Raw genomic sequence first — 143,763 nt, 5'->3', positions numbered from 1 at the left:
TGTGATTGATTGTGTGTGTGTATGTGTGTGTGTGAGTGTGCGTGTGCTCATGCTTACTCCTCCTCTTTCTCCCTCTTTGTGTGGCAGGTTGGTGTGGTGTTGCACTACTCCTCTCTCTCTACCATGCTGTGGCTTGGCGTCACAGCCAGGAACATCTACAAGCAAGTGACCAAAAAGCCCACGCAGCCTCAGGATGGAGACGCCCCGACGCACCAGCCGAAATCACCTATGCTGAGGTACGACCTCTACCTGGCCTCACTCCCCCCAGAGAACTTTCTAGAAAAAGGGTTAAAATCGGCCTGTTGTTTACCAAGCCGCCAGATAGTCAATCATGGTGCTCGCAGTCTATTCAAAGGCAAAAAGGGCTGATTAGAGACTGTGCTAGGATTTGGCTCTCAGTGGATGTGATTTCTGTTCACTTTCTTTTGAAAACTAAGTGCTTTTTTTACTTGGGACTGAAAGACACTTTTTTTTATTCTCCTGGCAATCAAGGCCTCAGCAAGTGATTGAGTGTTGCTATGATTGTGGTTGAGCCTGGTGTAGAGAGAGAGAGCGACAGACAAACAGAGAGAGAGAAAAGAGAGAGAGAGAGAGAGAGAGAGAGAGGAGAGAGAGAGAGAGAGAGAGGCATGAGAGGATTATGTTTGGCGAAGGGAGAGTTTAAGCGGCTAACGCCTACTCACACGCATGCAGCAGGGGCAGACTGCTAAGCCTGAGCTCCAGTTGCGTTAACGCTGCTGCTGATGTTTAACCTTGACTTTAGCCTCATATTGATGACATGCTAGTGCGTCCATCTAATGCTAACGCTATCCCCGTAGAGTGCAAAGACAAGGTGGTAGCGCCTCTGGTGTTGTGTTTATGCTGTTCGTACACATGTCTGTGGCTCACCAGAGACAAGGACGAAAGGAGCCTTGTCTGCAGCGGTGGTGATAAAACAACATGGTGCTAGTGGTGCCTACGATTACACAGTGTTTCCCATACATTGACTTATTTGTAGCGGCCACCACTCAATGATTTTCCAGGTTGTACTAAATCATGCTTAAATCTGGTTAGCATCATAACCACGCTGTGCTAATTTGTTAAAAACTGTTGCATTCAAGTTAATTCTGCAAACCAACCACCACAAATGGAATTCAGTTTTCTCGGAGACACTGGATTAGCAACCTGTGCATGTACACCCTAGAGGAGCAACATATAGCTACTACATCTTTGTGCTGTCTCACCAGCTCAAGAATTGGCTTGAATGACCATCCTGACCATCAAGCTGAGATTGAACATTGTTCATGTGAACAATCAAACTTCAGTGAACGCTAAAATGCTATATCTACTTACTGTGCTGTCCCGCTGAGTGCAAGCCTCATTGTTAAATATAGAAGTGTGTGTGATGTGAATGTGTGTGTAATGGACTCCATGACAAGTCTTTTTTTTAGGCAAATGGGACTATTATCCAATAGAAGCCTTTCATCATCAGCGCGCCAGCTTGTGTTTGCACCATGCTGTCGTATGGCGTTATTGTTGGAGGCTCTGCTGTATTCCCCCTCCAGTCAAAGGGGCCGTTAGCCTGCATCTGTTAGGCACCTTACTACCAGGCAAGTACAGATGTGCCAGTAATGCTTAATGGCTCAGACAGAGAACGTACGCCACGTGATTCAAGACCCTCTTTGTGTGTTGCAGGATCAGAATGGTGTCTTTTTGCTTGAGTTAGTCTGCAGGGAGAGATGTGTTAGTAACGATGGATAGCTAAAGAATATGTCTCTCATGGGATGCAAGTGTTTTTGCAATGAGGTTTGTGACTGCTAGCTTGACTTAGAGTGTGTACATCTGTGGGTGCAGTACAGTGATGTGCCCTCAGAACCCCACAGTTCGAGCTTTTATAAATGTTATCATCTAAAGTATGTTGGGTGGCAGAGGTAAGATGGCATCTACAGGGACCGGTCTGGTTAGGCCCACTTATACACAGTATCTTCATGAGGCAAATAAATGTTTATACTTTGAAATGTTAAAAGTGTTCCCTCATGTGAAAGGCCAAATTGGCTTTAATTTATTTTTAAAAGTTAAAGAATATTGGGTATGTGGATGTTTTGGTTTTTAGTGGGGAATGAAGGGCAGGAGGGAACAACACTTGGTGGTTCCTATGGGGGTTTAGCCACCCTGTGGAGGGGTATCTAGAGAGACCCTCTTCAGCAGTCGCAGATTTAATTGCCTCTCTCACCTGTGAGGCTGCGGAGATCCAGAGTGCTCGTTCCAGCGTGGGGATTTACTCTGCGCTTATCTCTCCTGGGATGACTTTTTCCCTCTGATGAGCTTAAGCCTGCAACCAGCCCTTAATGCCGCCTCCCCATGTTTATTTATTTTTTTATTTTCTGTTTATTTATGTGCTTGTTTGTTTGTTTGTTTTGCTTACTCTGCCAGTGCTGTGCTGTGCACACTGATGTGGGGATCAACCAGAGGTCGGAGTCTCTCCCTTTCGGTTAACCGGGGACTGGGTATATCCCAAACAAAACAGGAACTGGAGTGTGTGTATGTGTGTGTGTGTGTGTGTGCGCAGTGTTTCCCAGAGAATTGAATTCCATTGTGGTGGTTGGTTTGCAGAATTAACTTGAATGCAACAGTTTTTAACAAATTAGCACAGCGTGGTTATGATGTTAACCAGATTTAAGCACGATTTAGTACAACCTGGAAAATCATTGTGTGGTGGTCAATGTTGATATTGTGGTGGGCCGCCACAAATAAGTCAATGTATGGGAAACACTGGTGTGTGTGTGTGTGTGTGTGTGTGTGTGTGTGTGTGTGTGTGTGTCTGTGTGTGTGTGTGTGTGTGTGTGTGTGTGTGTGTGTGTGTGTGTGTGTGTGTGCATGTGACAGAAGGAGAGAGAGTTTGTGTGTGTGCATATCCATGTGCATGTTTGATAGAAACCCCTTCATGAACAGTAGTCAGTCTTTGTTTACATGACTGAAGGTGGGCGATCATTTCCATGTCACCTTCCGTCACATTTCAGTGTAGGTAACTTTGGGCACTGACTGCCACTGTGCCTGTGTACTGTTCACTGTTTCTCACTACAGCCAACCACTGTAGTTTATCTTCAGCTGAGACGCTGTTTCTGCAGGATTCCTGAGAACTGGCTAAAGACTAGGAAAAGGAAATGGATAGGGAGTCATGTTTGCCATAAACGTTCGACCACTGTTTGCCAGATTTAAATGCACCTCAGGTGTGGTCTGTCACCTCAGGTGCGGTCAAGTTCAGCTAGAAGAGAGAGACAGAGGAAGAGAGAATAATTGTGCATGGGAATTCATCAGTTTGACAGATTGAATGTATTTAAAATATGACAGTCCATTAGGCAACATTTTTTGTTCCAATTACTGTCTGAATCAGAAAAAATGGATCTCATAGAATGTCTTCTGAGAATATCAGTGCTGATGTCTGCTAACAAGCGTAGAAAATGCAATGAAGAGAAATACTTATGTAACAAACGCCTTTTTCATTAGCCACGTTTACACAGTTTTTTTTTGTCGTTCCGATTAAACTATTCCGGTTGAAATATTAGTGCTGTCTGTTTACATGGGGTACGTAAACGATCAGATGCTCTCAAGCGCTTTAGAATCGTTGATCGGAATAGCCGTTGTTGCCTACTTTTCCTTGAGAAGATACAGCGGACAATCCGATTGACCGTATGCATGGCTGTTCAATCGGAATAGGAACGGACTACACCACCTCTTTCATTCTGATTAAAATTCTAATCGGATCAGGCGTTTTTATTCTGATTGAGGTGTTTATGAGAATCATTATTGCAATTTAGCCGTTATTCTATTTCTAATCGGATTAAAAGTGTCCATGTAAACGTGGCTATTGAGTCTGCAGGTAAATTTTGCTTTATCATAGTTAGCCTCCAGTCCCAGTCTGATCTGTTTTTTGTGTGTGGACTATAAGATGGTACACACGGCGCCCGATGAAAATGGTCTTCAGGGCTGTGTCTGTGTCAGTGGTATCATAAGAGCACATGTGTCAGACTAGTTCACAACAGATTTCATTGCATCCTTCACCTATTGTCACCCCGCTTGAAATCCATTTAACGCCCTGCTGCAGAATTGACTGTGGCACTGAGACACAGCACAGGGGTTTACACCGAAAGAGCCCTCTCTCCCTCCATCTCTACACCTGTCACTCACTCTCTCCTTGTTTATCCCTCCTCTTGGTTTCTCCGTTTTTGCTCTCCACTTTACTGTCTTTCCTCTGTCTTTCGAACATACACAAGCACATATAGATTTTCTTTCTCACACTCACTCTCTCTCTCTCTCCCTCTCTCTCTCTCTCCCTCACCCCATTTCCTTTGTTTCTTCGTATTCTGTTCTGTTCTGTTCATGTTTCTCTCCCAAAGTTAAAATCTTTATCGTCATAACCTTACAACTGTTTTACCAAAAAAAAAATGTCATCATGTGAATCTGAATAAATAGACATGCAACACATGGTGTTTTTTTCTTTGTCCAGTGGATTGTGGCCGACTGAAAGCCATAACTGTGAATGCTCCCCTGATATATATAACTGTTTGATGTGATTCGGTAGGGCCATTACATATCAAAAACGTGGAAAAAAATGTGGGTTTTTTTTACCTGGAAATGGAACAGATTTATTACCATCTCAATATATCAGAGTGAAAAATGTCCCTCTTGTCTAGACCTGCCCTTGTGTTCTTGTACCCTCTGTCTCTTTCTCTCTCCTGTATATTCCTCTCTTTTAATATCATCTTTTCCCCGCCTTGCCTTTAAACTGAGCTGATCCACCCCTCTCTCTCTCTCTCTCTCTCTCTCTCTCTCTCTCTGTACTGTATGTGTGTGTGTGTGTGTGTGTGTGTGTGTGTGTGTGTGTGTGTGTGTGTGTGTGTGTGTGTGTGTGTGTGTGTGTGTGTGTGTGTGTGTGCATGTGGGTTTGAGTGTGTGTGTGTATGTTTATGTGTATGTGCGTGCACATGCAAATGGGGGTTTTAGTGTGTGTATGTGTGTGCATGCATGTGGGTTTGAGCATGTGTGCGCACATGTATGTGTGTGTGCGTGAGCATGTGTGCGCACATGTATGTGTGTGTGTGTGCATGTGCATTTTGTGTGTTTGAGTGTGTGTGTGTGTATGTGTGTGTGTGTGTGCGCGCACATGCATGTGGGTTTTAGTGTGTGTGCGCGCGTGTGCATATGTGTGTTTGAGTGTGTGTGTTGGGAGCTGAGATTGGGCCTGGCTGAGCCCCTGTGATTGACTCTAATTCCCACTGTCAGAAGTGGCCGCAGTGCTGAGGACCAGCTACTGCTACAGCTGGAGAGACAAATCAATTTCTCCCGCTGCCGTTAAGACCCCCTCTCACACACATTTACACACGTGCTCACACACACACACACACACACACACACACACACACACACACACACACAAAGGCCAATATATCGCCAAATAGCAATGTTGTGATACCACCCATTTTCTTTTATTTAACCCTCTTGCTGGTGTGATTGAAATGACATGGCACCCCACAACAGAATTATGCATACACAGAGACATATCTCCCAAAAACACACACAAACAACACACACACACACACGCACACCACCATTTTATTCAAGAGCCTTTTTCACCTTTTATGTCGAGGGCCTTTGAGGCAACCCGTAATCATCCTGTGCATTATTGCATACCACAGCCTCTCCAGTGTCCCTGAGTACACTCCCCAGGAATATAATGGAGTTGCCTGAACAGCATATGTGATGCACAGTCCTATATGAAGATTCAGATGCATCTGTCCTGTGCATACTGTCAGTATATGGCCCACTGTCTCTCACTGTCTTGTCTTTTGTGGCATTCCTCTTGTTTAAATTTATGTTGTATTTTATGCATGTTCATGTTGCTCCTCAGGGACTTCCAGAAAAGTCTTTTCATAAATGTTTAATGCTGTAATGACCATAAAGCTGAATTGAGCTGGTTATGTGAGGAGATGGTGGTGATCACCCTACTGAGAGCGCGTTAGGTAGGAGTGTGTGAGGGGGGTGAGGGGGGTGCGTAGGTGGGATGTGTGTGTGTGTGATGCGGCAGCGGGTCAGTAACGAAGCAAAACAATGTTGTGGATTTGTCCACGACGGGGGTTGGGGGCGGGGGGGGGGGGGGGGTTGCACCATCACGTGGGCTAAATGTCAACCGCACTTGGGGAGTGATGCTCTACCTATCTGGGCTGGAGGATGTTGGAGAAACTGTGTATGAGACGTGAGAGAGAGAGAAAGAGTGAAGAGAGAGATAGAGGAAATAGGGTAAGAGAGATTGAGAGAGAAAGAGAGAGTGAATACAAATTAGAGAGAGGGAGAAAGAGACAAGGAAGGAGAGGAAGAGAATGCGCCTCTCGCTCGGGGTGCATTCACTGTCTATTTATATCATCAGATTTGTTGTGCATGAACTTCTCTTAAAAGCCTTTGGTGGCGGCGCTGCCATTTTGTGGGTTGTTTTGAAAAGGCGAAGTAGCATGCAGGGAGGGGAGGTCTTTTTTTCCAGCCGTACACTGATGAAAGGAACACAGACCGCCGCCGTGGTGAGAGCTGGCTCATACATCACAACGCACATAAACACAAACACAAACACAGATACACACCCACACAAATACAAGCACACACAAACACAAGCTCAAGGGTACATGCACACACACACACACACACACACACACACACACACACACACACACACACACACACACACACACACACACACACACACACTTTTCTCTTCCTGACCTCTCGTCTCTCTGTCTCATGCATTTCCCTAAATCCCATATCCTCTTCGTCCTGCTTTTGCTCCCTATGCAACTCTCCTCACACTCTGGGTCAGCCTTTAAGGTGTATGTGTGTGTGTCCTATATTTGCATGTGTGTGTTGCATGTGTGTATCCATGTGTGTTGAGGCGATAGAAAGCGACAAGATGATGGAAAGTGTTTTATTAGTGGGACTCGCGTGAGAGAGGGGCAGAAGATGTCAGAGGATATCTGGAGCTGAGTGGACAGGAGGGAGAGTAGATCCTGGAGGAGGAGAATACAGACAGTGAGCATAGAGGGATTGTGGGATTGAGGAAGACAGTGAGGATGGTGGGGAGACAAGACACCCCTGCAGTAGTGATTGCCTGGTGCATCAGGGAGAGGTGGTGGTGTGTGTCTGTGTGTGTGTACCTATGTGTGTACTGTGTACCTGTGTGTATGTGTTTTTGTTCGACTGTGTGTGTACGTGTGTGTACATGTGTGCGTGCGTGTCTGAGACTATGTTTGTGTCTGTCTGTGTCTGTGCATGTGTGTGTGTGTGTGAGAGACAGAGAGAATGATCTTTTTTGGTGCCCTTACTCTATCTCATTCTGGTCTCAGAATACCAACAAGCCCGATTGTATTCTCATTTCTCACATTCAGAGTGTCACATCATTTTGATCTGTATCACTGGGTATTGTTGCTATCCCCCTTCTCTCTCTCTCTTTTTTTCTTTCTCTCTATCACTCTCTCTCTCTCTCTGCTCTCCTGTGTGCAACTCTCTTTATTTCATCTTCTCACTGGCACTTTGCTGTTCAAGCTTTAATTTATTCTCTGTTATTTCTCTTGTGGACATTATCAGACTAAATCAGATCAAGTCTACAAATCAAATATGTCAGTCGGGTAAAGTACATTTTCTCTCTCCCTCTCTCTCTCTCTCTCTCTCTCTCTCTCTGTCGTTTTCTTATATAGGTTTTACCTAGTGAGTGGTGGGATCCCTTTCATTATCTGTGGAATTACTGCAGCCACTAATATTGAAAATTACGGAAGTGGAGAGCTAACACCATAGTAAGTGCTGTCATCTGATTTCTTTATCTTTAGGGAGATGGTCATGGTGCTTTTGTTGCTCTGGAAAATGACACACTTTTCAAAACAAACAAGTGTTTTTGCAGCAGAGAAACAAATTTTTTGACATGCATACCCACGAGCCACATTCTCACACAGCTCACCCACACATCTCTCTGCCCTGCACACACACATATCCTCCCACACACACACACACACACACACACACACATGCTTATTCTGTGACTGTCCATCTTCTCTCCTACATATGGTTTACTCTCCTCTTGTCCTAAGATGCTCTCAGCATACTCACATACAATCAAAGATTAATTCACTACCACCAATTAAAACACACAAACACTGGCACCTTCAAAATATTTGAATAGATAGATAGATAGATAGATAGATAGATACTTTATTGATCCCCAGGGAAAATTCAAGGTCTCAGTAGCATACAGACAACACACACACATTCACTAACAGCAGAAAAAGTAATTAAAAGTATATAATATAAAAACACAACTAAGCAATAAGGACAGTAGAAAATAAAGAATGTACTAAATATACTAAAATACAAATTATACTAACTAACACTTAATCTAAATCAATTCTATTTGGTATTGGAATTGGTGTTTGTTATATGTGAATGCTCCATCAAGATTGCTTCTCAGTTACATGGTACATGGAAATCTATCTATCTTCCTATCTATCTATCTATCTACCTATCTATATATATATATCTATCAGTCTGTCTGTCTGTCTATCTGTCTTTCTATCACCTTCACACATAAACACCTGCTCTTAGTTCTTGCTTCAGAGCCAACAGTCCTGACCTTTAACCCCTCCCACAGCTGCTGGATGGCGTGGGAGCCTAGCCTGGGGGCCTTCTATGGGCCGGTAGCCTTCATCGCCCTGGTGACGTGCATCTACTTCCTGGGCACCTTCATCCAGCTGCGCCGGCACCCGGAGCGCAAGTACGAGCTGAAGGCGTCCAGCGAAGAGCACCAGCGGCTAGCCTCAGGTGACCTGCCGCCCCACTGCCACCAGGGGCCTGAGCAGGGGGCCCCACCGGCATCTGCCGAGGTGGGCCGGGTCCACTGCGTGGGCGGCTGCGGCGTCAACCCGGCGCTGCTGGCCAACGAGCACTCGTTCAGCGCCCAGCTGAGCACGGCGGCCTTCACCCTCTTCCTGTTCCTGGCCACGTGGACGTTCGGCGCGCTGGCCGTCACTATGGGCCACTTCCTGGACATGATCTTCAGCTGCCTGTATGGGGCCTTCTCCGTCACCCTGGGCCTGTTCGTGCTCATCCACCACTGCGCCAAGCGCGACGACGTCTGGCACTGCTGGTGCTCCTGCTGTCCAGGCAGGCGAGGTGGTGGCCCGCGCCACGGTGGACACGGCGGCTGTTCGGGCCACGGCCACGGTCACGCACACGGCCCCGCGCACCACCACCACCACCACCATGGCCGGCTGAAGCAGCTGAACGTGAACGGGGACTCGTTGGCACACGGTGGGCCGCTGCTGCACTGCGGCCACCTGGACACGCAGTGCCCGGGGGTGGTAGGCGGCAAGGGCCTGCTGGGCGTGCACACGCGCGCGCCCTGCAAGCTGGGCGGCCTGCCCTCGCCCAACCCGGTCGCGGCCACGCACGTGGGACCGCCGTGCTGCACCGGGCTGCACTCGCAGCAGCTGCTGCCGGACGAGGACGCGGACGGCGAGGACGAGCCCACGGCGGCGCACGTGCTGCTCCACGCCGACCCCGAGGGCTACCGGCCGGCCATCCACCTGCACCGCTGCCTGAAGGGAGGCCCGGGCAGTACCGGCGGCAGCGTCAGGACTAAAGGCCGGCGCCTGAGTCGGCAGCGCGTGGGCGGTGGAAGCGAGCGAGAGTTCGCCTTCCACCTGCCCGCGGACTGTGGTGGCGGTAGTGGACACAGTTCGCGTGCCAACAGCCCGCACAGCATGCTGGACGCCGGGCATCACCACCACCACCACCACCACCCCGGCGGCGGCGGCGGGCACCACCTGTGCCACGTGGGCGCACACGAGCACGACCTGGGCTGCGACGACCCCCACCACCACCACCACCTCCACCACCACCACCACGCCGCCGGCGGCTGCCACGAGGGGCCCCACCACAGCTGCCACGCCGCCCTGTGCCACGCCCGGCACGCCTGCTGCGCCAAGGCCGAGCTCTTCCCCGCGCTGTGCCCGCCCGAACTGGTGGGCGACGCCGGGGCCTTCCTGTGCGGCTGCGGCAAGATGGCGCCGGCGGCGGCCGACGAGGAGCTGGGCATGGGTGGCCACCTGGAGATGCGGCCGCGCAGACAGTCGCTGCTGCAGAACCCCTCGCCCAGTCAGAATGGCATCCTCAAAAGCAGCACGCCCGAGAACGTCCTCTACCCGCTGGACAGCACGGGGAATATACGCACCGGCCCCTGGAAGAACGAGACTACTGTGTAGTTCAAGGGCTCTTTTTTGCCTAAAAAGAAAAAAGAAATAAAAAAACTGACGCAGTTGAGAAAAAGGCCCCCACCACCTCCTTTGCCCTGTCCCCTTAGGAAACCATATAACTTGGAAACCATCTGAGGGATTTGTTTTTGTTTGTTTGTTTTGGTCATTCAGTTTTTTTTTTTTTTTTTTGTTACTGTTCTCACTTCACGTTTTGGATAGTCTTTCATGGGCCGTTGTACAGGTTAATCAAACTTACTGAACTACTGGATTCGCAGCCTCCACAGGGTTGACTGTGCACACGTCAGTGTTTGGAGTCATGGTTATTACACTACCTTCATTTGGAGGTACAGGTGTGTGTTTTCACCTCACAGTGTGTGTATCTATGTGTGTAAGAGAGATGTAGAAAGAGAGAGAGAGAGAGAGAGAGTGTGTGTGTGTGTGTGTGTGTGTGTGTGTGTGTGTGTGTGTACGTGTATGGATACTTTAGTGTGTGTCTTCATGCATTTCAGCTCTAGTTGATATTTAATGAGTTTATTTTCACTCTCTAACTTATTGACAAAGGAGCCACTGACTCCATCCTTGGGTCTGATGATTTGAGCTTAGTACCTAGAGACTATAAAGTGACCCTGTTTCTAAGAGACCAACTCACCAGCAGTTTCAAGTGATTCATATTTTCATGATTTAAATAAAAAAAATGCTATATACTGTGAATAGCAACTAGAGAACACCTGCAGATGGCTTACAAAACAACAGATCGACTCCTGTCCGCTTTTTGTTGTCCACTTGTCTGTGGTGTGCCGAAAAAGTGCAAAACAAAGAGTCCACTTTAGACCACTTTAGGTCATTCCTCTACAGTGTTTGGAATCTATGATGTCTCTATGGTGTCTTAACTGTACTGTGCAATGACAACATATCCATTGTGCTAACCTCTGGTGCTAGAAGGACAGTTGTACACCTCTGTGTCCTTGTGGGTGAACCACAGCTGTAGCAAGACCGAGTCAGTTAGACATCACCCAGTCACTTGCTTATTGAGTTAGGAAAAAAACAAGAAAATGCTACTTAGTACAGTCACCCATTCAAATCTGTCTTTCAGCAGGGATTGTTGAGGAAATGACTTGATTGAGCAAAGTGTTTTTTTTTTTTTACTTTGTTCATTCATTTGTTTGTTTGTTTGATTTTAAGACCATGCGTGTGTTCACCCAATATGTTTCAATGTACAATGCAAAGAACAGGCATCACTAATTCCCATCTTGACCTAGTCCTCAGCATTACCGCCAGATTTTATATTTCATGTTGCACATATTCCAGCTCACCCTCTTGTTTCAGACAGAGAGGCATCCTCTTTGTCAGAAGTGTGGTGGTTAAGAGCATATGAGTACTTTCGATGCCATTCAGTCTGAAAATGACCCACACAAGGGGTATTACTTGTTACATTACTTGTAAAGGCACCACTTAGTGACTCATGAACGACAGAGTGACAGGCAACATTGGGTGGGATGTGTCACGAAAGCACTTGGTCATATGTTGTTTACTTCAGTGTTGTGGAATGAAGATACTTGTGTGTGTGTATGTGTCGAGGGTGTGTGTGTCAAGGGATAAGTGTGCAAATATATGCCAAGAGGAGGATTAGTCACATTTCCTCTCTGTTAACATGCTCCATCAAGCATCAGCTCTCCCCGTCACGTGAGAAGCATTGATCCTAACAGCCCTGTCTTTTGTAACAACACTTAAATCTATTAGCTAACACGGGTGTAGAGTGAGAGATATGAGAAAGGGAAAGTCTGGGCCCGTTAAATGATAATACTCAGTATCTGAGTTGAGGAAATATTATTAATATTATTGTTATTATTATTATTTTTATTAATGTTATTTTTAATTGAGTTGTTCCATGTCGCTCCCCGTTTGTGAAAATGCAAAACACTGTGAGATGTTTAGCACATATTGGCATAATGTCACATAGATTACGCCGTTACACAGATTCCCCTTAGTTCAATGATCATATCTATGATGAGGTCCAAGCAGAGGCTGAGTCAAAATTTATCTGGTTTGTAACTGTCTGACTTCACCTTGTGCTACAGTGGCTGTGAGTTATTATGGCCTGCAATTTGGCCTTGTCACCATGGGAACCACGATATTCTGGCAACCTCATGATTCAGTTTCCTAGACTGAAGCGTGTTATTTTACATTGCAAATGGAAGTCTGTTTTGTGGAGTTACACATATGGAAGTCTGTGGTTAATTGATGACAATTCAACCTTGAGGGAACCTTGAACATTTAAGCCTCAAATTGGGTTACAGAAATAAAAAGGGCATACCACCAGTGAGACGAATGCAGTCTTTAAATTGTCATTTTTTTCGTCTGTGATTTGCAAAGTAAAAATACTCTCCTTTCTTGCTTCCTCTCTCTCTCTTTGCCTCTTTCACTCTATTTCCTTCATTCTCTCCAACTCTCTGCTCCCCTCCCCTCCTCTCTCTCTTTCTTCCCCTCTCTCTCTCTCTCTCACTCTGTTTAACATTGAAGTTACTTCATCAAATGGTCAAGTTAATACTCTCCCACTAATGCTCCCCCTCATCATTATTTTAAAGGTTTGCTTTTTAAAAAACACAGCTCCTGGACTGTTTTCCTCCCTGTGTATGTGCATTTCTGTCAGATCTCTGTGCAAATGGCTTTTTGCAGGTTTATTTTCTGTGCTGCCAGCACTTTACTTTTTCACAGGGTCTCCTATGAGACATGCCCATAAGGCTCACATGCCAGTGCAGTTCAGCAATACTATACACTGTTCAGAGGTTTGAGGTCACTTAGAAATGTCCAGTCCACTCCATTATAGACAGAATACCAGCTGACCTACATGGTTCTTGCCTTGTTTGGAGCTGTGCTTTGGGTCACTGTCCTCGTTGGTTCCAATCTGGTGTCATTTACAGGGTGTCACTGACATTGCAAACTGGAGTAATAGCCTTCTTTCTTCAAGATTCCTTTTATCCAAACAAATGTACAAATGTCCCACTTTGCCACCAAAGCCCCCCCAGACCATCACTCTCCCTCCACCATGCTAGAGTAATGGAGTCAAGCACTCCCATAGAATTTAGCACTTTTTTCATGTCTTCTGTCCACTGTGTTATTTTGGTCATCTTAATCTTTTCTTTTTATTTACCAGTCTGACATAGACTTTTTTTTATTTACATCTCTCTCTAGAAGGCCATTTCTAAGTGACCCCTCACCGTCACCCCCGTGCCACTGCATCCATGACTCAAATAACATTTTTTTTCCCTTAGTAATACCCAGCTGCCACAATAATGTGTGTGTTTGTGTGCACGTGTGTGTATGTGTGAGTGTGAGTGTGTGTGCTGGCAGTGGGGGTAGCATGTCATATCTTTTGACAGCAGAGAAGACGATGGAGATGTCTGAAACAACCACTCCAGGGGGCCAGCTGCTTGTGTGTGTGTGTATGTGCGTGTGTGTGAGAGAGAGAGAAAGAGAGAGAGTGTCTGTGTGTGTCTGTCTGAATACCATATGATGGGACCCTATGTTTCAGAGTAGGCAGTTTTACGGAAATTATTGGATTTTGCTTGATGTCTCTGTATGTGTGTGTGTGTGGTGGGGGGGGGTAGCATGTCTTTGGACTGTCACAAATCACACAGGGCATGACAGGCTCATGAGATGGTAGAACACATTTGAAATGCAGCTGGCCCATCTCACTCAAGGCCAGTACACACACACACACACACACACACAGTCAGAAGCTTGCAGCCAATGGTAATACACAGCCGTGCTTTTATTTTGAGATGCAGCCATGGATACATATCAGACTGAGAGTGTGACAGGCACCCTGCAGCCACTATTAGCTTGCCTGTGTGTGTGTGTGTGTTTGTGTGTGTGTGACTGATTCTTACTGAAAGCCATATTTCTGCAAATTTCACCATACAAACAAGAACAGAAAAAAACAGTGGTCAGATCTTGCAGTGTTTCCATGACATTTTCAGCACATCACATTACTGTGAACAAACACTGCAAACCTTTCCCATATCTACAAGTGATATGTGCATTATTCTTTCTGTAAGTCAAAACAAAAACTGCTCTAATTAATCAAAGCAGGCACAGCTCACTGGTTGGGGTCATGTCCTGGTCACCCAGTCAGATCTACAGCAGCAGGTGGTGTGTTTCCTCACTGTTCCTGGATCAGCTGTGCAGAGGAAGGGGATGACCCATGGACTGTGACGTTGTGCCGGTGGGAAAGCCTCAGGGCTATTTCCAGAGCATCTGTAGATCCGGGCCGTCTGGAATGTCCTTGCCAATGCCACAGGCCGCATTGTCATGCCGAGGGGAAAACTGGACGGTGGAAGCAGTCCCCTAACATACACACACACACACACACACACACACACACACACACACACACACACACACACACACGTACATGTACAACACACACACACACGCGTAAGGCGACTTGGAGGGAGAAGAGAAACATGGCCTCCAGAACCTGCTGCATGGCATATGAATCGAGATAAAAGAAGACAGCGGTGGTATTTATGTGACAATTACCAGCTTTCAGATTTAGCCACTTTTCTAGCATCTGTTGCCGTGGCACCCCCCTCATCAAGCAAATCGCTCCAGACAGCCACTCTCTGGCAACATCCGAACGGTTTTCAAAAACAAACACGTGGCTGGGAAGCAATCCCTTTAATTGGCCCTCAAAGTGTCAACTGTTGTCAAATCCCCTCTGGCCTATGGAGCAGGTAGGTCTTTTCCATTTCACCATGTTTTTTTAGCGTCTGGAAGATCACAGTAAAACACTTCGATCTGATTTGAGTAGTGTTGCAACCCTTCACTGTGTACTTATGTGAAATGCAGCTCAGACAGAGAGAGAGAGTGCTTTGAAGATTGGAACAGGGTTATGAAATATCTGACAAATCATTGTCATCATTTTACTGTCACTGTCTGTCCATGCAAAGGGCGTCCATCAAAGGATGCCTTCAAAACCCTTGATGGTGATGGTTCACTTCCTATCACATACTCTGAATAATTGAAACATCTCTTTGTAAAGGACAAGGTGAACAAATTACATTCCTTTGACCATGAACCATGGGGTGGACTAGTCATCATTTGATATAATGGGAACCCAGGCTCCCTAGATGTGGTCTAAAGATCAGTCTATCTATGATAAAAAATGTATATCCAGAAGATGAATTGACCATTCCATTTATCAATCCAGTTGGGAAACACCTGTCACATAGTTCACCTATGCTCAGATGTACTGGGGCTCTGCTGTGATGAAGTTATTGAAGGACCTATTACTTACCTAATGCAAGGGAACAGTGACTATTGAGAGAGAACCTCCTCTGGTCAGTGACTTATGAAGGGGGCACAGCTATGAAGTATGCAAATGATGCCATCAATGTTAGAAGACTGATGATGTCATCTGAGCTTCAGCTGTAGATATATGGGAGTCCATGCCAAGCACTGACAGACCTGCAGCGGTAAGGCAAGATGCTGTTCCAACGGTTAATGAAAAAAGCAGCCCAAGACAAATTGTAATCACCATGCTAATGCAGTTTGTTACACACACACACACACACACACACACACACACACATGTATGCACAGACTGGCTGGAATAAAAAGGTGAGAGGAGAACAGGGAAGAGAGAAAATCGAGCTAATTCAGTTAATTGGGCCTTGATTAGATTGAACAGATGGAGGGAAGAGAGAGAGAGAGAGAGAGAGAGGGCAAATAATACCGACAGACAGGAAGAGAGAAATACAGAGAATGAGAGAGAGAGAGAGAGAGACCTCTAGAGCACTTACTTCCCATATGCCTGCTCCCACAGGTTTTTGGGCGACAATCATAATAGAGCAATCACAGATCAACAACCTGGGGGATGCAAACATAGTGTGTGAGTTTGTATGTGACTGAAGAGAGAGAGAGAGAGAGAGACAGAGAGAGCTCCTAAAAGATACTGAAGGCAATTAATGCCAACCCCAATCACAGTCCACTCTCCTCTGTGCACCTGTCTCTCTGACTGGGATGACTGCAGGGGTTAGCCAACACCTTTCCCATTTTCCATTGTTTTCTTTGACTGTAGGATCCTGCACCACCACCACCACCACCCTTCTCTTGGATTTCGAGGCAAGTAGCTTTGAAGGGCTTAACAGCACTCTTAACACCTCCCCTGATGCAGCTCCAAGAGATGTTGATGTTTTGTTTGTCTTTGGTCCCCCGTCTCTTTCTTCTTCTTCTATTGTTTTTTGGGTCAGCTCCCTTGTCTCCTTCCACGGAACATGCGCACGTAGAGTGCAAGGAGCTTTCTGGGAGAGAAAAGACGACGGTCTGCCTCAGCCTGCCCAAGCGCTCGGCGCCTGCAACGCTCCCTCTGCTTTCCATGCTCATTTCTCTCCTAATTTATCATGCACTCTCTCTCTCTCTCTCTCTCTCCCTCTCTCTCCCTCCCCCCTCTCCCTCCATCTCTCTCCCTCTCTCTCTCCCTCCATCTCTCTCCCCCCCCCCCCCCCTCTCTCTCTCTCTCTCTCTCCCCTTGATCCCAATCCCCTGCGGAGGCAAGTGGGTGTTTTCTCAAATATCGGCGCTGGCCGGGTGGGTACAGTAAGCCTGCGAGACCACACTCTGTGGTTTGAAATAAATCTGTTCTTGATGGTGGTGTTTTTTATATAGTGGGTCAAGGTTGAATGGTGGTGCCATGTAAGATGCATTGGCAGTGGTTGCTATGTGCAGTTGCTTTACTGGAATGCCTGCTGACGTTTTCACGCCAGCTATGAGATGAAGACAAATTGCTTCAGGCCCATCACGTTGACACGTTGAAATGGGGTTCACACAATAATCATGTGCACCAAGGTTTGTATATGCAGAACTTCATTGATACATTGCACATACACACACACATAGCGAGAGAGATTGTGATGTGTTCATTTGTCATACAATCACATGTAACTGATTTTAACAAAACAAACTTTTTTTAAGTCAGTATAAAAACTCACAGCATACAATATGCTGAGTAATGGTGTACTGCCATCTAGTGGAAAAAGAGAGCCAGTAGCCATAAACCACCTCTTTCCCCTAATAGGCCTTTGAGGAATTGCTGTGCAAAACGCTTTGCTAGCTATTCACATGATAGACATGTCAATAGGCTCGTCAAAACACAGATTAACCTGAATGCAGTGTGAAAATGGAAAACGTGTCACGACACAAAGGAATCAGGAAGACACCCTGTGTGTTAGGCTGGGCAATCCCCAGACGGGCTGCAGCAAATCAGCACAGGTGCTGAGGGATACACGCGCCGTGTCAAATCTGTCATTAAAAACAGTCATGGATGTTTAGCCCTCTCCGGCCTCCTGGCAGATGCTGGGGCACTAGCCTTTCTCTCTCTCTCTCTCTCTCTCTCCAAGCTGGAGAGTGGGATGGCAGGTATTCCATCCTGAGTCGGGCTCAGGGCCAGCTTTCCAGCTCTCTAAATTACTGTCTGCTTAAGACCTGCTGGACTGATTTCATTGAATTTGTTCAGGGAAACATTAGCTGGGTGGACTAATTAAGTCTTTAGATGAAAGTGAAAAATGGCTGGCCGGGCAGCTCACAAATCCTGCTGAACAGTTGATGTGTTGGCTCAGTGCTTTTTACAAGGCTCGGCTAAATTTCTTTTGTTTTTGCTTCAGACATTTGTTGCTTTTTCTTGACAGGGATGCTAATATAATCTCTTCTCTAGACTAGATATTTTGGACTTAGTTCTGACTTAACTGTGTCTAGGAGACGTGATAATGATGATTAATATTTGGCTGAATGTCTCACTGCCCACACATTGGCAAAAAGAAGAAAAAAAGAAGAGAAGAGGAGGAGGAAGAAAAAAAACTGTGTCGTGCACTGCCTTGAAAAAAGAAAGGAGAAAAGACCACGCAGATGGAAAAGAAAATCTTCACACCCACTAACGCGGGGACTGTAGAGCTTTGAGTCTTTGACATCAAGGGAAATGGTGACACGGCGCCTAGAGCTTGCATGCTTAAGTAGGCCTGTTTCTCTGAAACTTAAGAGCTGCGCCACACAAACAGGGATCGCTGAGGTACTCTCTCTGCAGTCACGACCGACTGCAACGCACCACTGTCCTCCCTTTTTACAGAAATTGTCAACCCATCTTTTGTGACTGGGGGCATTTTCCATGCCCATTTGATGTCAGCGTGGGCATTCTCATGCCCATTTGGTATGACCGTGGACATTTCCATGCTGATTTGCTGTAACTGCTCAATACCAACCCAGCAACAGACAGATCAGTCAGTAAGTGAAGTAGGATGAGGCCGATTTGTATGTCCAGACTATGTTTTTGGAATGAGGTTGTTTTTCGGTAGTCAATTTGAAAGACTGCTCAGCTCCTGGTGATCATAATAATGAGATGGTGCTGTGCTGTATCATTCTGTAAAAGCACACCCAACTATTAAGGACAGTGCTTGTGTTCTAGTCGAACCATTTGTGCAAAGGCACCTTCCCTCTGCCTATAAGAAATGTGCATTTTAGATCATTAACATCTTCAACAATTTGGATTCTTCCTCTGAATGTTTCTTTCTCAGATGCACCATGAGGACACTCTGCTGTGTTTACTCTACGTTGTGTATGCATATCACCCACAGGTTACATAAACTACAGTCAGAATTAGTCACATTAGAACTTTAGCATACCTCAAATCTCAAAATTCAACCTCCCTAAAAAACATACCCTGGAAAATCCTGGCAAATCACAGCAATATGAAACTCAGAGCAACACTTCACTGCCATCTACTGGAGTGGAAGCATATAGGCAAAGTTATTTATCATTTGCATGTAGGGATGTAACGATTACCGGTATAATGGTAAACCGTGATAAAAATGTTGACGATAACAATTACCGTTTTCATTTCAAATATCATGATTATCACGGTTGATTACCACGGTGTGGAAACCGTGTGTTTAATCCTTCCCAGCTTCATCTGAGCCTGCTTTTGACATACAGTAGGCCTGGTACAATAAAACAAAACTGGTACCCTACTGATTCTGTTATCTACTTGATGAATTTACCTGTGATTCGGATTTGGCTTCACATGCAAAACATGCACTGTATCATGTAGCCACTCTGCGTGTTTTTATGTGCGTGTACATTAAATCCATTCCACTCATGTTATCAGGAGAATACCGTAGCCTAAAGTTTTATTTCGAACACTTACTTTGATCCATATAACAGAAATAGCAAACTCCAAGTCATATATTTTGTAATATAGTAAATGCTGTCACACTTTTTGAAACTATTTCAGCTTGTGTAGGCATATTAGTGCTTTCTGAACATATTGAACACACTTTTAAAAATACCGCGATAATACCGAAAACCATGATAATTTTGGTCACTCTAACCATGAGATGAAATTTTCATACCGTTACATCCCTATTTGCATGTAAGGCCAATCAACAATAGTCTCTCTAATCTGTAACCTTGCCGCAAGTCATCGATGCACCCCAGATTTTCAACTACTGTAATTATCAAATAGATCTCACTTCAGTTTGTTTCAAGCCCCTACATAAAAGCTCTACACAGTCTACAAATTCACACAAAAAAACAAAATCCCGTAAGGCCTTGAATCACATCCATCTAACAGCTTGTCTCCAGAATGTGAGAGAGCAAAACATCTAGTCTAACGGTTTGTCAGTGCACTTAAAAAGCTGCTTCCTCTCAGGCAATGAGGCTGTGCCCTCGGGGGATTCTGGGAGCTTGTTTATGCCACTGTTAAAGCGGTGACCTCGTCGCCCCGACTGTAAGCAGACCAGTGTCACCGGCGAGGCGTGGAGTCATGCACAGCAGCTGGCTGTCACTGTTTCCCTCGAGGGACGTGGTGACTCGGCCGGCTGTTTGTCTCCCCCCACGCTGGGCACTCTTTAGCCACCGTCAAGACATGGTAGTGCCTGGCCACAGTGGGGACAACATTGTCGAAATGAGTCAGTGTATGTGTATTTGTGTGTGTGTGTTTATAAGTATATATATATATATATATATATATAAGTATATATACTCTTTTGATCCCGTGAGGGAAATTTGGTCTCTGCATTTAACCCAATCCGTGAATTAGTGAAACACAGCACACAGTGAGGTGAAGCACACACTAATGGTGTGTGCCCAGCGCAGTGAGCTGCCTGAAACAACAGTAGTGCTCGGGGAGCAGTGAGGGGTTAGGTGCCTTGCTCAAGGGCACTTCAGCCGTGGCCCACTGGTCTGGGCTCGAACCGGCAACCCTCCGGTTACAAGTCCAGAGTGCTAACCAGTGGGCCACGGATGCCCCAGCTGTTTGTGTGTGTTTGTCTATGTTATTGCTTTTACGGTAGTGTAACCATGCATGCTCTGAAGCTGCAGGGGGTTGTGTAAATATCTCAATTATATGGTTGCCAGGCTATGTCATTTATACCAATGTCAACATTTTCTAACAGTTAATGCGCTGAAACCTCGGCCGGTAAACCTAATATCAGTGTACAACTGATAGAATTACATGACTATGTGTATCCAGATGGTCATAGCATCATATTTTTGCCCTTTAATTTCACTATTTTTTGTTCTTTTGACTGATTGGCCTGGACAGTAATGCCATGTTTGTATATTAAATATGCATTTCAGTTTATATGCAATAATATGCAATTATTGTGATAGATAGATGGATGTTTTATTTATCCCGACTGAAATTTAGGATATCTGTCACCTAATGGCTACAAGCCTTCACACCATGTCTAGCCTTATAGACAGACAGACAGGCAGACAGACAGGCAGACAGACAGACAGACACTTTATTTACAGTATCCTGAGGGAAATGTAAGATATCAATAACCTGATGGCTGTGTATCAAAATCTCCATTACAGATACAGTAGATAGATAGATAGATAGATAGATAGATAGATACTTTGTTTAACCTGAGAGAAAATGTATCTCTGTCACCTGATGGCTGTGTACAAAACCCCTCATGCCCAGTCTTACAGATAGATAGATAGATAGATAGATAGATAGATAGATAGATAGATAGATAGATAGATAGAATTTAGGATTCATTCAACTTTTCCATTCTTGATTTGGTGGAACAACAGTTTTGACATATTCTTGTCAAAACAAAAGCGGCTCATACTTTCTGTCTGTTGTCTCCTGCTCCATTAATCTAATACTTTATCTGTCTCGGATTTAATCGTATTCTAAAATCTCCAAAGCCCAAAGCTGAGTAATGGAATAGGCCTCTCTCTTAGTGAAAGGCTTTCCCTCAGTCCTGCTAGACTCTCCTGGGTATCTTTTTAACAGTCAGAGGCCACTGCCAACAAATGCATCATGCCACACCCTGCGACCTACCATCTGCCAAAGGCCTCAAAGCATTATTCATCTGGGGGTAATGAATTCAGAAATACCATTTAGGCATAAAGGCCATGTGTAAAAGCATCTTATTTCTAATAAATTATGCCGTGAAGTGCTCTTCAGAAACCAGCCGTGACAAATGCTGATGCTGGTGTGTGATAGGACAGAAAACAGGAGGTGATGAAGGCTATGATATGGATGAGTAACAGCTAAAAGACAGAATGCCCACCCATGCTAATTATAGACAGAGGAAGTGAAAATTCCGATTGTGACATGGTTATATAAGGTAACTAGAATGGCAATGCTGAAATCCCGACCATCAGAATTCTGAGGCTAACAGAACACTGATAGTGGTTTACACAGATAGTGTTTATCTAACCTTCAAAGGTGTTGCTATATACCCACCCCTACTGTATCTATAGCCTAGCCTGCACACCACAGCTGGATTTTACTGCAGGTTGTCACGAGATGCTATAAATACACAATGTTTTATGATAAGCCATATGGCCCATGCCTCTCTGTGTCACAGACCAAAGACAGTGATACAGTGTTTCTAATAGGATCAATTGGGATAGCATGTACAGAGTCTACTTGACCAACCTGGTAATTAATTGTTCTCTTGACCAACCTGGTAATGAATTGTTCTCTCCCACATGTCTAGTTTGGTTTGAAACTATTTATATTACAAACTATTCTTCATCAAAATCCAGATGACTGAAGGAATTAAAAATCAATATTTGATATAATTAGGACAAATACATACCCTAATACAAACATGCATGTCTTATGGTTAATTAAACTTGTAGTTGTTTTATTTACTCAGGTCACTATACTTACAGGATCAAATGTCAAATTTAAAAGTAATCTCCATGAAAAATAAAGTAAAGTCATTATGTAGATTAGGCTTTCTCACATGCCTATCTTCGGTGCAGCGACCGCTAAGTGTGGAGGTGGTGCCACCGACTGAAACATTCACTCGGTACAGCAGCGGGAGCCAAATTAAATGGCTTTTAATTCTCCCACGCGCTCTCACTGAGTGGTCTGTTGATGTGTTCTACCATATTATGTAGGCCTAGGCTAACTGAGAGGAAATATTAACTAAGGCACAATACAGCGTGTACCCTACATGTGGTACTATATTCACTCACTCCCCCACTATTCCTGCATTGCAAGAGTAGTCTTCAAGTTTGTAGTGTCTCTGTGTCTCAGACTCACCAGAGGCCGGCGCTATTTTGTAGCCTAATGTCCCTGTGAAAATGCATAATCAATTCTAAATGGCACATATATAGCCCACAATAGATATAGTCTGCAGTAGTGGTCTTGTATGACAATGCTAGACAACAGTCTTGCAAAGCCACAAAACGATACAAGTCGGAGTGTGGCTGAGGGTGACGCGAAGGTGTGTTTCTCTCGCTGTGGAAGGATGGTCGGTCGGAGTTGGTGGAAGCGGTGTAGAGCAGCAGTTGAACACTGTCCATGTTTCTGTGGGGGTGCGGCGGTGGTTGCCATGACAGCATAGTTGTCAAAGTGCCCCATCGCCTTCATTTATTGACAACAAATCAGAAATCTTTCCACATTTTTTTCTTTTCTACACTCTTGAGAATTCTCATCCAAATCCACCTTCTGCGGAAGAATGCCACAACATTCTGTCGACCAGACAAGTATCGTTCTCTCCGCGCAAATGTTTGAGCATGGAAGTTTGTATTCCCACAGTCGGTGTAGTGTTGCGAGGGGAAACAAGACTGATAGGTAAGGTTGTTAGTGATCCTGTGTTCCGGGCAGTGCCAAGTATGACACTGCAACACAACAGTTTTGAAGGGCTTGTAAAATTGCGTCGCGTTGTGGTGCTCCAGTTGATATGGGGACGTTTGTAACTGCTGTGGTTGCTTACGGCGAGGAAGAAGAAGATTACGAGGAAGAATGTTATGAATCAGAGCATTTGCCTCCCCTCTTAGAAGACGAGGTAAGACCATTTCGTGACATTCGTGGAGGATTTAATGTCACTGTGTTTAGTAGCCTATATGTAGTCCTGTCCATTAGGCTATAGTTGCCTTACACTGTGATATTGGGCAAGGTCTGTCAAAAATGAAAAGGAACTGACGGTGACTTCATATGCATAAGATTTCGCAATGTGTTCTCACACGTGTCATCACCACTGCATGCGACTTCGTCTGAATGTTGTATAATATTATTATAGTAGCCTGCAAGTTAAAATTGGCTCTAGGCTATATTATTCTAATTAAGATATTCTCTTAGAGTAGATCCATCTACAGTATGTCTTTTAACTTATGTGAGTCCAGAGTTGTCACCCTTTTAAACTTAAGCGGAACAACTGAATTCACCACAGTTTAATACCAATATTGAAGTCATAAAATTGTTGTCATATCTTCTGTAATGTTTACGCGTATGTTTGCGTAATATGGACATAAAATACCCGGGCAACAAGGAAGCAGTGCATTGTCTTCCCCAACCACCACCACCATCTAGCCTTTGCTACAGTAACGAAAACTTCCAGGGATAGCCTACTTTATAGGACCAATCTCCATCCTGTCACATGTTTAGTCTTTGGGCTTAGGGGCAGCCTTTTTGATGAGCTGATGAAGTACCAGTGGCAAAAGTCACCCTTCTCATTCACACTGATCCACTCACTGTTCTCACTCAGCGCCTCGATCTCTCCCACGTTCTCCTTTTCACTCGCCCACTCGAGTTCTCGTTCCTTGTCAGTGATATTTAACGGTGAACTTGAACCGTGACAGTCGAGGGAGTGAGGAGTGGGGAGCTATGTAGGCCGACATGTTTAACTTAGCGAGCTACTGGTCTTCTCTGCTGTTCTCAAGGGAATCCGTCTATTTATGGGATTGCGCTGCTGCGTCAAGAGCAGTTCTTCTTTGCCCTATATGCGCTAGTTTTTATTTTCTTTAATATGGGCCTCTACAACCACCTTCTGTCACCGTCTATCCCAAACTGTTTGCCCATCAGCATTTGTTGTGTAGTTCTTATTAGTGTTTCACAGACCTCAGCATAATGGTACCCATGTAAAATATGCTCTGTGCCGTTGGCCTCTTTTTTCCCTGGCAGAACACTGTACTTGGCTGTTTCCAATGAGCTCCTCTCCAAGTGCAGAGATTGTGGTGGCACCAAAGTGGCACAAAGGACGTCTGTTAATCGTCTCCGAGCTCTCATATGTCAATTTGTCTGAGAATTCCAAGAAATGAAGAGCACTCACTGGAAATGTTTGTGTGAAGATGAAGAGACAGATTTGTGCCACAATGTCTTGAGTGTTGTCTAAAATAGAATATCATGGGCTCAGGTTTCTAGCAATATTTATGAATAATAGTTCTGTAAAGTCAGAACTCATTGCCGAATGAGTCTCTAATCTGTCTCTACCATGGCTTGCTTATAGTTTACAGATCTAAAACACCAACCTATGGAATCAAACCAATTGTAACAAAGTCCAATTGCTAAAGAAGACCACAGATGGTGGTACTGTATAGGACACAGACTGCTCTTGGCCTTTCATTCAAATGAATGAGACATTGTACTTGTTGGTAGTAAAACACATGTAATGGAATTCTAATGTGATGAGCTTACAACAAGAGAGACACTATGATCCTAAGAGGCTTCAAATGTCATTGGAGCTGTGGTAAGAAGCTAAATTACACTGAAGGCCAACTATTGTGTCCACTGACAGTGAGAGATCTCACTAAGTTCAATGAGACGGGGTCATGCGTTGCTATGTAATGATGCAAGTCAGTCTCCAGAGAAAGGGTTTTGGATTGCTTTTAGTCATTTAAAAATTCTGTTTTGCACGACTGTGAAATCAGACACTGTGGTCAGGGGATTATTTATGTCAGGGCAGGTGGTGGTGGTGTACATTTAGCATACAGGTATGGTCATGCACAGTGTGTGTGTGATTGTCTTACAGAGTGCATTTGTGTGTATGTGAGTGTGAGTATGTCTATACAGTGCATGCATACTGGTGACACTAATAGATGGAGATATATACATCTATCTATCTAGATAGATAGATAGAAAGATAGATAGATAGATAAATAGATAGATGTATATATCTCCATCTATTAGTATCACCAGTGTCTATAGATAGATAGATAGATAGATAGATAGATAGACTGTAATAATCCCCAGAGGGAAATTACATTGTTTTAGCAACCAGACAACAAATAGACATCAGCTTAGACAACAAATATACAGAAATAAAACAGATATCACGGAGAGAAGACAGAGACATTGTGAATTGTAAACTGTATGCGTGTGCCTTTCCTAGGAAAATGTGTCCTTGGCGGACATCCTGTCGCTGCGAGACAGCTGTCTGTCAGAGGAGGAGGTGCTGGCCGTGTGTGTGGAGTGTGTGTGCTCGCTCCAGGGCATCGCTCTGTCGCCGCTCTTCCACACCCTCTGCATCACGCCCGACACACTGGCCTTCAACGCCCACGGCAACGTGTGCTTCATGGAGCAGCTCAGCGGTGAGTCAGTGCTCGGTCCCCTGATTGGCCGATCGGAGTCGAGGCAGTCGCTACAGCCTACACCCCATTCTCTTCGTCTTCGCCCATCGCTGAGGCTGAGCCTGGTGCCAATGTGTGCTGTGCTGTGCTGTGCTGTGCTCAAGCCATGACTCAGCAAAGTTTTGTAGTGCTGCCCAAAAACTCCAGTGGTGGTGGTGAGGGGTTGAGGAGAGAAGTGGGGATTACGTAAGACTTCAAACAGAATTAGATTTCTCAGAGTGCTGTTCGGGCAGACTTATTTGCCTCTTGTTCAGACTGAGACGGGATGTGTGGTGGTACCCTGTTCAGATGAAGCAAACTCTGCTTAGTAAGTGCAGAACACAGTGAGCTCTTCCATTCTTACCAGTGGTTCATGACTTAATACAGTACATGCAGATAGGCTGTTCTATGGTTGACCTGTTTTTACTCTAATTTAGTGCCATTATTCGCTCTCCTCTCAAGTTCGTACCCAACATTTTATGTGAAACAGTTACTATATATTTTCTGTCACCTGGACTCAGAAATATACTTGCTTTTACTGGCATTCCTAATGTCTTTGAAATATGTAGATAATTATATCACACTCACAGAGCAATGCCTTGCTAAATGACAGTTTCAGTGACCCAGCATCATGCCTGTCCACAACCCTCCCCACAGGCAGCACGGTCCAGCTGCCCTCCTCTGCTCCACTGGCTATCCACAAACACAAGTACTGGGTACTTTCATCACAGATGTGTTGTTCATTCTATTAAAAATTTACTGAGATCTAGCCCACAACTTTAACAGAGTGCTGCTGGTAAAGATCAAGATGAATGATGAATAAGTGCTAAAGCTGCACTGTTGTAGTACATCGGGACGACAGATTACACAGTCTGTTTGTTTTTTTTTTAAAGGTATGTTTTTTCAACAAAAAAAAATTCCTGATGAAAAGTAATACAGATTCAGTATATTTCAGAAAATAAGAAACATAAGAAACAGCAGGACCCTCTTTGTTCAGCAACAGTGGTATATTGCTTGATAACGATGGTTTTGTGTTAACAGTAGGAGGTGTGTAACACTAAATTACTCAGTGTGAGATGCTTTGCCTTCCCTGGTTCTCATGCACATTTCCCAGTTCCTGCATCATCCTCTGACTCCTTCCCCTGTGCTCTCCTCCTTACGGGGCAGGCCCTGTTACCCCCCCCCCCCCTTCTCCTCCTTACGGGGCAGGCCCCCCCCCCCCCCCCCCCCCTTCTCCTCCTTCCCCGTTTGGATGTAATAACCTTGAGGAGTTTCTCAGACTCACACCTGGGAATGGGTAATAAGTTCTACCGAGAAAAACAGGCCCAGGACAAGCCTGACCCAGTTTTGAACAGCCCAGAACCTTCTAGAAGTCGCTCGCGTGTGTATTCACTGCGTCTGGAGAAAACAGTGCCCTATTTAAGAAAGGATCTGCACCAAATAAGTCCATGGTGCTCACTGTGGATTCTCACAGTTATTGCCTTGTAGAGTTGTATGTGTCAGCGGCTGCGGTTGTATAGTGTCTAGTGTGTCTGCCTTTAGTCATGTATCTATAAAAGCACAGTGTCCAAAATCTCTAATCACCTGGTCTCTGGCCTTTTCTTTCAGACGATCCAGAAGGCTCCTTTGTACCTCCAGAATTTGATAGAACTGGGAGTACATTTGAGGTGAGTGTTCATTTGACGTTCATAATCATTCTCTATTTAGAAACGATTATTTCTTGTGTATAACTAGGTGATATGAATAGTATTTCCCCCTCCAAAAAAATGACTTTTTTATGTCAGTGACTATAGTATATTAAGTATAGTATGATAGTCATTACAAATAATACCCCTTCTAAGTATGCCCATCTAATAGATACCAGCTGATTAGATGGCCAAAACTGATGTATGCTTTTTTAATACAAATAGAAGCATATGAGCATATATAGCATAAGCCTTTATCAATACAATTCTGCTTTACTGAGGTTAGAATCTCCACATGATTTAACACAAATGGGAAATACACAACAACATAAATTGGCAGAACAGTCAACAGACTGTGTTAAGGGGAAACAGTGGTTAAGAAACCCATTTTTCAGCCACACCTGATCACATACACTCATGCACTTAGACTATCTCTTTCTTTCTCTCTCTCTCTCTCTCTCTCTTGCTCCCCTTCTCTCTCTTTTCTTCTTTCTCTTGCCCCTCACAATCTGCGCCGAGGGCAGCGTGGCCCGGTGAATCGATTTCCTGCTCGGCTGCATTTATCAGCTGTTCAATTCCGAGCGTAATGTGTGTGTCGCCGCTCTCCAAATAAGCCATTATGCACGGGGCCTCCGCCCCCCCCCCCCTCTGAACATGACTCCTGTCCAAATCGACGCTTTCAGAGGCGTTTGCATTGACTCCCATCACACCCCCAGGGCCCCACATTACTCACACAGCACCTGATAAGACTGGCCCCTGCCGGCCTGTGTGGAGCTCTGCATAAGTGTGTCACTGTCATAGGCACCTACCGAATGCTAATGCTAATACAGTGGACTGTGCAAGGATACCCAGATCAATTAATACTAGCATGGGCTCTGTAGTGTGTGGTGACCCTGCTTTGATGTTCTGCGCTATTATAGAAGGAAGAATTACTAGACCTACTGTGCATTGCTCCACTTATGTCTTCATATAGCCTAGTTGTTTGCATTTGTGGTGGTCATATATTTTAATGATGCAATCATATTGACTCACTCTTTTGAAAGGTAAGAGTCCTTTTATAACATTTTGTATGTGCTTTCATTTTGAAATTCAAAGATTATTCTTGTCTTTGGTACCTGGATCAATAATCAATAATACTTTTTTAATTTAGTGTATTTTCAATACATTTGTATTGAGCCATTCGAAACAATGATTTTATGTTATCTAGCTTCACCATTTTAAACACATTTATAGCCTACTCGTTCTGCATAGCAGGGCATTTGTCAGTGGTGACACACTTCCAACATCCTCACCAGATTCCTCATCAGCATATCTGTACTACTGTTGTGCAATTGTGTTCCTGTTGGCAGTGTTGGCTGACTCATTAAACATGGTTATCAAACTCTCAGTTTTTATTTCCATTCCTCTCCCGGAAAGCAGAGGCATGAGTCACAGCTGTGATCATTATCACCTCTCTGGGCTCCTGCACATGTCTGTAGCCTCGGTTCTCTCTCTCTCTCTGCGAGGAGATGGTGTGTGCCACCACCATCTGTAGTATGAGGCTGACCGAGTGTCTCCCTGGGCACTCTCTCTCTCTCTCTCTCTCTCTCTTCGCAGGGTCACGTGTACTCGCTGGGCTGCACCCTCTGCGCGGCGCTGGACTTTGTCATCGAGCCCGAGCTGAAGGCGGAGCTGGGGCCGGAGACCAAGAGGCTGCTGGAGCAGATGCAGCAGGAGAAGCCAGAGGACAGGCCTCGTCCGCAGGTACAGGGTCAATGTGGTGGAGGGAGTTGTGCTGGATGCTTACCGGTAATTGCTGTGTGCACTTTTAGTCGTGTTTAGTGGTGTTTGGTAGCTTTAGCTGCTACCTGAAAGGCTACATACTGTAGGTATAGACATATAAATGCCCATTGCTTGCAGTACTTGCAGCAGAAACTGAAACTTTAAAAAAAAATCAAAAACAGTTCTGTAACAGCATCAAACTGAGTATAGACCTCAGTGTAGACCCAGTGATTCTTGTTTGTAAGACGTGACATAACATTTTCCAATTGGGTGGCCACAGCCACACTATAGCCCTGAATGTAATGTTATATGAGGTAGCCCCACTAAGTGTGAGCAGTGAGTAACAATGACTTTAGTGTTCGACAAATCTTTAAAGGGAGCAGAGACTGTATAAACTGTTACATAAACCTCTAGAGCCAGTTTTTTTGCGGATTGTGAAACCTTTTATCATAAGATAACAAGCAAATAACTCTTGGTTGGATAGAGGAACTTAACTGTGTGTGTGTGTGTGTGTGTGTGTGTGTGTGTGTCTGTGTGTGTGTGTGTCTGTGTGTGCAGGACATTCTGTCTTTAGGAGAGCTCAGACTCACATCCAGCTCATCGCTGACCATCTGTCGCAAGCTGTCTTCCATCGGAAGAAGAGTCCTGTCCATTGAATCAGTCACAACACTTCAAGGTTTGACTGCACTCAGTCCCCTTAGATTGATGTAAAGAACATAAGACCAGATGAGTCAGATAAGCACTTTTAATGAAAACTGCCAAGCAGACTGTGGCCCACTGTGAACATTTCAAACATGTGATTATGTAAATGCCATTATGCAACATAATTTAAATTCATATAACATATAACAGCATTTTTCCATACATTGATGCAAAATCTGCAGATTGCGCCACAAACAAGTCTTTCTGAAAGGTATTTTGCGTTGGTGCAGTTCCACCTTCTACTGTGCAATTCATCTCCACCCATAATTTCTCTCTGATTATGCCGTTATGCCGAAGTATGCTAGACACGTTTAGTCATGGTGGTGGTTAGTTAGGTTAGTGAGGTTCCCCCTTGACTGTAAAGAACTCTAGGTGCCTTGAAAAGCACTATGTAAATGCAATATGATGTTGTTGTATGGTTCCTGGATTAGAGGCTCTCTCCACTTTGATCATGGTTTTGGGTGTCTGTTTGAATTTAACAGATCGATGGGAGACATCTTGGGAGAGTCACTGGAGGCAGGTGAAAGCCTGCCAACTGTTCTCAGAACAGTCCTCAGCCGATGGGTGCAGCGGTTTGGGGCAGAACCACGTCAGCGACCGGGGTGCCGCAGCAAGCTGTGCCGACATCAGCCAGGAAGAGGACTACCAGCCCCCACCACAGTGCCACTGCCCCCAGCCCTCTCCCTGGAGGCTGGGGGAAAAGGAGAGCTGTGAGAACGGCCTGATGGGTAGAGAAGCTGGAGTCCCTGAGGGAGCGCAGGAGGTGTTCCAGACTCCAGGTGACAGCAGGTCCCAGAACAGCTCGCCCGTGCACTGTCGGGCCCCGGCGAGGAGGAGGCCCCCGTGGGCCGTCCTCCACCGCTCCTGGTCCGTCCCAGACTCGCACGACCCCCCACCGGCACTCTCCCCGCCCCCGCACCCTGACATCAGCTCCCATGTGGATGACCTAACGGAGATTGGGGCGGACGAACCTAGCGCAGGCCGGCCTCTCGTCTGGAACCAGGTGCTCCGGAGAGGGTCCGCGTCTGCTCCGCCGCCTGAGGAGACCTCTGGACCGCAGGTGTCGACTACCGGTGCTCACGCGCCCGCTAACGGCAGCGGAAGTGGAGTAGCTGATTGGTCTGAGAACGAGGCCATAGATGACCAGACCTCTCCCTCCTCGTCAAGCGCGGAGACCATTAGAGACAACCACATGTACAGTCCGAATAATCACATGACTAAAAGCATGCTGTGCCTCAATGAGGAATCTCAGGATGAGGTGAGTGGATTCTGCTCTGTTTTGGTCAGGGCATATTACCCTATTTATTAAAGCAGTAACAGACTGGGTAATGTTCTTTCATGTACTGTATTTTACATTTCATGTATGTGTTTCTATAATGTATTTATTTTCTTCCAGTAGATTTCACTAAAGTGAAAAGCAAATATCCTCCCTCAATCCAGATTGCAATAATCTTAAGCAATCACCTTGCAGTATACACCTCGTTATGCAACTTTGGCTTTCTACTGAATATTTTTTATTGTCTGCTGGTACCATTTCCTTTAAAACTTTTATTTTGTACTGAATCTGTGGAATCTTAATAAGAAGTTTTTAGCGTGGCTCATTTTGCTGCAGTAGGTCCCCTTAACGCGCGTCTTGTCTTTGCTCCAGTGGATCTCCCTGAGGGAGCTGCTCTCACGCTGTGCTCGGCCGCTGTCAGTGAAGGAGCTGTGGGCGCTCTGCTACACCTGTCTGGCCACTCTCCAGACCTACATTGACTTCCCAGGTTGGCTCTTGTGTCCTCCGCGCCACAAGCGTGCTCAAAATGCACTCTATTGTGGAGAGTAAATGATCACTCTCTCACACAAGCACAGCCTGGAGACCAGTTTTTCATGTCCAGTTTTTAAAAGACAAGACATATTCTGCATTTCTGTATCTAATGACTCTTTAAGTAGGATTAACGTGTGAAAGAGTAATGGATGTGTTTGTCCTGAGAACTGCCCTTTTTTTTCAGCGTATTTGTGCCTGGATACTGTGTATGTGGGCTGTGAGGGTGACATTCTATTTCTGAAGCCTAAAACCACAGGTACTGCTCCAATAGACTACCCAGACTGTTTGACCACATGTCTAACTGCCTAGAGTCACACACACACACACACACACAGATACAAACAGACACACACACTGGGAGATATTCACAAAGCTGTTTTGTGTGCCTATTCATTAAATATACTTCTAAAGAACAGTCATATTTTAAAGTAAGTGATAAAGTAATGAGGTAAAACCAGCTTAATAAGGCAATGTGTCTTCTGCAGGATCATGTGATGCCTTTTATTTGGCACCCGAATATTTGGAGCATGGCATTGTGACAGAAAAGGTTTGTTTGAACTTGAACTTCCTGCATCATTTTAGAAGAGACTTTGCTTTAAAGTTGCAGGATGAGGTAGTCATTTCAAAGAAAAGCATCAATTATTCTGACACTGTATTAAAAAGGCTTAGATCCACGATAATCAGTAATGAGATACATTTGAACGAGTGCTCTGCTGTAGAATTGTGAACCGCACAAATACAGTGCATTTAAGGATATGTCGATAGCTACTACCTGGCATACATACACTTGGCTAGGCTCCACTGTGAGTCCCATAAGATCGGTCACAGCTCATGATTGTGTTTCAGGCCTGTGTGTATGGGGTGGCTGCCATCCTCTGGGCCACAGCCAAGTTCAATTTGTCCCCTAATCAAAAGCTGGCCATGCCCAGAAAACTGAAGAGGCTTCTGCTGGAGATGGCAAAGAGGACCCCCATCGAGAGGCCTACCATTGTTATGGCAAAGAAGGTAAATGATCCACAATGATCCATTACATATGCACATACAATTACAGTTCATTATGACATTTTGCATTGCTTTAACTCATTTAGCAGGCTTCAGTGCACCTGCTTTCATTTGGAAATGTAACTGTGTAATATCATGCTGGATTTTTCTTGTTTTTTCAGTTGTTTTATTTTATGCAGTCTACAATGCATTTTGAATTATATATGAGTTGTTCTAAAGAAATTCATTTAACTTTGTCTTACTGTTTTAAAACACACACTGTTGCTTGTCCATAATATCAGTCATAAGATGCATTGTTGACGAAATGTCTGTGTATTATGCCTAATAGCATCATTTAGGCATTGATGTGAGTAATGGCTGTCTATGTGTTTGTGTTGATTCCTGTTGCAGAGCTGCCGTGATTACCTGTCTCGCCAGGGCACTGCTGCAGAGGCTGTGTGGACCCAGCTCATCAACAGAGTCCACAAAGTAGGACTCTCTTCACTCACACTGCACACGTTGGACTCTCCTCACTCACACTGCGCACGTTGTTACAAACTGTCTCAATCTCCATGGAGTACAGCCACATACACATCCATCTTACAAAATCCTTAAAGGAATTATCCGGAGTAAAATGCACTTTAGATCAATTTACGGATGATAGGGAGTACATACGTTGAGTTGACATCCAAATCATATAATTCGGATGTGTTTTGAGAAAGTTCGATGTTACAGTTTTTAGTCAAAACTCGTTAGCCTGGAAGTGACTCGGGCATGTCATTTCGCTGCTACAAAACGCTATTTTTATACCTCTTCTACAGTTCCAAACAACATTACACTTACGTGGTAGTGAGTAGAGGGTCCCTAAAGCCAAACCGAACTATCCCGAGGTCTTTATGTGGTCGGATAGAGAGTCCAGAATGAATTTCATCAAGCCAGTACCTTTCCGGAAATGTTGCCATCTTCAGGGGAAAGTCAGTAGGAGTCGATTGCTGAGTGTGGAGTAACACGCTCTGGAAATTCACAATTTTGTCGCCGTTTCTTTAAAAAAAAAAAAAAAACATAGTCCAGTCCATACAACTTCATTTCAATTTCGAAAGAAATACTGGACTATGTTTTTTTAAAAAAAAAAAAAACGGCGACGAAATTGTGAATTTCCAGAGCGTGTTACTCCACACTCAGCAATCGACTCCTATGGACTTTCCCCTGAAGATGGCAACATTTCCGGAAAGGTACTGGCTTGATGAAATTCATTCTGGACTCTCTATCCGACCACATAAAGACCTCGGGATAGTTCGGTTTGGCTTTAGGGACCCTCTACTCACTACCATGAAAGTGTAATGTTGTTTGGAACTGTAGAAGAGGTATAAAAATAGCGTTTTGTAGCGGCGAAATGACATGCCCGCGTCACTTCCAGGCTAACGAGTTTTGACTAAAAACGGTAACATCGAACTTTCTCAAAACACATCCGAATGACATGATTTGGATGTCAACTCAACGTATCTACTCCCAATCATCTGTAAATTGATCTAAAGTGCATTTTACTCCGGATAATTCCTTTAAGGATGTCTGTGTAATTTTTCATATAAGACCTGAATGGTAGTCATGAGCTACTAGTTAAACCTTAAATGGACCAGAGTGATGGAGGCTCTTATTCATGATTTACATGATTTACATGATGGATGTGTAACTTTGCCACTCTGTGGTGAGTTTTAGGAGGACACATTTTCTGTTGTGTGGATTAATTTCAAACACTTGATATCTTTATCTCATTGGTGTGAAATGACAATAGCTGCTGTCAGACATATGCAGTGTCAATGGCGTTAATGGTGAAACGTGTCTGTTATTGAAGTCACCCAGTGGCAGACCTGGAGAGGCACACAGCGATGTGGACAGCACACACTCAGAGGCACAGGTCAAAGCGGGTGTGTTCAGTGTCCCTTTGCTTCCTTCTAGCCTCCTACCTCCTCAAGAGAAGGAGAGAATAGTGCAACACTGCTCCCTTCTCCTGGTACACCACATGAATTATCACAGTAAACTGCTGTTGCAGTCAGCCAGGCCTTCTGTGTTCCGAGGGTAATGAGAAGAAAGCAGTATTGCCATATTCTCCCTGTTCTTTTGATCTGTGCTGTTTACACCTTCACACCCACTAAAGTGTGCAGATCTTCCTGTCTTCGTATAAAAAGCCTCTTACCAGGTGTCTTTCCTAACATTTCCAGTGGGCTTTGGTGCTACTACTGCATAAACTCCCTATCAGATCTTGCTGTGTGCCCTGTCACATTCATTGTTTGGCTGTTTCCTAACAGAACTTGTGCCTCTTGCTAAGTACGTCATCATGTAACCCTGTGTGATGAGCATGAGATGTTTTTGTGTGGTGGTATTGTGGTAATGTGGTGGCCTTCGGCCTTTGCCTCACTGCAGCCTTTAAGCCCATAGCCAGCGATGGCCACTTGGCTCCAGTCCTGGGCCCCATTCCCCATAGTTACCCATTCACCACGGCGACACATCTGCCCGAGGCCTTCACCTCTCCTGCCACACACTTCATCCCCATCGTCCTGGAGCGGAATGAGGGCACGGACACGGAGCCACCCAGGGCTGAGACTGGCTCTGAGACGTGAGCTGACTCCTTCTCTCTTCACTATCTCTCTCTCTCTCTCTCTCTCTCTCTCTCTCTCTCTCTCTCTCTCTCTCTCTCTCTCTCTCTCTCTCTCTCTCTCTCTCTCTCTCTCTCTGTCCCTCTCACTCTCTTCCTTTCTCTCTCCCTCTCAACTGTTTCTGAGTATTGTCGACGATTGCTATTTCTCTCTCTCTCTCTCTCTCTCTCTCTCTCTCTCTCTCTCTCTCTCCCTCAAACTCTCTCTCTGTCCCTCTCACTCTCTTCCTTTCTCTCTCCCTCTCTTAACTGTTTCTGAGTATTGTCAACGATTGCTATCTCTCTCTCTCTCTCTCTCTCTCTCTCTCTCTCTTTTCTTTTTCTTATTCCTTTCTTTCTCTCTGTCTTGCGGTATTCGAGGCATTCAAGGCTAGACATGTCTCCTCTTTTGCAGGACTACAAATGGAGTTCTGACGAGAACTGACAGTTCATCCCCAGGGAGGCCGGAGGTGACAGCGATCCGCCCACACGCCTCAGGCTCACCTCTCCCTGATACAGGCTCGGACCTGACAGAGGCTGACTGGGGTGTGGCTTCCAAAGCGGTGGGCGGGCTTACACAAGACGACCACTCCTCCTCCTCCTCAAGTAGCCAGACTCTTGTCAGTTCTACCCCTCCGGTCCACCATTCAGCTAATCAGGAGGGAGACACCGGGGTTACTGCTCCACCCAATAATTGCATGCCTGTTTTCAACAACTTCCTCCTGCATCAGGACCCCCAGACAGGGAAGGTCACCCTGGTGCCCGTGCAGATAGCCACTGCACAGCCTTTCACAGGACTAGACCTTTCCGCTCTGCCCTTGACCACAGGGTCAGTTCAGAGTCATATATCCCATTCACACATGTCGGACATTATAAACGGCTCTTTGAAAAGTGTAGCTGGAAGTACTGGTGCGACTGCGTCTCATCGTCAGACCGACTCCTCACCTGGCTGCTCAACTATCCTCGATGCATGTGCTCCTAGAGGAAGACCACAGGTGAGGACCACTCCAAGCCACCACAAGCCGGACCCTTCTCTTCCCCTTTCCCGCCAATCCTGCTGTCCGGCTCTGCTGCACGTCATTGCCCTGCTCAGGGAACAGTTTGCCTACGACGGCTACATGGAGAATGGAATTCACGACCTGGCCATGGGTACGTGACCTGTCACCTACCTTTTTTATCCCAGCAGTCACACACAGTGTCAACATCTGATCTGTTTTTCCACACCATGCAACAAAACTCCTACGGTCAGGAGGGATTCCTGATTTGCTCCATTTCTCACCGAGGTTCTGACGCGTTGCGTGGTGTGATAATAGTTCTTGTAACTCGATTTGGGATAATTAAGATTACAGACAGGGAGGGACTTCAAAATAGTTTTAAATGGCTTGTGTGTGACTCTGGTGGAAATAAACAGCTGATTGTCTCCCATTTCTCTTCAAAGGGCAGTACATCTTCTCCCTGAGGGATTTGCAGTTTGAGACCTTCTGCCGTGTCATCACGGAGAAGTTCTATGACCTGTACTGGGAAGAGGAACTCCTGGCTGTGCTGTACTGCACTGTCAATTATGACCTTCTTTCTGTGTAAGTGTGTGTGTGATTACTCGTGAACATGTGCTGCACTCCAACACATACTCCTGTCCCCTCTCTTACACATTTTGTCATGGCCATGCTGATTTAGAAAGTAAAAAGTCCACGTTTTAAAACTTTTGATGCTTTGACCCATAAGAAAAAATAACAAGACGTGATCCAAATACAGATACCAGGGCAAGGCCCATGTGGCCCGCATATGTGCTGAGCACCAACACACGCAGGAAGTAAATATTTTTCGGAAAGTGACCCCCACAAAACGCACAAATACACACACACACACACACACACACACACACACACACACACAAACAGTTTTATTTCCATTTTGTTGTATATTTTGTGTGTATAGTGGCATAGTCCACAGACTTGAGGACAGACTGGCGCTGTGAGCAAGGGAATAAAGAAGCCATCATGGGCTGTAGCAGAGCAGGGCGTCTCGGAAGTGCTTGCCCAGAAATGGGGACTGCTTGCTGCTTCATATTTAAATTTCTTTCACACAAGAGCCACTTTAAACCAGCACCTCTTACACACACACACACACACACACACACACACACACACACAAACACACACACACACATTTGCACTCATCCTTCTCCTAACACACTCTGTGTCATTAACTGTTCTCCTGAGAAGGTGTATGAATGAAAGACCACACACACACACACACACACACACACACACACACACACACACACATCCACTGTCCACTCTCTGGTGAAAGCAGTCCCTATGGTAACGGTGGGCCTGGTAGCCCGTAGCCATCTGGTGGAGTGTGTACCCGGAGGCTCTGTGCGCTGTACTCTTATATGATGGTGTTTTTCTGAAGTGTCCTTCACCCGGTCCTATTGAGTATTCTCTTTTGCAGCGTCCGCACAAAGAGAGCCTCTCGAGCCGTGGTTTACACAAGTGAGGGAGCAAAGTGTGTGAGTGTTTGTGTGTGTCTGTGTGTTTGAGTGTGTGTGTGTGTATGTATCCATTCCCCTCATTAACACCATCTTCCCATACACTGTCGAGCCGGAGAGGGCAGGTGTTACTCTGGGATGGAAAAGCGGCGTTTTGATCAGTTGCTTCAGTAAACAATTACCTTCCAGCACTTTCTCCCTCCGTGAAGTAGCCCGTCTCGCAGATGCAGGAGTGGTCATTTCCGAGCAAGGGTGTTATCTGGAGACAATGGTGATGGTCCCACCTCGAGAACAGCCTCCTCCTGTGGACTCGTCCGGAGGGCTGGGGAGGGGAGGTAGTGGTAGAGGGAGGATCTTGTGGAGGGCCAGCCGCTAAGTGGGACTCTGGGCTCAGTCCCTGTTTTCCTCTCGTGAGGATCAGTATCACATCGAAGGCTGCTCCACTGCGGGACTAATCAAGCCTTTTTTTTTTTTTTTTCATTCTCATTAGATTTCTCATTTTTTTTTCTTTTTTCTTCAAAGCTCTCTTTTTAAAATGTGTATTGTCAATCAAAACCAACAAGTAAGTTTGACTTTGCATTTACTTTTGCATTTTGTTGTGGGAAAATAACTCTGGATTTGACGTTACTGATAGAATACTTGGTGAGCAGGTCATATGATATGAATATAGGTCAGCCTTGGGCTTTGTGGAAATTGTGTTTTGCATATCTGCGCTGTGTTTTTCATGCTTAGATATTCTGCTGTGTATTTGTCATTGCTTATTTAATATTTTTATGGAGTGTGACTGTGACTGTGACTGTGTGTGTGTGTGTGTGTGTGTGTGTGTGTGTGTGTGTGTACATTTTCAACTGAAGTTATCATTACCTCACACTCTGTGTGTGTGTGTGTGTGTGTGTGTGTGTGTGTGTGTGTGTGTGCGTGTGTGTGTGTGTGTGTGTGTGTGTGTGTACCTGCCTCTTCATCTCTCTCTCTCTCTCTCCTGTTTCTCTCCCTTCTCTTGGTCCCATGTCTGTGCCACTGCTGGATGACCCCACACAGAGCCTCTAATGAACAGGCACCATCAAAGCCAGTAGAAAGGGCATCCCCATCACCCCAGAGTGCAGGGCGGAGAGACCACACACACCAGGTGGAGAGCTCCCACCTCGACTCCCATGCCAACCCACGGCCGGCTAACTCACTCGCTGCCCCAACGCTAGACCTGCCACACCCACCAGAACTACACAGGGAGAAGAAGGGGAACACCACTGAACTCAGAACAACAGAGAACGCACCCAAACGCAAGAGCACCCACGAGAAGACAACAACTCCATGTCTGCAGGAACGAAAACAGGAAGTGATATCAAAGGAGAGTAGAGGGCATGGTGCCACAGGTAGAAAATATGCGTATGGCAAATCTGTTGCAATGTTTGCCGTGATCACATGTGCTTTAGATGCTTTAGAACTGATTTGATCTGATTCTCTGGAAAGACAGTCAAGTAGGGTTTATTTCCAGTTTTGACTGAGAATAAGAATAAAAGCATTGCTCTGTGATTGGCTACTGAAAGGGGTTTTTAGTGGCATGACTGGCCCTTGAAAGGAAGAGCACAGAGTGTGGTGCATTGAGTCTTGCCAGAGGCTACCCAGGAGGCCACACAGCTCTTGTCATCGGGAAGTGGTTGCTGAGGAAATTGGAATTTTTTGGCAAAGAGAACCTCTCAGCTCTTATGCAAACATTCTCAATCAACAGTAACAGCATGAAGATGATGTTTCTTTCCTCTCTGTTCCTCTCAGAAGCCTTAAATATTTTGCGCTGTATACAGCAGAGTTTTGTTCTACAACAATGTGTATGTTGACAGAATTGAATTATTTATTGTGCCCTTTTTGACATTAATGGTGTGTTCAACACTATTAAGAGGCCTATTATCTCATTCATTATCTTGATCTTCCCCTCTCTCCCTCCCTGTGTCTCTCTCTCTCCCTCCACTCTCCCCTTTCTCTCTCGATCCCCTCCTCCACCTCCTCCTCCTCCTCCTCCACCTCCACCTCCTCCTCCTCCTGCTGCTGCTGCTGCCTAGTGGAGGTGAGAGGTGTCAGGGGCTCACTCGGGGGGCTGATGGAGGGCACGGGGTCTCCCGCTGAGGAAGCCCCTGATGAAAGCCCATCTGAGCCCCTGAGCCCGTTGGAGGGCTGGGAGGAGCTCGGGGGTCCAGGCGGTGGTCTGGCTAGCCGGCTCGGGCTGGAGCTCGACCCTGGCGATTCGGGATCGTCTGGCCAGCTGCACCACGACTCCTCTGTGGACATGGAGGACGCCGACTCGCTGGGCTCCAACAGCCTCGGGGCACTCGGCGGCTTGGCCAGAGGTGGCCCCCACGGGCTCGGCTGCCACAGGCCGGCCTGGGCTCTGGCCCTCCACGCGCAGGAGTGCTTCAACCAGGAGGTGGTGAGGTACGCTGGGCAGCTCGGACGTCACGGCAAGGGTTCCTCGAGTCTGGAGGAGAAAGCCCAGGTGGGTCGGCAGTGGCTGGAGTAGAAAGAGACGCAGAGAGAGACAGACAGAGGTGAGGGGGGGGAGAGTGAAGAAGAAAGAGAGAAGATAGCTTTTTACACGATGAGATAGAAAGAGGAAGATATAGTAAATATGAGGATTAAAGGGTTGGGGGAAATATTTTGCTTCAGTCAGACAGAGAGAGACAGGGAGAAAATATGCTAATGAAATGCTAATGTCATGCTAATTGTTAGTTGTGTAAACAACAGTCCAATCTTCTTGTCATTTTGGGTCTGTGCACAGCTGTCCATGTTTTGACTGCTTTCTTTTTGTGCTCACTAACTTCTATCTATATTAAAATCCGCTTAATGCTAACCGTTTTAAAAAAGGGCAATTTTTTTGAATTAAAAGAATTTCAGCAGGCATGTCCTTTAGTTGACATGTATTTATGCTTGTGTATCCTGAATTAAATGCTTAGAAATAAGATATGGCTTGGCAATCCAACTGTCAATCACAGGGAAAGTGCCCAATGCTGTGTTGAAGTATCACTTTGCATAAACACAGCCACTGTAGTAGTTATCATCTCTTATGATAAGTGCACCTCAGACAAAGTGGGTATTATCAAGGCATAATGGAATATTTATTCGCAATCTTTACCAGAGTGTGAACTTTGATGATGACGAGCCTGATAGCAATAGCAATGAATTGAAATGCACTTTCTTCTCTTCACAAGAGCAGTTAGACAGTGACCTCCCTGTTGCACAGTGAAAGAAACAGCCTCCTTTGTGTGTGTGTGTGTGTGTGTGTGTGTGTGTGTGTGTGTGTGTGTGCGTGTGTGATCTGCTCCTCCCAGCACTTCAAAGAGACATCGATCTCTGTAACCATAGTGAAGAGCTGGGGGCTCGTAGCGTGATGCCTCATGGTCCACACAGATGCTCTCTTTCAGAATGCAGCACTTATTGTAGCCATATGCTCCACAACACATCCACTATTTTGGTTAATAATGCTACACTGTATTGGAAGGTTTTTGTAACCCATTTAAACATGACCACAAATAACCTCAGACACATGGGCTTCTTATTACTTGTGGTAAAATAGCATAATTTATACTATGAAGTAGTTGCTCAGCACTACTGCATATAATTGAATCTTGGATGGGCAGAACAGCTGGTATTTTAAGGGTTTGCAGATTGTGAGCGGAGAAATTGGAAGCTGATTTCAGCTCTTTTTTTCTGCCTATGCAGGAACTTCACCAGCAGTTGACCATAGAGACCAGAAACATGAGGAAGACCAGAAATTTCCACCACAAGTTACTTAAACAAGAACGGAAAAACAAAGGTGTGTACCTTCTAGACCCTCGAAACCCTCTAGCCTGGACAGAAAAGGAAGTCCCGAATCACCAAAAATCCAGAAACCAAATCTCTTATCCGGCAATGGGCGGGTTTTATATGACAGACAGAGGAGTAAAGTTAGCAGCGTTGTTCAACGCAACCAATGGATGTGCTGATGGTGTCAGCGTTAAACGATATGGACATGTATTTACTTTGGAATTGAATATACAACTGCATTTAAAACATTTGTTGAAAATGTTTGTTGTACTTCTGAAAAGATTGGGTAAGAGTTTAATGTACCAATTTAAGTTCCATTTCAGTGAATGAAGGTTTCCCAGACCCATTGTCAGTCTCAATTGAGATTTGAGCATAGGTCAGGTGTAAGCCATGCTTACACCCTCAGCTGTTTTTGAGGAATGCTTATCAAGTCAAGCAGAAATACTTACCTCCTTTATTTGTTTATCCTTTCCTCTTTCTACATATTGGGAGAAGGATCGGAAGCGAAAGTTATGCTGTCAAAACTAAAGATTCAGTTTGAGGAGCAGAGGACCAAAGTGGAGTTTCTAGACGCTGTGAGAAAGTACCTTGAGGTAAAATATGCTGAATTTCAATGAAATGCTGCTCTGTAAGTTTTTCTAAGTTTAAGTTTATGTAAGCTTTTATGCTCAAGGACAGACCATGTTATAATAAGATCAAGTCTTATTTTAGGCATCAGTGGAAGCGTTCTTATTTTTGCACGATGCATTTATACTTTTGAAACTTGGTAACACTTTATAATAACTACACACAATTCATCATTTATTAAGCCTTCGTTACTTATTAGTTAATGGTTTGATCATCATTAGTAATTTCTAATTTATCATCAGTAAAGCATTTGTTTACACAGTTATAAATAGTTTGTTCATAGTAAATAAGCCTAAATCTAAAATATGTTTATACATTATTGTTAATACTTAATACATGATGCAATAATATGTTTTTGATTAAGTAATATTTTCATTATTTAACAGTTGTTACATACACATGCACTAATGATTAGTAAGGGTGAGGATACATATTTTATAAACCACTTCCTAATACTATAATTCATAATTAACTCAGAAGTTACAAGTGGTTAGTTAATGATATTTTGCGAGCTCATCTAAAGTGAGGACGTTTTATGCCTTGCAACACATTTACAAATGAGTTATAAAGTTTACACTTGCATTTATTCATTTAGCCGACACTTTCACCCAAAGCGACTTACACGACTTTCACCCAAAGCGACTTAGTGGATAAGGAGCTGGACCAGCATGCAGTAGCCTGAAAAGTTGGGGGTTCAATTTGTTATGTCAATGTGTATTACGTCGCTTGTCTGCTAAATGAATGAATGTGAATGTAATCTTTACAACTCATTTGAAAATGTGTTGCAAGGCATAGAAAGTCCTCACTTTAGATAAGCTCACAAAATATCATTAACTAACCTCTTGTAACTTGTAATAACTGTTAAATACTAGAAATATTACTTCATCAACAAAATATTATTGCAGAATGTATTAAGTATTAAAGATAATTCATAAACATTGAATAGGCTTATTTACTATGAGCAAACCATTTATAACTGTGTGTACAAATTCTTTATTTATGAGAATTAACATAGGAACAATGCTTTACAAATGATGAACAAAGCATTTTGTAATAGTTTGCAACTGGTTTATAATAAAAAAATGATTTCATTATAAGTGGTTGTTTCATTACTTATTAAGTATAAATCATGTACTTACAAACATATTTTTTGGGATAGGCTTATTTACTATGAACAAACCATTTATAATTGCGTGAACTTTACTGATGATAAATTATGTATGAACAAGAAATTACTAATGATGAACAAACCATTAACTAATAAGTAACAAAGGCTTAATAAATGATGAATTGTGTGTAGCTATTATAAAGTGTTACCTGAAACTTTAACCATACTAGCCCATTTTTCTAGTATAATGTGGGGCAACTATGTGTGTGTGTGTGTGTGTGTGTGTGTGTGTGTGTGTGTGCGTGTCATGCCGTAGGTGTTGTGTTTGGACCAGCAGGGTGTGGATGTGTCTTTGCTGCCTTCTCTGGCCAAGGGAGGCTCTGGTGGCCTGGAGATCCAGCCTCAGGATGACCCAGCACTGTTGACTCTGCTGCCCGAGGCGAGGAAGGGGAAAGGGGGCTTGGCAGGAAGCGGCAGCAGTCTCCTGGTGTCAGGGACCCCTCTGGGCCTCATGTCCTACCTATATGCCAGGTGACTTGGCAACACACACTCACACTCACACAAATGAAAACAGTATTCCACAATGTATAGTGTGTTCTTAATCTTTTATATGGGGAGTATTGTGTGATATGAAACACTTGCTATGGTTATAATGCATTAATACTCATTAAATAAGGGATAATGGACGACACATTCTAGATGGTAAAACGGCCCGACGCAAAGCGGAGGTTGTTATGGCCAAAGGCCAGTCCATCTCTCCCGTTGTCAAGCAGGCATATCTCAGGATTCTGATGAACCATAGCTTTGAAACATCGCTATTTTACCTAGCCTACATGTCATCCAACCAGCTAAAATCCACCTCCGTCATATGCTACAATGTTGCTATGTTCTGAACCTCTGTATTTTACAGCTTGGATTCAACGTGACAGTTAATTTAAACTTAACAACTAGTTTGGCGAATTAATATACAAGTGTGATACGGGCAATAAATTGGATCTACTTCATAGGTGTGCAAATAACATACGGTTAATACACATTCTAAATTACGCAGGACAATGGGAAATTCAATCAAGCAGTGGAAAAAACTAAATTAAAGAATCTCTGACAATTCACCTTATGTCTTCCTGATATCTGTTACTGCTAGAGATGCTCACATCGAGGGCTACATCCAACAGTTCCTCTACACATACCGTTACTTCTGCAAACCTGAAGAAGTTCTGCAGTTTTTAATGGAGACCTTCAGGAGAGTGTCAGGGTGAGTAGTAGCATAGAAAAGATGAAATTATGTCATATTTCCTATCATTTGTTAAAAATGCTCTAAATTTGGCATTGAGAGTGAACCTGTCTCTGTTCTCATCTAGTGAAAATCAGGACGACCCCTCCTCAGATGCCACTAAGGTTTTTAACCGCTCGCTGGACCTTCTGCACTGTTGGGTAGAGGACTGTCGGCTGGTGGACTTCCCCTCCAAATCAGGGTTCCAGCAGACCCTCACCACCTTCCTCTGCTCAGAGGTGACTGAATCAGGAACCGCCATCCGAGAAACTGTGCTGTACAATCAGGCATTAAGGGCCATTCACACCAGGAGGGATAACTATGAAGATAACTATAACGATAACGATAAAAGCGCTCACACTGGGCAATCATGACGAAAGTGTCTCTTCATGTTGATGAATGTGATGGCTAAAATGTTCCGATTAGCTGTCAGCTTTTTATTGTTCTCAAAATTGCTCTGAAAGTGATCCCCAACGATATCGTTCTACATGTCCTTAACATTATAGTTTATGTGTGGACGTCATCATTCATACTAGTAAGAACAATATTTGGCTGCACTTTACTTGACAGTATCAACATAAGTGACATGACACTGTCATGAACGTGTCATAAACAAGTCTTTACGTTTATGACATAACGCTTCTGTTATTAAGTGACATTCGTTTTCTGTCATAAAAAGTTAGGGTTAGGGTTAGGATTAGGGTTAGAGGTTAGAATTAGGGTTAGGGTTCATATGTCATGACAGTGTCATGTGTTCATGACAGTGTCATGTCACTCTTATGCCGATACTGTCAAGTAAAGTTTTACCCAATATTTTTTGTTGTTATCGTTATAGTTCTCGTTCTTGGTGTGAATGGCTCTTTAAACTCGATGGTCTTGAACCAGTTCTTTCTGCCAGCGAAGTAGCCTATTTAGAGCAAACATACACACACACACACACACACACACACACACACACAAAGTTGACCAATGAAATTAGTGCAGCTGAGGTGTCAGTTGTGTTCTATGGTAATTTTAGACGATGGAAAGTTATTTTTACGTAGTGAATAGAGAGCACTGAGACTTGTAATGAAGTAAAAGAATTAAGCACTCCTCACCACTCTCCTTTTTCCCGGAACATTCTTGCTGCTCTTATCTAATCCCTGTTGTGCTGCTGTGTCACTGTTCATACCCCAGGTGGCGCCACTGGACTGCCGAGGAGAGAGCTTGCTTGCTGTGCTCCAGGGTGAGCTGGAGAAGAGATGGAGCCAAGGGGAGTCTGCTCCCTGCTGGGGCCCAGACTGTGCTCTGGAGGACGGGGACGCCCAGTCAGTTCATGCCCTCTGCAGGAGGACGTCAGTCGATGACGGAAGCAAAAAGGTGTGGTGCTGACTACACAGGAAGAAGAGAAAGTGGCACAGCAGATTATTCAATTAATGTGTTAGTGTAATGACAGTAGGGTTGCTAAAATATTTCTGTCTTTGTTTATGTATGGGTGTGTGTGTGTGTGTGTGTGTGTGTGTGTGTGTGCATGTGTGTGTGTGTGTGTGTGCGCGCGCGCCCGTATAGAGCTTCCAGTGGCGTCTCTCCCGTGTGGTGGAGCCCCAGCCTAAGGAGCCGGTGTTCTCCATCGCGGCGGTGCTGCCACGGCCCTGCTACTCGTCCCTGCTCAAGCAGCTGGGTCCCACGGCCTGCCTGAGGGCTGAGGAGCGCCTGCCCTTCAGCCAGCAGCAGCACAGTGCACAGCACACTGCCCAGCAGCTTACACTGCTCGAGCAGGTACACACACACACACACACACACACACACACACATACACACACACACACACACACACACACATATACACACACCCACACACACGCGCGCGCGCGCGTAAAACACAAACCACTGGGACAGAGGACGGAATTATGAGATGAAATCATATCAATGTAGAACCAAACTGACAGCATAATTTACAAGAACCAACTGTCAGTGGAATGTATACACTTTATACATAAGTAACAACTAAATCCTCTAAAGAATAAGCATTGGCAATCTGAGACATCATACTGTTTACATAGATTACATTTTTGTTGTGTTTGGGAGGCAAGTTAAAAGCTGTATTGTAATGTCAGTGTTTTGCCAACCAGCGTCATTGATTACCAGCAGTGTTTTGCCAACCAGCATCATTGATTACTGTAAGTAGCCATTGGTGTACACTGAAACTTACACAGAAATACATACACGCTTGGACTCTAGGGGGAGACAAAGATTCAGCGATCACTGATCACCCAGGGCCAGGTATCTTTGATCAACAGTGGTATACTTGTCCGTATACAGCCGCCTCTGTTCTCGTGCCCTATTCTAGTTGTAGTTGTCTGGCTTGTTAATAATGACTAGAGGTCTTCCATATTGTTTTCTGCCACCCTTTTGTGGTCCTTCTCAGGAGATGTTCCACAGCTGTCACCCAGTTCACTTCCTCAACTCACGAGCTCAAGGGGTCAAAGACAAGACCGTGTCCAGGTGAATCTCTACCTGACACACACACAAACACGCACACACACACACACATATAGAATAGAACTGCACACCTCAAGTGGTTCTAAGTTGACACTGTATTGTCCAGCACATGCATTCCATTCAGCATAATTAGAGGAACAACAGATGGTGGTGTGTTCTGTAGTACTGCTGAAATGACAACCTGTTGTGCTCATACACACTCACAGAAAGCACCAGGAGGAGGCTGGCTTGTGTCATCAGCATCTGCATTACTGAAACATAAACATTCATATTTTATAAATCTGAAAACCTTAGTGCAACTCTTTGGATGCCAGAGGAGTCTTTATTAGTGATCCTGCACTTACCCATGAGAATGTGACCACAACTAATCCACAACTGTGGGGCAGCCGTGGTCTACTGGTTAGCACTTTGGACTTGTAACCGGAGGGTTGCCGGTTTGAACCCCAACCAGTAGGCACGGCTGAAGTGCCGTTGAGCAAGGCACCTAACCCCTCACTGCTCCCCGAGCGCCGCTGTTGATGCAGGCACTGCGCCGGGATTAGTGTGTGCTTCACCTCACTGTGTGCTGTGTGTGTTTCACTAATTCACGGATTGGGATAAATGCAGAGACCAAATTTCCCTCACGGGATCAAAAGAGTATATATACTTATTCTATAACTTTACTGTCATTTAGAGTCTTAGTATACAAGCATGATTTGGTACATTTGGTAAAGCATGGAGGGGCTTTAAACGGTCCTTTGGTTAGACCTCCTGTGGCACCTCAGGACCAGGATTAACTGCATGATGTGTTCATGCAGTCATATATATGTGATGTCCTGTATTTTGTTTAGGAGAAAAACACCTGCTATGTGAGTAAACGTCTGTACATGTCATGTTTGAAAGCCTGGCCTAATGAGCTGTTGAATGACTCGCTGTCTCCCAGATGCGTGTCTTCTGAAGCGGTGCCTGCGGAGGGCGCCGGTCACGGCCTGTCCGAGGCCTCGCCACAGGAGTCACCTCTGCTTCATCTGCTGAGATACGCCGACAGCGTCACCAACTGGGTCTCCGCCGAGATCGTCATCTGCGACTCCGTCAAGGTGCCTGACCCGCTCGCGTCCCACGCACACTCCGCTGTCTGCGGGAGGCGCGTGCCAATCTGTCGAGATTAGCGTAGAAATGACGCACAGGGATGATGAGACTGCATGTCTGCATGCGTGGCCGTTGAATTTGTAAAGCCACCATAAAACTGTGACGTGATTCTCTCTCTCTCTCTCTCTCTCTCTCTCTTTCTCTCTCTTTGTCCCTCTCTCTTTCTCTCTCTGGTGGGTTCTTAGGTGCAGACAGCTCTGCTCGCCAAGTTCTTGTCCATAGCTAAGTGCTGCTACGAGTCTAGAAATTTCGCCACGGCCATGCAGATCCTCGCCGGTCTGGAGAATGTCATCATTCGGCAATTACCCGTAAGACTGGAGCCTTGTGTGTGTGTGTGTGTGTGTGTGTGTGTGTGTGTGTGTGTGTGTGTGTGTGTGTGTGTGTGCGTAGTCTGGGAGTTATCTCAGCGGCATTGTGGATAAGCTTAATTCAGTGTCAATTAGTTCCAACAATAGGGAAAGGTAATAGTTCATGGACCTCATGTATACACAGCGATATTGAAAACTTTATTTAAGGGGTCGTCCATTCCAGGCTGAACTATTTCTGTTTTCCCAGCCTCCCCAGAAATGAGTTGTTGATTGCCTCTTTTGTGCTCAGTGTATTTAAATTTTAAATTAATTCATTTAATCTGGAGGCGGGTTTGGTATTATTTTTGTTTACTAGGAGGGTGCCTATGCCCATCATGTCTGTGGCAAAATATGCTAATGTGCACTATGTATTAAGCTGTGAGGCAATAATTATTAAGCTTGTTGTTTTGACTCATTAAAATGAGTTGAAAACAATAACTTCCACAAACATTACAGTTCAGGGAAAACGTATCTCCAGTTTTGATATACAGCTGCAAAGACCAAATATTGCCTTTTATTACAGTTTCCACCCATCTCTCTCAACAGGCATGGAAGCATCTCAGTGTGAAAGTGTGTGAGATTATTGAGGAACTTCGAGCTGTTCAGGTAAGCACCATCCATGCATCACTAATCGCCTGAGCTTTACATACCTGAGGGAGGCCACAGTGAGGTGTATTTACTATGATACTACCTTCTCTCTCTCTGGGTTGAACCACATTTGCTTTTAGTTGGCTAATGTGGTCTTGATGTGTCTCCACACCACCCATGTGTGTCCTGGGAATCTGAAAATGAATAGAAGTGAATGAGAGGGTGCTTGTAACTAGTGGTCCACCCTAACTTAAAGATCATTGGGCTCCATGTTTGTAGTGATGGCCCATCTACACCCTGTTACCCTCCTCTAAAGAGGCCTCCATTTCTGTAACAGCCTATGATAGTACCTCTAGGCATTGTCAGAAACTCCCATGCATCATCTTAACCCTTCTGTTGTGTTCGTTCTATGTTAGTATTGTTTTCCTGATCAAAAATTACATTAATGTTTATTATAAATCCATAGTAATACATACATTATCACATCATGTTGTAGTAGACTTTTTAACAACTTCATTCTTTTTAGACTTTTTAACAACTTCAACATTCGTTTGAATATTACAAGTTAAACTTCCATTTCCTATTTCTGGTCTGCAGGCCTCATTGCCCTGAGCTCATACAACTCTGTGGGGAAAATAATCTATTAGAGGTTCCCCTGTGAGCTACCATAGAAGTGTGTGTGCACAAACACACATAATGTCCATCTGATCAGCAGGGATTTGCCTGGACTCAATTTTATACACTTACTGTGATCTCACTCATGAATTTCTTATGGCTGGTCATTTTTGACAGGGAACGCCACAGGCGTACAAAAGTTAAATAAAACACTCAGAATGAAAATGGTCAAAATGTATTTTTTATCTCATATAAGATGCCCTGCTCTTTTCTACCGGCAGCTCAACGGCATGTGAATGGCCCCTTTTTGTTGCTTCCCATTTGCAATTAAATGAAGTCTTTCTCCCTCAGCAGACACTTTCATCCGTAGTAGTTAACCAGTTAAACACAACACAAACACTTCCACACCAAATGCAATGTGCTGTATGAAACAAGCCTGTTTCCCGTCAGCCCACAGCCCCACATAGCTGATCATGAGACAGGGGGAAAGTGTTGTCCTGCTGTGTGTTTGTGCCCTCAGGTGTTCCTGCGGAGCGACAGCCTGTGCCTGGTGGAGGGGGATCCCCTGCGGGTGAAGCCCACTCTGCCCGACGCCAACGTCCTGGCCCTGCACCTCCAGCAGCTGGAGATAGGAGCCTTCACGCTCACCACCGGTGCCTACAAGTGGCCCAAACTGAGGTGGGCTCAGTTTGGGCCACTTGCTTTTTTGCTTTTATTATGATAGGACAGTCAGAGATTTACAGGAAGTAAAGTGAAGTATGTGGGAGGGAGAGATGGGGTAGGATCTAGAAATGACCCAGACCGGACTCAAACCCAGTCTCCGTGGAGACTTAGACCCATATGTGGTACAGGCGCTGTAGCCAGCTGCACCACAGCACCCCCATGCAAACACAGATACAAATGTATACCTTGTAATTAGAGACACTAATGGAACATTTCTTCTAATCTCAGTAATGTAACTCTAATCGGTTCATTTTACCTTGTGTCATGACATCACTGTATTCGTTGGGTATGATTAGTTTGGGGATTCAGACAATTTCATTCTAATGAAGACAGTAGATGGAAATAATAACCTCGCTGATATTTTGTTAATAGTTGTGGAACTATGGCAATTCTGGAAAGCTGTGGGAAGAGTTAGGGACAGATATCTTTTATTTAATGAATCCTTCGTCCACAGCTTAAGACTTTCGTAAGTTAGAGATAAGTAGTTACAGTCTCTTGGAATGAGGAGAAACTTGAGGCTTGTTACTGCTTTTAGCTTGTGACCTTCCATCTCTCCCTGCATCTGTTCTTGCCTTCCCTGTGTCCTAGATAAGACCCCTCCAACTGCTTTAGTGGAGCACTGAACTTTTGGCATGCAACACATTTATCTGCAGTTAAGACACACACACACACACACACACACACACACACACACACACACAGAGACACACACACACACAGTGTTCCCTCGTCCAGACTGGTAGACAGATGCTAGGGGTCAGGGAGTGAGAGCGAGTGGACGGTAATGACACAGCTGGTTATTTCCATTGGTAGACGCAGCTAAACCGCCTCCTTGCGCGTCACCAGGATGGGCGGCAGGTGGTGCACCATGGGAATGTGTGTGATTGGGGAGATGTTCCCACAGCAAGGTGCTGATGACAGATGCTGAGGTCAGGATCGGTGGCAGAGAGTGGGATGGAGAGAGAGAAAAAAAGATAGATAGAGAGGGAGATAGAGAGGGAGTTAGCAGAGACAGAAAGACAAAAGTAAGAGTAGGCAGAAAAGAGATATGAAACTAGAGGGAAAGTAATATACATTTAGAGTTTAGGGAGCGAAAGAGATAACAGCTACCCCTTAAGTTGCCTCATCTGTTCAACTGAGTATGTTTCTGTTATGGAGACTGATTGAAGAGATGGGTTTTAATGTGTTTGGTGTTTGAAGGCGAGGCTGAGAAAATGATTCTGCTAGTGCTTGCATAGACTCCAACTCCATCACAATTCTGAAGAAGCGATTAAAAGAGTTTTACATAACAGTATTTTAGTCTGTGCATCTTTTCTTTTTAGTTCAAGCATTTTTCTGTCCAAAAACATGTCCCTGAGATGTGCCTGTACTAAAAGTAACTTTAGAGGTGAGAATTCGTTTAATCAATAATTGCTGACATAAATCTGGCACAAAGAATGAGGATGCATAAAAAAGCACTTGAAAAAAGAGGCTTGAATCACACCATCAGAGGGATGTACTGCAAGCTACCCCTTTCAGTTATACATTTTGCCATTTTAGTAAATTATAGATTATGATGATCTTTGTCATGGTGTGCATCCAGAAATATGAAAGGCTTAAAATGTTTGTGGAGAACTATGTAGATGTTATTTGATCTTGACACCATAATTTTTCTTTATTGTGTCATGGACCCATGAACCTCCATGTTTCATTACTTTCACACACACCCCCCCCCCCACACACACACACACACAGTAATTTTATTCTCTCTTTGTACTCCTTTGACTTTCAAAATCAACTACTTTACAGCAGGCAATTAAAATGCAGCCTCACATGCAGTTGGTGGCACCAATTAATAACTAAAAAAACAAGTTTCAGACCAGGGAATACATAGGAGTGCTGAAACTATGCCATATTTAGGATAGTTGAAGATATATAAGATAAAGATATATATATATAAGTTTACCGTAGGATAAAAAGGCATCATACACATAATATACACATAAAACATAACATTATAGAAAATGTGGGATTGGTGATGCAAATGATCTGTTTCTCTCTCTCTTTCTCACTCTCTCTCACTCTCTCTATCTTCATCACTATAGGACCATAGGTCGAGTGGTGAGCCAGGTCCATGCGTTCCAGGAGTTTCCATACCCCTACGCCGCTGACCCAGAGTTCCAGGCCTACTTGCGCGTGCGCATCTCTCACCTGGGCTCCTGCGACGTGCCACTCCTCGCCGCAGACAACGAGGCCAACTTCCACCAGCTCCCCAGCAGTGACCGGCACTCGCGCCGCATCCAGGAGACTCTGCGCCGCGTCAGGGCCACCTTTCAGTGAGGCCATCTCTCCCCTTGCCGGACACGACAGTTTGATGCTATGACCCCCATCAGATCTGATTAAAACGAGGACGTGGGGAGCCTCATGATTGGGACATGGTGTTGTATACCAAGGCCAAAATGTGTTGGGTTTCAGTGGGTTTTGTGTGATGTCCCTGGTACACATGAATAAATACAGTACCTCCTGAATTGGCTGGACTGAGAAGGCAGAGGAGGATGTGTCCTGGGCCAGTGCAAGCCAGTACAACCGGGCTGACCGGGAGCAATGTATCCAACAGTGTGATGAATGTTGTTGGCAAGCGCAAGTCTGGTGTATTGTAATGTCGATCTTGACGTCCTACCAGTGTAAAGGGTTCTTGAAAAGGCCACACTAAATTATACAAGGTTTTATTTGTTTTAATGGTACAGTTTATAATGGTTGTGGCATCAGGATAGGCTAGTAAATGTTTCCTTCTCCACCGTGTAGCTATTTGGATGGCTACCCATAGTCACAAAAAAGCAGAAAGCATCTTATGGCCTGCTTGGGTGTGTTAACTGCTTCTCTTTCTTTTGATGCCAAAAAATGCATGGAGTGTGAAACAAAAGAGTAACCCATATCTAACCACAGTGATGAAAAAGTATTTTAAGATTCTTACGATTTTATCCAATTTTTGTTGCAGGGAGATGTCTGTGACTGATGCTAGTAAGGTTTGAATTTCCTGGGCAGTTACTGACTGGAGAGTGTTCTGTTGTTCAGGTGCCAGAGTGTGCCCGTGTTTTTATGAAACTGTCATTTTGACACTTCACTGCACTTCACAATATATTACAACAAGAAAACAACTTTATACTTTACAATTTACTTTAGGTAATGTACCAATTCTAATGTATGTTATTCAATAATGTCATTTTACGTACCTTACAAACATACATGCCCAGGCAGATAAATGGTGAAACATCTTAAAAGCATGTTGTTTTTTTTCTATAGCGATATAGCCATAGCGTGCCAAATTATTTGAATGGCGCCAGAATCTCTGTGCATAGGTGAAAGCATGGGGGGGGGGGGCAATTTGTCACGAAATTGTCACATTCGGAGCAAGGAAATAGCTCTCTTGGGGGGCTACCGTACCGAGTCTCCACTAAGGCTGACCCCTCCCTTATTGTTTTCTTGTGGGGGATCAGTGGCTGCAGCTTCAAAGCGACACAGATAAAGGCCGTAATTGGAAAGCAAAAGACGCCGAGCCCTCCAAGGTAGAGATCACCGATAAGGGAAACATTCAACATGCCGCGGACAGCATTGTTCTTACTAAACGATACTTTTAGTGCCATTGTGTCCTGGCCATAGGATGTCACGCAGGTCAAAGGGATTTAAACACTTTGAGGAGTTGCACACAGAGAGAATAAACGCCTCAGCGCTTCGCTTGTCTTCACCGAATCTGTTTTGTCTTTTAATCTTGGTCATGAATGACCCCTTAGTAACCAGTAAGATAGTATTTTCTTAAAATGTCGGAATTATATTTTCCCTGAAAATGTATGAATAAACCATCCACTAAATACTGAAAATCTTGAAGAAAACAGATGTGACTGAGTGCCTGATCTAACTGTCATTAGAATCACTCACATTCCATATTCCATAGAGGCTAATAATTTTAGGTTCCTTAAAATATGATTGGCGTATGACTTTTTGACTACTGTACATAAAGACTTGCAAGGATTTCTCTCTGCCCTTGTCTTTTCCTTCTCCACTGCCTCGACATTCCCTGATACCGAAGAGCACACATAAGCTGAATTTGCATTTGAACTGCTAGTCAATCAGACGTAATTGTGTGGCTACTGTAATGCCTTTGATCTGTGATGTTTAAACCAGACGAGGCCAAACGCTGACTGAGACAGTGGCGCCAGGTCACTCCGGGGCATGGAGGATGTGTTAATACCAAACCATTTGAACTGTATTGTTATTGCTATCAGTCAACAAGGAGCAGGGCAATTGCAGAATACTTTCGCAAGGAAAAGCAGCAGCAGACGGCTTTATGTGCATCTTACTCCGGTCGGCATAGTTTAGGCCTTATACAGAATTCAATTCATGGCTAATGTATCAGTGATATAAGTTTGCACATCCAGAACAATATTTTCATCGAAATTTTGAGGCATGCAAATATATTATGTGTGGAAATGTGCGTCATGTGACGCCAGAAATCTAATCGATTCAAATATATTATTTTGTTTTGGCAGCACTATGAGCATGCACGTGGACACCACACAACATGTTTTACTTTCTGTTTCCAATGTAACATGTTCACATGTATAAGCCATTAGAAACTGGTTTATACATTTATTAAACCCTAATATAAGACACCAGGAAAAAAACGTTTGATGTTCTGTCTGTTGATCCAGATGTTAGCAGCTTTTTCTTGCTGGGGTTGGACCGGACAGATAGTTGTGTGAGCTCGTGAGTTTCTCACAGACATCGTGGCGCCAGGCTTTCACACAATCACAGGATATGTAAATACTTCAACAACGACCCATTAGCCTTAATGATTGAGAATTGATCAGGCGTTAACGCACCTATCCATATGTAAATGACGGAGGGGTTCGGGGCCTATATAAAGACGGCCCTGGTTGTCATCCTGTCACAACACAGTCTGACCTCAATTGGATACAGTTCATTGCGCAAGAGACAGACAAGCCTTACTACAGCAAACATGGTGAAATACTTCTCCGTGGACTGGCTCATCCAGAGTGACACCCCAACCAACAAGGACCAGGAATCCAAGGACATGTCTTTTGCTCACTTCCGACCACATGTTCCTTGTGTGGTGCAGCCTCGTCAGCCGTCATCGTTTGACAAATCTTACCTTCAACCAAAGCCAAAAGTAAAGAAAAGTCTGGATTTCAACGATAAACACACGGAACAGGAGCCGGTCGTGACTCCAGCTTGCGGCCCAGCAGATTGCTCCTCACCAAGTAAGTTGCGCATGACAAATGATATTCCTTTATTACCGTCAACAGATGTGCATATAGAGCAAGGTCAGTTACATGTGTCTAATGACCCTTCTTTCTTTTTAAATTAAGTTTCAGAAATCAGTGGCTATTCTTCTGGCTATGAAAGCGAAGCGGCCTGCTCTGAATGCCCTTCCGTGGATGATGGGCTTGAAGCGGAGAGGGAGGGTGCTCAGCGCCGGGTCCGAACCAAGTTCACCCCAGAACAAATCCAGAAACTTGAGAAGATCTTCAGCAAACACAAATATCTGGATGCTGGGGAGAGAACCAAAACTGCCCTGAAGCTAAACCTCTCTGAAACACAGGTAAGCAGCCAAATCCAAATAACTGACCATACCATTTTATAGCCTATGCAACACGGATATTACCGGACGTGTCTGAACAATGTATTAATAATCATGTCTCACTATTTTAGGTGAGAACGTGGTTCCAGAACCGGAGGATGAAGGTGAAACGCGATGTCCAGGATTTGCGCGCTGAGTACCTGAACCCAGCGATGCCCACCATGATATACCCGGCAGTTCCATCCGTTCAGTACCACAGCTTCGGAGCACAGCAGATCCCCTTTGCCCCCACTGCCAGCATGCTCTACTCGCCCATGGGTCAACAATTGCCGGTTCAGCAGTTGATCACGCATCAGACTATCCACCCAGCAATGTCTGCAGCTTATTACTACTAATTGGCTATGAAAAAGACACTTAACCCCACTGCTGCTAACACTTATGCTGAAGTGCAATATTGTGTAATTTGTTGATTTGTATAAAGTACGCATATTCTTAAAATTTTGTAGAGATTGAAAAAAAAAACGTTTTTAAAAGTCTATTTATTGTCATTTTAAGCAAATAAAAATATATATGAATCTATTGATGATATGTCTGAGAGGTTTTTTTCCAGATAGTTAAGTCTCAAACATTAGAACAAACACAATATTGAATTTGTCTGCTGCATCATTACACTAGGTATAATAATAATGACATTCTATTAAAACGCATTGCTACACAGTCACTGCCAGTCATAGCAGTGACATCTTAGAATAGGAGGAAAGGGGATCATTGCATTCTGTGTGACATAGGCCTACACAAAGACATGATCTTCACCTAGCTCAACTTGGGTACATTTTCAGAGATTCATTCAATGTTAATCCTTTCCCAGTGAAGGCTAATGACATGGTGCTTTTACATTCATTTGGTTTAATGTTTTTTTCTTAACCAGAATCTACAGATTTACACACACATTTAATGCAAAAACTGTACAAATGTACACACAACGTGTTAATCAAAATACATCCTTGCACTGATATGCCATTTAAAAATGACAATGATTTCTGGGTAATTACACAGAATAAAATAATTCCAGTTCCGGACTATTTTAAAGGATGGCCTTGTGCTGTAAGCGTTGATCTTTAGAGCCCGCCATACTGGGGGCCTGTTCCATACTGTGCTTTCATATGCGTGTTAACTAATTCTGTTTGTCTCTGCCAGAGCATTTCAAACGCCAGCTAACGAGGAGATCATGACTGACAATTAGTACTAATTGCGTCGGTCATTGATGAGTTTACTCTTATCACAGGTACAGTATACTGGCTCCAGCATGTCTGGGCGACTGTATGGCGAGTACAGAGGAGGCGACAGGGAATGTTTGATAAGGTATGGATGGGATCAAGGAACCCTATCTGATACGATCTCAAAAGTAGTGATCATTGTTTAAGGTTTAATCTCAACTGACTAAAACCTGATCCATTTAATTAGTCGACCCATCGGTTAACAACTCTCACCTTTGCATTGTATTCAGAAACATGGCATTATTTCGTTTATTGCGTAATGTCGTGTGATATTTAGTTGGTGAGCTATTAGTGTAATTTAATTTCTGGGAAGCATCAACAAAGATGGACCCTTCTGGTAAAACATGTCCGTATTTCAAAAGATAATTCCTGGGCCACCGCAGGCCTCGTGTGTTTGCCTGGCGTCAGTAGCACTCCCAACGCCAATTCAGATTCTCATTTTAACAGAGATCAAACGAAACTCACTCACTTTCGGGGTAGCCATCGTGCCTGCTGAGGTGTTTAGACAATGAGCCCAAATGTCTAAAGGCAACAGCTGACGGGAGAAAGCCCGGTAGGCCTCTTTCAAACGCTACTGGTCCCGCCTTTTGATTGGAGTTACACAAACAGGATTTGCCCAGACACGTAGAGTAAAAAAACATAGCCTATCTATAGGCCTACCTGAAGGTATTATCAAATTCGTACAGAGCAGTCGATATTCTTCATGACTTCAAATAAATGGGCAATACCTTCAGTGGTCATCACTGTGGAAAATAAGGTCCCCGCCCAGCTCGGCCATGCACTAATCTTCGCTTGATGAGGAAAAGTTAGATGTAATCACTGTATCAGTCAGTTTATGATCATTTACTTCTGTGATTTCTGTTGACCACAAAAGCAGTCGTCTAGGCGCGGTGCGATACTCAGACTCACTGGCGCCTGGATATAACAAGTGTAGGCTACTGCATGTGTGAAAACGTACGATTGCGACACCTATTAGCTTCAATTACAACACCCATCAAATACTTATCGTTCCGTCGAGACCTCTTTACTTATGCAAATCCTGGTGGGATGACTGCTACATATAGGCTATGTCAGGCTGGGGCCTAAAGATACAGACTTAGTTTTGCTTGTCAAGCAACACAGCATTGGAGCACACAATGGCTAAACATTTCTCAGTGGAATGGCTTTCTCAAAGCTTTCATTCACCAGTAACTTACCTGAACACCTCGGATGACAGAATTCAGAGAAAAATCAACAAAGATACCTCCTGTGCGGATAGAAGATATACCATAGCAAACACGGATACTTCTGTTCTGTCAAATATGACTGACCTGTTGCAGACGGATACCGAGGATAATGGCAAGCAGGCTGCTACAGTCCCATCATCTCCTTCAGGTTGGTATCCCTATATGAAAGCATGGTGATTTTATATTTTCATTTGGGCATTGCAGGATTTATTATGGCCAATGTCATATGAGTAACCATATATGCTTGTTTTTATTAGGTAGTTGTGGCTACACATCAAGCTCTGAGAGCGAGGTAGGAGACATCTTAGACATGGGAGACATTGGTGAGGGGGAATCTGGTCCCAATCGAAGGATGAGAACCAAGTTTACCTCTGACCAGATATTTCGACTGGAAAAGGCATTCACTAAACACAAATACCTCGGTGCGACCCAAAGACGGAAAATCGCCGAGAAACTGCAACTCTCTGAAACTCAGGTGAGCAAAAATGAATGGCACAGTAGTGATTCTGGTTATGGTATATTTAGCTGTTGTGCAAGTATAGGACAGTCACTCGTTGAATAGAAACCTTATGATGTCATCATTAATACGGACTTATTCTAAATCGCAGGTGAAAACGTGGTTCCAGAACAGACGGATGAAACTCAAGCGTGATGTTCAGGACATGCGCGCAGACTATCTCGCTCCAAGTATTTTGCCATCCCTGGTCTTCCCAGCAGCCGCGGCATTTCAGCACCACGGCTTTGGTGGACAGCTCCTCGCCTTCCCATCAACTGCGCCCCATGTCTACCTGCATTCTGCGCAAAGTGTTCCCGCTCAACAGCTGAAACCTCAGCCTACAGTTGTCCACCCAATGATGCTTACCTCATGTTACTACTAAGTTGATGCCACTTGTTGCCGAACAGTCAAATCTCTGTGCCTTAATGTTTTTTTTTAGTTTTTTGTTTAATCTAGAATATCAACAGCTCTAATAAGCTAAGGCTCTGGGACACTGTCTATTACAAAAAAAGCACTACCTGCTGTATGTTTTAAAAAGTTTAATTTATGCTCTGTATATCTGTATAAAAGTATATTCAAATGTTTAAAGAGAATGTCTTTCGTAATAAATAGGTTTTACGTTTTGCTGACAACATGTATCTTGCTTCTGATTCATAACCCTACGCCAACCTCTATTCGACTAAGTGCAGTGAAATGACATTCCAATGTTGTCCATTCAAGGATGGTCTGAATTAAGGTTCAATGATATAGAGTTGTAGTTTATTATTAATATAATACTTCCGCACATTCACAGATAATGAAAGGTGATTGCAATATCAATGTCATGCTATTTCTCAGAGAGGACACAGATGGAGAATAGCCTACAGTGCACACCATACTGATCAGTCTACAAAAGCCACAGACCTGGCAATATCTTTTGTTATGGAAGATTTCTGCCTAAGTGTTTTTCTAATTATTTAAATAGTTTACAGAATTGTGTGTGAAGTGTGATCCACTGTGAGCATACTGACCTAGGCCAAGTGGTGTTGTGGCCTACTTTGTTCACTTACAAATGCAGATACGTGGGTTTGAATTTGAGTCTCATTATAGGCATAGCCAATTCACTGTTAAGATATGTGTCCAATGATTTAATCTCCGCCAGATGCAATGTAAAAGACGGCAGTCTCATGATGTGCGCCTTGTGTCCAGACAGAGTGACAGAGTCATTTTCTTTCCCACCCAGCGGCGCAGTCCGAAGTCTGTGTCCATTTACATCTTCAAAGAGACTTCAAAGCCTCCGTAACTACATGTGCTTCATGCGGCGAGTTCGCACCTTGTGTTGAGGTGCTGAAACCTGGCGCCCTAAAGTCTGCCAGCAGTGCATATTACATCGAGAAGTCATTTACCACCAGCCCCCGTTTAATAGACTTGCGATGCAGCAAGTACCTCGTCATTGATCCTTTGAATGTATTTATAACAGGGCTGCTGTCTCTCTCACACAGGATGCCACCATCAGTAGGTTCTTCTCGTCCTTTTTAGATTCCGCGGAAATTGTAAAATGCGCATTTTTGCAAGGGTTCATGCAAACGTGTCATCAGTGACTGAATGCTGAAAATCCATTTAACATTAGTCGCCTTGAAACAGAGTTGGAGATGAAGTTGAGGAAATACATAGGATCATGTCCATCTATTGATCCATTCTGTCATTTGCCCATATATTCATTAATTAATCAAGTCATTCTAGTGTATAGGCCTCGATATTTTTGTGATTTGAAGAAATATTTGATACCATTGGAGACGCTGGTAGACACCATAGAACCTATGAGGTTCATTAGGTGCAATATAGGTTTACCATTATGAAGACATGTCTGTGGGTGATCCTCCACTGATCTCAAAAGAAAAGTATTCAGATTTTAGACCAAGGGTGTTGCTCACCGTGCGTGTTTGTGAAGTAGACTAGGTCCATGTGGTCTTTTACATCTGCTAGTGTAGAGCATTGCAGATATGAAAACTGTCAAATAATTCTCTCTGGAAAGGCATCGACCCTGGAGAATGAAGAAATGTGTGTTGGTTTATCAAATAAGAATAGTTTGAAAAGTTTTGATATCTGAGACGCATACCACAAGGTGGTGCCATTTGTCCCCGAAATTAAAGAGTGGCCTAGACAACGGACCAACGAGTTTAAAACGATTTTCAGGTGACTTAGGTGTTTAAGAGTCTAATTAAGAGTTAACTGTTCGTTCATTCTCTCAAAAGATGGGAAGAGATCAAGAAATGTGTCAATAAATCTGTTGGCTTCTGGAGTCATTGACAGTGTTTTCACACCTCTTTAACTAATCCATCTGCTACTCACAAATATGTGAGCTCTGAACTTTCTTTTGCTCTCTCTCTCTATCACACCACACCCACTCACACCCACCCACACCCACACACACACACACACAAGCCATGTTTCATTTAAGTATTGGATTAGGAATGCTTTCCTAAAGGTACCTTTTATAATTTGAGTGGAGCAATGTCATTTATATTGGCTGCCTGGTGTAAATGACTCTATCCACACTCTTAATGGTTGCATTGTCCTATTTATTAAATGACGTCAAATACCATCTCAACCAATAGCTTATGCATCACAAATATAATTTTATTAGAGTATTTCAAACCATACACAAAATATCCCCACATGTATTATCTGGCATGACAACCAATTTACTGAAAAAAAAAAGTCATCTATTCAAGCTGAAAGCCTTCTCTAAGTCCCCAAGTACCTGTTTTAATTTAGAAATGCAGCGCTGCAAAACGAAAGATTAAGACAGGATTTATTAAAATAGATGACCTCCCCAACCAAGTATAACAGCATTTAAGCTGATCAAACAAACACAAGACAGACAATTACACACACAAACACATTTGAGAATTTCTTTGATTTTTTTTATTATTGAATCAGCACTTTACACTGCAACTGAAAACATGTCTCTAATGCTTGCTGTACCATTCCTCAACCCCTCTCTAAAGACTACTGTGAAATGGCAGTACAGACAGTTCATCTATCTCACTCTCTCTCTCACACACACCCACACACACACAGACACACACACCAACAAACTTTTGCTCTGGTTGAAATCAGCAGAGGAGCAGGAGAAAACACGGCGATGGCTCGCTCAGGCACAAGACCACATGACACAGCCTTGGGCTGTTGGTTGGCACCAAGTGGAATACCTCAACAGCCCCCTTTTCCCATGCCTTATGCCTCTTTAAAGCAACATCTCAAAGAGGTATATGCATAGGAAAAAGAAACAGCGAGTGAGAGCTGGAGAATGCGCAGCCTGCCACCTGATCACTGAGAGGGAGAGAGACAGACAGAGAGACTGAGGGAGAGAGACAGACATAGAGAGTGAGAGAGAGAGAGACAGACAGAGAGACTGAGGGAGAGAGACAGACATAGAGAGTGAGAGGGAGAGAGACAGACAGAGAGACAGAGGGAGAGAGACAGACATAGAGAGTGAGAGGGAGAGAGACAGACAGAGAGACTGAGGGAGAGAGACAGACATAGAGAGTGAGAGGGAGAGAGACAGACAGAGAGACTGAGGGAGAGAGACAGACATAGAGAGTGAGAGGGAGAGAGACAGACAGACAGAGGAATAGTCATACCAGCTTTTCCAAAAGGCCTTGAATAATACATATATAATACTAATACTAATACACATTTAAATGTACAAAGGACCAACCGAATAAGCAAATCCCGAGCAAATGTATGTGTCTAAGCAGGCCGTTGCATCATCCACACATTAAATGTATGCTTTTAAGGAAATGAAGCACCAATAGCAAATAATAAGAGGCCTATAATGAAGAGTAGTAGTAATACAGTTGAGTAGCAAGCTAATGCAAACTATTCACAGAGACTACAACTTTCTTTTCAGTGCCCTCACCCATAGTGCCCTAAACGAACGGCAATGGAAAGTAGAAAAGTCATTTCTTACCCCGTTGAGCGTCGAGCAGATCTCCTGGCTGGGTGCTGTCTCCCCTTGGGAATATATCTCTTGCCAGAGACCTTGAAGATGTTTTAGGGAAGACAGAGTAGCTGTTTTTCTCTCACTCCTTCTCCTTCTCCCGGCCCGCCTCCTCCAGGCTGAGGGCCATCGCTTGCACCTGCACAGACAACATACACACACACACACACACACACACACACACACACACACTCATGCGCGTACACACAAATACTTGGACACACAAATGTCTTGATTACACTTGCACACAGTCATATGTCAAACCCATAGAAGACCATATGTATTCTGAAATAGGCACACAGTGTTAAGCATGCAGACATTGATAGTTACATGCAATCAATCACAAAACCACATGTTAACACATTCAGATTTGGAATGTTATTTATCTACCGTGTATTCACAATTTTACAAATTCATTGCAAGGCAATGCGATCTCACCTGTCTTTTTCACACACACACACACACACACACACACACACACACACACACACACACATACACACATACACACACACACACACATACACACAAACACACACACACACACACACACACACACACACACACACACACACACACATACACACACACACACACACACACACAAGGACAGATTGACAGATACATGCTCTCTCTCTCTCTGACATACACACACACACACACACACACTCAATCTCTCTCTCTGACACACACACACAGACGCACACACAGGCAGACCCCGCTGACATACACACACACACACACACACACACACACACACACTAACTCACCCAAACAGCTACAGAAAGTGCTACAAACATGGTGGTGCCATCTTAAATAACAGTCCGATTGGCTGGCACCAGTTCCCATTGTCCTAGACATGGACGCTCGTTCTGAGACATCACACTCGCTATCTGGCCCCTCGGACGTCAGCGGCGGCGGTGGTGATGGTGGTAACAGCAGTAGAAAGGGAGGGAGGGAGGGAGAGAGAGAAAGGCCGGTTCCCTGGGACGGCCCGTTCCCTGGGTTCTCAGATCCTCTTATCTCCCAGGGTCTCAGGCCTCCCCAGTGCCAGCACAGGCCCCGGGCTCCAGGAATCAAGGACTCAGGCAAGGCCTCGGAGGAAGCGATGGGGATCTGCATAATAAATAGCAGTCTCACTCGGATACACACACACACACACACACACACACAGATGCACACACGTGCACACACACACACACAGATGCACACACACACACAGATGCACACACGTGCACACACACACACACAGATGCACACACACACACACACACACGCGCGCGCACACACACAAGTGCACGCACGCACACACACACACACAAACACACACACACACAACATACACATGAGCACATGATACATGTATGTAGTCCACCCACACACAGTGAGGCCCTCAGAGGTAAAGCAGCCATGCGTGTTAAGGTTTGTGTTGCCCTCACAGGGCATCAAAATACAATTAATTAGACTCCTTTCCCTGCATTCCAGGCACATGAACCATTTCTCCCATCATGGCAGAGAATCCTCACAGAAGTAGAGCAAGGTGAAGCACATGTTGTGTGTAGGCCTATAAGTTGGAGTGTGTTCCACTACCTTTGAAGTTGGTGAATGGTAGAAAAGCAATGTGTTACATGCACAGACACTGTGGAATTACACAGAGCATACTTTCACCTCCCAGAATGTTTTGCTGTGACCCCTGGTGCCCTAGCATGAGGTGTAAAGATAATCACCATGGTTACATGGCTGGATGAAAAGATAATAATATGGCAGTATTCGCATCGACGACTATGAGTCATTTTCAATTGTGACCCAACTTTGCATACATAGAGTTGGTGCCTCAGGACTCGTACCTATCTCTTCAACACACACACACACACACACACACACACATGCACACACACACACGCACACACACACGCACACACACACGCACACACACACACACCCACACATTCACAACCTTTTGACCACCCAATCACGCCACAAAATGAACAGGCAGTGACCTCTCATAGGTGGCCTTTCTCAATAACTGCTCTGACAGTAAAGCACACAGCATTCATTATATGGCAAGCATGCTGGCTATTTAACACAACTGTGGACCATAGGGAACAAAGTGTTTGCTTCCTCGTCCTCCACAACCACAACTCTCTCTCTCGCGCACACACACACACACACACACACACACAAACACACACACACAAACACACAAACACACACACACACACACACACACACACACACACACACACACACACACACACACACACACACACACACACACACACAAACACACACACACACACTGTATTTTCCTTTCGCCATGCTTCTGGAGATTTTTAGGATGGTGCACAGGAGACTTCTGTGGCCTAGTGCCTTCATCAAAATGCTCTAATGGAATTCCGAGACTAATTTGGCTTTTAGAGGAGTGGGCTTTAAACCCATCCCACCCCCTTTAATTGGGTCTGTTTTTTTCTTTTCACGTGCGGTGTTTTTTTTCTGTGTCAGTGTTTTTCCGAGTTTCACAATGAGGGGGGAAATTGTGCGGTGGCAAGCATAAATGTCTTTCCTCGGTAGAAAACACATGCTCCTTGTTGGCCTGAAGTCTTAATGGACCTGCTATTCGCAGTTACAATAACCTGCCGGCAAGCACAAGCATTGAGGTCCAGAATGTGACTGTGTATTTTTTCAAAAGTCTCAAGTCAAGTTAACCTTGGCTGACACCAATTAACCTGAAGTAGTCTTATAATGTTGCTTGTCATTGATCACGCTTTCAAGTGAGTCAAATGGATGTCTGTCAGTTGCTGATATTTAAGGAAAGCACGTTCAGGTAAAATAATACACGAGTTTGAATGTAGAGTCAAGGGTGTGTGTGTGTGTGTGTGTGTGCGTGTGCGTGTGCGTGTGCGTGTGCGCGTTTGCGTGTGCGTGTGCGTGTGCGTGTGTGCATGTGCGTGCATGTGTGGGCGTGCACATGTGCTTACAGGCTATGATGCAAAATGAAAGCTAAGAAGTTACAGTGAAATACTCATTCTCAAGGTTGCCAGGGAATAACAGTGTAGACTTTGCAGGAATGCTTTACTGTATGTGCCTTGTGACTTTTATTTTTATATAATTAAGCATTGAGCATTGTTGCATTATGAATTCATTTTGTAATTGATTTTGCCTTTTTAGATTGTAACTTAATTAAAATTTAAACTGCTACATTGTGCACAAAGGATCTCTCTCCCTCTCTTTCTCTCTGCCTATGTGTCTGTGTGTTTGTGTGTGTGTGTGTGTATGTGTGTGTGCGTGTGTGTGTGTGCGTGTGTGTGTGTGTGTGTGTGTGTGTGTGTGTGTGTGTGTGTGTGTGTGTGTGTATGTGTGTGTGTATGTGTGTACATGACCAATATTAAGATTTCACTACTTATTACCTTCGTGAAATTATTTTCAATTGTTTGCAGGATGGAAAGAAGACTTGATCATGCTATTAAATATCATTACAAGAGCACTCCAAGACAGTAATTATCATTTCAATGCTGGGTAATTAACGATGACTATAATGATTATGATTTCTTATAATAGCTGGCAGTGGCTTAAGCATAACCATCAAATGGAACGGCAGAAGTTCATTAAGTCATCCAAGACCACAGTCAAAGTGGCAGACGATCTGAGGCGGCAACTTTCTCACCCTACACCGCACTTTCTACTTGAAATGTCAGTGTCTACTGCACAACTCTTACACCTACGGAAGGTGTTTAATCAGCTGAATCGCAATATGGTAGTTTTAGATAGATGTGAGTGAGGAGTACGGAGGACAGTGCTTAGGAGGAAAGTGCTTTTGTCGAAGTAGCATGTGACATGTGCGTGGGTGACCTTGTTTGAAAGTGTGAAAGGGCTGCAGGAGTGATGATAAGTGGTTATAAAAAGATGCCATATGCTGCATTTTAAAAAGCACGCTCAAACAGCAGGAGGCTGATGGAGGATCTTTTAACACAATTAGAAACTCCTCTGACACCAGCTGACTTTACTGACACAAAGACTGAAATAAACCTGAGCTGATTCTGTTTAAGATTAGATTTAGTAGCACTTTATTTTACGGAACCATTAATTAACCATTGATATAATATGTGTATGTATTAGTCCTCAATAACATCTGTATTAAGTGTCAAGTGTCATTACACATTTGTTAGAATTTCTTAGAATTTCTTATTCTTACTCAATAGGTGATTTATTCTGGGTAAATCCTTAATAAATGACTAGTTGGTCTTGATCTAAGGTTATTGATATATAGTATGAGTGAAAATATAAACTTTATATCCTTCTAATACATTGTCATAATATGTCACTATCCTGTCGTTATAAGTCACATATTCAGACAGTGTATTATGAGTCTATAAACTTTCTATTTTAAGCCATACTATATACCATTAACTTAAGGATTCACCAAGAATAAATGACCAACTGATTAAGAATAAAAAATTGTTAAATAAAGACCTAATACATGTGAGATGATACTTAATATAGACCTTGTTGAGCACGAATACATACTGTACACATATTAGTTGTGTATGTATTTGTTAATACATAATATATGTATTACAGTAATGGTTAACATTGTGTTCCCTAAATTAAAGTGTTACCAGATTTATTTTCTTTGGGACAGATCTTTCTTAGAAGATATTGTCTGGAGAGTCCATGGCTGAATGCACAACTAAATGTTTTGTTGTAAGTCACCCTATGCAAACTATCGTTTGCTATGAGTGGCTGGCTGGCTCGCTAACAGTGGCCCATGTACAGAAATGTTGATTAATGTGTGTTGTCCTGGTAAATGAATGAATGAATGGATGGATGGATGGATGGATGAATGGATGAATGGATGAATCTTTCTTAGAAATTCATTACAAGACATTTTTGGTGGAAGCTTGTTTGGGGACATGGGCATTAAGAGACAGAGAGTAATGAAGAGCATATCAGTGTATAATGATATGATTCATGTTCTAACATATAGTATGGATCCTTTCAACAATAAAAACAAAAACAATGCTTGAACGTTCTATTTGGGCCCCAATCTACTTCCTCTGCATTAAAATAACACATGGAATGTTAAAAAGGAAGCCATGTGGGGCCAACTATGATGCTGATAATGGAACTCTCTTGAAAGGGTCTATAGCTCCAAAGCCCACATATGCTTCACAAAGGGTCACATCCCCTCCCATAACTCTCTGTAATGTATCTCAGATCTGTGGTGTTTTGTGCTGGTGTGTAATGTCAAATGGAACAAGGCCAACCCCAATTACGTCTGACAGGAAGGATATTTATTTCAGTGACCTTCAACACTGGGCTTTCCATCTTGGGAGTGGGTGACCTTAATAGATACAGATACTCATTTTATTTGAGGTGTGGAAGAAAGTTTTGTCATCTCAAAGTTCACACGATTGTCCGAGGCTCAACTGTACATTGGACAGCTGTATGGTGTGTCCACTCTTTCTTTCTGCATGCTTAAAGCTGGGGATTCTTACACCTGTGTTGCCTCACCTTGATCTCTCTCTTTCTCTTCCTCCCTATCTGTCTCATTCACTCTCTCCCTCTTTGTTTGTGTGAGTTAAGTTCTCCTCCCTCTCTTTCCGGACTCAGTCGCTCCATGGCGCACCGACAGCTGGAGATAGAGGGTCCCAGGACTCCTCTAATAAGAGCCAATCAGCATCAAGCATGGGGCTGACAGAATGGGGCCAGGGGTGGAGGAAGCACATACATGGAGACACACACACACACACACACACACACACACACACACAATTACAAAATCACATATTTGATTCAACATAAACATGCTTACGTACACATCTAGGCTTGCATAGGTATAGAAATGTGTGGTTGAACAATGAAGGGAAAAGAAAAGACAATACTGCAGATAGAATCCTTATCCGTCCGATCACCTCTACAAAATGTCTGCTCTCCACAACCATGCCCAGCCTCATGTCTAAACCGCAAACTGCAGCCCAGACACGCTTCTTATTCAGGCCTACTAATCTCTTCCTATCTCCTCCTCCTCCAAGCTTTGATGTTGCTCTCGTTGTTGTTCTGACAAGGTGACTATTAGTTCACCATATCCCTGGGCCATTGCATGCTTGTCAGATATGTTGATCATACATCTATCAGCCATGTCTGAGATGATAGCCCAGTCAGGCAAACAGCATTCACCTTTCAGTGTCTCACTGGGCTCTCGTGACGTGTGTAAGTCCACATCCAGTAACTGTGCACTCAAAGCAACCGAGAGTCCTTCATAGTCCATTTTCCATGGGTAAGCACTTGAAAAATGAGAGGGGGAAATAAATGAATACAAATAGATATTGTTCAATAAATTAAGTGTTCAATAAATTAAAATGTATCTTTTTAACAATAAAATAGTGGTGTGTGTGTGTTGGAGTGTGTGTGGGTGTGGGGGGTCTCCAAATGGTGTCCAAGTGGATGTAACTGTGTTACTGTATCCCTGATCATGTTTCAGCCCTCCACCGGTCAGTGCTCAAACCTGCATCTTGCAGCAACTTGGATTGTAAGGTGAGCATGCTAGCAAGGGAACTAAAACTTGAGTTTCATAATCTCTTACTAGTATGTCTCTTAAGGCATCAGCTGACTACCGTTACCCAGACGTGAGGTCAGTGTCTATTTAACTAGCCTTAGTCTCTATTAACACGTGGGTCCTTATCTCTTTTGACCAGTAATTTGGTCTTCTCTCCCCAGCTCAATTCCCTGCTTCACCCGTCCCCTTGCCATTTGTGGAGACTGAATCGGCTGTGCCCTCTCCTGAACACGCAGTCGCCTCGTCGCCTGGAGGTGGATCGCACCAGCTCCCAGCACCTGCCAGCCGCTGTCAAAGACATTTCAATTTGCACAGGTCCCCGGGGGAGGTCTGTGCAAATTACCACTTCAAAGCCAAAGCTGGTGACAGAAAGGGCTCCCTCACGGCCGCGCCCCGAAGGACTCTTCCCCGGGACTGGCGGCTAATTTGTGACTCTCGTTTGGTTTCTCTCATTCTGTCTTTCTTTCTCTCTTTCTCTCTCTCACTCCCGACGCTCGCATGGTGTGTGTCTCATCCGTGAACTAAACAAAAGAGTGTGCGTGCTGTGTGCTGTTGACTCTTCCCACGTGTGTGTGTGTGTGTGTGTGTGTGTGTGTGTGTGTCACAGTTTCGGATTTTGAAATCTGGGCCTATAGCAGTTCCCACAAGTTGCTGTTTGTGCGTCTCAGAACCTCCACATGTGTTGATTTGATCTCCGTTAATTGTGCTGTAATGCCGCTATTAGAGATCAAACGCTAATTAATGAAATATTTAGGACCCACTTATTCTGCTGTGTGGGCTTGCTCTTTCGATCATATTGCTTTGAAGTCCATGGTAGACAGTTTCTTCCCTTTTCTATTTATCCTATCTATTGTCTCATTGTCCTTTCACACAGGAAATGTTAAGCAGGGAAGGTGCTTGATCTTTGCTCTTTTTGACGATGCACCATCCTCCCTGGATTTTCTACTATACGACTGAAATGTACCTCAAGGCACACTCAAATAGTAATGCACACACTCTCTCTATGTCTCTCTCTCTCTCTCTCTCTCTTTCTCTCTCACTCTCTTTTACTCTGTCCTCTGTGAATCACTGTCCCTGGGAAATCAGACTAAATGACGTTGCTCAGCAAACTCCCATCCCTTCAGCTTGGAGCAGATAACGCAGAAATGGATAGCTTGTCTCTTCCACGTGGTGGGAACTGGAGGGGGAAAGAGATAAGCAGACCTGCTGGGCCCTCTTTTCAGCACAGGGAGTTCTTGGACACCCTGATACCAGGCTGTGGAGGTGGTGATGACCAGAGGTCAGCTTAGAATCCCCAATCCAGTGCATTCAGAGAGTCCACTGGGAAGAAGGTGTGACCGTGCATCAATATTACACTATTATATTATATGTTAATGTGCATGAGAAACACTCGAGTCCATGATCATGTCTCTATGGGCTTTGATTTATTGACACAGGTGTGTGTGTGTGTGTGTTTGATGATGATGCCTGTGTAACATTTGCCCAGCTCTAAAGACAGATGTGATATTGAAAAAAACAGGCTTTTCAAAGCCTGTCAAGGCCTCACAAACTAGTCAAGAGAAGCTCAAGGCACACATTTTTTTACCTCAGGTCCAATCTGTATTTACTTTTCGTTGTGCATTCAAGGGCAACAGCAATTCTACTTTAAGACACACAAGGTCAACACACACATTTTACAGTAATGTGAATGCTTTCAATGAAAGGCACAAATAGCCCAGGAAAACTGGACACAGCACAGACATACCCAATCACAGGTCAACGTGTCCAGAACATGTTCTTAAGTATATCCGTGAAAGCAAAGACTAAATCATAGACAAAGACCACTGCAATACCTTTTTTTATTATTATTCATCAAACTGGACCTTCAGAGACCCCCCCCACCACCACATACACACACACACACACACCCTTTCCCTATGGTTTTACTTCTGTGCAGCATCTCAAAGATTTCCCGTGTGGCATCAGGGGAACAGGCCGCTCAGTGGATGACATGACTTCCTGTGATCTGCTGCTGGTTCTGTAGGGCAGGCGCTTTTGTTGCATGCAGGCAGCGCTGAGCGGAGATGACAGCCACGGGAAGGCAGGAAAACAAACCTTGCGAAACGTGTCAGAGGCACTTCGCCGCATCCAGAGAGCAGGCGGGACGTCTCCGTGTTGGTGGCACATCCAGTCGCCGTGTACTCTCCAATGGGAGTGCATGCAGCTTGGAAAGTGATTATTTTGTGGAGGCCAGTATTTTATAAATGGTTAGGTTGTGTAAACTGTGTGTGTGTGTGTGTGTGTGTGTGTGTGTGTTTGTGTGGAGACAAAAAGAGAAAGAGAGAGAAAAGAAAGGCAGAGAGGGATTCCCAGATAATGTTTTGTTCAGTTCAGTTTGTTTTTTAGGCTTATAAGATTTCACCTCAACCGAGATGGAAATTGATTATTTGTACAATATTACAGGCCAGACACTAGTATGAATAAATGAACACTAGTTAACAGTTCAGTCTGCTTCACGCTCAAATTCTCCATGCTGACATCCTGGACATAGTTCAAGGCTACCAATACACCTAAGCTGGGTTTGGACTGGAAAATCTCTCTTCAAAAATGATTTATCTCCCGACGAGGCTTAACCCTTAAAGGAGTACCGTCACACCGGTGTGACGGGAATGTTGGGAAATGAACGTTCTAAAGAATATCTGGGTTCATTGAATTCAACATAGAATTTTAGAACCTTCAATTGTTGCGGAACTTAGAACGTTCAAAAACCTACACCTTTAAGGCTTAAGGCCAGGGTGAATGACAGGCCATTTGTTTAAACTCTCTCTTGATTGACTTCTGCTATCTGGCTTGCAGACCTTCTCTCCTTGACGTTACAGAACAAAGGCAGTCCGCCCGTTTACAGTTCACAACAGCAGCCGGGGATGCAGCAATGATACAAGCACCATCTACAGGTGTCATTCCCTACACACTTTGATGTGCACCAAACACTTCGTGTGCAGATTGTTTTTAGAGAAACTCGGGCGGGAATGATTTTAAAGGGGAAGAGTTTTTTTTTTCGCAGTCAATTCATAATCTGTTGCTCAGGGTCATTCATTTACTGAGAAGACTTTTGGGCAAGCGAATCACGCCGAGTCTGAAGCGGTACCATCTCTCTGCACTCCCCTTTTCTTTGTTTTACTTTAATTGACTTTTTAATGAGTTAGTGTTCAGGCTGGCTGGATAGCAGGCGGAGGAAAGCAGGCAGTGGTTATAGGCTCAGACATAGTCCAGCCGCTGTTGTTGGCTCAGGCTGCTGCTAAAAGAATGTAATTTGCAGGTCGGCACTGCTGGGTTAGTGAAGTGATACTTGCGATCAACCAGCTAAAATGATGCAGTTGACTAGTTGTCTCTAGGCCTACTGGAACACAGAAAGACTTGCTGATCAGGAAGCCCACTTCTGTAGAGATTTCCTTTAATATCATGAAGCCCACCTTTACAAAGGTTTACTTTGATGTCATGACAGCAATCACTATGGCACGGTCCAGCACTGAAACCGTACCCGGTTGTGATTACAGCCCATAGTACTGCGTCTCACTAATTGCAGAGAACACATTTCCTACAGGACTTAGGATAGTTATAGGAATAAAAGTCTAACTTCACTAACTTAAAAGCACAGACATCCTTACATATCAGAATGGTCTAGAAGCCAAAATATTTGGTGATAGCCTTCTCGCTCAGCGAGAAGGTTGAGTCTTGAAGGTTAGCAGATCTCTGACCTCAGATTCCTGTAGTAGTTTTCTGCTTAACATTTCAGCATAAATAAGAACACAGGCACACTCAGGCTGTGTAAAAATATGACTTTTGTCTATGTCTTACTCTGCAACTGTAGTCCAGGACTAATACATATTTGTTGCTCTGATCTGGTGCAGTAATAAGGCATCGGTGATTGTATCCTCTGGTATACAGTAGGCTATGATAACAAACTGTGTGTGTGTGTGTGTGTGTGTGTGTGTGTGGTAGTAGTAGTAGCTCTCTACACTCATATAATAATGTCTATGCATGACTGACACTGAAGTGACAAGGCATCAACCAGCCATCAGGGACCTACAGAAAGGGATCATAAGTTAATCATGACAAGGTGCAGAGGATACCACATTATTGACTTACTTTTCACTTAAGCTCTAACCTCTGAGGCCCCTGAGATAGTTCATCTCCCGGAGTTAGCGCCACACTGTGCATTAGTCCCTGGCTCAAACATGGCAACTCTACTGTACGAGTGCACTTCAGTGTCAAGCAGGGATAGAATCAGGGTGTCCGTGTCCACAAGCTTGAATCACTACAAGCCTCATCGTGCGGCGCTAAGAAGAGCTAGTCCATGAGAACAGTTGTGTAAGGTCCTATGAAACTTCGCCCAGCCTAGTTTGCTGTGCTGTGATTTTTTTTCTCTCTCTCCTCACGTCTTTAAATGTTAATGAGCACTAAGGCTTTTGCCAATGTCCCAGATGTGGTTGAAAGCAGTTACTCGAATATAGATGTGATTCAATTAAAGATCCATGTCTGGGGTCGCAGCGCAGCTCTGGAGGTAGACATGCACAGCGACTCCATCTTAGTCATTAGCTGGGGTCATCTATATTTTACAACGCCTGGGGGACGGTCATCTAATGAAGTAAAACTTTCAGCAGCCAGGGCGGAGCAGCACCAGCAGACATCTCCTCTCATGCGCACACCTTCGTGACGAAGACTGGAGCCCCCAGTTGTTTGTTTTATTTAGCTAAATCCCAGGATCGCTTGTCATGCATTGTGCTGATCCTGTTTTGGGGAGGTGAAAGGACAAGCTATGCTCAGTGGTATTAATATGCTTGGTTGCTTGGAGACAGCTGGATGAGGTGGAAGGGTGGTGTGTGTGTGTGCGTGTGTGTGTGTGGTGTATGGGTTTGGAATCTTGAAGAGGCTGCTAAAAGTGGTACTAACAGACATAGGCCTACCAGCAAATGCTTTCTTCTGCATTTAGCATGCAGCGTCTCTCTTCTCGTCTCCGGAGATACGCGTTACTTTTAATGCCGGTGACACCGTGGCCCCCCCTTAAAACACATATGTCTGCTTGAATCTAATGGCAGAGGACAATAAGGAGCAACAAGCCACAGAGGGCCTTGGAAGAGATGAGGAGAGAGGACAAAATACGCAGATGCAAAAACATTGTGACAAGGAGGGACCGGGTGAAAGAGATAAATGCACCAAAGGGAGATGAGTCTGAGAAAAAAAGATAGTCATACTGAAAAAGACAGCAAGATTAGGTTAAAAAGGGAAAAAACAGCTTGTGTTTGGTGTCCGTTCAGTCGTCGTTATTTAACCTTCCTATTTAATGCCTCCTTTGGCACAATGAAATGACTTCACAGTGTGAACATACACACATACACACACACACACACACACACACACACACACACACACAACGCCAAGCTGGATAATGATCAGTGTTAGTCATGAAGACATTTGTCTTGACTGTTTGCATTTGGTTGGGGTGCATCAGAGGCAGCCACATGAAGGCCGTACCGCAGGGCAATGTCGCTCTCCCCCGAGGTCGCCTCCACCCCCCCCCCCGCGCCGCCTGAGACAGATTCCTCCTGACACGCCGCCCTCAAGATGAGCGCGCTAACCAGCACGCCAGGCTCCTGGGGGTAGCTGAGGCTGCTGGGAAGGAGAAGGACGGGGTGGAGGACTCAGAGAGAGACAGAGGGAGAGAGAGAGAGAGAGAGAGAGACAGAGGGAGAGAGAGAGAGAGACAGAGGGAGAGAGAGAGAGACTTCTGATGCCATCTTTCCACAGGCGTACAGCCAGGAGGGTTTTGTCCCCGGGGGACATTGTTTTTCTGCTCTCCTGTATCTGATCTCGATTTGAGTGAGAGCTCACATAACGCTGCGTATGAAAAATGCACCACTCATGTCAGTTTTTGGGAAACACTGAAAAGATGCTCCCAAAGATGAGAGGAATTAAAGAATCTGGTCTAGCAGGAGACGGCATTAAGACTGGACTAAAACAAATTCTCTGCAGGCCGTTTCTAGGGCAGCCTTCATCAAAAATGTCCCTCCCTTCCAAAGACAGCCCTGGTCGTTCAGATTATTTTTTAAAAGGATCATTAATAAATGGGTCTCCAGTCCCTCAGTCTCCTTTACTCCTGATGTAAGGCTTCTTATGCATGCATATACATGCAGCACCAGGAACTTAACTGTGCCAATCTAATATCGAACTCAAGTCCTGTATTATTTTTTTTTTAAAAAGAAGCTATGGTGTTCTGCATAGCCTCAATCTGGATCTGCACCACCAACAAAAAAACAAACTCCACATGACTCACATCCAGTGGCCTGAACCTTGGGGGCTTTTCTCCTCTTTTATCTCAGGCTTTCCCTTCCCTTCCTTCTTTGCTCTCTTTCTATAAGGTGCAGACGAGCTCTTTGCCCCCCCCCCCCCCCCTTTTGACCTAAATTACTGGTGCTTCCTCGCTCTTCTGTAAAGATAGTCAAGGGATCGCATCAAAGGCCTGCCCTTCGAGCAAAGAGCAATGAAATATAAATCAACAAACATATGAATATTTAATCACAGATGGAAGAATTCCCCATAATACAGTGCGCAATATATATGCCTAATTTAGCTTCAGAAAACAGTCTGCCCCCACATTGCCCTGTGTGTTGTGAGTTTTTTTTCAGCATCGATGGATGGGTGGAAGGGGTTCACTTTTAGTCTTCTTGGTTTCACATGGAAACAATACATTGTAAAATGAGAGCACTTTGTGAACACAAAGAACATACACACACACACACACACACACACACACACACACACACACAATCATTTAAATTTAATTTCTCAAATAAAAGATATTCAAATTGGCAATTTGTTTGTTCCATACAGATGATACTAAGAGTGTCTTAGTATAAGTGTTGTGTAAGTGAAAAACAGTTACAGTACACAAATAGCTTCAAGTACCCGAGAGAGAGAGATACAATGCTGCAACAGCCTGACTACTGTAGCATGGCAGTGTCACATTGTGTGGTTTTGTGGGGGACGGAGAGGAAAACAACAGCCCTTTTACTGTGACCAGAGTGTCTGGCGCCACTATGCTGTGACACGCTACTCTGCACAGTCCATTGCCTTCAGAGAGCACAACACCCTCCTAAGGGCCAGAGATCACATGCAGGACACAGAGGACACACACACAGCAATTCACAATGACAGACGTCAAAGATATTTAAGAAAATAGCCATACACAAAAGAGCACTTATGGAGAGAGAGAGAGAGAGAAAAGAGGGGGAAGGAGGGAGAGAGAGAGAGGGAGAGAGAGAAAAGAGAGAGAGAGAGAGAGAGAGAGAGAGAGAGAGAGAGAGAGAGAGAGAGAGAGAGAGAGAGAGAGAGAGAGAGAGAGAGAGAGACACACACACAACATGGCCAGAACAGGGTCAGGCTGACCTGGCCTGACGAGGCTCCCGGAGAGAGAGATTGTCCGCTGAGATCTTTCACAGGTGAGCGCACCTTAGAGTCACACCCGCGGCCGGGCAGAGCACCGCCAGGGTCAGAGGGTCAGTGTCGCAAGCCGGGTTGCAGCGAACCGTCTGCTGACACACACACAGCCCGTGGCTAGAAACAGGAAGATGAGCAGCACTGGGAGTGACCCTGCTGCAAATGATGGAAAGAAGTGGTGTGTGTGTGTGTGTGTGTGTGTGTGTGTGTGTGTGTGTGTGTGTGTGTGTGTGTGTGTGTGGAGCATTTTTATTCTGGAGAGGGAGAGTCAGCAAGAAAACACAAGGGCTCAATATGGCCTTACCCTTTTTGGTCTTTTAGTGGGGAAGCTATTGGTTTGCTTGAGGGGGGTTCTGAATGAGATGCATAAATGTATGCAGATGGAGCATGAGAAATGGTAATATTTTTACCCAATATGTATGAACAACTGGCTCCATTTAAATGCAATTTCATGACAAGGCTCAGTGACCTTTCCTGTACATAACTGAAAAGGCCCAGGCCCTCTCTTCGGGTTGGAGTGTGTGTGTGTGTGTGTGTGTATGTGTGTGTGTTGTGTGTGTGTGCAATGTGGGTCCTGCTGATATTTTACTGCAGCGCATGAGCATTTTTGGGGTCAGACAAACACTATCAAAAAGCATCAGCTTGTGCCTGCACTGACGTCTGAGTGAAGTGTGTGACTGTCAACGCCGCACGCGACTGAGGGCTTTGGAGGACTCTACGGAGGAGGCACAGAGAGAGAGAGAGAGAGAGAGAGAGAGAGAGAGAGAGAGAGAGAGAGAGAGAGAGAGAGAGAGAGAGAGAGAGAGAGAGAGAGAGAGAGAGAGAGAGAGGTGGTTGTGAGTCAGACAGGCTGCCTCCTCGGCCATGATTCAGCCCACCCTGCTGCGGGGTGCAGGCCACGTACGTCCAATCCCATTAGCGATCGGCCTCCGCTGTGTTAAAGCACCACTGGAGGGGAGACTGCTTCCTCTTTGAGCTTCCCCCGCCATCACCCACTCCTTTGTCTCTCTCTCTCTCTCTCTCTCCCTCCCCCCTCTCTCTCTCCTTCACTTCCTACTATTTTACTCTCAGAGCCTATACTACCTCTGACTACCTTTCCTAGGTATGTTTGTGGCCTGCAGCAAAATGCAAAGATGAGAAAAGGAAAGTAGTAAAGATATCCAAAATACTATGTTTCTGTTTTTTTCCCATTTTAAAGCTGAACCATTTATTATCAAGTACAAGTATATCAAACGGAGGAAAACAAATAAGGTAATAAGAAAAAAAGGTCATGAATCGCACAGAAAGAAAATGGTTGCCTGCAGCAGGCATTACTTCACTTTACAGTACAGAGGATTGACTCCAAACCAGGGATTTATCCTACAGGATATTCTTTTTTTTTTACAGTTTTAACTGCAAAGTTTTTAAGTTTTTCTTTTTAATGCAATAACAGTTCTGCGTTCAAAGGCATTTTAGAGGCATGTCTGTTGTAGTGGGCTTGGCTCATAAAGTGCTTTAAGTTCCCCATTCTCCTGTTGATCCAGCCATATGTCAATCAGCCCTTTAGCTCTTGTGATTGGCTAAGCTGGGGTTTAAGAGGCGGGAGATAAGGAGCAGATAGGGAAATATGGGGGAAGTAAGTCCCCCTCGGGAGTCCCAGACTTGTGCCGAGCACCACCACCAGCGGTCAGCGCTCTCAGAGCCAGTGGAAGGTGCGCCCCACCAGCTTGTAGAAGCTGCGGTTGTGCGGGCGGAAGTAGGCGCGTAGCTGGCGCAGCACGGTGCCGTTGACCGGCGGGTGTGGGCGGCCCTTGGACTCATGCAGGCAGCGTTCCCGCCCGTCGCTGCGGATGCAGTAGAAGCCCTTGGTCTGGTTGAAGTAGAAGTTGGAGGCAGCGATGCGCGGCGGCAGCTCCAGGAATCGCTCCACGCGCCGCAGCTCGGGCAGCGGGTCGCGCACCAGCGTGTCGCCGTCCACCAGGTGGATCTGCTCCAGCGGGAAGTGGCGCAGCCAGTTGCGCATGTGCAGGTGGTAGAGGCTGCGCTGGATGGCCTTGTAGCGCGTGTTGAGCGCGCCGCCGCGCACCAGGAGCTCCTCGATGGGACGCACGGGCTTGCGCGCCTCCAGGCGGTTGAAGTAGACCTGCGTGTAGTCGGAGACCACGCGCTCGGCCGGGTCGCGCAGGATGAGCAGCAGCTTGATGGAGGCGTTCATGGCGCAGATGCGCTCGGGCGCCAGCGCTGACGTGAAGTAGCCCGGCGTCTTCTCCACCGTGATCTGGTGCGGGTATGAGTAGGGCATGAGGCCGCGGGGTACCAGTCGAAGCCGCGCGCGTAGTTCTCGTCCCAGTCGAAGAAGTGCACCTCGGTGGCGGCGGCGGCCACCGACGGGTGGATGTCCAGCATCTCCAGCAGAGCCCCGCGTGCCGCCCTTGCGCACGCCGATGATGATGCTGTGCGGCATCCGCTGGCTGGTACCTGGCCGGGGGGGCCATGGAGGGACCGACCGCCGTCCCGTTAGCCCGCAGGGGGTCAGCGGGGTCCAGATCGGACGCCGGCACGAACTCCGGAGGGGCGGCGAACGTCTGGAACACCAGCAGGAGCAGTGATCCGAGCCGGCCAGCCATGGATGGAGAGAGAGAGAGGCTGGGGGTCAGAACAGACAACAGCGGTAGTGGAGCGTGACTGGACCGAGCGGCTCACTGGCTGTGGCGAGGGGGGGTGAGGGGTGTATGGAGGTGGGGTGGGGGGGGAGGGGACTGGAGTGTATCAGACGATAAGCAAAAGAGTCTTTACAGGGATCAAAGCTGGCAGTCAGGCAGGGAGCTCAGAGCCGTTGTCACTGGCAGCCACTGAGGCTGGAGAGGAGGAGGATGAGGAGGGGCATCCATCGGTCCACAGCAACCCTGTGAAAACAACAATACACAAACAAATGCAGTCAGATGGGAGATGACTAGATGGCTGAATGCTCATTCTTACATCCAAAAGGGATGCATGTTAAGAATGAGGGAAAACACCAGGCTAGTTGGTATTTGAGACATTCACAAGTGTGTTGAAGAGGATCAATGTACATTAAAAATAGATAGCAAAACATTCCGATTTTTTGACATACACATTGACTTATATAAATGAAGAATTCAGGGAGTAAATGCTATGTTTAGAGGTTTAAAAAAAAACATAAAAACACATATTCATATGTGTATGACTGTGCAATACTACAGAAATATTGACTTATTTATCAACCATATGGTGTCCTTGCAATATTGCTATTGGCCTTTGGTCATCCTGTTTTTCACCTATGCAGTTCCCACACACTGCAAGTTAGCCGTTTCTATTTTCTGCCACTGCCATTTACAGCATTTCAATCTCATATTGCAGACAGTGCTCTTAAGCACCATCAGTGATTCCGTCTATATTGACCCAGCATGTACGAAAATAGGGACAGGAATAAACAGGGATGGTGCATTTCCAGAAGAAGGCAGACAGGTCACTCTACATCACTGAGCTGGGTCACCATCTCCCCTTTAGATCAATAGACTTTGCATCTGCTCATGAGTTTTTTGCAGAAAGGAAAGCTCTCTATTTAAATGTGAAGAGACGCTGTTTTTCATAAACTTTGCTTTGACAGCGATTTTTTAATACTTTAGATATAAGATATTAAAAAGTTGCTATGATAGGGGAGACAGTGACAGAGAAAAGTATTGGGCCATGTGAGAGCATTCCATACAGAGTGCTTCAAAAGAATCTCAGCCAATTTCTCCGAAAAACATCATTCCAGTGTCTTTCGTTTAAGTCTCGTCGTGTCCTACAACTAATTGACCTTCTTCTGTGAGCCAGACAAAACAGGCTGCTTAGCCTAGTCAAAATACAAGCTGAGAAAGCTGAAAAGGTCACTTTCACCGAACGTTGTTTTGTTATTTTTCTTCTGTTCTCCTCAAACTGATTAAAACACAACCTCCGTCACGTCTTTCAACCCGCCAGACAGCAGCTACCCAGTCGACCACGTCAACACACCCACACGCTCAGTGGCCTCAGCATTAAGTCCATCTTCCATGATTTCAGACGCAGGGGTGGGGGGAATAGATCATTAGGAGCTCACAGCCCTACTACCGTTTCTCCATCAAAACCCACTGTCAGCTAGTGCAAGATTGGGTTAGGTTTGTCCCAGAGTCCATTGATTTTAACCCGCGAATAGAGCGTCTTCACTCAGAGCACAATCGAGTGCTAGACTGGTCTGATTAATCAGTCCCACCTGTCTGTCTCGTCTCAATATCACCAGCTATGTGGGGAAACTCACTTTTTTCTCACGGCCTGGTTAATGGTAAAAGACTTATGGAACTGCCGATGTTTACAAAAAGTGTGATTTTCTTTACAGGAAAATTAATGCATCCTGATAGTAGAAACGAATGGTGGTGAGGCCTGGTAAGAGTTCACAAAGACTGATAACCTCGCTAGTAGCAGCAGGTAGATTCTGAAATGGACCCATCAAAGCAAATGAACATGAATGTCACTGGTCATCTGCGCACAAAGCTCTCATCCACCATCCATGTCCAGGGTTAGAGCTCAAACTACTCCATCGCTCCAAGCAGGAGCGTTGGCTGTGGCAGCACTTTAAGCGTGGTGTCCATGCCACTCTCCTGCTACTGTTGCTCTGGCCAGGAGTGACACCTGCCTCCGTGTTCTAAAGCGAGGAAACATGTGATCTGGGAATGGGGGGGGGGGGGGGTGCCCTCGGGGGGGGGGGGGTGTTTGATGGGCGGTAGGAATGTGTGGTGACAGGCCGGCCCGTGGAGCTGCCAGTCAGCCCGGGGACGGCTGCCAGTTCGGATGCCAATGGGGCGGACACGGCGGACAAGATTGTGTCGCCTCCAATTCCCCTCAACCTGCCTCCACTCAGGCGTTCTGTCACCTGGAAAGTGACATTGTTTAGCACGTCTTCTATAACTCTCCTTTCTAAAAGCTTTCAATTTCTCTTCTTCATTGCATCTCTAACTTACTTAGAGGAGCGCACACACACACACAGACACACACACACACACACACAAACTTTCTAAACCACTCTTTCAGTGCTCCCCTCCTCCTCCCGGACTTTCACTACCTGATGGCTTTCCTGAGGACCACTTCTTGCCCCTCTCTGTCGCCCCTCCAAGCCCAGTGCTTCTTTGTTCCTCCTTTCTTTGGACTCCCCCATTGTGTCTCTCTCCATCTGTCCATCTCTCTCTCCTCTGCTCTCTCTGGCCCAGAAGGTCCTGTTCACCCAGGGCTGATGCGCAAGTGAGTACTTTCTAATGAAATCCAACATTAACCTTATAAAAAAAGGAGAACTGTTTCCAATATTCAAGAGGAAATTGGAACTTCACCCTCGACAGCCTCTTACATGGCAAGTAATTAAGTCCTCTCTGGCCACTCACTCTCAGGCCCCGGATAAGGAGTTCAGTTCGGTTAGTTTGGCCTCCAGTGTGTTTGAAATCAGCGGCCCACTGAGAGACAGCCGAGATCCCATCTTACCCCTCACCACGTCTCATCTTTTCTCATCTCTCCTCTCTTCATTTCATTTCATAGGCAGGCAGACAGTTGTGCAATTAAAAGGGAAAAAAAAAAACTCTTGGAAAATAAATAAATAAATGCAACTCTTCAAAAATCCATGAAAAGACTCACGCTAGGCTTCCCGGACAAAAGCAAATGATTTGATGTCTGAGGAAGTGAGCTCTCCGCCAGGCTCTCTGGTGGCTTCTCAGGTTTATTGTCTCTACTCAAACACACATTTTAATTTGTGTACGGGGGAGGGGAAGAGTGCGACCCAGCAGGTATCGCAGACATGACCGAGCAGGGCTGAGTCTCATTTAGAGGTCTTCATCACGAAGGCTATTACCGCAGAGCAGCTGGTCATTACAAACCACCATTTACACATGTTTAAAAACAACATTTAACTAGGGTTTCATTAGGGCATATTTTATTTGCCATTAAGTGTGTGTGTGTGTGTGTGTGTGTGTGTGTGTGTGTGTGTGTGTGTGTGTGTGTGTGTAGTATTGTAGTAGTGTTCATTAATGATGTAGGGTCAGCTGCTCTGTTCACCCCAGGACCAAATTATTTCAGAGGGGTTGTGTGCATCTTCTTTGAAAAACATACGGTCAAAGTATGTCATGCCTAACAGGCTGTTTTAGGTTTGTGTACATAATGCAAATGAAAGTTTCAGTGTGTGTAGAGAGAGAGAGAGAGAGAGAGAGAGAGAGAGAGAGAGAGAGAGAGAGAGAGAGAGAGAGATGGAGACAGAGAGAAAGGGAGGTGAGTGTGATGATGAATTATGGGGGCTCTCAGAGTGGCCCTTCCATTCCCCACTGCCCCAGTTCCCTCACTGGGCACCAGTAATGACCACTGCACCAGCACCAGGTCAGGCTCAGAGTCCACTATCCAAACTCCCTCTGCGCCCCCCCCCCCCCCCCCTCGTCCCCCATCTCCCTTTCTCATCGCTACTCATCTTGCTCTTCTGTCCATTTCTCTCAGCGTCCTCAACCTCTCACCCTTTCTGTCTTTATCCAACACTTCCATCACTTTTTCTCCATTTCTGTTTTTTTCCTCTCCTGCTCTTTTTGTTCACCAACTCATTGCTCGTCTTTGTCATTCTATCCACTTCATCTTCCATCTGCCATCTCTCACTGATCCTCCGATACTCAATTTTTCATTCACCTTGCAATCCATATTCCCCTAACTCACCCCACCCCACCCCACCCCACCTCCTGCCTCTCCCCCTCACGGGGAAACAGTGTTATTGGTACCTTCTGTCGTCATGGTTACATTTTGTTCTCTTCTCTCCAAAACGCCTACACTGCATCTTTTCAATACTTTGTCCATTCCTTTAAGATACCAACAGAGTGGGCATCAAACTTATTATTATTCTTCCACATACTGACCGACCACATGACCGACGCAATTACTACCCACCAAGAGAACCATAAAGTGCAGCTGTACATAATTTTACTTTGAGACACAAATAATGGCACAATTCCACCAGTGGAGAGGGCAATCCAACCCCCCTGAAGAGTATGGCGTCAAAGCTCTTGACTCACGCTGAAATATGACCGTGTCCAACCAAAAATAAATATGGATTTGTTTCTTCTTTTCAAACCTCATTCTATGAGTTCTATAAGTTAAGGCCCAGACTAACTAAATATGACAATACAAAATGAGAAAACAATGAGGGAAAAAAACGAGAAGCAGATGAACTCAATAGGCATCCTCTGATTTTGTTCTACTGCTAAATAATTCCTGGCAGACCTGGTAGAGGATCATCTTGTTTATTTATTGTTAATTATTTCATTCAAATGAAAAGATATAATGTCCGCAACACTGCTTTTGACTCCCATATATTTAATATACAAAAGGCAACGTTTCGACCCTGCTGGGTCTTCAAGGAAATGGTGGACACATTTGATGAAGGGATATACAGTATGTAGGCCTTACAATCAGCTGACCTACCATGGGATGTCAACTGGTATGATTGGGTCTAATTATTTCATTCACACATGCCTTTTGAAATCAGACCCACACAGGTTATGTTCATGATCAATTTCATTTAACCATAATCTAACATGAATGTCAACCAGACATCTAACATTAATGTCAGATCCATAAATGTAGGACAACAAGTCTAAAAGGCAGGCAGGCCTAGAGCATATTGTGTCTGTGATTGACAGATGCTCCAGTAAAGATATTATTAAATATTATGGCCATTTATTGGGGGAAATAGATTATTCCTCAAGTGGCAGCAGCTCATCTGAAATAGATTTTGTTTGGGATTTGAACATCCAGCTCATGATGAAAGATCGCAAACAGCATGCAGGTTACAGCCATCTACATTGCAATTGGACATCACAGTCCAGCGAGTGCTCTAAAGAGAACAGCTTCTCCTGATAGAAAATAATAGAGGATTGTAAGAAAGACAATTCACATCAAAACATGAATGATCAAGCTCTGCCTGTCAAATGACCTTATTTGCATGGTTAGAAAGAGAGACTTTTTCTGTTGGTTGGATGGGGATCCTAATGTAGGGAGTTCTCTGTTTTATTTGCTACCGGAAGAAAAATCATGCAAATGCAAGAATTGTGGCCTATTAAATTGCAAGCCAGCCAACATTCACCCCTGACCTTGAGAACAGAGTCCATGTGTGGATTTGCTCGGAGCCGTGGTAGGGATCGAGGACAGCTTGTCTTTACTGATTGCATTTCAGGCCTTTACCAAAACAATTGGATTACCCATACCTGCAGTGCTCCCTGGTGGTTTATTCAATGCCAACAAAAAAATGCATTTACAATTTTGCATTCTATAATCCAAAGTGACTTACCATGCCCTGCAGGTAAATATTTCACCCATATGCTGTCCTTGGGTGCCACATCCATGACTTTGGTGTTACTGTCACACACCCTGCTTTGCCAGCAGAATAACCGGATCACAAACACGAACACAAAAATACCACCTGCTTTTTTGTATGAAGATTGAAGATGCCATTCAAGTAGAAAGGGCTTACAGTAATAGCAGCATGGCGGTGACAACTGACGGAGCGTGCCCTCGCTGTTTGCAATTGACAAAAGGCGACTTGAATCATTGGTGGTCACAGACATCAGGAAGAAAGGATGCTACAAGGTCTATTTCTGGAGCCGGTAAGATGATAACCTAATCCACACCCACATGCCAGCAGAGGCCGTCATTAGGAAGTGAACATGAAGGGATTGTGTGTGTGTGTGTGTGTGTGTGTGCGCATGTCTGTGTGTGTGTGTGCGCACCTCTTTCTGCGTGTGTGCGAGTCTGTGCGAGTCTGTGTGTGTGTGTGTGTGTGTGAGTGAGTCTGAGTGAGTGAGTGAGTGAGTGAGTGAGTGAGTGAGTGTGAGAGAGAGAGGAAGTGATGGAGGTAGAGAGAGAAATGGGGGAGAAAGAAAAGCCTGGATTATTAATATTCTCTTTATTGGAACAAAGATCCCACGACACATTAAAAAGTAGCATTAAAAAACAAGGGGAGAGCATGAAGCTGTGGGTAGAGAGGGAGAGAGAGAGAGAGAGAGAGAGAGAGAGAGAGAGAGAGAGAGACCCAGGTGGAGAACGATGGAGAAGTAGGGACCCAGTCAGAGAGAGAGTCGGAGAGAAAAAGGAAATACTGCCAAAAAGAGTGTTACACTGTAAACAGAAATAAATAGAGGGAAGAAGGGATAGAGAAAGGGAGAGAGAGAGAGAGAGAGAGAGAGAGGGCAAGAAAGAAGAGACTATTACTTTATCATGCATCCCACTCGCAGTCACACGCTCAGGCGCTAATTGTGCTGTTTAAAGCCTAATCTAAACCGCTCAGTGGTTATGGCTGTGGATAGCTTTCTGTCAATCTTGCAAAAGGCATGTCAGCACAAAAGCATCTTCTCCAATTAGATATGCTTCACCAGTCATCTGTGCCGTTCAGCATTGTAAAAGTGTTCGTCTGTGATTGCCAACTGTGATTGCAAGTGTGTGTGTGGGTGTGTGGTGCTGGGGCAAGGTATGAAAAAGTAAGGCGTGCCGACACTTTAAGTGTGTGCCCTTGAATGTGTGTATATGTGAGTGTGAGTGGGTTTATATTACCTGTGCCACGGTGTGCTGGCTCAGTTGTCTGCCACTGTGTGTTTGCCAGCAGTTTCAGCTGTCACTGCATACAGGTGGGTGATACACACTGATGGTGGTGCGACAATGCATTTGTTGAGATTGTGGGAAAAGTGCTGAATGGGTGTAGTCATCCATCCATCCATCCATCCATCCATCCATCCATCCATCCATCCATCCATTCACTCATTCACTCATTCACTGAGTGTCGTGATGAATACAAGACATGAAATGTTATTTTGTCTGGGAGTCACTGCACTAACCAGCATCCTTCCCTAAATAAACCAAATACATCGAGCTGAAAAGTGAACTACTGAGAGGAACAAGGGGAGCCATCTGTCAAAAATCCCAAACTGCCTCCATCACACATATCTGGGCCACCAATGCCCGACTTAGAAACATGGCTGTGGGGAACACAGGCAATAGATGGCTCGGTTCCACCGAGGGACGGCCAATCATGTCGCGACAGCACAGGAGACCCGAGAAGTCATCGCACACTTTTCGTTACAGTTTTCGTGTCCCTGCAATTGGCAGGGGATCTGGGATTAGATAGATAGATAGATAGATAGATACTTACATACATACACAGGCTCTCCCATATCCTCATTGAGAAATGGTCTACATAGTGGAATAGGAAAGACTACAACAGGGAGATGAGGTGCGGAATAAGTATGTGGTCCAACAAATGACTCCCTGCAAACAAGAAAATAAATAAATATTCCATCTAATTGCCTTTTTAACTAAGCAGCACCTCATCACCTAATTAGACATGGTTTGTAGCACTTACTCACAGCGATTCTTTGACTCACCTGTTTGAAAGTAAACAATCTGACTTTTAGGCAGGTCGTCTCAGAGTCACTGACAAGCGGTAATTAGGTCCCTGCTCAGCAGAAGACCAGCCAGACATCTCTCCCCCTATAATTAAAACAAATGCACTCACGCTCTCCTCTTTCCATTTCTCTCCCTCTCTCCAACTCGCATATCCATCTCTATCTCTAGGCTAGCTACATCTCTATCTCTAGGCTAGCTACATCTCTATCTCTCTTTTCATCCCTTGCTTCACTCGTTTCCCTCCTACCTTTATTTCCCTCCCCATACTGTTGTTACTTTCTCTTTCTCACTCTTTTTTCTCCCTCTCTCCCCCGGTATGCTGAAATACACATACATTATGGATGAATTGCTTTGTCAGACACAAAGCTGCAGTCGCCTTGATGAGCAATGGGCCGATGTTAAAAGTTTGATGAGGGCCATCAGACTGTTTAATGAGAGAATGATGGTACATCCGGTTTAGCACCCATCCATCCAGTCCACAGCAGGAGGAAGACAAGGGGGGGTGGGGGGTGGGGGGACAACAGGCTTGCATTGCTGAGGTCCCTTAATGCACAGCCAAAGTGCCACAGCTCATAGAGAGACACCACTATAATTATACTAACATAATAACATATATTATTAATAATAATATATAATAATGCACTCTTGTCCTTGATGACTGTGACAGGGGTCTGGGATAAGAACAAGTGTGGCGCTTTATTTATTTATTTGTTTTGAACAATTATGACCTTGAGGAAGAAGAAAAAGAAAAAGTTTTCTTTGAAACGCTACAGCACAGAGAAAGCTGCCATATGATCGGCTGAATGGACACATTTTCACTCTTCCATTGGCTCCTACACACAGCACTCCGGAGAGAGAGAGAGAGAGAGAGAGAGAGAGAGAGAGAGAGAGAGAGAGCGAAGTGTCAGCTTTCTTTGGTTGTCCCGACGATGCTTTCACAGCTTGAGTTTACCTGCGGCTTATGAGCTGGGCTGCGTTCCTAAATGGCATCCAAACCCTGTGCTGGACCGGGCCCAGATCTCCATGCTACCTGGACAAACCACTGTGGTAAATAAGTGCTCGACAAATGTGGCAGAAATAGCCTGGGTTTGCAGAGGGGCCGTCTGTGCGGACTAAAATCCTGCCAAATAATGGGAAGGCAGCACTAATCCATTTGGGAACCACCACAACAATCAAGTCACCAGCTCCAAATCTGCCTCTCCCCAGACATTGAGGGACTTCGAGGCATGAAGAAAAAACAACAAACAAACAAATTCCAATCCTTTCTAAATTATTCTGGCGCAAACAAGTTAGGGGAAGGGGCTGAGAGGAAAATAAAGAAAATCGGCTTCTCGATACCAGAGAAGAGAGATGAGAGATGTTTGCGTGCATTCTTTCATTAAATTCAGCCTTTAGTTAACACATCAAGGTAATATCCACAAATCAATTAATGAATGATAATTATTTGCCAATGATACTTATCAGTTATTATTATATAATTACACAACTACTAATTGACCAATCAATTGTGCACATAAAGCATTGTGACAGCTTAATTGCAATATGACAAACATTCCCAAAAACCTCCAAAAAGATGTCCATCCCTGCCTGCAAATTTCTCATTTCTGTACCCATCATGCACTGATGGGAGGTGGTGGCGTTAAGGACACTCGTCTAGCAGATGCCATCAAGAAATGCTAACATCTCCTAATGCATCTGTAAGATTTCCAATCTCACACATTGGAGGGTAATATGTTTTCATTTAGCCCACATACCAGTTGCTACATTACATCCAGACATCTGTTACAGAGCGGTAGGCACGGTAAGCTCGGGCTGAGGGTGAACCTTCGCTGCCACTTGTGTAATTTTATGCTTGCAAACTAAACAGAGCGCAGGGGGCACGCTTATCTATAATGACAATCTGGTTTTCATATGGTTCCACCCAGGCTACGGCAGTGGAGATGGAGGGCAGGGAGGAGGACAAGAGACAGAGATGGAGATGGATAGAGAGAAAGAGAGAGAAAGAGAGAAGAGAGAGAGAACGAGAGAGAGAAAGAGAGAGTAGAGAAAACTTATGAAAGTGGGAAAGGGAAGAACAGAATGTAAAATGTTACAAAGAGGGTCTGTGTGAAAGAACTAGGAGGGGACTAGAATGAGATGAAAAAAAACAAGAGAGGGAGACAGAGGAGCACCTGTGTGTGTGTGTGTGTGTGTGGCGCCAAATGTAACATGCCTTATTTCGTGGACAGAATTGACTTTCGTGTGACGAAATACATATATTCATTACGAAACCATGTTACATCGTAACGCCTTTTGTCCACGGAATGCACAAATTGGTTTGCATTGTGTCCACGAAACACTGAAGAGAGGACATCATTTCGTGGACGAAATTGACTGGTGGCCTTTTCCTTTCGTGGACATAATGCTGAATGCACTATTCACTGTCGTAGACGAAATGTTTGGTCAAAAGTAATTCTGTCTGCCACCATTTCATCAACACTCAGCAATATTTCATCATTAAATCATTACCATCATTAAATTAACTCTATGCAGAATTAGACTACGAAAATGTGGAGCAGACAATTATAGGCTGTCATTAGTTAATTAACATGCACAAAGAAAACTATTTTAAAAATGTAGGCTGTTTTTGCTTTAACTTTATACACATAACTGTGATTGGTCAACTCGCTCTGTGTGTTGAGCCGGCTGCTTCAAGCAACCTGTGGGTAGTAGCATCATACTAGTTCGCTAACATAAGCTTTGCAAATAAACTCAGACATATTTTGGTTACAATTACGGGGTTATCCGATTGTAAACTGTCTATCTGCCAGTAACGTTTTGAAATGAACACTTCGTATCGCCAACGAGCAGCAGTAGGAGTTCGTTCTAACAACCTTTGCGGTGGTGAGCGACGCAGACATAAGAGACACAAAACTTTGAAAGTTTTACGCCGACGTAAAGGCAACTGCATTGTGTCGACGCAGAAGCATAAATTCACCAGCACATCAGTGAGGGTGTTTACGTCGTATGCATCCCCGCACAAATGTATGGGCGTACAAATAGCAGTCGCTTTCAAAATAAAAACAACGATATTGATTTGCAAGCATTATCTCTATGCTAGGCTCTTGACTATTGTTCTTTCACGGACCTTACACGGGCCGGTCAGGGAAAGCCCACGGGCCGGATGTGGCCCGCGGGCCGTATGTTGCCCATGTATGACCTACACGCATCATTCTGTGCATCCTATTTCAATTTCGTCCACAGAAGTATTGTGTTGTGTTACAGAAGGCATTCCGTCCACGCAGTAGTAACTTAACAACTTACGAAATGCATTCAGTGACATATGCTTTCATTCTGTGGACGAAATGCATAATAGAATCACGTACAATACATTCCGTGAGTCAGCAGTTTACAAAATGAATTATGTGTCACGATAATTTCATTACGTGGACGAAATGCATAACAGAAATCACGAAATCAGTTTTTTGACCTGCTGCAATAGCCTACATTTCGTGAGTCAGCAGTTTACGGAATTAATTATGTGTCACAATAATTTCATTACGTGGACGAAATGCATAACAGAATCACGAAATCAGTTTTGTGACCTGCTGCAATACATTTCGTGAGTCAGCAGTTTACAGAATGAATTATGAGTCACGATCATTTCATTACGTGGACGAAATGCATAACAGAATCACGAAATCAGTTTTGTGACCTGCTACAATACATTTCGTGAGTCAGCAGTTTACGGAATGAATTATGTGTCACGATAATTTTATTACATGGACGAAATGCATAATAGAATCACGAAATCAGTTTTGTGACCTGCTAAAATACATTTCGTGAGTCAGCAGTTTGCGGAATGAATTAGCCAGTAGGTAGCCTAGGCTACCATTTAGAAGTGGCCACTTCAATCGCGCCTCCCGCTAGTCAGAGCTCCGTGAAACAAAGGAAAGCCCTTTATTTGGACGGGCAAGTAGGCATAGCGATTAGGCCTATTATGCGCGCACTCCAGCGAGACGATATAAACTAGGCCTAACACTACACAACAACAAGTCACGATTTATTAGGCTATCCAATCGCTATACTGTTTTCATGAACATTACAGGAATCCACTTCTTGATTGTTTTAAATATCGTTGCTTAGCCTACCTACGAGTTTGTCAGTTTCACTTGCACAGACACGCATAGACTTTGAATGAGCACTCACAGCCTACCACTACCACCTAGGCTAATGTTATGCCTCTATATTTGATGAATTAAGAAGTAGGCCTATGCATTGATCAGGGAGACATTTAGTTTATTTTTCTTTCGGTCCACGGTTCCAGCAGTTGTGCCACAAAATGAACAGACAGAAGCACCTAATCTAGCCTAAATTCGTGGTCCAGTGGACCAGCAATCAAGCCTACTCGTCGAAGAGGCTCATAGTTTGAAGATCATAGACCATAGATAGTCCAGCACGGCCTGGCACCGGTTCGCGGATTGCCAATCACACTGCCGTTGCAAAGCCTCTGAATGCAGCCAGCTGTCCCGTTTACCGGCAATGCTACAGCGGACTTAAGCTGTATGGGACCCACTGGCTAATTCATTCCGCAAACTGCTGACTCACGAAATGTATTTTAGCAGGTTACAAAACTGATTTTGTGATTCTCTTATGCATTTCGTCCACGTAATAAAATTATCCTGACACATAATTCATTCCGTAAACTGCTGACTCACGAAATGTATTGTAGCAGTATTGTAACTAATTTCGTGATTCTTTTATGCATTTCGTCCACGTAATGAAATGATCCTGACACATAATTCATTCCGTAAACTGCTGACTCACGAAATGTATTGTAGCAGGTCACAAAATTGATTTCGTGATTGTTATGCATTTCGTCCACGTAATGAAATTATCGTGACACGTAATTCATTTCGTAAACTGCTGACTCACAAAATCTATTGTACGAGATTCTATTATGTATTTCGTCCACAGAATGAAAGCATAGGTCACTGAATGCATTTCGTAAGTTATTAAGTTACTATTGCCTGGACGGAATGCCTTCTGTAACACAATACTTTTGTGGACGAAAATGAAATGGGATTCACAGAATGATGCGTGTAGGTGCATTCCGTATTTATGTAGACACAATTACTTTTGACCAAAAAAAGAGAGTTTATTTCATCTACGACAGTGAATAGTGCATTCAGCATTATGTCCACGAAAGGAAAAGGCCACCAGTCAATTTTGTCCACGAAATGATGTGCTGTCTTAGTGTTTCGTGGACACAATGCAAACCAATTTGTGCATTCCGTGGACAAAAGGCGTTACGATGTAACATGGTTTCGTAATGAATATATGTATTTCGTCACACAAAAGTCATTCTGTCCACGAAATAAGGCATGTTACATTTGGCGCCCCATATGTGTGTGTGTCTGTGTGCATAGGTTTGTCATTAGGGGTCTCAGGATAGTTGGCTTTACAAAAGCAAGGGCAAAGCAGATAGATAGATAGATAGATAGATAGATAGATAGATTTATTACATTACATTACATTACATTACATTACATTTGGCTGACGCTTTTTAACCAAAGCGACTAACAACATGGTAAACAGTAAGTTTTTAGAACAATTCTCACAATTTTAGGACAGTTTAAAAAAAACATTAGAGTACAGTAAGAATAAGTGCGTCGGTGAGTGCTGTTTTTAACAGTTACTTGTCAGTTTAAAACGGCTGGTGAGTGCTAGGATCAGTAAGACTTGTTGTAAGTGTTGCTATGAGAGTAGATGTTCTCTAAAGAGCTGGGTCTTCAGGAGTTTTTTGAAAGTGGAAAAGGATGTCCCTGTCCTTGTAGGAACTGGCAGTGTGTTCCACCAACGAGGAACAACAGATGAGAAAAGTTTGGATTGGCTTGAGCGTACCGGTGGTAGAGCTAGACGTCGTTCGTCAGAGGAGCGCAGCGGTCTGGAGGTAGTGTAAGTCTGTATGAGGGCATTCAAGTAGGTGGGAGCAGAACCGGAGACTACTTTGTAGGCAAGCGTTAGAGACTTGAATTTGATGCGGGCCGCCATAGGTAGCCAGTGTAGCTGGATGAGCAGCGGGGTAACATGTGCCCTTTTGGGTTGGTTGTAGACCAGGCGCGCCGCCGCGTTCTGGATCATCTGAAGTGGTTTCACTGCGCAGGCTGGGAGACCTGTCAGGAGGGCATTGCAGTAGTCGAGTCGTGAGATGACTATTGCCTGAACCAGAAGTTGGGTAGCATCTTGAGTCAAGTAAGTCCTGATTTTCCGTATGTTGTAGAGTGCAAAACGGCATGACCGGGCGACTGAGGCAACATGATCCGAGAAGTTTAGTTGGTTGTCAAGAACAACTCCTAGATTTCTTGCAGTCCTGGTCGGTGAAACAGACAGGGAGTCAAATTTGATGTTGATGTCGTGGTGTATGGTAGGTTTAGCTGGGATGACCAGCAGTTCAGTCTTTGAGAGGTTCAGCTGGAGGTGGTGTGCCTTCATCCATGTAGCTATGTCTGAAAGGCAATCCGAGATCCGTGCTGAAACCAGGGGGTCGTCAGGTGGAAAGGACAGATAGAGCTGTGTGTCGTCTGCATAGCAGTGGTATGAGAAGCCGTGCGAACGGATAATCTGTCCCAAGGAGGTGGTGTAGATAGCAAAGAGGAGGGGGCCCAGCACTGAGCCCTGGGGGACCCCTGTGGTGAGATGGTGAGGTGCGGATAGCTGACCAAGCCATGATACGTTAAACGAGCGTCCTGTGAGGTAGGATTCAAACCAGGAGAGAGCAGAACCGGAGATTCCCATGTCAGCGAGTATAGAGAGAAGGATACGGTGATTAACCGTGTCAAAGGCAGCCGATAAGTCAAGCAGAATGAGTACTGATGACCGAGCGGTCGCCCTGGCTTCTTTTAAGGCTTCTGTTACAGACAGCAGAGCCGTTTCAGTAGAGTGGCCGCTTTTGAACCCAGACTGATTTGGATCCAGAAGGTTATTCTGTGAAAGGAAGTCAGAGACCTGTTTGGAGACTGCTCGTTCAATGCCTTTGGATAGGAAAGGCAGTAGTGAGACAGGGCGGTAGTTCTCGACTTGAGCAGGGTTGAGAGAAGCTTTCTTAAGTAACGGTGTTACCCGGGCCATTTTGAACGCTGTTGGAAATGTGCCGGAGGTTAGCGAGGCATTGATCACATGTGTGATAGCTGGAGCGATGGTCGGGCTGATGGACTGAAGTAGGCTCGTAGGTATAGGGTCCAGCGAGCATGTGGTAGGACGGCTGCATGTCAGGAGTCTGGACACTTCACTCTCGGAGAGAGGCATGAATGCTGAAAAAGATGTTCCAGCAGTCCCTAGAGGTTGTAGGAGTGCGGTATCTGAGTCAGATGCGTTGAGTGGGCATGTAGAGAATTGACTGCTGATTGATCCCCAAGGGGAAATTCAGGGGGTCTCAGTAGCATACAGACATCACACACACAACATGCACTTACAGCAGAAATGGTAAATATATAAATAGCGCTCAATATCCTCCATTATTGGATATATACTCTTTTGATATACTCTTTTGATTAAAATTTGGTCTCTGCATTTATCCCAATCCGTGAATTAGTGAAACACACTCAGCACACAGTGAGGTAAAGCACACACTAATCCCGGAGCAGTGCGCTGCCTGCAACAACAGCGGCGCTCAGGGAGCAGTGAGGGGTTAGGTGCCTTGCTCAAGGGCACTTCAGCCATGCCTACTGGTCGAGGTTCGAACCGGCAACACTCCGGTTACAAGTCCGAAGTGGTAACCAGCAGGCCACGGCTGCCCCAAATTCACCATATATGGAGAAGAAGGTGTTGTGTGTATCCATAAATCTGCTGTTTGAGATAGTCATCAGACCCACATTGATGGATCATGCCTTAGTAATGTTCTGTATCTGTAACATTTATGTCCTTTTGTACATTTATTATGAATTGCAGACATAAATAAAGTAGTTAAAATGTGTCTGTGTGTGTGTGTGTTTGTGTTTGTGTTGCCATGAGGATTGCACACTGTAGCTCGTTCATCTGATGGTGAGTTACCTACAGTCTGTTTCATCATCAAATTACTCACAGCGCTGTGGACAACCCCCCCCCCCCCCCCCCCCCCACACACACACACACACACACACACACACACACACACACACAGACCCCTTCAACCCCACAACCTCCGTCGGCATGCTCGGACGCCCTCTCCGCCAGCTGCCTGCCAATCTGTGACACCCGGCCTGTCACGCATTTACATAAATGCGGGGAGATAACTGCCAGACCTAATTTCCTCCACAAAAACCTGTTTTTAGCAGAACACTGGCCCTGAGGGCATCACATCATAGCCAGCCACAAGAACCTGTGTTTCATCAACAGGAGAACACCGACTCGCTTTATCCCCGGTCTCCCACAGCAAGGTGAGAGGCAAGGTTTTAAATGTATGGTTATTATTAGGGCTGTCAAAATAACTGATTAATTTCGATTAATTAATTTGAGAAAAAATAACTGATTAAAAAAAAGTAACGCAGATTAATCGATTTATGACCGTTGACCCCGAGCCGTTGTAGTCAGTAACCATTAGACTGTAAAATGAAGGAGAGAGAAGAAAATGTGCTGCCTAGATCATTGATTGGAACGTTTACTTTTCAAAAACGGCTTGATGGTGTTGATAAAATAAATTGTTGATTAAAATAGTCCTCTGCAATGTATGTGATAAAAAAAGTGCTTCTTCCCGAAGCACTTTTTAATTTATTTCCTCAGCATATTATGTCATATCATAGATTATTATGCCCATTATTAAAATAATAATAAAAGAGTTTTTTAACTTTAATGTCACTAATGCTGATTATTCAATGATTCATTTGAATTTAAATATTTAAAATACTTTCACAGCAAAAATCATATATGCGATTAATTTAGATTAATTAATCACAGAGTATGTAATTAATTAGATTATTTTTTTTTAATCGATTGACAGCCCTAATTATTATGCATTCCTTCATGGGCTATGTAATATCAAACAAGGTCAAATTGAAGATCAAGTGTCAGGTTTGCCAGAATCACAGGAAGCATAAAGTTCTCAAAATATCTGCTGTAGCACGGAACTGTGGGTGGGGAAAGGCTTGAGTAATTATATGTGATCATCCCCAAGCCGCAGAAAAAATAGCAATTAGAGGCTAGTAATTGGGTGAAAAATAGCAGAATGGAGAGTGCGGAAGTGGCAAAGTCAATGTCAAAATTTTCTGTTCGGAGTCTTGAGTGAATGTCAAAGTACCCTTCAAAACATGACAGGCTAAAAAAAAAAAAAAAATATATATATATATATATATATATATATATATCCCTCATCTTAACAGCCGGGACATGAAAGAATGGTATTTGTCCGAGAGCAACATGAAACAGCTCTTCATATCACAACTGCTCCATCAGTCAGAAAGTGGGAGGAGGAGGAGGGGGGGTGGGGGGGGCGGACGAAATTGTTAATAATTTCAAAAGTGAAACGGGGGCCTTATCGGAAGGAATGTGGTATTTATCAGGAGATCCTCCCTGCCTGGCAGCTTTCATCTTCACACACTTGTTTCTTCACCGTCATGAATAAGTCATGGCGGCTTCACTTTTTTGGCGTCCTTAAGCGAATCATCGGTCGAGCCGTTTGCCTGGCCCCCATAAACCAGCGTGAATTATGGGAGATAAGAGGCACTGGAGGTCGCCTGCCCCAATAACTCTTCTCACTGGGGCTTGTTGTGTTGGCTTTTTACAAGTGAACACCCACAGCAGATGAATGCCTAATTAGCGTCATCCGTGGAAAAAACCTACGAGGCGGAAAGAGTGAATGTGGCTCAGTGTTGAGAGATGATATATGTGGGAGAGCAGCTAGTAGGGGGTTCCATCACTCCACTCTCCCACAACAAGGCTGATGAATTTGAAATGGCAACATTTCTTAGCCTAAGAAAAAATCAGATTCTGTTTTGTTTTTGTCTTAAGTGGTGCAGTGCCTTTAGTGTGTGTGTATATATACACACTTTGAGAGAAGTATTTTGAAAGAGGATCAGTTGCAGATTTGTTTTTGACTACTTGCTTCATATGCCGTATAGGCACAACAAAGTCCTGTGGTAGCCAAACATGCAATCGTGACAGCCAACGCTGAGGGAGATATTACAACAGACTCTTTGGTCTAACATGTAAAGTCAATACTTAAGATATCCATAGAAAGACAGGAAGATTAAACTCTGAAGGAATTACAATTTGTATTGAAGCATCTCAGCTCAGGCGCAACATTTGAAACTAGTTCAACTTTTAATTAGGCATGCAGACATGTTTAAAGAGCCTCTCAGATAATGACAGTCTCATATTCCCCATTGAGAAAGCAGGCATCCAGGATTTAATTAATCGTTTTCTTTGGTTGGGAGATGTGATCCCGTCCTTGATTGCATTATTTGAAATCCAAATACCATGATTATTTTCTATTTAACAGCCACAAATTAGCAAGAGCATCGCTAATCCCTCCATTAATGTAATAGATCATACCAGAATGCCGAGGTCAGGTAGGTTACCAATGAAGGTTTAGAAAAAGAGAGGACTGTCAGATATTAAAAGGCTCTATCCTGAAATACACAACAGTGGGCAACAGAGGTCAGGTGTATTGAATACGAGTTCTACGTGTTGAACAAACTCGATGCCACAAGAGACTGCCAGTTTATTTTCAGCACAAGCTGATCCATGCAAGCATGTGTCAATACAACAATATATCTGATATTTATTCTAGGGGAAAGCAACCTGTCTGAATCTGTCTAAGCCTCCGCTGTTGTTTTCCTGTCTGTTCTTGGTAAAGCCTCTGATACACAAGAAGAAGAAGATTGGTGTAACACTGGATTTTGCAGTACTCTGGGTGTCCAAACAAAACCTGGCGTTTCTGTAGGAAGAAGGTGATCAGTGTAGGAAATGCAAGAAGGTTTTTCATAGCTTACCGATGCAAATATAAGGGCTTTTACCAAGTAAGGACTGAATAAGATATTTAACCTCATCATGCATATTATGCCCTTCTGAAAAAGTCACTTCATTAACACATGTCCCTATTTATAGAGATAGCCTGGCGTTGCATAAAGGTCAAGTTCTCTCAGCTTGCTTGTTGCCAGTACGGTGTAAATGATTAAGATCTGCAAAGAACTATAAGCTGTGTGCTATGAGCAAAGTCTATAGTTCCCTGGATAGAGATTTGCCTTGACACAAGTATAACCATGTACAACATGTGAAAAAATACCGATAATGTTAGCCATTTCAGATAGTTTTATACATCTTCAATTGTATTAATCAGTTCAATTAATTACTGAATAGTTTAAACGAGTAAAGGTCCCCAGTCTCTGGTGCGAACAGAGAAAAGTAGCATAATAGGTGGCGTACTGATGCAGGTGGTAGGGGTTGGCTTCCCTTACTGAAGATCACCCCAGGGGCCACAGAGGCCTGGGCTTGCACACGTTACAATTTCCCAATCCGACTGTCCTTCTCTCTCCATTTTTTCCCTGTCTCTACTATCTGACTCAAGGCTGAAAAAAAGAACAGACAAATTTAAAATATGGGCTAGATTAAGGCTGGATCACAAGCATGAGATAAGCTGGTGGCATTTTTACATTACAGCTTATTTGCAATAGAAACTGGATGCATATGCTTTGGCCAGAACCTTTCTGTTCAGTTAGTGTTAGTATATACACATTTTAAAGCCTGACAAACTTGAGTGCTGGATATTTTTCTGTGTACTTAATCATGTGACATATTTTATTGGAATTATCAGAATCATTGCTGTGTCAACCAAAGCAAATACTACATGCCAGCTGAGAAAAACAGGCAGAAGAGTGGTCTATTAACTCTCCTACTCATCTAGATTTTCTCCATAGATTAAAAAACATTTATTCCATCACCTTGCATTGTGAATACCATTGGTATTGGAGCTTGCAATGTCATACGAGTACTATACAGGTAAGTGGCAATAATTCCCAACTATGCCGCATGGAGCTACACACATTATGCAAGCTCTGATCATACATTTATGCAAGATGTGAAAAAATATATGCTCCCTGAGCAACAATACAAGAAATGAGCATGAGTCTCAGAAGGCAAGCACACATCATACAACACTGAAGCTATGTGTGGGAAAGACAGGTTTCAATACATAATAAATAGCAGACAACACCAGAGAAGAGTTAAAACTGCTCATCAAGGGAGCGGGGGATAGAAGCTGGAAAGTAAGAAAGAAGAAAAAAGAATAACCGAGAAAGAAGAGAGAGTGATAGAGAGAGAGAGCAAAAGAAAGAAAGAGATTCGCGTTGTACACTAATGTCTCAATTTGAGGCGCAATGCCAAACTGCCATGTGCACATTTGTAATCTGCCAACACTCATAAGCACCATTTGTGTGAAATGCGCTTCATTTCTCATCTGTGGTCCCTGGTGGATCTTGCTCAGAGTTCCTGGCTTGTGAGGGTTAGTGGCAGCGAGAGGACGCGTGTTTAAACAGCCTGCACACTGAGTCACATTCCCTTTTTGGCAGAGTGCAGTTTGCACGGCTGGGAGCTGAGACAGCTCTCCACTGCGAAGGCACCAGCTGACGTGAAGGGAAAAAAAGAGAAAATGCTGAACTCCCACCTCCCAAAATCAGGTCCCTTCAAGCAGAAGTGTGAAGCTTAACCAGAGCCTGGAAGAGAGGTATCACATGATCAGTAGGTTACTACTCACACAGAGATGTGTGTATAATAATTCTAAAGATATTAAAGACATATGGGTTCAGTTAATAGATTACTGAACAATGGAACACCATGTACAGTACCATGAGCCAAGAAAAGTAACAACAGCAGTAGGACAGTTTTTTTCCCCTCTTTACATCCAGGATTTCTGAATTAAAATCGTTTACAATGTTTAGCATGAAGAATGAATATTTGATCTGGGTTAATGGAGTTAATGATAATGAAGTTAATGTTAATTGCACATAATCCACTATTTATGTTCAGCACGGCATTCAATCACTAGAAAGGAGACGTAATATAAAGTCTAACTGATGCTCTCTGTTGCAAAAGCCTCACAATTAGTGACAGTCTTGCTGGGTAAAGGGTATAAGCAAAAGGATCGAGACATTACAATTCTGAAAATAAAGACAGACATATACTGTAACTCCTGCATATTATCTCAATTGACGAGTTGACTTGTATATGAGAAGAAAATCTCCGGGATGGGAATTCAGTAGAAGATAATTACCGGTAAACAGATTAAATTTAAATGCATCAACACAATGTGACCTATAAGTCACTTGTATTGTCAGCCACAGTCAAAGAGTCACTACAGAAGACATAAAAAAATGTGGACACATTCTGAATTCCTACCACCAGCCGGTATTATTCGAAGCCTTCTTATTTAGCTTTTTAAATGGGGAATGCTGTAAGCAGTCAGAATGCAATTTTGTTCAGAAACTGATTCAATCAATACCTTCATTACTACTTTGAAACTTTCAACTTTCTTTTCTAAATGACATGTTTACCAGCTAAACATTTTCTGATTTTTTTTCCATTTTTGCAATGATTCTAATGAGCACAGTTTGTGACAGTAGGCCTACAATCAAGAATCGACACAGTACACATGGATTCAGTGTGGCAATGAATATAAGATTCAGTCATACATGGAGGAATGCTCATTACCAGACCGATTCTATCTATTAGGGCCAATCTCCGTGGCTCAGTCAGCGCTTAGCCATGATAAGCTCCAAATTGACGATTAACTTTTGTAATCCCGCTCTCACTCCCAAGAATGGGACGCCCCCAGCCCCTTGTCCCATGCAGTAGCCATGCGCCGGGCGAGTGAGTGAGGGAGCGCGGCGGTATTATCGGCGCGGGGGGGTGTATTGAGAGCCCTGAAGTAAATGAAGCAGCGTTATCGGCGGATATGGCAAGCGAGCGGATAATGAAGGCGCTTCGAGAGACAAGGGGAGAGCTCCGCTTTAATAATGAACCAAAATGGGCCTCTCCTCTGCATAGTGGCGCTTTTAATACGGACTTCCACAATCCCTGCTGCTCCTTGCCGCCAACTCAGCGCCGTTATCATGGCGAAGGAGAGAAATTAACATGCGGGAATGAGCGACTATCATTGTATATTGGACCATATTAAGAATTAATCGGACATTAACTGACTCATTTCTTCATACTTAACTCTGGCTGACAAAGTAATGGTTTATTTTTCAGGCGATGGGAATAGCTCCAAGGAGTTCAGGCCTAGTTTGAACATGTGGGACTGAGGACCAGCAATGTTTTCAGCACAGTCAACACCATTCTTTTAAGGGTAAGGCTATTTGCACCCCTGGTACAATTAGCAGTATATACTATTCGTACCCTGGTGCAATTAGAAGTGAATGCTATTCATACCCCAGTGCACACAGCAATGTGTAATACCCCGTCTGGTACAAATATCAATGTATGCAATTCGTACCCCGGTGCACACAGCAATGTGTTCTATTAATACCCTGTCTGGTACAAATATCAGTGTATGCTATTTGCACCCCTGTGCATTTACTCTGGCATATTGATCACAAAATGTATTTTTTTTTAAAAATGAGCAACATGGTTTTGTTGTTATGTCACAGGCTGTGAATAGCTCAGCTGTGTAATAGACACTCTGAATAAGGTATGCTGTTTGCAGCACTGCTTAATTAGAAGTGAATGCTATTTGTACCCTGGTGTATATAGTAATGTATGCTATTTACACCCGAGTGCGTTAACTAACTTGTTGCAATCAGAACGTCCATTTCAGAACTGATTTCTTGTTCAAATTGCGAGCCTTCTCTGCAGAGATGTTGGTACACATGCGCACTCACTCTGCCAAAACGCTTTTTGCGGGAATCAAACCCCGGTCTCCCACGTACTAATACATGCCATTAACCACTGTACTATTGACTTCCACATCAAAATGAGTGTTTGCAGGTAAATTTATATTTCACAGGCCTGAGCGTCATAATCACGAAATTTCTGTTAACTAACAAACTGATGGTTGTATGTGTTCACTGAACAAAGATTATGAAAATAAAAAACATCTAAAACTTAATTTGAACAGATATTAGTGCCGAAACCTTTCCGAATTCTTCACTTTCTGCTGACGAAAAAACGAATGTCTGCCATATTTTTTGTGCACGCGAGCAACGTGTTTTTGTTGTTATGTCACAGGGTGTGAATAGCTCAGCTGTGTGGCCAAGGCTATGCGTACCAGGGGTGTAAATAGACACCCCTACATTTTCACCTCTCTAACAACCTTCTTCTGAGAACCACAAGTTCTTAGCCTATTCAGAAGAGTCAGGTTTATGGTGACATTTGCTGTTTATAAATAAATTAGATAATCCAGATCAGCCATCAATAAAACTTTTAACAGTTGCATTTTGCAGAGTGCATCACCTCTTGCCATTAGCTTAATGTAGAGATTATTCATGACAATCTAATTCATTTAATGGCAAGTTCAAAGTATGACACTGATCTGCATACTTTGCTCATAAAAGCAGTGCACTGACTCTGTCCCTTCTTATCACCTTGTCAAAGGAACGGATGCCCTCATTATCTAAAAATCTCCTTAGAGGATCAAGATCCATTAGATTGGCCCTCATTTCAATGGAATCCATTTAAAAAGAAACCAACTTGACAGAACAGGGGCATATTTCACAAACATAAGAACGTGAAGAAGTCTTCTGTACAGGGGAAGAAGTCAAATGCACTCCAAAAGTTTGATGGAATGGGCAAAGGGGCATTGTCATTCACTCATTCATTCGTTCATTCAATATCACTCACTCACTGTTTTTCACAAGAGAAATGAAAGAAAAATTAGACATGAAAAAGAAGAATGAAGAGAGAAGGCCCCATGACATGTACAAAACAAATTCCTGCAATAAGGAGCATTATTCATTAGGACAGATGTCATCCATCAAAATGTTACAACAAACATCCTGCACGCACACATGCGCGAGCGAGCACACACACACACACACACACACACACACACAGTGACAATCTAATGCCTCCCTTATGAATAATTTTGTCCTCATCAACTGAGATGATGAATCCTTCTCATAATGCAAGGAAATTGTGCTGTCTAGTTTGCACCTATGAATCCCAACTTTAAAAAAACGAGGAGAGTAGCATGAAATCTATCCGGAATTAGGTGTCAGCATACCTTCACACCCCTTCCTCCATACAGATCACCCCTCCCCCCTTCCCTTTGCCATCCTATTATTTCACGACAGCAAGTTGACGAGAACAAAGAGCGAGTTTTCGTCGATCCGTACCATGCAGACAAGCCTCATCAGAACCTCTGTCGATTTCTGCCTTCTCCAGGCACAGTTTCTCCTGGCAAACCCATGTTTTAATTCCCCTTAGAGGGTGGAAGGATGTGTGTGTGTGTGTGTGTGGTGCTGATAAAGATGAGAGGTGACAGAATCGAACGCTCTTTTTTCCTCCCAGGCCTTCACAGTTTAACATGTATGTAGGCAGGTCTCGCAGGTTCAGCGCTCGTTCATCTCTTCTTCCAGGATTTCAGAGTTGGAAAATGAGTGAGGCACTTTTTCAAGCAGGCTTTGTTGGTGGAGGGATTGAGTGGGGTGGGGGGGGGGGGGCAGACTGAGGAAAAAGGCCCGCCAAACTCATGAATTATTGAGTCGGGTGCACATATGCAAATCCGGACATTAGCCTACTTATGCCCTCGTGCTATAATATAGCAGTGACTTATAAATCATGAATGAATACAACACACGAGAAAGGAAAAGAACCACTAGCAGAGAGGCCGCAGGCTTCTCTTCTCAAACACATGCATACACATCACCTCATGGCCCCCACTTCTTCAGGGTACCATTAGGAAAAGGAGGCAGCACAGAAACCCCATGCTTAGAGACTCACACGTAAGAATTCTCTCGACTGCAACAGGGCACATGGTCATTTCAACCCAGTCAGGATGTTCCACATTTGGCCTACTTGTGTGGTTTGTCATGGAACCACGGATTCTTTTATCCAACATGAGAGCTGATCACAGATCTGTCCGAACCAACTTGTAAATTGTACTCGCTATGACAGAGAATGTGCCGCACTTTTTAATAATTGATTTGTGACCTCGTTTTTGCGTTGAATACTCATAACCTGTGACAGCAAATTATATGATGGGGAAAGACTTTAATTGTTCCTCATTATCAAAGAGCCCGAAGCTAGACATGAATGCAAAGGTCAGCTAAGGATTCATCTGCTTGGATAAGGGGGCAGTACAGGCCTCATTCTATTAAAAAAAAAAAAAAACTGTCATTTTTCCTCAGTAAACATTGCTTAGCTTCTGTGATTACAGGAAGGGGACACTTGTAGAGCACAACCGAATCATCTGTGCTTTCAGTTTAGACAAAGCCTGAGAGTTGACTCCTGCCATATTGTTAGCTGTCTAGAGCATTTCCTGATGGAAATGCATGCAAATAAGCAAATGGAATTTAAATGTCAGAAAAGATGTGTGCATTGCCATGAATCATGGGATTTGAGTAAACATGTAACCAGCTGGAGCCTCCTACTGCTCGCTTACCTGCTAAATAAATAAAATCACCATTCTTCAGACGCACACCTTTAAAGAACTTGAGCTCATTTAAATGGCTACTATCTAAGTCACGGCTGTAACAGGAGAATATTAATTAACTCCAGATATTAGGGCCTGGAAAATTTAATCTGGCACACATTACTGCTGGAAGTGTGGGAGCTTTCATGATAGCTTCTCAACCTCCTGAGGGAGAATCTCAACATTTTTTTCTTCATTATTTCACTCTCCGGAAAAAAAAAGGCTGAATACATTTACATGACTTAAAATTGGGCCTTTGCTTCTACAGTTTTTCCCTTTTTTCCTTTCTAATTCTACTTACACCATCTCATAAAATATGAATACCATTCCCATGTTGTTTCTTGCTGGAATAAAATTTGAAAGAGACTGACAAAAAAACTGATGCTGAGATGAAATACAAATCTGAGAATATTTCCTGATTATTTCCATGACACATAGGCATGGTAAAAATATATGTAATCAAAAAGCATACTTTAATAATATGTTACATACATTCTCTTTCTCTCTGCCACTGCCTACAAGCTAGCTATGAATCAACTGTAGTTAAGGTACGACCAACCAAGCACTGTCTCTTTCATGAGCTATGAATTTCTTGAATTTCCCCTGGGGATCAATAAAGTATCTATCTATCTATCTATCTATCTATGATTTCCAGTGGTCGCAGTGTATTGCTTTTTTTGTCTGTGCAAGGCAGCACCACAAACCAAACTCTTCGACATTCTGCCCACTTCCTTCATACTTCCCTAGTCAAATCTCTCTCTAAATAGAGTGGCTCGTCTGCCTCCATGAGCCATTCATTCACGCTAGCCACTCAAGTGTGAAAATAATGAGAGCAGCCTGCCTGGCCGCTGTTCTTTCCATCTCACCTTTCCCCAAGCCTCCGGTCTCCTCTGCACTACACCAGCAGGAGAGGTGGGGTCACCCCACCACCACCACCACCCCCAATCCACCCTTCCTACGTCCGGGTCGCGCCGAGCATCAGAGGAGGCTCTGCTCAGTGTCTTGTCTGTGCTGTGTAATCTGGTGTAATAGCTCTCGTCAAAGCAATCAGCTCAGCTGTGGAGGCAGCCACGGTGCAGCTGCGAGCAGGCTGAGTAAGCCACCATCACTCTTCCCAGCGGTATGCTCAGCCAGCCCAAGCCCATTCCAGTGAGCTGCCTTGAGCTTTTAATAACTTGTATCCTCCAGCACACTGTTAATAGTTGTGGTGAAATTATGGTTTCATAAGTAGGAGGTGCAGTGCCATGCCTTGCTCGTTTGCCAGAGGATAAGTAGGTTCTGTAGGAGCCCCATGCAGTAATGATTTAGACCACTACAAACATTTACAGTAATTTTCTGTAGTGGTGATTGAGGACTGCATTTGCTGGTGCTATTTTCTATTCCCTTCATTACTTGGCCCGGAAAGCAAATGTCCAGCGCAATGAATGGAACTTTTATAATGATTTATTATCGTAAGCTTTTCAGATAATTACATCTAAAAGATTCATTCACACTACATAATCATTATGAATATCCTTACATCAATGTCATAACACAAGTTCAAAACAGACACTCCAAATGCAAAGCAAAGATGCTATTTAGAAATGTCTCCTCTCTAATTGCTATGATAAGGCGATCTTATTTAATGATCAGACAAGAGCATTCATTGAGAGACACTCTAGGTGACTAACATTGTTGACTACAGTCTTCTAAGCAGCCCCCATCTCCATTAATCTGCCCTACAAGAGACAAGAATCCACTTCATAGACACACTGAGCCCTGGGAATGCATGCTAGTCTTCAAAATTGGATTGAGGAGTTGCTAGACACAAGAATATGGGTGTGTTTGCCTCCACAGGGGAACAAGCTAGAGGCTTCCTAACAAAAACACCCACATACATCTTTTTAATTAAAGGTGAGTCATGCGACCGGTGGCAAAGCACTCTACTCCAAAGCGCTCCACTAAAGCACAAACAAATAACCCAGAGCTTCTCATATATCACAGAGCCACTAAACACAGATAGTGTTTGTTTTATTACACCAAACAAGGGCTGCTCCCTGTGCCTGGAAGCTGGCACCTCAAAGCACCTAAAAGACCTCTAAAAAAGTCTTACTGAGAGTTTTCCCTTCTACCCGGAGATGTACTGTGAGGCTGTCATTGCCTTGCCAAGGGGGGACAAAGAAAACAGCCAAATCCAAGAAATCAAGGTGTGGGAAAGGATAGGTTATACATCCTGCATAAGGAAGGAGTGACTATACACAAAAAAAGAACTTGCACAACTGATATGCACCTACCCCGACAAATAGTCAGTCACTTGTCATTTACGAGAACAATCTCTTGTCAGAATGTAGCCGTGTCCATTGTGAGCTAAAAGTTTTAAACAATTGCAGTTGAAGTGGCAGGCTAGTAAACAATTTCACATCGGTAGATATGATAGTTCCACCATTCATAACGCAATCACTATTCCAGGAAACATTTCTAGGAAACAAAATGAAGCATCTTTAATGAAATGAAGCATGCAACTTGGGCTGAAAGAAATCGAGATAGGGATAAACATTGTGCAGTAGCCTATGTTGTCAGTGAATCACTCCTGACAAACGCAATACACCTGAACAGCCGAAACGATTTGATTTAAGGATAGTGATGCGGCTAGTTCAAGCAGCACACCAACATCTACGTCTACGACATAACAATCAGGCTGGACATTGCTGATGCTCCGCATTTACGTATAATTGCCTGTGTTTTATGTGCCATTAGGCGATCATTTGAAGCATGATTGAAATCATAAACATGCGAGTGGAATCCTGTGATTAGTTTCCCAATCACTGAGCTTTGGATGATTTCTTCACTGTACATTTTGAAAACCACGGCTCGGTAGCGACAGTGTTTTTCACTTAAATGCACAAGTGTTACATTTTAAACGTTTTTTTATTAAAAAAAAAACTGCAAAAACACGCAGATACGCAACTGAAAATAAACGTCATTACCTTTGAGCCGAATCTCTGGAGTGATGGAATCTGTGAGAGTCATCGGTCCAGCTTTAGTTCACTCTCTGATGAAGCGTGGATCTCACTTTCAAGCACGGTGTCAATACCCCAGTCTCTCAGTCTCACTGTTCTCGCCGGCCGCATCAGCACCACTCACACTCATCTCTTATTCATCTGAGGGCAGGGCGAAGAGAAACGGCAGTTATTTCTTCTGTATCAAGAAAAGGGTAGTTTCTCTCTCTCCCTCGAACACCGCCTCTGTGCGCATAACGACGCTCGAGTGTGATACGCGCTAGAGGCGCGCGCTGTCCCATGCTCTCGTAATAGGAGGAGTTGCGTCAGGTGACCAGGTAAAGCCACGGCACCTCCAACCGAGATTCATCCGGCGTAACGCGCGGATTGGCGGTGGAGTGAAAACCGTGAAATTGTCTAGGCTGATGTTGAACGTGGCATGCTTTGCTTGTTTAATTTCATACTGAATTTAGCTGCCTGTGAGTAAACTAATTTGTCATTTCAATTAAATCACATTTTGCTCAGCAATCCAATGTCTCCGAATCCAGTGTCTCCGCATTATTTTGTCGCTTCATTAATAACTTGAATTATCCAGATAATTCGCACGCGCGTGTGTGTGTGTGTGTGTGTGTGTGTGTGTGTGTGTGTGCGCGCATGCATGCATATATGCGTGCGTGCGTGCGTGAAGGGGGGGGGGGGGGTACATATTATGATGTTAACATTAGCTTACACAAGCTTACACAGTAAATGGGTTAATTCACTATAAGTTGAGAGCTAATCATTTATCATCTGGCTATGAGGCTGAATCCAATTGACTGTAAGATCATACTTTCAGGCAGGATCAATACAAAGCATCCACTGACCATCAGCAGAACATAAACAATAGTGTCTGCAAGCAATTCATGATTTATGGTGTAACAAATCAATTGCTTAATCAATTAATTCATGTCTGCAGCAGATACACTCTACTTATTCCATCAGCAAAATGCCTGTCAAACTCTCCCTCAATCTGTGTCATAACACTTGGCCAGCCACTTGCATAAACACTCAGAGAAGAAACCCAGAGGAGGGCAACTGGGGGTCAACATCCATATTTTAACAGAGGAAAAGTCGTCATAGAAAGAAGCAGTCACCAAGACGGACGCAGTTAAAAATGCATGCTGTTTGTATGGGTAAAATGGTGGCATACTCGATGAGAGCAAGTGAACTGAGTATCTTGGCACATGTGGAGCAATTTATGCACTTGGTCTCCATAAACAGGTGAGCACTGAGTGGAATAACATGGTCTATTGATTCAGTAACAATGGCAACTGTTAGGGTTTGGTGTGAATTTATGCTCACTGTGACATTTGTAATTCATGAGCTGTATTGATGAAGTACTTTCATAACTACTATCAACTGATCGATCATGATGATGGCTTTGATTTGTGTTCAGTGTGATGTGACATCAAAGGCGCCAACTCCCTTCACTGCTTCTGGTGATCTATGATAGTAAAAGCCATTCATTTTGCCCTTCACCACAACAATCTGCACCGAGCTGCCAGAGCTGCAGAGCACGAGTGTGAGTGTGAGCAGCACTGTGGGGAGAGTTGGTGAGAACAGCTGTTGTTTCCCTCCGTCGCCCCTTCTCCCTCAGGCTGTTGTCGAGAATCGGCAGAACGAATTGGGATGGCCGCAGCGCGCTTTTTGAGCCTGGTCTGATAAAGTCCGTCCGCTCAGATCTCGGGGCTCCTGGCTGAGGAGACCGCAGGAGCTCTGGCCTGTCCACAGGCACAGAACTCCACTGCCACTACTGATGAATTTTTTATTGGCCAGACAAAGTCAGACAGAGTTTCATAAACCTGGCAGGGCCCACATCCAACCGTATTAATAGCTTTATATCGAAACGTAGAGCAGAGATGGGAAGGAGGAAAATGCCACGGATAAGATATTCCCTTTTGATAAAGGTATCATGTTTGGATCTGATGTTTCCTTGTTCAGGACCTCATCCCTCACACGATATTGTAGACATTAGGCCTCGTCTTGCCTGACAAGATAATACAAATGTGACATTGCCACTCTCCTTAAATGTCAACAGGAATGGGCCTTCATCCAATGATAGTAGACTATCCCATGGGGTGGATTTGATGTTGTGGTCTGGAGGTTGTAAGGGTAAAATGTCCAAGCCCTGCAGTTAAACTTTATTTCTGATTTCAGTTGTTCCTCTCCTGTAAAGCATACAATCCTGTGGTGAGCTGACCAAGAACAGAGATAGATAAAGATATCTGGTTGAATGACAGGGACTTGCATCCCATATACACCACACAGTACTACCAGCCATGTATTGACATTTAAGGCTGCAAAGGCAGAGAGTCTTACACTCTGAAACAGACAAAAATATGGACAGTATGCTAATAAAGCAGGCCTAGACTAAGGTACATGACAGACCAAATAAAAACAAAACGATACAACCCCCAAAGCATTGTGGAGGCAACTATTCAGTCTCATCATCCACATCAACACACAGAACACTGCAACATCCCAGCACACTAGCCTACTGGTTTACTAGTCAAGTTTAAAATCACTAGTTGGTGCAGTATGCAGGCACTAGTTGTGGACAAAATTGCTAAAGGCGAAATGGGACATTCCTATGCGTAGAAGTGCTTCACCGAAAATGAGATCTGTTCCACAGTGACATGCAAGTTGTGTACAGCTGTGTTAAACTACAATAAGAACAACATGAAGCATCTGCTGCCAACAGCTAGCACAAGTTAGGCAAATTAGGACCAGCATTGTACCCGTTGCCACATAACACTGGGCCATTAGTTGGGTCATCTATAGCAGTTCCGTGTTTGTGGAGAGCGAAGGTTCGTTTCTCACTAGATTTGTCATCTATAAAGGTTAAAGAAAAAAATTAGCCGGGGTGCCCCTCACAAAAATGTGGGGAAATTTTGTGACACATTACATTATATTACATTACATTACATTTGGCAGGCGCTTTTTTAGCCAAAGCGCCTTACAACATGGTAAACAGTTTAAAGCTTTAGAACAATTATCTCAACAATACTCATTTGAGACAACAATTTACACAATTTAACAATTTAAAAGAATGTAAAAAAGGTAGAGCACAATAAGAAAAAGTGCATCAGTGAGTGCTGTTTTTACAGTATACAGTCAAGTTTCAGTTCTAGTCCAGTGGTAAGTGCTAGAATTAGCTGTAAGTAGTGCTACGAGAGGAGATATTCTCTGAAGAACTGGGTCTATAGGAGTTTTTTTAAAGATGGAGAGGGATGTCCCTAACCTGACTCTCGCCAGATGAATTTCGTTCCACTTAGCTCCGCCTAGCTTCACTCACATCCATCTGGGACCTCTTCCGTTGAGAGTGATTTCTGCACCAGATTTTATGGTAGAGCCAATCAGGACGCAGGGCGGGAGTTTCATAGATGTGACATAGCGTAGAAGCGACTGTGAGATTGTTATCAGCGTCACGGGTTGGCTTCGATGTGAGTGGTTGAAGTAGCACGTCAATAGATGACGGACAAGTGGCTTATCCAATCATATGCAAGCATTTTTTGATTAGGTCCAGCCTTCTGAAGCAACACTTCAATGGATTGATCCCAGATGGATGAGTGGAGCTAGGCGGAACGAAATTAATCTGGCGAGAGTCAGGTTAGGATGTCCCTGCTCTAGTAGGAACTGGTAGTGCGTTCCACCAACAAGGAACAACAAATTAAAAAAAGTTTGGATTGACCTGAGCGTACCGGTGGTAGAGCTAGACGTCGTAAGTCTTAGGAGCGCAGCGGTCAGGAGGTAGCATATGCCTATATGAGGGCATTCAAGTAGGTGGAAGCAGAACTGGAGACTACTTTGTAGGCAAGCATTAGAGACGAATTTGATGTGGGCGGCCATAGGTAGTCAGTGTAGCTGGAAGAGCAGCGGGGTAACATGGGTTGTTTGTAGACCAGATGCACCACCGCATTCTGGATCATCTGAAGGGGTTTCACTGTGCAGGCTGGGAGACCTGTCAGGAGGGCATTACAGTAGTCGAGTCGTGAGATGACTATTGCCTGTACCAGGAGTTGGGTAGCATCTTGAGTCAAGTAAGTCTTGATTTTCTGTATGTTGTAGAGTGCGAAACGGCTAGTTGGTTGTCGAGAACGACTCCTAAATTTCTTGCAGCCCTGGTAGGTGTAACAGACATGGAGTCAATTTTGATGTTGATGCCATGGTTTAGCTGGGAGGACCCGCAGTTCAGTCTGAGAGGTTTAGCTGGAGGTGGTTTGCCTTCATCCATGTAGATATGTCTGAGAGGCAATCCAAGATCCATGCTGAGACCATGGGGTCATCAGGTGGAAAGGACATATAGAGCTGTGTGTCGTCTGCATAGCAGTGGTATGGGAAGCCATGCGAACGGATAATCTGTCCCAAAGAGGTGGTGTAGATAGCAAAGAGAAGAGGGCCCATCACTGAGCCCTGGGGGACCCCTGTGGTGAGATAGTGAGGTGCGGACAGCTGTCCAAGCCATGATACGTTAAACGAGCATCCTGTGAGGTAGGATTCAAACCAGGACAGAGCAGAACTGATGATTCCCATGTTAGAGAGTATAGAGAGAAGGATGCGGTGATTAACAGTGTCAAAGGCAGCCGTTAAGTCAAGCAGAATGAGTTCTGATGAGAGCGGTCGCCTTGGCTTCCTTTAAGGCTTCTATTACAGACAGCAGAGCCGTTTCGGTTGAGTGGCCCCTCTTGAACCCAGATTGATTTAGATCCAGAAGGTTGTTCTGTGAGAGGAATTCAGAGACCTGTTTGGAGACTACTCGTTCGATACCTTTGGATAGGAAAGGTAGGAGTAAAGCAGGGCAGTAGTTCTCAACTTGAGCAGGGTTGAGAGAAGTTTTCTTAAGTAACGGTGTTACCCGGGCCGTTTTGAATGCTGTTGGAAACGTGCCAGAGGTTAGCGAAGCATTGATCACGTGTGATAGCTGGTGTGATAGTCAGGCTGATGGACTGAAGTAGGCTCATAGGTAGGGTCCAATGAGCATGTGGTTGGACGGCTACCTGTCAGGAATCTCTCACTCTCTGAGAGACTCCTCTTATCATCACTGCTACTCTCATCTGAGCAGTCATGAGGTGTGACTCAGAGTCATCATCAGGTGGGAGACGGATTGTACTCTTATTCTTCAGTTTGTGCCATTTGGAAACTCTGGCCTGGCCTGCTGAATAAGTGTACAATCCATGTCCCATCTGATGATGACTCTTTGAATCTTCATATGGAAAGGACAAACTACCTTACATATTTCCAGCTCCATTACAACCTGCAAGAGCATCCTCCTCCCATTGGTCACGGCTGGGATCTAGTGAACGGAAAGTGTCGACCAGTGCGTCACACCCCCTTGCCCCAGCAGCGCACACCTCATGAAAGCTCAGATGAGAGTAGCAGTGATGATGAGAGGAGTCAGTGTGGAGATTCAACAGATTCAGATGGAGAGTGTTTTTAGTTAATTCAATAAATAAATCATAATAAATAAATAATAAAAAAATCTGATGACCTATGTGTTGTAATTTTGCTGCCCATAACTGAACTCAGTTTGAGCAGAGCTTCCATTTGAGCCTAATGTTACAACTGTATGACGATTTTGAAACATCGACATTTAAAGAGCCAAAAATTGGCGGCCATCTTGAATTTGAAGGTCAGAAATAGGTCAAATCAATAAATCTACATCATTTATGAATTTCTTGACCCAAATAGTCTCAGAAGCCATGTGTTATGCAGCACTGTGGACAAAACCTTAAAAAGTTAATTTCTAGCATTGGCTTACGGCAGCCATTTTGGATATAGGGCTCTCACAAAATTTCCCCACATTTTTGTGAGGGGCACCCTGGCTAATTTTTTTCTTTAACCTTTATAGATGACAAATCTAGGAACTGCTATAGATGACCCAAGTACATGGCGTTATTTAGCTGACTTCAAAATGAGCGCAGATACAGGAATCGAAAGCAAAATATAAAGAATCTGAGGGGTGAAAAATAATCGTGTGGCAATAAAACTTACCACAAGCGTAACAAGTATGACTGAGAGCACAGAAATCACGTTCACATTGGGCCGCTCACGGCTGTATTCTGCTCGCTCTCGCTTTGAAACTTCTCCTCGCTCTCAGTGTAGTTTATGGAATAGCCTAAGGCTCAACCAGACGATAATTTTGTCAACTAAATAACACCATAGGCCCTAAGCTGCTATTATGAAAATCAGTAGACATGAAACCCCTACTATACATTACTGTAGAGGGTAGGTGTAGAGCTCTCACATTTCTCCAATGCTCCCATTCCATAAATAAACAGCAAGCTTTACGATATGAAGCCAATTTAAAAAAGCCAATGCCAAACATACTCCTGATAGCTGTGGTGAACTTTCATCTTGGCCGCTCCCTCAATAATGGTTGGGATTTTTATGTTTATTTAATGGCTTACATTCAGAGTTCAAAGTGTGAACGAGAGCTGTGCTTGCAAACTTCCACTCGCTCACGCACCTCTCGCCAGCATGGAATAAGCAAGCACGCTATTTTCTTCCAACCCATCAGTTTAGCTGTCAGCACCACACAGAGAGCAATTGTAATTACACCCTATTTGCTGTACTCGCTACAGGCTAAGCAGCTTTGCGCTGGCCTCTTCCTCCTACAAGTCCAAATAAGCAGTTGTGTCTGTTGAAGGAAATTACACTTTTCAAATGATATCCTGTGAAAATTAGCAGCTCTCTGTACAGGTTAGCTTTGAAGTGTGAGGATGCATCATGAGCAACAAAGACTTGAAATACTTGATAGCCTCTGATGTTACTACCTTACAGATTAATTTATGCTTCCGTGTGTGTGCGTGTGTGTGTGTGTGTGCACGTCACAGAGAGCGAGAGAGAAGGAAAAAGGCAGACATCGCCTTTGAGAACCGTATTTCTCCCCAAGTTCAGTGCAAGGAGGTTCACTTCTGAATAATGGGTCAGTTGTCATGACAACACAAGGGCCATCCCATCAATGTCTGATGCAGTGCTCATTTCATTTTTTGTGTGAAGTAGAGGGAGTTCAAGAGGTGTGACCCTCTCTCACACTGTCATCCTGTCTACACGCTCATCTCCCCCCTGACTCAAACCCCTCGACTCTTCTGGTGAACAATGCACAATCACTGCCAAAAGGTGACAGTGTTCCTGGACAGGAAGCTGGATTCCTTTTTGCCCTACCATCAGAGAGCACACTTTTAGCAGAGCTTCCAAAAGTGGACCAAAGTTCAGAGTATGACGGTGTTTTATCCTAATGACAAAGCAAATTCTCCCCAAGAGAGTAGCATTTGGCTGGTTGTTTATCCTCAACCTTGCACATTTATCTAATTGTGTTAGTGATAAAATTACTATATAGTGTATATATATTTTTAATAATGACTGATTAATGAATAATTTTCTTTGTTTGTTGCATCTGTAAAGCTTTCAGTTGATGATAGCAGCAAACACATATTAGTCATATATTAGTTAGAAACCATTTGAGGAAAAGATATGTACACTTATGTGCAATTTAGAGGGGATAAAAAAAAAACGTGACATTAGAATCATAGTTTAGTCATCTTATTATGCAGGATGGTGCATGATGCGTGTAATTGTGTTTTTTTTTCTTTCCACTTATGTGCCACTGAGAATGAACCCATCTGCTGTGTTTCAAGCACTAGCAACCATTTGTGAATCTTGCATCCACCGTTTCAGTCATCCACCACAAGCTACAAACGTATATCCCTCTCTCACTTTACCTACCTCTCTCTCTCTCTGTCTCTCTCACTCTACCACTCTCTTCCGCTCTCTTTCTCTCTTAATTCAACAGATGCAATCATGGCCAGTTATCGTTAAAATTTTAGAGAAAAAAAAAGAAACCTCTTTGTTGCAGAGATACGTGTGCTCCTTAAAATATTGAAGATTACACAGCCAGCAAAACCAGCCGTATCAGTGCCTTCTTTATTAAAAAAGATCTCACCACTCCGGATGTTTAGTGCTTCCAGAGAAGAGAATAGACAGGATGGTGGGTCTTTTTTCTAGACTCATGGAGCTGAAATGAGGGTCATTTTGTACAGTAATGGCATCCCTTCTCTCCAGGGACTCATTTATGAGCTGCTCTTGCGTGGTCTAGCCCAGAAGAATCGACCTCTCGATGGGCAGAGAGAGGGTAATCTTCCCCTTGTACGGTTGCCCCGGTGAATAGGCTCAATCTGAGGCCCCAGAGGCGGAATGTTGAACAGCCAATTGTGACACTGGGTGCACAAGCTGGGCTCGGAACTTCATGTCTATTCTCATTCCAATTTATATTCTCCATATTTTCAATGCACACAATAATAATGTGTTTTTTTTTCCCCCCAAAGCTAAGGTAACTGTGCTTTGAGCAATTACTGTGACAAAACTTCTTGTAAGATTAAAACCCATGGGGTTTTCAAACTAAATGCGCCCCTAGCTGGAAGCTAAAAGCTGGTGATTTTCTAAGTAAGGCGTCCGTTCTTATCTGCACTGGGAAATGCTCAGGCTTGTGAAGTTCTTTGCTCACAACTGAAGGAATATTCCCTCATTGCTTTTATTGCATTACATATAACTGCATTACGTTTTCATATAAAGTTAAAAGTTAAAGTTAACGGATATTTAGCAGACGCTGCAGGTTCAGGAACTGAACCCAGGTCGACCAATTGTCAGTTGGTGACATTACTGCTGCTCCACGACGCACGCAACACTACATCCCATAATATATGAGCCTATCCTTAGAGGTCTCCAACAGGAATGCTATACAGATCCCAAACTTGGCATCGCTTGACTTAGAAGTATTGGCATCCACTTTATCATACTTTAAAAAAATATATATTTTTGGGCTTTTCTAGCGTTTTGATAAGACAGTGGAGAATAGATGAGAAATGAGTTGGACAGAAATGGAGAGTGGGATCGAGAAATGACCAGGCCAGATTTGATGTGTATTCTGGATACCCCCATGCACACACATACAAACAAACACACATATATTGCACACACACACACACACACACACACACACGCACACACACACACACAGGATTGACTTCTGATCTGAAATGAACAGATAATCCATACAAATAAGATGTAGGCAAAATCCAAGTGCTCCCCCCACCTCCTTAAGCTACCTTAGCACGGGTGACACTTTAGCCACACTTTCTTACCAGACCCACTAGCTATTACTGTTAGGGAAACTAGGTCATTATGGAGGATTTGGAATTCTGAGCTAATCCCCTTAAAATATGTTAAAGAGACAAACTTGGAGGAGCACAGCAAAACAGAATGCAAGCCAAATATGTAAATATGTGTAAATGCATGTTAGTTTAGATGACTTTTTAGGGATCGTGCACACACCTACCGTACAAATTACCAGGTATTTCTTCATCCTGTGTGGTATTTTGCTGTACAAAAAGCTGCATACAAATAACTCAATGATGGAATATTTGTTCAACCCTGAGCAAATGGACATAAGTGGGTGTAACGGCAGCTTTTAAATCTAGTTAATTAACACTTAATTTCTTCTCTGCTCCCTGCTTGACTTCATTTCCACCTAATTGGCAATTAAACCATGCACCTGTTTTCTAAGTTGTAGAAAGAAAACTAATTAATTGTGACCTCCCAACCAATCTTGGCATCTTTGCTTAATAGGGTGTTCATGCCACATCGGATATTCGGAAATTCTGACCTCTGATAGAGGAAAAATGACTTGAACACATAGTCGGGCCGGATTTTTTGCTCGGAGACTCGTGTGGAAGTCTTGTGCCCCAAGGTATCCGACTTGACATCACTTCACTTGACATCATATTCTCCAACCACGGCGGCCTCCCTTGCAACAACACAAGAGGCGAATTTCACTCTCATTACAAATAGGCAAGGCCATTTATCACTAAATTAACACTACAAGTAGATACACTCACCTGAGACATTTCTGCTTGCTAAACCATAGTAAGCAGTTTTAATAACTTATTTATGCATTTCCTGTATTTGTTTTTCGAGCTGATCTTCTGAACACTCTTTTTTTCCGAGGTCAGGATTTTTAAAGTCGCGTCCTATAAGCACACCATACTTCTACCTGAAGCAATATCAAAGAGTGTCACAACTCTCTCTTTCTATGGCTCTGGCTTTGTCATGTAGTACTGCAAACAAGCATACACACATACTGTATAGACCCTTTCAACAATAAAAACAAAAACAATGCTTGAACATTCTATTTGGGCCCCAATCTACTTCCTCTGCATTAAGATAACATATGGAATGTTAAAAAGGAAGTCTTGTGGGGCCAACTATGATGCTGATAATGGAACTCTCTTGAAAGGGTCTATATTCAAATTGAAAGGGGAGGGGGGTGTTTAATACCTTAGGGGGTCTATAGATTCATACAATGATTAATACGAAATCATTGAATTATGACTATGAATATTGCTCAATGATATCCAATTATGTCTACACAGTTGACACACTGACAGGAAGATATTTGTCAATGGATGACCATGCTGTTCCAAACCACAGAGATCCAGGGAATGTCTCAGGAGACTGAGACAAGAAGGGACAAATCTATTTGTTTTTTTAACATTTAGATGTGCGCACCTTTTTCTACATTACAAATCTATTTGTTGTCTAAGACATGGAGAGGATCAAAGACAGAGGCATTTGACCTCTGAATCAAATGTTTATGAACCCAAGTTCCTCCTCAGTTATATCTATCTGATACACACACACACACACACATATATAAATATACTATGTATAAATATAAATGTACACACACCTTGCTTCCACAAACATACACAGACACAGAGAGAGATAGATAGAGAGAATGAGAGAGAGAGAGAGAGAGAGAGAGAGAGAGAGAGAGAGAGAGAAAACACATCTACCCACCACACCACACAAACATCATTTTCAGATGACTGGCCGCTGACACAGGGCTTTGCCGGTCGGGAGCGCGGAGCCTTTTATGTTCCCGGCGAGTGGTGGGACACAGGGGAAAAAAAGAGCCGAGAGACAGTGTAGTGCGCTAGACACCCTGCGGCATCTCCCCTTGCGAGCGAATGCAATTACAGCCGATCCCCCTCTCACGGCCAACCAAGCCAGCTGCTGGGCAACGCGGCGGGGCTAAAGCCCCCCTGTCTAGCCCCTCCGATGCAGGTGGTCAGGAGCTGTGATGGACGCGGAGGCTACTTTCTCAGGCGAGAGCAGGGGAATGTACAAGCAGAGCAGGGGAGCAATGGAGGGACAGAGGGACTGTATTAATGAGGGGAGAAGAGAGGATGACGCTGGGCTCTCCTTTGTTATATAGTCAAATAGTCAAACGTATGTGTTACAACGCATATTGAGGTGTCAGTTGTAAAGAAAGTGTGTGTGTGTGTGTGTGTGTGTGTGTGTGTGTGTGTGTGTGTGTGTGTATTTCATATGCATTGCTCAGATCATATACATCATTCAGATGTAAAGAAAGTGTGTGTTTCAGACTTCATACTTCGCCCAGGTGTAAATAAAGTGTATGTGTGTGTACGTATATATGTGTGGGTGTGTGTGTGGCTATGATTTGTATATAGACATAAAAAATGTCCAGCAAGCACGCACATCCAAACAGTCTGAACTGGGTGCTGGGCCAAAACAAATGTAGTGACTGTAAAGAAAAGTTCGCACACCAATCACTCCCAAGAAAATGTATTTTTTAATCCGTTAATTTTTTGAGCCCTTCCTCATACATTTTAGACATAGCCTTTTATGATAAAATGACTAAATATCGACACATTCTTGCAAAGATCAGTGACTTTGGCTATGTAAGTTGGTTGTATTGATATTTGGTAGCCTGGGGCATGTTCACAAATTAACTGTCAGTGGGCTACAATTGGCAGGGCTATCTAAGAAAATATCCAAACAGCTGGCAAAATTCTGCTCTGTATCAGCTGTGATAAGCAGCCTTACTCTGTGGCGTAGGCGATGTTTTCTGAGTGTCAAAACTGTGCTTTATCTCTGAAAATATTGAATCCTTTCTGTATCAGACATGTGATTTGTGGATTGAATTCAAGTGTTTCAGACCGTATGCATTTTCTGGCCACAATAGACAGCACATTGATCCATCATCATTTCAATGGCAAAGTGCATTGATTTTCCTATGTTGTTTCATTGGCATACTGTAATTAGCCTGTGTCTTTCTCATCATGCATATGGGTAAGGTGAAGGGGAGGGAATCAAATAGTTTTGATATCAGTGACAGTCCAGCGAGCTGGAATGTGTGTGGGTCTCTCTCTCACCATCCCCACTGCTGGGCTGTCAACACATGAGTTCAGAGAACACATGAAGCGCATGGTCTTTGTTGCTGTGCTTTAGATTTAGAGGTTGGTACTAGAAGCCCATCTGACTTTACCTTTAATGCATCGCCTTTCTTGTGTCTGTTTGTATAAGTATAGTATAAGTATAAATACTCTTTTGATCCCGTGAGGGAAATTTGGTCTCTGCATTTATCCCAATCCGTGAATTAGTGAAACACACTCAGCACACAGTGAACACACAGTGAGGTAAAGCACACACTAATCCCGGCGCAGTGAGCTGCCTGCAACAACAGTGGCGCTCGGGGGGCAGTGAGGGGTTAGGTCCAAGTACCAACTCGTTAGGTGCCTTGCTCAAGGGCACTTCAGCCGTGCCTACTGGTCGGGGTTTGAACCGGCAACCCTCCGGTTACAAGTCCGAAGCGCTAACCAGTAGGCCACGGCTGCCCCAAAAGTGTTTGCACTAAACATTGGCAAATTACACATAAGCACAATGCTGCAATCTGCCATCAAACACACACTCTAAAAAAAACACCTTGGTGAATTGGTAATGACTGCATTGCAAATTGCTCCCGGTATGCTAAATTATTCTTGCAGACAAATTGTTATCTTGTCAGTGCTGGGGGTTGTCCAGACAGCCTTTGATCACCTACGCAATCTTAATCGCTCTGGCAAAGCCACCAAACTGATATGTTCTCAATGAAAACAAAAGATTTGCGCATCCCATTTTCATGCTTTGGCCCGAAACCATCTCCCAAATTCTTTTTCCCCCTCCCCTCCGTAACTCTCCTCCCTTTTTGTTTCACGCAGAAAGATTTTTTTGATGTTTTCCATAACCTAAGGCGCTACAAAAAAAGTACAGAGTGCAACAACTTTTCTGTTCACTGTTTAGTGTGTTTTCTCTTCTCCCCCCCCCCCTCTCTGCCTTCCCTCTAATTTCTGTAAAAAAAGCCTCTTTTTTTCTAAGCTGCGCGGCACTTCTCCATTTGATATGCAAAGGGCTGAGCCTGGGAGAGTCGAGGCGGCTCTCTGTGTAACCAACCCCGGGAGTTCAGGTGGAGAGATGGAGATCAAAATGTCACTCCTCAATTATTGAAACGGAATGGGAGGCCTGCCAAAAACAGGACAGGGTGGGGGGGTGAAATGAGCCCTCAGCTCTTGTGTGAATTACCATCAAAAGACTTCACTGGAGCAGGGTCCTTGATGGTGGGGACTGATTGCCACTTCAGCAATCCCAATCCCACCGCACCCAACCACATCGCCACCTTCCCCGTCACCATCTCCCTTGTTGACTGAAGGGGCTAAAGGAAAGGTGAGCAGACTTGGGGGCAAGAGATTTGCTTCTGAGAGTGAAGCCATCAAATGATTATGGCACAGAGGAGGGGAGTTTAAGAGTTATGAAACGGGCACTCAGTTGTTGAGAGGACGGAGATGTTGCAGGGTTCACCATTTTATTTTTAACACTGTGCCAGGTTGGCAAATAAACAGTTTATTTTATCTCACTCTGTGGCAAATAACAGTGCTGAAAGAATGCACAGAGCCTTTGGGGAAGTGAACAAACGGAGATGTACCGGATCCATGACAAGGCTGGGTGAGATCTGATCCTGAGTCTGCTAGCTGCTTCAAAGGTCTGTTCCCAGAAGCTGCTCGCCGCTACAAGGGTCTGCTCGCCGCTACAAAGTCTGCTAGCTGCAATGAGGGTCTGTTCCTAGAGTCTAACTAGCCAAGACAAGGGTCTGCTAGCCACTATGAGGTCTGCTAGGTGCAACGAGGGTCTGCTCCCAGAGTTTGCTAGCTGTCTGAGCTCTGAGTTTGCTAGCCACTACAAAGGTCTGCTAGCCAATATGAGAATCTGCTCTCAGAGAGAACAAGGGAGTCTTCTTGTAATCCAGGGAGAGAGGTTCTCAATATAGCCAGGGTTGCCAACTCTCACGCATCTGGCGTGACACTCACGCTTTCAGCACCAATCTCACGCTCTCACGCACACGCAAGAAATGTCACGCCAAATCCATTCTTTTTTTTTGCAATCCGTTCATTTTTTGTTGATGACTAGACTAGACCACAGCATTGTTTCTAAATGACAGGATACGAGTTTAAGGCATACATATGTCTAGACCAACAGCAGGTAGGTCTAATATCCGCCTACAACAGGCACAACCGACACAAAGTGTGGCCGCCCCATTCTTCTCTAGGAACTACTCGCGAAGTAGCCTCACAGACATCACATGAAATAACTTTTTCTTGTCTTTTATAAGGTGCTATAGCCGCTATTTCCTGCGATAAACGGTTTGCGAGAAAATTAACTTTCAAGAAATAACCATATTAGGCTACTATAGCTCTGCGCTCATTTCAATTCATATAGGTGGAATATCTCACAAACTTTTCGTTCCACACATGACAAACCGTAGCCTAAACCAGAATAAACAGCAGACCTTACCGAACACAAAGGTGTAATGCAATCCCTTGTACAATAAGCCGTTCCAGAGTAATCCGGTTTTGAAATTGTAGCAAATTTATATATGGTCTCCAATTTTGGGCTTTAAGTGTCTTAAAACTGAGCTGTGCTTAAATACCTACATATGTGTAAATATTAAAATCAGAGTTTGTGATGTAGCCATAATGATTTGTTTTCACAAAATGCTAACCATGCATGTATTTAAGTGTCTTAAAAAAGTGTGCTTATATTGGTCAATGCATAATTTCATAACAGGTCAAATAGAAAATAAATGTTAAATATAGCCTAGACATAATATTAAAATCAGATGATGTAGGATAGTGTAGAGTTAGATAAAGTTGGATGGCTCCAGAACTCACACCAGTGGATTGGGTCTTAAAGGAGCCACACCACTTTTATGAAACTATAGTTGTTCTGTTGACCTTTAGATTTGTTGCTACTGGGCATGAAGGGCAGGCCAATTATGAGTTCTGTCCAACATTGATGGTAGGTTTAGAAAAAAAGTCAGCACATTTTAATCATATCACAATAATACCAATAACCGTGATCATTTTGGTCATGATTTTTCATCAAATGTTCCTACTGTATCTCTAGTGGCTGGTAGACTTTGGAATCCACCAGCCACAATGGTAGGTGGAAAAAATATTTTAGGCTATTTCCATCCCTGATACATACGTACACTCATACACACATTCATGTCTCAATCTGTCCATTTCTTCTCGTCAGAAGTCATCATTTAAGGGGTTATTTTTCAATTTTTTCTACTTAGCTACTAACTTTTTCAGGTGGGCAGGGGGGCCCTTCATGTCTGTGCCCAGGGGCCCAGTGGCTCATAATCCTTCCATGCCACGGGGTTAAAACACTGGTCTTGTTTTCAAGTGCAATCAATAATTTAATTGTACATTTTGAAGAAACTTTTTTTTTAAATAAATCAGGGATTATACTGTACATAGCAAAAAAGTCAGGGGACAGACATTTTTAAAATTAGGTTTAGGGAAAAATTGAACGCACACGCACTATGATTTCACAAAATCTCACTCCAGCCAAACACCCAAAGTTGGCAACCCTGATATAGCATTCTCTGCAAATTAACTATTGGGAATATTTGAAGTCCTGGGGAAAATCCAGTAAATTATGTAATTATATAAGTTTTATTATATTAGAAAATAATCCTTCACAATCTACACTAAAGTAAGACTAATGAGAATAAGAAAACATCTCCCAAGACACTTTTAAATCTAATTCATATATAAACCCCCCAAACTCTGGCAGCTTTGTTGACAACAGAATGAGGGGGCAGAGGGAGATGTTTTTTTATACAGGATGCCTGCAACTACACACACTGCGCAGATCTTCCTAAATAATCCTCAGTTTTCTATTCTAAAATAATGTTTTTTTGAATCTCTAAGTATGCAGCTAGCTTTTAACTTACATTTCTTCTTTCATCTCCATCCAACCATGAGAGGTAATGGTGTATGCAGAGTGTGTGATAGTCCCTGATGAATTAAGCAAATCGTATCTCTCAAGCATAGAAAATCTTCAGAGTTGTGATTTATCCCCATGAACAGAGAAATTACAGCAGTGCCCTGAGAAAAGCCTGAGCTCTTTTTTCATGGCGCACCTACAGGTCATATAAAGGGATGCATCTTCGCTGTTAGGCTGCTTTGAATTATTCAAATGCCATTATATGACATCTGTTGGCTGGAATTAACTTCAGGAGCCCACAGGTTTCGCCTGCACATATTTCTTTTTTCTGACTGGATCCAGGCACCAAGGGACTGTTTGGCATGGAGGCTTGAGAGATAGCTGTGACATGCGCCACCAGAGACTACGCCTGCCTCACCGCACAATGTTGCAATTAGACAAGGAGCCTGCCAGCTTGATAAAAGAGAGTTCCTTCCTGTCACCAATTATAGGGAGCAATCAAACTTCAGAGTGCCGCGGAAAAGAGACCCCAGTGCACCTCAGAGGAGTCTCAACTCTGCTAATATGTCTTCATTGTGAAAATCCAGCAAGAGCATGAGATGAGGGGTTTTTTAGCGCTTAAAGTGTGGGGAAACAGAAGACAGGTCATTGTGTCCAGCCTTGGCCAAACCCTCTGAAGGAAATGTCAAAGGAGAGTTGCTGCTCTATCCCAAGCGTCCAGATGTTGGTTGAGTGTTCCATCAAACTGTCAGACCACCACAGGAACATATACAAATACGTATTCAAATCCTCAGCTGTCAACGACACACACGTACACGTACACACACACACACACACACACACACACAATTATTCAGACAAACACTGCACACGCACAAAGGCACTTTGATTCTGGCAAACAGGTGCTGGCTTTGGAGAGCAATAGGAATGGTGAGCCAGCCCTTTGGTTATTTGAAATCCACCTGCACATTGTGTATCTGAGTGTGTGTGTGTGTGTGTGGTGGTGATGTTGGTGGGGGGAGGGGAGGGATTTGAACTTTCCCTGACATGGAGGTGTGAATGCATTTGCTGCAAAGCTTGAATAATTTGTGAAGTTGGCACGGCAGCCAGGGTAAGTGCTCCAGCCAATCCTCAAATAGATGCCTTTTTCGAGGGGGGGCAAACACACCGGCCGTGTCAGCTCAACTCAGATTAGCGCTAACAATACAGTGCAAGCCAGACAAAGACAGAGTGGTTTACCTGATGAAGACCTGAAGGTCAAAACGTCACAGAAACAAAGATGGAGACTATTTTTTTGTCTGTTGGTCCACACCACAGGGCCACAGGCCTGACTTGTTCCTGCTCTTTGTCACACCTTTTCTCTGAGGGACTGGTGTGATAGCAACCATGCTAAAGACAAATCCACTGATTTTCTGCTGGCACAAACTGGGGTATTTGTTCCCTCTCCTCCTAATAGCATGGGGGTTGCCAAGGCATAACTATCATTGGCATTGTTTTGGTGCAAAGCATCCCCAAGGTTCTGAGTCACCCAATCATTAATTCTATGCACAGTCTTGGTTTTCACAATATAAACAGTTTCCAATCAACTCAGTACTGACTAAAAGGCTTATGTTTGCAGCTAGACATGTAAAAAAATGCTTAAGAGGACAGTCAGCCTTTTGTCTTCAGCCAACAATTGTGGACATTTGAGACCGTTGGAACAAGAGAGCACTTCATTTCTATGTGCAGCTACGGGCTTCAACCTCCATCCATAGGGAATATTCACAGTTCAATTTACACTTCTTCACTAACAAGATAATGAGGGTCTCTTTTATATCCATTTGCACTCTTTACTCTGTATGATCGCACCTCTGCTTCATGAAAGCAAATGATTTATCCAGAGTGGGTCCATCAGAGCGTTGGATGACGAAGTGGGAGACGCGGAGACAGGGGCGACACCAGAAGGCATCGCCCACCTGTTTGCCAGCCCACCGACACCTCCCCCTAACACACACACACACACACACACACACACACACAAACACACACTCTTTCTCTTTCATGCACGCACCCCCGCAAGCTACCAGACTCGCCGCCGACATGAGCACGCCACTACTGCCGTGGACACTCGGCAATAAATCCCCAAATGCTCCCACCCACCACCGGAGCCCCCCCCCCCCCCTCCCCCCTCACCAACTTTAGAGGAATGGCTTCTTTCACACCCCATTTGCCGAACGACAAACATTAATCACGTCAAGATAAATCTGCTGCTCACACGCGGGCCTGTTTCCAAGTTCATCCTGCACTCCTGCTGGAGCACATGCATGCACACACACACACACACAAACACACACTTCCTACGTTCCTACCTTCTGCCAAAGGAATATAAAGAAGTAAGCACTCAGGAGAGGAGAGCCCGCGTCCGCTTTTAAGTGGACAATTGTCGTCGAGTTGTCGTCTAAGGTTATGTTGGCACCTGCTTCTGTGTCTCGGCTCTATTTAGAGCTTGGCTGCAATTTGCCATCTGAATAGAGGTGATGGGTAAAAAGGCGAGGCGGCGGCGCTCCTCACACACACAGATGTTCCCATTCTCCATCAGCACAGTGTTTATCTCATTCCTCAGTGTCTGCAATGCCACTGCCTGGCCAAGGACCAAAGGTGTGTGAGAGAGAGAATGAAAATGAAGAGGAGCTTTTTTTCATCAGCTTTTTTTTTTTAACCTACGTAATCGGATACTTTCCAGATAAGCTCCTCTGTGTGAATCTGAATGGCCTATCCATAGGGCCAATCTCAATTCTCTATTTTACCCCTTCCCCCTTCCCCTTAGTTTTGCGCGTGCACGTGAGACGAAGGGCTATCTCAATTCTCATTTCGATCGAGGGGTAGGGATAAGGGCAAGGAGTAGATACCCCTTAAAACCAAGCAAGATCGGGAGCTTACTTGAAACCGAGGGGTAAGAGAAATACCCAACATACATCGCTCACACCGGAAAAACAAGCACACCGAGAGATTCATTGACATCAAATGTTGGCATTAATAAGAATTATAAAATTAAAATGGTAATTGTTTTATGTTGCATTCAATCTTGTGACCATATATTGAAGGTCCTGTTCCAGCACGTGCTTCATAAGGAAGTTTTCAAAAATCGCTGTTTTGTGAATGTTAACAGCACATCATTTTTGCGTGAATGTCTCGCATTTTACATATTTCCATGTCTGATATAGCCTAACCCGCGAATTGGCAGCATCCCATGTCAGAAACATAGCTGTCAACCCTCCCGTTTTTTCCGGGTTTCTCACGTATTTTAACTTTTTTCCTGCTGTCTTCCCGTTTTAATATTTTCCCGTAAATATCCCGTATTTTAACAATCTCATAACATTAGCTCTACCATCGGACTTGTCAGTCTCTGTACTGTTGTCCTGTTGCTACCCCCTTGCCCTTCCAGCGAAAGATGTTTTCGTTTTGCTTGCTTGAATGCGACAGTGAGACTATTTAAGATGACAGCGTGGTTGTCGTGAGAGCACGATTCAGTGGCACCTGCATAGTGGACGGCCGCACGCACTGTATCAGCCTACCAGGCTACTCAGCTACGAGTAGAGAAAGAATTCCCCCTGTTGGTATATTCACTCCAAGTTGGCCTACCATAACTTCCAAACTCTGCACTGTAGCCCATAAACTGCATGACAGGCTTTTTCTCTAAAATAACCAAATGCATTTGTTATGTTACTATGGAGAAGAATTACGCACTAGGCTACTACGCACACATTTTGTTTTTGCGCAGGACAGAGAATGACACAGGGGCATCGATTACAAAACTTTAGCGTTGTTAGAGCTGTATAAAGTTGACCAAATTAATATTGGCTGTTGTTAGGCGTAAATAAAGTATAGGCTACTTTGTTGTATTGTTGAGCTGACCAATGCACAAGCTTGCAATTGCGAAAGGGACTAATACTGCAACCCTTCCAACGTTGGGGGACGAATGTTGACATTTTCCCGTATTCTGCGTGAGAAACCCGGGAAATCTCCCTTATTTTCAAAGCTCAATGTTGACAGCTATGGTCAGAAATGTAAAGTCCAACAGCAGCTAAATTCGCTGAACTTTTTTACCGCTCGTCTGATATGAATGCTGCATAGGCCCACTGCTGCCGACTCCTCGCATAGGCTATTACAGGCAGCAATTGCTTCTGATGTCAAGTTACGACCATTTGGATATTATTGTAAAATATCGAAGGAGTTGTGTGATGTTTAGGCTACATAGGAAACTGCATGTTTATTTTGTCTCCCATCCCTGTTTCATTCACCTGGACCAGGAGGTAGGTTCTACGAACGAACATAAGCACGTTCTGCTTTTGAAATAATTCCTGAACTGTTTTATTCCGAGCTGAAAATGCAATGATAGCCTATTTGACAGAAGATAGGTTGCTAGTGACAAAATATTAGCTTGTGTGGTACGATCTCTGTAAATTACGTTAATTCAAGTGTTTCAATCATCCCGCTCTCCCTTATGGTTGGCTAGTGGTATCTCATTTCCAAGGGGAATATTCTTCACCCCTATATCTTGCCACTCGGTTTCGAGGGACAAGGGCTAGGGGTAAGATGAAGGGATAGGGGAAGGGGAAGGGGTAAAACAGAGAATTGAGATTGGCCCCTAGTCTAGAGTAGACCACAAGCCATTCCTCTCTTTTTGTGCGCTGTCTGCAAGGTTGGAAGGGAAGCACTCTAAATCTGGCTGTCTTGCGGGCGAGATGTGGGGCAACATCTCTTACTTACATCACGGCGTCAACACATTTCTCCTTTTCCCCCCGATTTCTCCACCTTTATAAGGAAACGAACTGGAGCGATGTGCACTCATGGCAAAGAGGAGGGAGGCGAGGAGAGGAGAGGCGAGACTCCAAGCAAGAAAGGGAAGGCATTAGAGTCTTAATTATCACCTTTTTGCCTCGTACAGCCCTCCCACCCCTCCCCATCCCACCTTTTTCCTCCCTTTATCTTTACCCTCTAGCAGCCATAAACTGAACCCTGGTTTATTTATATTCCAATTTAACAAATCTCGCATGGGATTGGAGATTGAATAAGGAGAATGCCTGGCGGGGTGGAATAGCATGTGGTTGTGGTTGCTATCATTTGTGAAGGGGTTTCATAAAATATAGTGGAAAGGAGCTTTATCATTGTTCGCTCAGCCAGGAAATTGGGTCTGAAGACCTAAATATTGTTTGTGTAGAGCGAATATAACCTCTGCGTGTGGGTTATGTATGCAGAAGCAAGGAAAATGTTATTGCTTTGTTTTGTTTACCTGAACAATTTCATTATTTCACAAATCCCCCTCATACTGCATTACCATCGATAACTAACCAGCAATGTTTATGCATCGCTTCTTTCTTTTTGTTATACATCATGCTTAAAAATGAAATATGATTTAACATCATTACATTTTAACATCATTACATTTATGGATGAGATTAGGAATTATAATATGAGAGAATGTAAATCATGAAGGAGACAGAGACACATAGGCGAGGCCGAAGACCAGCCTTTCCATATGCCAGTGGTTCAGGGTTACCATGTGTAAATCAGGCTCTCATCATCTCTGTCTCTGAATAATGAAGAAAAGCCTATGAATTCATCAAGAGTGAGCTTGGCTGTGCACCTATCCTAATGCATACACATTGGTATGAAGCAGAACACATGGCTCTCTAAATACTGTAGATAGTAGCTCAGAATTTAAACCACGATCATAAAAATGCATCCACAACGCCGACACACACACACATACACACACACACACAGAACAGACACCTTATTTGGTGGTACTGAATTATTCATGTATTTTGAAGTTTTAATGATTCGTGCATCATGGAGGATGGAGTGTTTCTGATCGGAGTCAAGGTTCCGAGCAGCATGTGCACTATTGGGAACGCCGCGGAATGCCAAACGAGGCTCATAGGAATGCCAAGCATCCGTGGGGGTGGAGAGCCCTGAGATCAGAGGGCAACGGACGAGGGGAAAAAACGAAGGAGAGCAAGCGAGAGGAACAAAATGCATCTTTAATCCGAAAAGCTGTTTGTACTCAAGCCCACTCCTGGAAGCAAAAAAAGAAGAGGCAGGAAGGAGAGAGAGCGAGAGAGAGAGGGAGTCAGAGAGTGAGAGAGAGAGGGAGTCAGAAAAAGAGGGAGAAGAAAGAAGAACATGCAGTTAATTACATCCAATTTTGTTCAGCATGCAGAGACGAGCGCATTCCGTAAGACATCACAAGGTCCTATTAACATGGGGGGGATAAACATTACATGGAATTGATGTGTAGCGCTCTTCAGGAGAACTAATTTCCTGGAGGTTAAGACCAAAGAGTGAGCTACTCATATTGAGCTGCTTCTGAGGTGACTCTGTTGGCATAGCAAGAAACAGACACGGCTTGAGAGAAAGGCCAACAGCAGGCAACGTTAGGGGCTCAAAAGATTATGTTTTATATATTTTCTTGGTTTGAATTACTTATTTGTCCACTGTGTATGTGACAGATCTAATCCATTCCACCACACAGGCATGGCAGTGTAGGTTTTTTTGTAGGTTGGGGCAGCCGTGGCCTACTGGTTAGCGCTTCAGACTTGTAACCGGAGGGTTGCCGGTTCGAACCCCGACCAGTAGGAATGGCTGAAGTGCCCTTGAGCAAGGCACCTAACCCCTCACTGCTCCCCAAGCGCCGCTGTAGCAGGCAGCTCACTGCGCCGGGATTAGTGTGTGCTTCACCTCACTGTGTGCTGAGTGTGTTTCACTAATTCACAGAGTGGGACAAATGCAGACCAAATTTACCCCACGGGATCAAAAGAGTATACTTATACTTATACAGTACATGGCACTACAGCAAATGTCAAGTGTCTGGGAGTGATTATTGACATTTCAGGTTGAGGTTGAAATTTAGTGAGGAGTTTGACCTGTCATATGTAGCCTCATCTGACAAACAACTAAATCACAGCATCATCAAGCCCAGTATATAAGACTGTGCTCATTCGGTGCCATTACCGGTAAGTAAACGTGCATGTGCACTGATAAAAAAAAAAGCAGATGCATTATGAAGTTGATGAATTAATGCTGTCCCCTGGTAAATCCGGAGGTGGTGGGTAGGAGCGGAGCTCACATGGCTGTGAACACAACTTCTGTGCTCTCAGCCAGCACATCGGATTTATGTACTGTGACAACTGCAGTCGTTAGGGGCTCGTCCGATCAAACATGTAATGAGGAGATGAATCCGACGTGATGGCATTAACGTTATGGAGAGATAAATGACTCCGGGGGTTTTAATGGACACATGTGATTGGCAGACAACATGACGGTGTAAATAGATGCGAAGGAAACACAAGGTGACAGTGAGGAGAGGCGGAAGCGAGGAGCTTGTCACGCCGAGCATTATTTTGATTTTAAACAACATTTAAATTTGATAATTACTTGCCATCTGCTTCACTAATGGTAAATAATGTAGCTGTTTTTGTCTCGCATCATTATTAGGAAATGCATATTTCACACTTGGTGTTAATTACATCTCGGCCTTTAAAAATTTCAGTGTTAAGCCATCCGGTATAAAAAGGGAGGGGTGCAGAGCCTCGGAGTGTCATCTGAAGAGAGAGCTGTTTGTGATGGTGAGGGGAGCACTACAGTTGAGGTAGGCCTTGCAGTCAGCTCCCATCAGCGGCCACGCGTGCCTTCGTCTCCTGACTCTCCTCACATTTACATGAAAACCTCGCGTGCAGGCACACAGGATTGCTTTGGGGGCCTTTTAACGACTCTGGACAGAAATTCGATTAAGATTAATTCAAGCCAAGCATGCAATATTTTGGGGGGGGGGGGGGGAGGTTAGCAGCAATTGCTCCTCACATCATTGGCCCGACAGAGGCGTAAATGACTCAGAGGACGAAGAGCTTGAGTGACAGAGTACTTCTTTTCCCTATGACTTCCAACCTTCCCACACCCCTAAAAAATTACCACCTCCCCACCTCATTCTGCTAAAGGGTCATTAATAAATCGCTAATAGCATTACTGCCCGGCAGGAGAGCTTGGATGCTAACTCATTCATTTGCAGTTTGATCTATTCCATTTGGCCCTGTTTGAGCAGGCAGGTCTTCACAGGTTTGCTGGATTCAAGCTTTAATCAGATGCTTGGAAGAGAAAGAATATGGGGGGGACTCGTACCAGCGATTAGTATGCTGGCAAGGGGACCTTGAGCTACCTGCCCGTAAACTCACACACATATATTCTTTCTGCTCTCCGACGCGAGTATGATTTGAAAAGGTCATCTTTCACCCCAGAAAGATACATCCTCCTTTTCTGGTTAATACTGATATTCTGTCCTAAATGGATAATTCATCGTTTGCGCCGCATTACCGCTGCGCAGAGATGACAAGTGGCAATAAGGGCTATATATTTTCCAGCAACTTCCCCTCCCGCCGCTGTCCTGTTGAGACCGTCCCCTTTAGCTGTGAGCTTATCTCTCACCTAAATCCTGTCCACTTTATTAACCTCTTGACAGGCTTCAAAGTAGCACATATCAAACCGCAGCGGACGGGCCGGCTCGGATGACGGATTCGCTGACAAAAGCCAGCAGTGTGCCGTGATGGGGCCACGCTGTTTGCTTTTAATTTTGCGCTGGCTTTTGTCGCCGGTAGCGAATAAAAACCCACCACGAAATGGGATAGGCCTGCACTGTGTGCTCTCCCTGTGAGTCATTTGTCCATTAGTATGAGAAGCAAGAGGAGAGACAAGAAGGGTAAATATTTGTCTTGGCCGCATGTTTACGCTGTTTACACACTTTGTCTTATGAGCACAGGGGGGCCCTCCCTCGTCTCTACTCCGCCTCTCACCCATCCACTCCTCCTCTCCAGCATCAGCTCTAGTTTTCATCTTTTGCCCTCTTCGTCCCTAGGCAACGGACGAGACCCTTCACACGGAGCCCAAAGATGCCACGATTCATCAGATCACATTTCTAGCCCAAGGTAGAGTCCCTATGTCATATGGATTTTGTATCTGATTACAATCTTAATGCAAGGCATTCATGCAGATGACTCAGTTTCATCAGGGACTGGTAAACTTTCAATGTGGCCAGTCCAAAGAGCAACAGCTGGTATTCACTTATATTCAACATGAGTCAATCACTAGGCTGCCATTATCTCTCCCGACCTTAAGTTAACACTGGACACCACTGCTGCATTTCAAGTGGTCTGGCCAGAATACATTTTGGCCCTTGTTATAATTATTTTGGCTTTATCCAGATGAAGTCCTAGCTGCAAAAAAGCAATCCTCTACTGATCTGATGAAATCACTCACATAAAAAAAAAAACAAGAAAGGATGTTTTCGGGGCTGATAACAGAATTAGAACGGAACTGAGGGGCATACAAATTACGCTGATAAAGAAACGAGTTAAATTGAATGGATGATTTACTTGGTTCTTCGTTTTTGGTAGGAAAATTGGGTGTGGAAGACCCTTGCCCTTATGATGTGGGATACATTTTCCCAAAGCCTCTTTTCTTTTCTCTTTTTGGGAAAAAAAACTTGAAGTTGTGAAAGTCTGAAATAATTACATCTAACAGTTTTTTTTCGTTGCATCTAATTTTGTTTTCTGTGTCATGTTGTTCTTTGCACCCCTGCCTCGTTCCTTTTATAGCGTTTCCAAGGCAAAATAACAGAAAGAAAAAGTCGCCAAACAGACGAATCATTCCATCCCACTGCTTACAATTAGAGGTGCCACAGTGGCAGAAGGAAGAGTGGTTGGTGACTGCATTTCCAAGCACTCGGGAAGGCCTGGGTACTGATGTTCAACTTCGACTTTCAGGATCAATACAAAAGCTTATAAGAGAGACGACACAGTCCATGGAGAGGTGGGGCTGGAGGGGGGGGGGGGGGTCTTACGAAGTAATTTCTCCTTCTATTACTGTAATTTCAGACAGGCTCTTCCCTTCATGCATTGATCAATAGTTGTGTGTGATGTCTGTTAGCTGCATCGCTCACCATAATCAGACTCAAATGGTGCCGAATTCTCATTTGGCTTTGAAAAATAACAAGGTTGTTAGTTGCAAAGGTTACATTGATTAATATCTCTCTTTTCTCATCTGTCTCCCCACAACCCTTCTCCCTCCATATCCACCACTCCACTCGTGGATGAGTAATTCTCAGTAATGGAAGTCACCCCGTGCAAAGAATCGATTTGGGGGAGAAACAGAGTGAGGGGATGAAGGGAGTGCACACTTCTCTCTTTCTCTCTATTCTTGCTCTCCTCTTTATCCCCTTTTTATTTTTGTTTGTCATCCAAATAATGGGATGTGAGAGAGGCCTCAAAATGCACTCATCTTCGCACAGGGTACAAACTTCTCTTGTGATGCCAGAGCAATTCAGATGTTCTTTAGAGGGAGATCAATGACGAGGACTACTATTATCTGAAAAACAACAGCTATTGCTGTGCTTTTAGTGATGCATGCCAGCCCTATCTGATCACAAAAAAATATGTATATGTATCTATTTCCATTAGTTGAAAATGATCTGACATGAGCAGAGTCTATTGCCAAAGCTAAGTGTGTGTGTGTGTGTGTGTGTGTGTGGTGTGGTGTGGTGTGTGTGTGTGTGTGTGGGGGGGGGGGGGGTTGAGGAAAACATGATATTCCACACATGGACTCAATATCACATTACATTTTTTCCCCTGAAGGCTACAAGTCTATGAATTTGATGCGGCAGAGAGGGCAGAGTTTGAATTGACCGTCTTCCTTCAGTATATGCCTGATTTCCCTGGCTCTATTTTTCCAGGTCGAGAGTGAGAGAGAGAGAGAGAGAGAGAGAGAGAGAGAGAAACCAACGAGCCATTACCTCTTCCTCCCCCTCTCCTCCTTTCTCCTTTCCTCCCTCCCGTCTGTCCCTTTCCCTCCACATCTCCTCGGCGCTCCAGACGCCGGCGGAGGGCCAGATGGTGTGTGTTACACTTGTTTTCCTGTCGCTCCGACTGTTATTTATACACCGCGGAAAGACACGCGTCCCTCCCAGATGTGAACGTCTATTTCCACGACAGACCAAAGGACCCGAAGGAGGAGGAAAAAAAGAAATGAAAAAAAAAAAAAAAAAGAATGGAAAAAAGAGAGAAAGGGAGTGAGTGGGAGACAAAAACAAATGTCACCTATTAGATTATCGTTGCAGCCCAGGCACTGGATCTCATTTCCTTCTCGCTCTCCTGCCCTCGCAGCTACATAGGTGTGGGTGTCGCACATGCGCGAGCCTAAATAAAATTGTTATGATGGCTCAATAGCACGCGCATTAGCCCCTGCTAGCATGGCGATAGATCATTTTAATGCCTACCGATGGGCTAGCCGTGCAACGGGAAGCCCGGGCGCTGACACCATTAGCGTCATCCCTCTCGCTAAATCCTGAGCCTCCCTGCCGAGTGTGTCATCTGGCTGCCGGCGCTCTTCACTTAAACATACCTTCTCTCTCTTTCTCTCTCTCCCTTTCGCCCTTCTTGAGCACACCTGGGGCCCCCTAGACGAGCAATTTGCACGTTTCTTGCTGTTGACGGCCCCGAAATACGAGTTGCACATTCACCCATAACTCATCTGGCACCAAAGTTGGGGTTGATGTTGGCTTGAAGTGGGTGAAGTGACATTACCTCCCTGCAGACATATGCCAAGCCCCAGATCTCCCCGTAGGGTAGGTGTTCAGGGAAGCCAAGGGTTAAAAAAAGGTTTAAAAGAAATCTAGTTGGTATTAGATGGATAGATGAATTATTATTAGCAAAAGAGTAATTAAAGTATATAATATAAAAACACAACTAAGCAGTAAGGGCAGTAGAAGATAAAGAATATGCTAAATATACTAAAATACAAATTATACTAACACTTAATCTAAATCAATTCTAAAAACAGTATCCACATAGTGGTGATTAATAAATCAGAGGCGCTTGCAATGACTGAGGCAGGGACTGAGCCTGTGATTCTCTGTGCATAGTAAGGTATTGTTTTTAGTATATACTTATTTTAAAGGGACACCAGGCAACGTTTTCGTGTTGATTAATCATCTTCGTAAGTCGGTATATGGTTAAATGACTCATTACGGGGCGAATGAAGGCTCTCTCGCCCGCCCCTACTGCCTGTAGGAAGAATATCCCACTTGCAAGTTCGGTGTATCCTACCCGCCGACCGAAGCAGGATCAGTTTACAGCACAGAGGCAGGCTAACGAAACGCTAGAGGTTGTTGCAAACGTGTGTATAATGGCAGAGCCGGCGAAGAAGCAGCGAAAACCCTTGACGGAAGACCCAAAGAAAAAAAAAAGAGCTTCAGACCGAGCAAGGGGGAGTTTCGTAGAGAAAAAGCATCAGGCTTGCCTGGTGTCCCTTTAAGTCAAATAATTTTATGAGAAAGCTCAAAGATAAATTTACTTATCCCATGGACACATACATTTACTTATTTTACAGTATGTCTTAATTTAAGAAGATTTGGACTTATTTTAAGTCAAATAATTGTATGGAAAAGCTCAAAGTACCGGTAAGTTTACACTAAAAACAACTAGCTGTTTTTATCTTAATATAAAAATATAACACTTGGTTAGATATCAGTTTTTGCAGTGTGGTGGCGACATTTCTACAGTGCTAAATAATGCACTCTACCACACAAACCCAAAACCAATGAGTATGAGCATGAGGGCTATGGCTTCATCAACTCGAGGGGTAGTTACACCCCAACCCACCACCACCTGCAGGGCAGACCACTCATCTTTCATCAGCAACAATAGCCAGCAAGAGCACAATCTTCATCTTCCCCCCACACGCATACACAACCAGCCACCCGCCATCTTCCACAGGCGTCTGAATCACAGTCAGCACTCTGGCGATTGCTCACACCGTGGAATTAGGAGGAAGAGAAGAGGAGGAGGAGTAAAAGAGGGGGACGATGGGAGAGGAAGAGAGAACACGAGGCACTTGGGGCACTTTGTCTGCTTTTGGCTCTCCCGCTGCTTGGGTTCCACGCTGATGCTTTACCCCCTATGGTGTGATACTCACAACAGCCCTAGCTACTTCATGTAGGGGAAGGAAGAGAGAGAGAGTGTGTGTGTGTGTGTGTGTGTGTCTAAGTGTGTAAATGTGTATGTGTGTGTGTGAGAGAGAGAGAGGGAGAGAGAGAAGGGAAAGATTGTATGTATGAAGGATAGAAAGGTAGAGAGGGGGTGGAGAGAGAAAGAGTTGGAAATCTGAATGTCACAAGCTTAGTCATCATCGAAAATATGCCATTTATACCTCTAATCCCACATATTAGACCACTTCCCCCACTTATTTGAAGAGATTTCTGTGGTGGAGAAGGCTAAAGCGTGTGCTATTTGAGAAGGTTTGTCAGCCCTTACCAAATGTCACGCTATTCATTTAATCAAATCTTACCATGACATTACAGCTCCCGGTGGCTCAGGAGAGACACTAATTATGGAAATCCAAAGTGAGAAACCGGAGAGCGTTTTGACACTATGTTTCACACTTAAGAGGGGGTGCGGACAGTGCAGTGCAGTGCAACACTCTTCATCCCACCTTGGCTAAGCTACAACCTGGCGTCCTTACTTCAATGACTGGTACCATGTGGGATCTTCACTTCTCCTGCCGAAGGACTCCGGAAGAGCAAGAGGAAGAGAGCATGAAGTTTCTATTGGTTGGTTTAAGTCGACAAGGCGAAAAAAAATTAAAATAGCATTTTCAATTTTTGTCAGAAACTGAAGCAGTCAGTCGACAGGCGCTGGTTCAGCTAAGCAGGTGTGAGGATGTGCCATTCCATTTGAGTTTCATTTATAGTAATGGTACATAAATGGGCTGTCATTCATGACCCATGGATTTGTTCAAAATGATTTTGTTCTAGTCTAGTCTAGGACTAGTGTGACTCCAATGAGAAAGTGAATGAGGGACTCTGCAGCCCATTATGAGGACATCACAATAGGAGCACACCTGTCGAGGGTGTGTTCACAATAATGAGTACAAGTTAGGTTGAGCTTTGTGGTGGTCAAGTTGGGTCTGATTTCATTTAAAAGCTAACCGATCTGTAACTTGGATTTGATTGTAATTGTGATTGGTGTATATTGATATTAATACTTGGCTACTAGATCTTTATAAATTAAATGAATCCATGAATGAACCCTCATTCATTCATTCATTCACCTATTAGACCTATAATTCCTGTCCAATTCCCCACTCAATCTATAGTGCTGTAAACTGTGTGACAACATAGCTTTCTTTTAAATAGATAAGATACTATTATTTACATGATTACTAAAAAACTAAGCTTTAAGGCACAGAGCCTTCTTGTTCCCACTTGAGCAAGCTGTCGCCAAAAATAGTTTGCCTCCAGATCACTGATTCTGAGTCCATCAAAAAATAAAAAAAACAGACACACACACACACATCCAAACACCTGCAGCGGCTGACACATGCATCCCCTACTCCTCGAGCAAACATCTGGCGCGGCTTTTTTTTCAGGGAGTCGTAGCAAGCGCCCTGCGCCTCGCATCTGAAATGACGTGACCCGCTGTGCGGGAACCAGCATTGGAATGAAGGACGGCAAATTACAGCCGGCTTGATTACTCATCGAGGACACCGTCTTCATGCCGCTCCCAAGGCCCGGGGGGAGCTGACCCGTGCGCCTCACACAGACAATCACAGGGCTTCCACAGCTGTTGAACAAGGCGTTTGATCCGAGGGATATGGCTGCTTCATTAAAGAGACGCATCTCATTATATGCTGCTACCCATACTGATGTGTTCGCACAACAGCGGATGTATGCAGTCTCGATCAAGCACATCTGTGCAAATTTAACAACAATCTGAGTAGTTGTTATACAAAGACTTAGAATTGTATGCTTTTGCTCATTTGTGGAGATGTGACAAAGCATTGTGTATAAAATCGGGGATTTGACAGTATGCCAGTGTGGGAAGTGTCTACAGCACATTGCTGCATCACTAAAGATTGCTGCAAACTCTGGACGTCCTCTATTGACCTGTAATCTTGGTTTGAAAATAGATAGATAAAATCATGCACCATGACACACCCAAAGGGGCTACTGTAGTCAGTTAAGCTGGAAGGCTCTCTTCCGTTAACTGTTGAGTACAACACATCACATCCATGTCTATAATCGCAATAACAAACACCCTCAAGTGTCTTGACATCAGACATCTCCTTGCTCCAAAAAATCTACTAAATGTCAAGTAATGGAAATGTGCTTGACTGGTACGCTATATAAAAAACGTAGGCCAAGCAACCATTTTCTGCATTGACAAGCGCCCTTTGGGCATGCCTCTGTCGACAGGCTGCTGCCGGTGACGTTTATGCACTGTGAAATGAAGTCGGGCCCCAAAAATAGCGCAGGGTCTATTGAGGAGAGGTTAAATGACTGGACCTGTATCTGCGGAGCTCCATAGCGAGCACCTCCACCTCATCACCATATTCATGAAGCCTGTTACGCCCTCATGTGGGGTCCCCCCTCTGGCTGCTGCCAAGGCTGGGCGCCTGGGAGGGGCAGGGGATGTGTGTGTGTGGGGGGGGGGGGGTTAAAACAGGCTCAAAAGGCACTTTCCTTTCGAGTCAGGTGGGGGAAAGAGGAAAGAGAGACTGTACTGTGGTACCTCCTCCATCCCCTGTGGCTTCAACCCTTCAGCTGTCACCACTGTTTTACTTTTGGAGGAAGAAGAGGACAGCCCATCAAAATTAAGTTTCCTTTCTCCGCTTAAGTTTGTGGAAATCTCTCTGCACTGCGTATTGTATCCCAACTCTACTTGGGAGTGGAGGAGTAAAGCCAGGGGGGATTGGGGCTTAGGCCATTATCTTCTGATTTATTATAGACCCTTTCAACAATACATGGATTTCTGTGGAACGTCACGAAAACATGCGTGCGCAACCAAGAGGCAGAAAGCACCATAGGACAGCATAGAGCAATGCAAAAGAGCAAAAGAATAAAATGAGTTTTTGTGCTGTATAATCCAAATGAACATCAAACTTTGAAATATAGTCTGAAATGAGATGTTATTATCATTGAAACTACAGTTATACAAAAAAATCCGATTGTAGCTTACAGCAGCCGACTATTTAGGTTCAGTTTATAACGTTGTGGACGGCCACCAAGCGTCTTCTGCCTCACGGCTGCGCGCGCATCTAGAAACCCGTGTATAAAAACAAAAACAATGCTTGAATGTTCTATTTGGGACCCAATCTACTTCCTCTGCATTAAGCTAACATATGGAATGTTAAAACGGAAGCCTTGTGGGGCCAACTATGATGCTGATAATGGAACTCTCTTGAAAGGGTCTATAAGGTTTTGCACCTACGTCATAATGTAATGTGACCGTTTGTTTACAACTAGAGTTGTAGGCAAGAATGGTAGGCAAGGCACTGCAGAGCTAAGATTCTAGAGAGTAGTTGCTGCAGAGAGTGGTAGACAAGCCTACAACAGTCGGGTTGCATACACATAGTTACAAATAGCTTAAAAATTGAAACTTTAATATCAAATATTGACCGGGATGCCGACCACTTGTGTAGGTCCTAACAGTTGGTTTTACAATAAGAAGCAAAAAGGCGACAAACGACCGTTTAGCCTACCTATCCTCGTTTGTGGAGGATGATCGTTACCAGCTGTGAAGTCTTTTATTCTCAAGATGGCCTAATGGTGTAGCCTACTGTCTACGAAGACGTAGGCTAAAATACAACTATCTACAGTCATCCAAAAATGAATTGCCAGAGATAGGCTATGAAGGGAAAAAATGCAGCATTTTAAACATGGCAAGATTATTTTTACCGGAACAGTTTGTTGTGCTTGTGGACATCAATCATCTATCTTCTGTCCTTCTATTTCAAGTTATCGTGAGTGTCATTTGATTATATAGCCTAATCACAAAATAAATGAAAACAGAATAGGCTTATGTGCTATAGCCTACAGCTCAGGCTAACTCCCGTATGTCAAACTGATTTTTGAGCTGAACTTAACACAGCAACCTCAAACACCACTGTTGAACCTAGGCTACTGCTTCAGTCATGTAAGAAATAAGCAGTTTATGAATTATCTTTACCCGTTTAATCCAGTCCACATGACTAAAATAACAGCATATGGGCTGAGCTAGCATAACAGCCTATATAGCCGATGCTGCAATGAACTAGTAAAAAAGTTTCATACAATTAATGAACTTTCACTCACATTCTGAGTTTTTCTGGGTGGTTATATATCCATGCAGATCGTCTTTGAATGAGTCATCGCTGTTATATGTTATAGGCCCAATATGTTACAGGATTCATGACTTTAACAACATTAATGTGACATGATGTGAAATGTGAAAGATTAAAAGACAACGTTTAGTGGATCTTGACCTCAACAATATGGAAATCATCTAGACGCAGTGTGCCTGCAGTCACAAAAATACATTTAAACGGTTTTTGATCTCAACAATATGGTGACCTAAAGCAGATGTTGTGTGCCTTTGGGCACAGGCACAGTTTATACAGGCACAGCACTAATTCTAATGGTTGTGATTTTGATGGATTTTGTATGACAGAGGCTGACTCGATGGTCTGAAGTGATCTGTGGGGAGGTGGTCGAGAAGACGGCTGATGTGAAGCCCGTGCTGCTGTGCAGAGCCCTATAAACTCGAACACAGCCATTGTTTTACTCACGCAACCTTCCACACCTCCCCATTTCCCACTACTATGGCTGAGAGGGAGTAGGAGGCGTGGGCCTTGGAGTATAGAACCCTCCCTCAGCACTCTGAGGATCACGGCACTCTTTGCCCCTGTCTGACCTCATCATCCCAATCTCCAACTCAATAAGCCCACCCAGCCCAGTTCTGTTGATGCTATCAGGAATTATTGTGTTTTTTCACCTGTCCAATATTTCCTTAGAATGGCTGTGTTTTTGGTCATAACCTATTGTTTTGGATGGTCTGTCTGCAGAAATTAGATGTGGTCCATCTATTTGCTAACTCAATTCACCTCTTTTGCAGCAGAAAGCCTGCAAAGATGGCAGCACCAGCTGCTGCCACGGATGGGGGGAGTCTGCTCCCTCTTTGCGTTCTGCTTTCAGCTGTTTTCAACTTAATCTGCTTGGACCTAATGAACTGAGTTTTTTTTTAACAATGCCATTACATTCAACTTTTTGAAAAAATTCAAATGAAGTCAAAGAAAACGTTACTTTTTGAGTAACGGCCAGCCCAGACATTGCTCACAACGCTGACAATGACTATGACAATTGAGTCATTTGACATGTAGGTCTCCCCCTCTATTGAGAACTGGAAGTGCAGAGGCAAAATTAAACATTGCTTAACTGGAGAGCATTTCTGGAGGTGATCACTGTGTGTGTGTGTGTGTGTGTGTGTGAGAGAGAGAGAGATGGGGGGGGGGGGGCAATGGCTTGTCACTTCAACTCTACAGTCCATATGCAGGTATGTTCTACCTCACCTTCATCTTCTCAAGCCTACACCAGTGCCTGGAGGCCTAGTGTGTGTTTTCTCTTGGCTATACAGCTCAGTTGACAGTGCGGTGACAGGGGTTCCGGAGATCCGCATGCACACAGTGACCCTATTCTGTCAGCATATCTCTACTGGGTTTGACTGGCCAAGACATGTGTATTGTGGCTTGTAAGGCTGAACCAATAAATCACTGTCTTTAGATACAATACCACGAAATCAACTCTCGGAAGGGATGAAATGATTAGTCTTCACCCAGAGCTATTTCTGTCAGCTTTTGTGTGAGTGTGATGATTTGGAAGAGAAGCAAAGATTGGAATTGAGATGCCTTTGTCCATTGTCCACTTCCTGGAATAACGTTTTGCCTTTGGTGATATTAAAGAAGTGTAAATGTTGGAATGTTACTCATGAAAAGATTTACAGAGGATATAAAATGAATACACCTTTTCATTTTCACTTCAAAATCTGTATGCCTTGTGTCATGGTTTGTATATTATATATAGAAGTTATATACATATATACTGTATACATATATATACGTTTATTATTATATTCTTTTTTTTCTGAATTTGTTGCCCTGACCCAGAATATAAAATATAACATGGATGCAAAAAATATTTAATTTTTTAATTTTAATTTGAATAAATGAGCATTTCAATTTCCCCATTTTTAACTGTACATGTACTTCCCCTCTATGCAGAACTGTTGGAGAGGTTTGTTTAGTTTCCTCTACCCCCCTCCCTTCAG

At 44.1% G+C, this 143,763-nt stretch overlaps 3 protein-coding genes, 1 long non-coding RNA gene and 1 pseudogene across 4 annotated transcripts in view; 3 read left to right on the top strand and 2 right to left on the bottom strand.

Moving 5' to 3' along the window:
* Window positions 1-10,274, top strand: part of LOC121685590 (adhesion G protein-coupled receptor A1) — a 79,549-nt gene extending 69,275 nt beyond the window's left edge. Inside the window, exons 10-12 of the mRNA XM_042066190.1 lie at window positions 88-236; window positions 7,719-7,814; window positions 8,663-10,274. Coding sequence (XP_041922124.1) covers window positions 88-236; window positions 7,719-7,814; window positions 8,663-10,274 — 1,857 coding nt within the window. The remainder of the gene's footprint in view (window positions 1-87; window positions 237-7,718; window positions 7,815-8,662) is intronic.
* A 12,682-nt stretch (window positions 10,275-22,956) lies between these two features.
* Window positions 22,957-54,579, top strand: LOC121685456 (kinase non-catalytic C-lobe domain-containing protein 1). Its single transcript, XM_042066001.1, has 30 exons — window positions 22,957-23,575; window positions 25,898-26,096; window positions 27,723-27,781; window positions 29,396-29,542; window positions 30,119-30,236; window positions 30,745-31,520; window positions 31,911-32,025; window positions 32,254-32,325; window positions 32,555-32,616; window positions 32,916-33,074; window positions 33,462-33,539; window positions 34,903-34,975; window positions 35,472-35,664; window positions 36,098-36,831; window positions 37,121-37,259; window positions 39,212-39,543; window positions 40,228-40,658; window positions 41,882-41,975; window positions 42,461-42,558; window positions 44,017-44,231; window positions 44,845-44,955; window positions 45,062-45,212; window positions 46,150-46,332; window positions 46,522-46,731; window positions 47,381-47,457; window positions 48,377-48,530; window positions 48,768-48,890; window positions 49,476-49,535; window positions 50,653-50,810; window positions 52,940-54,579. The coding sequence occupies exons 1-30, from the start codon at window positions 23,471-23,473 to the stop codon at window positions 53,172-53,174; spliced, it is 5,661 nt and encodes a 1,886-aa protein (XP_041921935.1). The 5' UTR covers window positions 22,957-23,470; the 3' UTR covers window positions 53,175-54,579.
* Window positions 54,580-55,581: 1,002 nt separating this feature from the next.
* On the top strand, window positions 55,582-56,849 carry LOC121685457 (homeobox protein vent1-like). Its single transcript, XM_042066002.1, has 3 exons — window positions 55,582-56,113; window positions 56,222-56,454; window positions 56,565-56,849. Exons 1-3 carry the CDS (start codon window positions 55,729-55,731, stop codon window positions 56,826-56,828), a joined length of 882 nt encoding a protein of 293 aa, XP_041921936.1. The 5' UTR covers window positions 55,582-55,728; the 3' UTR covers window positions 56,829-56,849.
* A 5,475-nt stretch (window positions 56,850-62,324) lies between these two features.
* Window positions 62,325-63,582, bottom strand: LOC121685458. The gene is made up of 2 exons (XR_006023363.1): window positions 63,388-63,582; window positions 62,325-62,775 (listed from the first exon to the last, which is right to left on the bottom strand). It is a non-coding gene; the product is annotated as an uncharacterized LOC121685458 (long non-coding RNA).
* Window positions 63,583-78,622: 15,040 nt separating this feature from the next.
* LOC121685838 lies at window positions 78,623-117,889 on the bottom strand (annotated as a pseudogene).
* Between the last annotated feature and the right edge of the window lie 25,874 nt (window positions 117,890-143,763).

The sequence above is a fragment of the Alosa sapidissima genome, chromosome 16 (assembly GCF_018492685.1).
Source record: "Alosa sapidissima isolate fAloSap1 chromosome 16, fAloSap1.pri, whole genome shotgun sequence".
NCBI classification, from domain to species: Eukaryota; Metazoa; Chordata; class Actinopteri; order Clupeiformes; family Clupeidae; genus Alosa; species Alosa sapidissima.
The sequence above is the reverse complement of the archived record's forward strand: the minus strand, read 5'-3'. Positions and strand labels throughout refer to the sequence as shown.

What these genes read in the sequence shown, in the direction of transcription:
- LOC121685457 (XM_042066002.1), top strand. Translation starts at nt 55,729, where the DNA reads ATGACGGAGGGGTTCGGGGCCTATATAAAGACGGCCCTGGTTGTCATC. An exon ending in AGCAGATTGCTCCTCACCAA is followed by an intron (nt 56,114 to 56,221) that starts GTAAGTTGCGCA and finishes TTTTAAATTAAG; the next exon opens with TTTCAGAAATCAGTGGCTAT. An exon ending in TAAACCTCTCTGAAACACAG is followed by an intron (nt 56,455 to 56,564) that starts GTAAGCAGCCAA and finishes TCACTATTTTAG; the next exon opens with GTGAGAACGTGGTTCCAGAA.
- LOC121685456 (XM_042066001.1), top strand. Translation starts at nt 23,471, where the DNA reads ATGGGGACGTTTGTAACTGCTGTGGTTGCTTACGGCGAGGAAGAAGAA. An exon ending in ACAAGAACGGAAAAACAAAG is followed by an intron (nt 41,976 to 42,460) that starts GTGTGTACCTTC and finishes TATTGGGAGAAG; the next exon opens with GATCGGAAGCGAAAGTTATG. An exon ending in ACCTTCAGGAGAGTGTCAGG is followed by an intron (nt 44,956 to 45,061) that starts GTGAGTAGTAGC and finishes GTTCTCATCTAG; the next exon opens with TGAAAATCAGGACGACCCCT.